Source organism: Humulus lupulus, chromosome 3, assembly GCF_963169125.1.
Source record: "Humulus lupulus chromosome 3, drHumLupu1.1, whole genome shotgun sequence".
NCBI classification, from domain to species: domain Eukaryota; kingdom Viridiplantae; phylum Streptophyta; class Magnoliopsida; order Rosales; family Cannabaceae; genus Humulus; species Humulus lupulus.
In genome coordinates, this window is record NC_084795.1 from 41,221,536 (window position 1) to 41,365,714 (window position 144,179).

The window sequence follows — 144,179 nt, forward strand, 5'->3', positions numbered from 1 at the left end:
AAATCTTCTCGACGGCATAGTCCCCAAAAGGAGATAGGTAAACGGTGGGGTTAGTCCTCCAAACATCATGCAACGTTTTCCCGATTATGCGATCCTCCACGTTTGTAAGCTCAGCCTCAAGCACAACGATCTTCCCGTTTAGAGTTTGGATGGTAGCCTCCAGCTGAATGTTGTTCTGAGAGGTTGATGCAGCCCGGGCCAAGGCGATATCCCTCTGGCATACCGCCTCGACCAGTTGATTTGACAAGGCATCCTTCGCAGTTTGGGCCACCGATAGGTTCCTCAGTGCCTCCTCAAGCTCGTGTTGCAACCGTTGGGCCGATGAAGAGTGGGAGGCGAGTAGCCGATGGTTCAAGATGGAGGCCTGAGTGAGGGCGAAGATACGAAACAAAGCCTCAGGGGTCAGATGATATACCAGAAATAATATAGAAAGTATGTATATGGCCATCATAAGTGAATAAACCAAGTATCGCGACAGTTACCTGCAGGGAAGCTCGCATATAGGCGTTCTCTAGCTCAGCCTCGGGGACATCGTGCAGCGTCCCCCATTCACCTTTGGGAAAGTTTCCCAAGTGATGGCCCATGGCTTCCCCATATTGGCTCGCCAGAGGATGATCTTCAGGAATAGAAACATGGGCTAGGCCGGGGGAGGCGTGAGTGCCTGCCAAGGCCCGCTTTGGCAAGGATGGGGACCGAGAAGGCCCTGACCCATCTGTAGTAGTGCGGGGAGCAGAAGAGTGCGGAGTCGTTTCCTGGGGTAAAGAGACACCTGTGGATGCCCACCTGGGATGCCTCCTCGGGGGTGAAGGAGCCCCATCAAAGGAAGGAATGACGAAATTCCTTCCAGGCACGGAGGGGCAAGGGACAGGGGCATCGAAGACAAACTTGCCTCCGGGCGTTGACGGCGACATCCGAGAGGTAGCACCGCCATTATGACTGTCATCGGCTACACCCTTAGCCCTGCCAGCAACAAAGTACAAGCAGGAGTAGTTCTCAGACACCACGGTCTCCTCAACGTCCATATGGTCGCCCGGGGGGTAGACATAGTCCCTGTCGGCTGCTTCGTCATAATTCCTTTCATCGTGGCCATATACCCACAGACTCTCGAGTACGGGTGCTGCTGGGGGTAAATCCGTAGAGCCGGATGATGCAGGGCGTGGACCCGCAGGGACGGGTGGCGCGCGGTCGGGTGACGCGGGGCGTGGATCCTCAAATTCAGGAGAAATGGAGCATAAGGTAACTCTCTGGTCCGGGGTCAGCAGCCCATACAAGTGGAGATTGCTCGCTGTGAAAAGGGCGCTGGCTTGTTTGCATACCTTCGACATGGCCAGGATTTGTATTACTCGGTCATGAGCCGACCGCTTCAAGTCGGGACCAACAACCCCTAAGAGACCTGCCATCAAACAAAAAGAAATAACCACAGTTAGAAGAGCTATAAAAAAAAAAAGAGAAGTCGAATGATAAGAGAAACCTCTGATATATGGGATCAAGGTGAGAATAGCCTTACGTGGGGTGTTGAAGCTAGAGTATCGGGTCTGCCCACTATAAGTATAGAAGTAATCTGACTTCCATGACCCCCTATTGGAAATAGATCCCTCCAAGAGGGAACTCCCTTTGAGGGCCGCGACTTTCTGGAGTTGGTAGAACCCGGGGGCCGAGGTATTCTCCCTCAGGGTGAAGACGTAATGAACCTCGCCCATCGAAGGCCCCCTAGAGTACACCTGATGGTACAACACATATAGGCGACTAAGCATCACCTAGGAGTTGGGGGACAATTGTAGTGGTGCCAATTCAAAATAGTCCAACACTTTGATGAAGAAAGAGTGAAGTGGCAAAGCTCCACCAGATCGGATTATGGAATCGCCGAATGCCACGAACCCTTTTGGCGGTGCGGACGCGCATTCCTTGCGCTCTGGTATAACGAACTTGAGGTTCAAGGGTAACTTATGGGTTTTCAGCATGTTTCCCAGTTTCTTTAGGGTAACGGTGGACCTTCCGGTTTCATCAGACGTGTCCAAGGCTCTCTTCGACATCTCGGGTACCTGGACAAAGATAGGCAGTTTATGAGCAACAGACTTTCTTAGGGCCTAGAAGATCCCCCACATGTCCTATGTCTACCAGCTCTTTGCTTGACCCTAGGGCGCAAGGCATGGGATATGAGAGGAAGCACGGGCGGAACCATGGAAAGGAACTTCGGTTCAACCAATTCACATCTACCGCCTTCAAAGGAGGAATCCCCATGATCGGGAGACTCGTCACGACAAAAGGAAAAAGGCTCAGGGGGCAAGTTCTCTTCTAGGCAAGCAATTTCATAAAGGCAATCCTGGAGGATTGATTGTAGTTGGGAAATGTATGTCGCTTGTCGGGGGGAGAGATCAGAACCCACGTCCCCGGGATGGGATTCTAGCTCCCTCTCCAGGAAGTACGCTTTATGTCTGAGGTAAGATAGTCTCTTGAGGTAGAGCGCCCGCACACCCCCGCGGTTAGAGGGTCTACGTGCATCGACCCCCGAGTCGGAGGAGGAAAACTCAATAAATTCAACATTGGACGGACCTTCGGGACATCGCCTAGACGCCATGGACCAGCTAAGACTTGGAGGCGTGTACGCATAAGGGTGACTCTATATCTACAACACGAGTGTGAGGGTATAAGAAAAGGGCCCATGTATGGGTACTGGAAAGGCTATACGAAGAGAATGTTAAACTCTGAAGAATGAGTGTCGTGCAACCATCAATTCTACCCTCGCGTAATCAATGCAAAGCAAAAAGGAGAAGAGAGGGAGGAGACATACCTGTGGGAATAAGAAGCTAAAGGGGTGCAAGGATAGATTTGCGAAGGAGCAGGGGCAAGATCGTAGGAGCAAGGAAATGCCCAGCGTCACCACGAAGCTAAAAAAAAAACGGGAAAAAAAAATTTATGTAAAAAAAAAAAGAAAAAAAAAGAAAATGAATAATGAAAATAAAAGAAAGGGTACCTCAAGAATGCTTTGGAGGAGGATAGAACCCTTGAACTCTTGAAAATAAGTTGGGGAGCATGCCACTAGGCTAGGCAAGTCTTGGTGTGGAGAAGTGGTTTCAAGCCTTGGGGTATTTATAGGGAAAGTCAATGCTCCCTAGCCATTGGATCTATTTCCCTATGGATGGTGGAGATCAAGAGTATGGGTAACCTTGGGATTCGCGATTGAGGATGATTGGTCCTTATGCAATCTTAGGAACTTTCATGGATCCCCCAAGTGTTAGGTGGCTATTGTGTTTCTTTGGACACTAAAAAGAAAACAACTCCAAACCTCACCTCGTGCTTCTTCGAGCGACGTTGGGAAAATTTCCAAGGCTAAATCCCCCAAGGTTGGCCGTGCATGTCAAGCAAGAGAAATGGAGAGAGTCTACAAACACACTTAAAAGTGTACTTATAGACTCGGGGGGAAGTGTAAATGTGGAAATTTTTCCTTGTAAATTCTATTCACGAGTGAAGCTCTATACTACGAGACATCCTAAAAACCACTCATTGTCCGCATAAGGGGATAAAGACGTCACATGATGGTGGGGGAGTTGGGCTAAGAGGGCCACCCTCGCTATGCGAGGGCCCTCAGCTGTTTGCCGATCCGAACGTCACCCTCGCTATGCGAGGGTCCCCGGTTGGCCGTCCGCGTGCGCCCCGTTTCATCAGGCATCGAGCCTCGCCTGCACTCAGGAGAAGAAGGTCAGCCTCGCTACGCGAGGCACCCTCGTTATGCGAGGGTGAGGCTTTGTTGTGGCATCCGTGCCCCTAGTCTCGCGACGCCTGCACCAGGGGGGAAGAGGGGCAGCCTCGCTATGCGAGGGACCCTCTCTATGTGAGGGTGTTGCCATGTTGCGCCACCTGTGTCTTCAGCCTTGCTTTCATGTGACCTGCATAGGCCAGCCTCAACTCCTAGCGCCTTGGCTTCACATGGCACCTACAGGTTGAAGCCTCCTTGACATTGGCATGGGGAGTACTTAGAGACACTTAATGGGAATGCCAAGTCAGCATTGGGTATCAAATGGGGATTGCTGAAGATGACCGGGTACAAGACACGCGTTATGACACGGGGCGTACGGTTGTGGAGAGAATAGAGGCACGACCATATGATCTGCGTCTGAGGAGTAGTGGCGGTACGGACCTGTACGAAGAGTAGTGGTACCATTTGAACACCCCCGACCATACGCCAGAGCCGACAGTACTATGTCCTAGGCCACGACTCAGGCACCATCAGGGTAGACACCACTACGCCCTGAGCCACTACATTATCAGAGTACCTGTGTACGTCCCTGTCGTCTGGGACTTGTTTGTATCCAGGGCCAATAGAGCCCCCCTATAAATAGGCCCCAACCCCTCAGGCTAAGGGGTTGGAAAACTGAGTGTATGAAAGAGACTTAAGAAACATATGATCCGGGTTTTCATGGTTGCTTGAGTTTTCTTCTGTTGATTCAAGTTCTTTCTATCTGATTCAAAGCTTTATATAGTATAGAAATCTAAGTTTTCTAACCTTTAATCGTTGACGAGTTCTTACCGTCAACAAAGCCTATGTAGCTTTCAAGACTCTCCAAGAATCTTTTTCCTCTCCTTTAGGCTTTCTTGCTACTCTTTAGGAACTTTGTTTTGCCCAACTTAATAATTAGAAACAAATTTTCTAATTAATTTATTTAATTAAAACTAACTTTTAATTAAATAACCATTTTGCCATCTTTTTAATTTAATTGAATTTAAATAATTAAATAATCAAATTCAAATAATTATTTAAACTTAAGATATTAAAATATCTTAACCAACTAAAAGATATTTTATTTTCTAATAAAATAAAATATGATAATTAAAATTTTAAATTCAAATAATTTAAAAATTAATTAAATAAAAGATATTTTATAACAACTTTAGGATCTAGGGTTTGGGCACAAAGATTTGTGCCTTAGCCATTCTAGGGTCGGCGACACCATTGGGCCTTAGGCTCGGGTGCATGGCTGCAGCAGGGGCTCGATGCTAGGTGCTGGGTGCATGGCAGGGACGCACACGACAATAGACTAGGGGTTAGGGGTGCTGTTAGACGTGTGCGCGCGAGAGCAGGGACTCGAGAACTTGGGTAATGCGTGCGGGAGCTGGGAGCTCGGGGTCTGGGTGGGCGCATGGGTGAGGCAGCCACGAGGTTGGTGCCTGCATCTGTAGGAGGCTCGGGCCTAGCCGTGCCTCATAGGTGCATGGCTCGGGTTCCTCTTCATATTTGGGTACAATTTTTTAAAATACATAATTCTCAAATAACTTTACAAAAATCCTAGCCCTTTATGGCTTACACAAGATCTCGAAAAATAATAAAATTACTAACACAATATCAACATATAATTAACGATCCATCATTCAACCATTCATTCAAAGAACATATCCATCCATTTAATATACATATCAACACACATATAACAAATGCAAGAAACCCACATATTATTTAATATATATATGTATAGACTACTATGGTACCAATTGTTGGTATTAAATGATCAAATCAAAGGTATGTAGCGGAATTTATGGACCCATTTTGATAAATATTAAAACTAGCAAGGATCATACACATATATAAATATTCAATCACATAAAAATAGATTAGGGATTACCTCTTGTAGTCTATCAAGTGTCCTTGAGTCTTTTTGTATAAATCAACGATCTTCCTATCTAGTGTTCTGAGATCTCACACCCTAATCTTCCAGACCAATCCTCAAACACACAAGGACGTATGTGAGCACGTAGGATTCAAAAAGTTGATTTATGTGACTCCCTAGATGTACTCAACACATGAGATCTAGAGAGTTTTGACAGAGAGAAATTTTAGAATAGTTTTCAGGTTTTGAGAAAACTATCCTTTTTTTAGAGTCTCCTTCTTATCCTGAATATCATGAATATTAGATTTATAAATATATTTAATATAATCAAATAATCTTTATTTAATTTAAATTAAAACAGATTATATATTTTTATTTAATTATCTATTTAAATCATATTTAAAAAGAATAATTAAATAACTGATTAAACAAATTTATTTAAAATTCAAAATTCAAATCCCAGCGATAAAATACATTGATGCTAGGCGCCACACACTTTCCTCTACAACATGTGTCGCCCAGCCCTATTAGGGTTGTCCTAATTTTCTCATTTGTTTATTTAATCAACTTTTAAGACAGGATATTTATTCCAACATAAATATCAATTAATTTAAAATTAACTTTATTTTAAAATATCATTTTAAAATTAAAAATAAATATTATATTATAAATAAGATATTTATTATTTTCTCTCTTTATATTAATCATAACAAGAATAATATTAATTTTAACCTATAGTTTTTCAAAATAAAAACTATATAGTTAAATAATTAATTAATTCACGATTAATCAAATACCCATAATTATTTCCTTGCCCTCGAAAATTAATTCCTTTGCAATTTATTCTTTTCTCTTAACAAATCTTTCTTTTGACATCCTTACCGTAGATAGTGTAGGATAGAGGTGATCTGGGGAACATGGACCTATAATACGAAGCTCCAATAAATCAGATTATTAATCAAACTCTTTAATCTAATAATCTTATTCATTAATTCCATGATTACTCCATTATAAATATGAAATTGCACTCTAAGTATTTATAGAATTATATTTACAGAGTTTTCTCTAGTAGTCCATTGATATAACCAATATATGTAGTTCTGTCCTCCATTATTGGTTCGTTAATTAGAGCTGGTCAAAAATACCGTTTTACCCTTCTAATTACCTCTTGATCCTTAAGTACCATTAATTCACTAGCTAATAATTAATCTATAATCTAATTATAGATTTGAGCTCAATAACTATTCAGTTCCAGAATCAATCCTTAAGGGAACCAATATTCGATCCGTTAGGAAAGCATGGATTCCAATATTGTAAATCCTGTTCCCAGCCATCCATGATATTGAATCTCCAAAACAAAATTCATTAGCCTCATTATTCTAAGAAACCTTAACGAGTGAATCAAAAGATCCAATAAACATAAACAAGAGTTTATGAATACTCATGATTTAGACTGATCTACAAATGATCATCTATTATGACAAGAATTAAGTCTTTACGTCAAATGAAAAATTTATAAAGATAATTAATTCTCATTGGTCTCGTCATATATAATCTCTATTATATACAACACATTTACTAAGATCTATATCCACATCAGTAATCCGAATCTAGATTACTTGCATATCGTATGCTTAGCAAAATCATTTATTAAAAATTCCTTACTTCAATATGTTACTAACTATTTTATTCATTATATATGATCTTAATTCTCTCGTACTAATACAAGATCATATTCTCTTGAATGGATAGGGAATTTTCTTGATATTATTATATAATTAATTTAAACAATAATTATAATATTCAAATATAATAAAAGTGTCCTTTTATTTTAAACCAATAAAATGTCTTTACATGCTTTTAGGGCATTAATTCTAACAAACCAAATTGGAAAGAAAGTAAAGAGGTTTAGAACAGACAATGGTCTTGTGTTTTGCTCAGATTTCTTTGATGAATACTATAGAAAAGATGGTATTGCAAGGCATAGAACTGTAGCTAGAACACCTTAGTAAAATGGTTTGGCAGACAAATTTAACGGAACCATTCTTGAAAGAGTGAGAAGCATGCTCTTAAGTACATGTCTTCCAAAAATTTTATGAGCAGAAGTAAGGATGACTGCTTGTTATTTGATAAATTGATGTCCCTCAAGTGCTCTAGACATGAAAACACCCGAGAAAACTTGGTCTGGTCATGCTCCTAATTATGCCAGATTAAGAGTCTTTGGGTGTGTTGCATATGCACACATTAAACAAGACAAATTGGAATCGAGAGTTATCAAGTGCTTGTTTCTAGGATATCCTGAAGGTGTCAAAGGATATAAATTGTGGTTTTTGGAACCAGTCTATACAAGATGCATTATAAGACGTGATGCAGTGTTTAATGAATATGAAATGGGTTGGAAGACAAAGGAAAATGCAGATGTTAATATGCAGAATACAAGTTCGAAAGAGAACAATGTTGAGGAGGAGCTAAATGGTAAACCTGAAAGAGATCAAACTGGAACTCAACTTAGTGAAGAAGAGAGTGAAGTTCAAATGAAACCATAAATAAATGAAGAAAAAGATGGTGACTATATGTTGGTGCGAGACAGAACAAGGAGGCAGATAAAACCTCGTGAAATGTACAGATGTGTTGATCTAATGGCTTTCTCTCTAGTATCACCTAATGAGGTTTTAGAAGATGAACCCAAGAGTTACAAAGCTGCTCTTGGCAGTAAAGAAAAGCATGAATGGCTTGAAGCCATGAATGAAGAGATGAAATCTCTCCATGACAATCATACATGGGACCTTGTGAAGAAACCTGCAGGGTCAAAACTTGTCAGCTGTAAATGGATCTTCAAGAGGAAAGAATGGATTCCTGGAGTTGAAAAGGGAAGATTTATAGCTAGATTATTTGCTCGAGGCTTTACTCAAAGGGAGGGTATTAATTTTAATGATGTTTTCTCTCCAGTAGTAAAACATATATCCATTCAAAGTCTGTTGGCCATGGCTGCTAAGTTTGATATAGAATTTGAGAAAATTGATGTTAAAACTGCCTTCCTATATGGAGAGCTTGGAGAAATCATTTTCATGAGACAATCCGAGGGCTTTGAAGTGAAGGGAAATGAAGATCTTGTTTGTAAACTAATCAAGTCCTTGTATGGTTTAAAACAATCTCCTAGGTAGTGGAATATGAGATATGATGAGTTCGTGACTCGAATCAAGTCCAAAAGGAGTAAGTTTGATAAATGTGTTTATTTCAAACTCATCATTGATCATTCTTTTATCTTTCTACTCTTGTATGTGGATGATATTCTAAATACAAGCAACAACAAGAATGAGATTGCTAAAGTCAAGGATGAGCTGAAAAGAGAATTTGAAATGAAAGACTTGGGTGGTGCTAGCCTAATTCTGGGTATAGAAATCAAGAGAGACATAATTAATAAGTTGTTTCTATCTCAAGAGATGTACCTCAAGAAAGTGCTGGACATACTTAGTATGACAGATATCAAACCAGTGTCAACACCTATTTATCATCAGTTTAAGCTGAGTTGTGATCAAGCTCCTGAGAAAGAAGAAGATAAGGAATTTATGGCAGGCATTCCTTATGCAAATGCAATAGGCTCATTGATGTATGCAACAGTTTGTACTCGACCTGACATTGCATACTTGGTGAGCCTAGTTAGTAGGCTCATGTCAAATCCTGATAAAGCTCATTGGCAGGCTTTAAAGTGGATTCTCAGGTACATTAAAGGTTTACACGGAAAGGGTCTCGTGTTTGGTGGAGCTGAAAGTGAACATGACAAGTCAGTTGCTATAGAAGGGTTTGTAGACTCTGACTTTGTTGGTTGTTTAGACACTAGAAAGTCTTTAACATGCTATGTGTTTACTGCATTTGGGATTGCAATTAGCTGGAAAGCCAACTTACAAAAGGCGGTTGCCCTATCTACATCCGAGGCAGAATATATTGCTTGCATAGAAGCAATTAAAGAAGCTTTGTGGTTAGGAGGGATAGCTTGAGAATTAAAGCTTCAAGATTAGATTATCATAGTTCATTGTGACAATCAGCATGCAATCCACCTATCAAAGAACCAAGTCTACCATGAGAGAACTAATCATGTAGATATCAAACTACATTTTGTTAGAGAGATCATTGCTAAAGGAGCTATACTAGTGAAGAAAGTTTCTACATAGCATAACCCTTCTGATATGATTACCAAAGTTCTTCCAAGCAGCAAGTTTTTTTACTGTTTGGATCTTATTCAATTAAAATAAGTCAGTGTTAGCTTGACATTAAGTGTAGTCACAGTGATTCTTTTGTATCAGTAGTTACAGAACCAAAGTGGAGATTTGTTGGATACTATTTGTTCAACTAACTTCCTTAGTCCTAGGTTTTTGTCTATTTTTTCTGTTACCAGTTATAACTGTTTTTCTTATAATAGTTAGTTCTGTTTTATTACACATTGTATAAATAGGCTTCACGTGTTAAGCTTAGGCTATCTTTCTTTTGTCTCAAATTTGTACGAGCTGTAACTTGTAAAGTAGAGAGAGCTTGTGAGATTGTATTGAGATAAGACAGAGATCAATAAAGTGACTACCTAAAGATTCATACTCGTTGTGTTTTTTTTACTTTGTATTCATTCCTTCTAACATTCTATAGTTGTTTCTTGATAAGAATTATGTAATAAATATTGTTTGTAATTTGTTCTGATTATTACTTTGCACAACAAATTCAAACATATGTAAAGCCATAATTTTATATATTAAGTTTTGACTTCCCATATTTTTAATAAATCTAAAAAAAAAACTACGGCTTAATTACAAGCGTAACTATTTATATATTTGATTTTTTTTAAATGCCTTAAAAATATTAACAATTCAAAATTCTCATAAAAAAGTTAAATGACAAAAATAGGCAATATACCATTCCACAAGTCTTTATTACTTGAAGAATTGTGCTTCAATTACCCTTCATGTCATGATCTTTATTTCATGAGAAATTTACAAGAAGAGCTTTATTATTATTTTTTTCAAAAAAAAATCAATAGACACTACTCCTTACAAAAATTTGAATTTTCCTTACAGCTACTATTTTTTTTTAACAAAATCGTAAATACATCGTGGCAAATACTTTTTTCTTTTCTTTTAAAACAACATTACAAAAATTGGTTACAGAAAGACATTTATGCAAATACCAAATACAGACTAACTAATTTTTGTAACAAAGATCTACAAAACTAATTTCGTATCTAAACAAAAATATATTTTTGTAATAACTAACATTTATAGAACAAGTGGGTGAAATTAATCATATAATTGTAAATAACATATTTAGAAACGACTAGATTATAAAAACAACTAAATTTTTAACTAATGGTTATATTAAAAAAAACGGTATGATTTTCTTTAAAATAAAAAAGAAAGAAAGAAAACCAGAATTCGGGGACAAAAAGAGATAGATCTTGGGTGTTGGACTTTGTTCTCCTCAACGGTGCAAAGATCTTCATGTTTTGATGTTGAAGGGTGCTAGAATTGAAACTTAAAGATGGTGGCACCACAATTTTCGAATGGCTACTCACAACGATTGGTTGTGAGTGGGGCGACGAGGCTGGGGGTTGGAGATTTCGGTGACCAGTGAACACTTTTGGACAGTGTATTAATGTTGATAGTAGTCAACAATAGAACAAAAAAAAAAAAGAGAAGATAGAAGGGGGTACGTATTTTTGTAATTACATTTAAGCACCTTGCATTGTTTTTCTTCTATTTTTAGGTGGATTATTATGTAATTTTATTTTAGTTTGTTTCATTAGTTAACCCAAATTACACATCACCTATCTATCCCACCACTTAAAGTTTCACAAATCGTTATTTATGCATGAAAATGTGTATTTCAATAAAGAGTATTGTTAAGGGAAAGAGTGGTGCCCAACACCATATAAAGTCATGTTGATTGATGTAATTTAATATCGGGTCACATATATTTAAATTTATTGAATAATATTGGAAGGGACTAAGAAACTATTCTTAAGATATCACCTCATGTGGTGTGGACACCTTAAGGTATCAAATAGCAACACTCTTAAATAACTATATGTATGGATTTAAGTAAACACCAAATTTGTCAAATTATGACTAGTTGGACATAGTAGCATTTGTTATAAGAAAAATTACACATAGCACTGTAAATTTCAAAAGTACAAAATTTTACAAAAATGACAAAAATACGGATAACAATTCTGTTACGACTTGTTACAATGTTCTATTTAGTTTGTAAATATTCTTTACAAAATTGTAACATATTATTACAAACTTGTAAGCTTTAGTTACAAATTTGTAAACATTGGTTACAAAAAAACTGTATTATTACAAATTTATAAGCATTGTTTACAAAAAATAAACTTCGTATTTATGATTATGTTCCTATGTATTTTTGTGATTTTTTCTAGATTCTATATTTTTAGTGATTTTTTTTAAATGTTAGGTATTTTTGTAAACTTCCTTTTATTATATATGGCATCACGAACTATTACTTTATATAAAAACCTCTTGTTATGAAAAATAGAGCAAGAAACATGTCAAAAAACCTGTAATTAAAGTTGTTAAGGGAGTTCATGATCGACTGCTAGTCTCGGAGATTTGATGAATAATTAAGGTAGGTAGAAAAGTAGTAATTATGAACCACAAAAACCCTAATTTTATTTTGTAAAAAAACATGTCAATAAACCTATAATTAAACCTATATATAAAAACCTAATTTTTGGTGTAGTGACATTGTAGAAAATTAGAATATTTTGTATGCTTGTTTTTGTGTTTAAATTTATGTATAATTATTTTCAAGTTGTTTTTAGTTTTTTTGAGTTTATGTACAATTGTCCTGTTATTGTGCAGTTTTTTTTTCCAGATATATTTCATTTTAAAAAAAAAAATGTGTTAGTATGCAGTGGGTTGACTTGTAGTTGTTGTCCAATTGTTTTTTTAGTTGCTTTTAACCGTGTTAATATGCATTGAGTTGATGTCTATTTGTTGTCTAATCGTTGCTTTTTAGTTACTTTTTATAACACCATATTTTTGTAAATAAAATACTTTGAAATTCATATTTTTAGAAAAGTAGGTAGTATTTTAAAAAAAAAAAATTAGGGACAGTAAAAATGTAAAAAAACAACTAAGAAAATATATTTATGAAAAAAGCATAAAAAATATTATAATTTTCTACACTGTCACTACACCAAAAATTGCAATCAGTGACATTTCTAAATGCTAATATTATTAATATTTTGTGATATATTACATTTTAGTGGCATTTGTGGCAAATGCAAGCTATTCTAGTGTCACTAAATTGATTTTTTAGTGGCATCTGATGAGTTTAAATTTGTACACTCATTCGTGATCATTAATAATATGAACTATCATGTTTTCTTAAGGTTTTTGTATAAATTTGATGTGTTCTCTGTAGCATGCAGTGTCGATCTTAAAATGATGATTTTATAATGAATTTGGAGTACACTGTACATAATTAAGCAAAGTGCTGAAACCATGAAGCAACTGGGTCAAGAAACACGAAAAATCAAGAAATGTTATTTCTAGCGCAGTAGCACCGTGTATGAGGTGCAATGGCGCCATTCATGGAATCAGAAGTACTTCCTGTGCGAATGACGGGACTTCGGAAAAATAAGTATGGCCCAATTGCGCCGCATGTGATAACTCTACAAAATAGAGTTATTTTACCACTTTTTATGTGCTAATTGTTGCTTAATTCTTGAGTTTTTAATTGATTTATTAAGTTTTAAAATAATTTTGAATTTATTGGGTTTATTTTGATTTTTTATATTTTTGTGTGTTTTTATAATTATTTTGTTGTAAAATATTGTAGTTAATTATTTGAATTATTGTTGTTTAATTTGAGGTAAAAAAATATTGTATTATTGAGCTTAAATAATTAAATATAAATTAAGTTATAAGTAATATTTTCAAAAAAATTAAATTGATTTATTTTACAGTGAAAATATTTTAATATGATTTATTTTATGTTTACTTTGTTAGGGAATTTGAGGTTTTTTTTGTATTTGGAAAAAAGGAAGAATGGCATTTTTAAAATGCCATAAGCAAGCAAAAGATCACCAACTCTTGCCTTTGGGCCCCCGCCTGCCACTCCAACCACCTGAAGCTCCCAGCCATTCAGCACTGGAAACCACGACCCAAGCCTCCCGGCCCAAGCCCCTCACAACCCGCCTGCCACCCTTCCCAGCCCATCAGCGCCAGCTCACCAACGCCAAAAGAACCTGCCAGCCCGAGCCCAGCACTCCACAAGCCTGAAGCTGCCTCCAACAGCCCCTTTGCCCAGTCACCCATGCATGCCTACAATGTCTTGAGTCCAACAATGTACCTTTGTTCCCTTGCCAAAAATTCCAACTTTTTACCCAAACTTTTCTACACATTTTACCCCAAAATCATCATTACACCCTATAATTTATCCCTATTTGCCATATTATAATTAATTTAATCAATTTAATTAATTTAAATTGATTATTTTAATACTCTCATTTTGACTATATATAGGGAATTTTCAAGGCCATTTGGGGTGCTTAATTTTTGGCTACCATCTTCTTTCTACCATTTCCTCTCTACCATTCTCTCTTCCATTTTGGGTTTTTCAAGAGCATTTTCAAGTATGTATTTCATTTATTTTGCAATTTCTATTCTAGTTATGTGCTTCTAATCTTTTTCATAAGATTATTAAGATCATGATGAAGCAACTTGTAACTAGATAATATTTATGTTGTATATTGATTTCCCTTGTAATGCAACAAAGTTTATGGATTTTTCTTCTTCATGTATGTCTTTCATCTTTAATATCTCATATTTTGGATTGTTAGAAAATATTGTACTTTGTTCTTCATTTTGCAAAAACATAATATTCTTTGTGTAAGATGTGTCATTAAATTGTACACATCCATGCTTAGAACAAAAATATCATGTTTTGCCTTATAAATAATGTTATTTGATTTTTTGTTGTTTCATTAGGTTGATTCACATTAAATACTTTAAAATTATACTTTATTGAAAAGTGAATAAAAATCCTATCTTTTTATAAGTAATTTGTGCTTAAAATTATAAATCTATTTGGAAAATGATAGTTTGATTTATTTTAACTATCACTAAAACTTGGGAATCAATATATTAATAAATATTATTAAACATACATTTTGTGGATTCTAGTATTTTAATAATCTTTCCTTTTACCACTTATTTTAAAATCATTATTGAGTTATTTTCATTCTCTTAAATAGCTTTATTTTAAATCTTTTATTTTATATTCATGACATTAAATCTCATCAATCTTTGGAGCTATGTTAGAATTTATTAATTTTGGTTTAAAATAGTTTTCTTTTTTATTTTAGACAACTCCTTTGGGTTCGATCTCGTGCTTACACGAACACTATATTCCATATACGATTCGTGCGCTTGCGAGTATAAATTTTTAAAACATATCCGTTTTGGGTCCATTAGCATGCTAGGTGCCATAGCGCCATGCGTCTGCAGACTTTAATTAACTTATTTTTTAAACGCGATTGGGAGGAGAAGAAAATGAGTTTTTAGATTTTGGGAAGATTAGACCTGGAGATAGACTTTAGGAGAGGAGAGCAGAGGCTAGACTTCATCAACATCATCATCATTCAATCTAGTTTCATTCTCTTTATCTTTTTTATCTAGTTTTTAATTATGAACAACTACATTGCTATTATATTTGTGTTTGTAATGGAGAACTAAACTTCTTTTGTGCTAAAGTACTTGATGGATCTATTTTGATTTTGGATTAAGGTTTCTTTTATTATTCATATGAAATTCTTCTTATTTGTTCATATCTTCATGCTTTAATTTGTATCATATTAATGTTTGGCCCATTATTGTGAATTGAAATCTAGAGTTTATACTTGAGAGAGATAGCCTTAGATTGGACTTAGGAAGAACATGACATAGGGTGATTGTGAGATCTAGAGATTCCTTGAATTCTATGAATTTCTTTAAAAAGAATCAATTGCTTAATGACTTCTTGATTAATTAATAGCGAATATAGATATCATATTAGTTAATTGAGATTAATTGCATGTATGCTTAAGAAAGATAGATGCATTACAATAGGGTTCTTGAGATTACAAATAAGTATAATTAATTAGAATAATATAGAGAAACTGTGATTCATGATTTAAGATAGTGAAATTGTTACTATATATAGTACATTCTTTTATTATAAAATCAATTTTCAAGATTGTTTTCTTTCGTTTATTCATTTACATTTCTCGTTTCAATTGCTTTTCGAATTATCTAATTAAATTCGTAGACTTCAAAAGTATAGTAATTGGTAGAATTACCTATTTATTCCCTGTGGGTTTTCGACATCCTTTGAATAAAAACTATATTACAATACACTGTACAGTAGTATTTATTAATTATATATTTTATATTCAAAAAATAATATTAGTGACATTTCAAAAATGTCAAAAATGCTAGCAAGTTATATTAGTGACATTTTTCAAAATGCCATTGAATTTTTTTTATATAATATATAATTTTTTTCAAGTAATATATAAAAGAATATTAGGCATGTCATTCAATTTTTTTTCATTTATTAAATAATAATTGATTTCAAATATTTTAGTGCAAATTTAACTTAATATTTATAAAGACACTTTACTAATAAAAATAAGTTTGATACATAGATGTTTGAATACTATAAAAATACAATAAAATAATTTATTTTTCTTACAACAAACAACAACAACAATGAAAATTATATAAAATCTATGCATACAATATCATCGACAAAGAAATATTTACATGAGTCTATTTTTCTAAGACAATAAAAATAAAATTACATCATTGAGTCATGAAGTTGTGTACCTCATTCTCATGAAATCTGCATAATTTTTAGCAAAATAAATAACAAACATATAATTATTTGTACACATATATAATGATATTTAATGTAAGACATTTATTTTAAAATTATATACAACTTACGAAAAATGTCGTTGGCCATGAAATAGGTGCTCGAACAATTTCACCAATTGTCTTAAAACGTCCATATGCTCTAATTAATTGCTCGTTAGGCTCGATAAGAACTTGAATAATAACTTCTGAAAAAAAAATCTCCAAGCTCTTTTCCGCCAATTTATTTTTGATGGATCTTTACTACTAACTACACCAATAACAATTGTTTCAGGATCATTAGTGACACTCTTAAGATTAACCACTTATCCAACCTGCACAATATAAATTATGACATAAAAATATATACACAAATAAATTCATTAATAAAAGACGTGTTTAAGTATTTACGTAGTAACAAAATTATATGATTGTAGTAGTATTTACTTCAGCAATAAGAGTATCATATGATGAAGATGAAAACCATAGTTGGTGTCGTGATTCTTTGTTACGTGACGTACAAGAACTTTTGGCCTACATATATAAAAATGTATCAATAGAATAAATATGGTTTATTGATTAGTAATCTTAGAAAATATTAAAAAAAAAATAAAAAAACTTAACCAGTTGTGAAGACATGGCATTGTCACTGTGATTTGGAGCCTGTATATAAATATATTAAGTTTTAATAACTACAAATTATATATTGATAATCAAAACCAAAGAAAAATTAAAAGTCTAACCTCAATATCTATAGTAGATATGCCATTGACATTGTTTTGTTTGCTTGAAAGAGTTTGAACTTGAGATGTCAACTCATTTATTTAAGATTTCAAAGCATCTACATACTCATTTTGATGTCGCCTCCAAGTCAATTTGTTTTCCCACACATCATATGAGCAAACACCAAATCAATACATGCGAACTGATCCATGTTCTTCTTTACTCATTCATAACTTCAGAAAAAAATGTCATTCATACTCTTTTGTTTAGATGAATCTTCATTCAATTCTTCTTTCTCTTGTAATTGTAACTGTTGACGTCGTTTTTTGTCAACTTAAATTGTAGAGCAATTAAACAACGTATACTATGAAGCGAATGATTAATGAAGAAATACAAGAGGGTTTTTACGTGGTTCAACAGTTAATTCTGCCTAGTCCACGAGTCTGTGTTATTAAGGCTTAAAGATTTCTGGAAATTCTTCAGAGATGAATTACCTAGAGCTTATTCTCTAGCCAAAATAAATCGATCCTTTACATGTGGTCATTCCTCCTCTATTTATAGGGGAGGTTACAGAGTTCATTCCCACATATTTCGGGAAGATATTCTGTATATCAATTTAAATAATGACATTAAATGCAATATCTCTAACATATATGGAAACGTCCCATAAGAATCAGGAACGGATAACAGACTAAATAATATCCCTTAAATGTTGGGATTATACAACAATAAATATGTTCATACATAATGGGCTATCCCAGATGACTCATCGGGTCTTCAAGATCAACGATTGACCCTGTGGCTATCAAGACTTATGATACTGCTACGAGCTTGCCACCCTACTTCAGGACATGCTCGGAGAAGATTGACACTATCGAAGCTATCATACTCGAGCCTGCACTTCCCAAGCTCGGACTGTTTAATCCGTAGACAATCGATAACGGATGTATCCCGACGTCATGTCATTTCAAACTCAGAAAGCATCCTGAGGCTACACATCTTCGAGGTCGTCATTTTACTTCGGAGATCTTACAGCTGGACCATACAATGTATTTCATACATTTCGAGCTCACACTTGATGAGTCCATTTTTTGAGATCATAACCTCTGGTCTCAAAATCTGGTTGTAACAGTTTGCCCCCTCAAAAGTATCAGTTCGAATCCTATGAGAAGTTAACTTTTGAACTGCTCCTATTGGAAACTGTACCATAAAAAACACTCGAGTGTGGACACGCGTCAAACGGGTATTGATCACTCAAAGTAATTGAGTACCTTGGAAACCTGCCCACGTCTATCCGCCTGCCATTCTTTATGGTACTATCATCTCACAGGTCCCTGGCCGTTTGATCTGATACGGAATCTGGCCAATGGCCCAGATTAATCCAGCCTTTTACACTCCCATGGGTTTATAAATAGGACTATATTCGTCATCCCCATTTTATCTTCACGTTCAAGCCTTTGCAGAGAGAAAATAAGAAAAAAAACTAGAGAATATTGCCCAGTTCTTGCATGTTCTCTAAGCCACGAAAACAGAGCAACGTTCACCTCTTCGACTCTGTGAGATCATTCTTATAACCACTTATTCAATCATCGATCTCTCTTTTTCCGTCAATCGCATTGTGTAAGTTTCTGTTCATAACTTTGCATGCCCGTATATTTTTCATGCATGTTTATATTGCTGCACTGTTAGTTCCCTTGCTAGTTTTGCACATTAGAATGCTTCAGCACTTACTAGTCTTAAGGTCTGATATCATGCTAGCTTTTTTGTCATGGAATATCTCATAATGCGATGTGAATGTGCAGGTGATATGGATTTCGACCTCAACTCTGTGCTCGCTAGTGGTGAGGGAGCCCAAAGGAGTAAGCACCCGAGGGGGTCGCAGAAATCAGACTGACTTGCCAAGGTACTTAAGAGGATCAAGAAGACACCTCCCCCACTAGCTCCATCTGTTCTGAGCCCAGCTGTGGATCCGACTCCTCAGTTCGAGGCGTCCTCTAAGGTCGTTCCTCCTGTGCCTCCTCCGACCCTGGTCCACTCCGCGCTTGGTCCACCTCCGAAAAAGCCTTCAGTCTCAAAAACGCATCCGCTGTCGATTTCTACTCACATCGATGAGTATGTAATCGAAAATGTAGACGGATCCCATGGGGCTACACTTGGCTCAGACATTCTGTCTCGAGTGGGCTAGAGTTTTGGTAGCTTTGACGCCCCTCATTGGCAGTTCTTGAACAATGCTCGAGACTGCAACACTCTTTATGAGAAGAGTATCGAGCTCACTGCTGCAGTAACCCTCATCTCATTGCTAGTTGTATTTATACTTAGTTCATGTTCTAATTTGATTTCTTTGTGTGTCAGACTCTTGCTGTCTCTGCTCAACTTAATTATAAGTTGAACAACGAGGTCCATTTGAGCATGTCTTATGCTCAGGAGTCGAAGGATCTCCAACTCAAGCTTAGTGACGAGCTCAAGGCCACAAAGGAAAAAATGGAGGCTGAAGCTGAACAACTAAAGGCCAAGACAGCTGAGCTCGAGAAGGTGAATGCCCGGGTCGCGAAGCTTGAGAAGGTGAATGCCCGGGTCACGGAGCTTGAGAAGATCAATGCCAAGCTTAAGGAGGAGAAGGCTGCCACTTTCGAGATTATGGATAGTGAAAAGGCTCGTCTCCTTGCAGAGTTTAAGGAGAAGAAGGATCAGGCGGTCGACCTGGCCATGTATAGGATCTGGACCAGTAATGCCGATCTCGATACCAGCTTCTTAGGCTCTTTCAAGGCAGAACTAGTGGCCAAGTGGCAAGCTCGGCTCAATGAGGAGGAGGCTGCTCGGGAGGAGGCAGAGAGAGCCAAGGAGGATGCCGAGAAGGCTAAGGAGGATGCTCCTCCCTCCTAAGTCTCTACTTGGGGCTGCGTCCTTTCAAATTTTTTGTAATAGTTTTTTATTTTCTGCTTTTTACGCCCCTGGGGCTAAGACAATTTATAGCTCGTGAAAAAGCTATTTTCTTATGATATTTAGGATACCGTATTTGACTTTACTTTAATATTTTTGCTTTACATTTCTTAGGTTGATATATTTCATGCAATTTATATTAAAGTGTCCTTATGTCTATTTATTCATACAAACACACGGTGGATTTTTAAGCTTGAGCTTCAATGCATTCATGCATAGTTTGCACGATATATCTGTATCCGATCTCGTTATTTGTCAAGGCCGAAAATTACTTTTACCATGCACCCAAAAGTACTTCTATGGTGTGTAATGTAAGTGGTTTAGTTATATCTTGATTTTTTTAGTTACTTTTCCTCGTCCTTGGGTAGCTCCCCAAGGTTATGAGGTCGAAACTACCCTTTCGCAGGATATTCCAGCCTCGATCTCGACTTAGTTTGAAGTCAGTTGCGTTCCAACTTACTGTCGATTAGTTTTAGCTGGTTTGTTCCAAACCTATTCAGGTCGTGTTTGGTTTGTAATCCATACACTTATATTCCCGTATTTGGTTACATCTAAACACTTTTTCTTCCATAATTTGGTTATATCCAAGCATTTTATTTTTAATAATTTGGTTATATCCAAAACATCTTAGCTTGCGTATTTGGTTATATCCAAATACTTTATTTTTAATAATTTGGTTGTCTCCAAACTATCTTTTCTCGCGTATTTGGTTAAATCCAAACACTTGTATGCTTTTGATATATGCTATTTCATTTTTTTCAACCTGATGGTATATGTACCACTAATGCCCCCTTAATATCCTATGAGTGTGACCATAGGTTATTAAATTAAGAGAGTTTGCAAAAAATACAGCATATTGAAACGAAATCGAACTTTATTTGAATAATTTATTTATAGGAACATAGTACAGATAAACAAGTATGGTTACAGGTGACATCATTCCTACACTACTGATAGTAAGGTCATAGATGTTTGCCATTCTATGCTCATGGTACCAAACTCCCATTCAATCTTGCCAACTTATAGATGCCAGGTCGGATGACTGATTCAATCTGATAAGGTCCTTCCCAATTAGGCCCGAGCACGCCAGCAGTTGGATCTCATGTTGCCAAGAACACATGCCTCAGCACGTCGAATTTTCTTTCTCGAACTCTTTTATTGAAATACCGGGTAGCTCGCTGTTGGTATGCAGCATTTTTTAGTTGTGCCTCGTCTCTTCTTTCTTCAATCAGGTCCAGACTTACTTCGAGCTGGGATTGGTTCGAGGCTTGGTCATAAGAGTGGGCATGAATTGTGGGTATTTCGACCTTGATTAGGAGCATAGCCTCGCATCCATATGCCAGAGAAAAAAGGGTATGTCCCATTGAAGTACGAGCTGTGGTTCGATATGCCCACAAAACTTGGGGCAATTCTTCGGGCCATTTCCCTTTCGCTTCTTCCAAATTTTTCTTCAGAGAACTCTTTAGGGTTTTGTTTACAGCTTCAACCTTGCCATTCACTTGGGGATGGGCCACAGAGGAGAAGCTCTTTATTATCCCATTTTCTCGCAATAGTTGGTAAACAGGTCGCTATCGAATTGAGTGCCGTTATGGGACACAATCTTCCTTGGCATCCCATATCGGCATATGATGTTCTTTACCACAAAGTCGAAGACTTTTTTTGAGATAATTGTCGCTAGAGGCTCGACCTCGGTCCACTTCATAAAGTAATCTATTGCGACTGCTGCGTATTTGACTCCGCCTTTGCCAGTTGGCAGCGAGCCTATGAGGTCTATTCCCCATACTGCAAATGGCCATGGGGAGGTCATCATAGTTAGCTCGGAAGGTGGAGCTCGAGGTATTGTGGAGAATCGTTGACACTTGTCGCATTTCTTGACGTAATAACACGAATCTGCTTTGATGGCAGGCCAGAAGTATCCTTGGCGAATGATTTTCTTGGATAGGCTATGCCCCCCAGTGTGGTCTCCACAGAATCCTTCATGAATTTCTTCCATGATCTTCTTAGCCTCGGGTGGAGTCACACATCTGAGTAATGGCATAGAGTATCCTCTTCTATAAGCCTTCCATCCATAATGGTATACCTGGGGATTTGATACATCAACTTTCGAGCCTTGGTCCGCTCTTCTGGCAGAATGCCGGTCTCAAGGTACTTAATTATCGGGGTCATCCAGGTCGGCTCGGAGTTTATCATGCATACATCTTCCTGTTCAGGCTTAGTTATACTGGGTGTTGATAAATGTTCAATTGACATGACATTCAATTCATCAACCTCGGTGGACGTGGTGAGCCTAGCTAAAGCGTCTGCATTCAAATTTTGCTCTCGGGGAACTTTTTCTATCGTGTAAAATTCAAATTGCTCGATGGCTTCCTTCGCTTTTCTAAATATGCAGCCATTCTCGTCCCGCGGGCCTGGTATTCCCCTAAGATTTGGTTGACCACCAACTGGGAGTCACTATAACAATGTATTGCCTTAGCCTTGAGTTCCTTTGCTATTCGAAGTCCTGCCAATAGAGCTTCGTATTTCGCCTCGTTGTTTGACGCTTCGAAGTCAAATCTCAAAGCGGAGTGAAATCGACTTCCTGCTGGGATGATCAGTATTATTCCTGTCCCCGACCCATTTTCATTGGAAGACCCGTCAACATAAAGTTTCCACAGCTCGGGGGCTGGGGTTATAACTTCATCTTTGGCCACTCCGGTGCATTCCACTATGAAGTCTGCTAGGGCCTGTCCTCTTATGGTTGTCCTCGGATGGTAGGTAATCTCGAATTGTCCGAGTTCGATGACCATTTTAATAATCGACCTGAGGCTTTTGGCTTGGACAAGACTTGTCTTAGTGGTTGATCAGTCAACACATGAATGGGATGCGCCTGGAAATAGGGTCGGAGCATTCGAGATGAGTGAATTAGGCTAAGTGCCAACTTCTCCATTAAGGGGTATCTCGACTCTGCCCCCAGTAACCTTTTGCTAACATAGTATACAGGCTTCTGCACCTTCTGTTCTTCTTGGACGAGCATGGCGCTAATGGCATGCTTGGTCGTAGCAAGATATAGGTACAAAACTTCCCTTGTGATGGGTTTCGACAAGATTGGGGGTTTCGCGAGGTGCTTCTTAAGCTCCTGAAAGCTAACTCGCATTCTTCTGTCCACTCAAATTTTTTGCCTCCCTTCAAAAGGTTGAAAAATGGAAGACAACAATCTATAGATTTCGAGATAAACCTACTTAGTGTCGCCATCCGCCCAGTCAAACTTTGGACAACCTTATGCTTTTGAGGGGAGGGCATATCAATTAAAGCCTGGATCTTGTCCAGATTAGCTTCTATTCCCCGGGCGTTTACATTGAAGCCTAGGAATTTTCCTGATGATACTCCAAAAGAGCACTTCTGGGGGTTGAGCTTCATGTCATATCTCCGTAACACAGCAAAGCATTCTTCAAGGTCGTACGTCCACATGGTTACTGTTATGTTTAGATTTAACCAACATATCATCAACATAAACTTCCATGTTATTACCTATCTACACGGAGAACATCATGTTTACAAGCTGTTGGTAAATGGCTCCAGCATTCTTCAGCCCGAATGGCATGACATTGTAGCAATACAGTCCTTTGTCTGCCACAAAACTTGTGTGTTCTTGGTCTGGGGCATGCGTAGAGATTTGGTTATATCCAGAATAAGCATCCATGAATGACATAAGTCCATGCCCTACTGTGGCATCTATGAGCTAGCCGATTCGAGGTAGGGGGAAGCAATCCTTTGGACAGGCCTTATTGAGGTCGGAGTAATCAATACATGTCCGCCATTTCTCATTAGGTTTCAGGACTAACACTGGGTTGATGACCCAGTCGGGGTAGAAGGCATCTCGAATGAATCAATTTGCCTTCAACCTATGGGCCTCTTCTTTTAGGGCTTTCTTCCTGTCGTCATCCAGGAGTCTTCGCTTTTGCTGCTTCGGAGGAAAGCTTTTGTCAATATTTAGAGCGTGCCTTACCACATTCAGATTTATCACTACCATATCCGAATGTGACCATGCAAAAATATCCTGGTTCTTTTTCAAAAAGAAAATTAATTGCTATTTTGTTTCTTCTGGAAGGTTTTTCCCTACCTTCATTGTCTTCGGGGGGTCTACTTCTTCAAGCTTGGCCTCTTCTAGTTTTTCTAATGGATCGAGGTCAGTTCTTTCCTCTATTCTCGGATCAATTTCTTCGTCAATCTCGAAGACTGTTCTGTCCTTATTCTGAACTATGACAAGTGTTTGTGCGCTTGTCTGTTTCTTTCCTCTAATGGAAATGCTATAACATTCCCTCCATGCTAGCTGGCCTCCCTTCAGTGTCCCGATTCCACTAGAAGTCGAGAACTTGATGGCCAAGTGCTTCACAGACGAAACTGCCCCCAGCCCTACTAGGGTGGGTCTCCCGAGCAGCATGTTGTAGGCCGATGGTAAATCCACTACTACGAATTCCATCATCTTGGTTGTTGAGACCAGGAAGTCTCCAAAGTCATAGGGAGTTTGATGGATCCCATACAAGCAATCCCTTCTCCTGAAAAGCCATACAATGTCGTTGCACAGGCCTTTAGGTCAAGAAGCGTGAGTCCCATCTTTTCTAAGGTGGCCTTATAGAGGATATTCACTGAGCTCCCGTTATCAACCAGGACTCAGTGAACCCTCTTATTCGCTAGCTGAAGAGTGATGACCAGCGAGTCATTGTGAGGAAACTGCACATGAGATGTGTCGTCCTTAGTAAAAGTTATAGGTTAAGATTCAACCCTCTGGTGTTTCGAAGCCTTGGGTTCCGGTTCTTAAGGGGACCCGCCACCAGTTTTTAGCTCATTTACGTATCTTTTTTGGACGTTCCTGCCCGATCCTGCGAGATGAGGTCCCCCTGAGATGGTTACAACATCTTCTCCATCAATCGGAGGGGGTCTCTCATCCTCCCTGGCTCAGGAGTTATTATTTTGGGCGATGGTGGTGCAGCTGCCCTCTGGCTGGTAGAAGCCTGATTGGGATTTTGGTTTCTTACATATTGCCTGAAATATCCTCTTGAGATTAGGCCTTCTATCTCATCTTTTAGTTGCCTGCATTCATCGGTTGTATGTCCGATATCCCTATTGAATCTGTAGTATTTACTAGAATCTCTCTTTGCTTTCTGGTTCCTCATGGGGTCCGGATGCCTGAAAGGGACCTGGTTTTCATTAGCCAGGTAGATATTCTCCCGAGACTCATTCAGCTCGGTATACACTTTGTACACGGAGAAATATCTTTCCCCTTTCTTCTTCTTTCCCACTTCTTCCTCGGGGTTACTCCCTTCAGTCTTCTTTCTTTTGGAAGGGTTATCTGCAAAGGGATTCGAGGCCGATGGGTCTGTTGAGGTCGAGGAAGAGTTTATGTTTGTCGTTGTAGTTATGGGTTGGGAGGCCATATTCAGTGCTGACCTTGCCTCCTCTACATTGACACACCTCTGAGCTCGTCGATTGAACTCGATTAAGGACCTCACAAGCTTTCTCTGCATATCTTCCTAGAGAGGGCTTCCAGACATTACCCTAGCTAAGATAGCCATCAGATGACCACTATCATCTACGTCACGAGCTCGGGCGACTTCCAAATTGAACCTTGTAAGGTAACTTTTCAATGTTTCGTTCGGCTGCTGTCGGCCATTGGTCAAGGCAGATTCCTTGGGCCTTATTCCGATCATGGCTCTGAATTGCTTCTTGAAATCTCTAGATAATTGATCCCAAGAAGTAATTGAATGCCTCTTATATTTTTCGAACTAGTTTTTTGATGGTCCTGTGAGCGAAGCTGGAAACAACATGCATCTGAGCTCGTAGCCCACATTACTCGCTCTCATAATGGTATTAAACGTACTTAAGTAACTGTATGGATCGGAATTCCCATCAAATGGTGAGACATGAGGAATCTGAAGTCCTTGAGGAAACGGGGTGTTGGAAATATGGGGGGTGAAGGGTTCGAGTTCCTCGTCAAACTCTTCGTCCCGATCCCGACCTCGTTCATTTTGTAAGAGCCTGAACACTCTTTCCCATTGATTAATCCTTTCTTGGACTGGATCCACGGGGGGTCTGACCTAAAATTGGTTATCATTGATCATAATTCCAGCTTCATGCCTCTGCATGGGATCCTTGCGTCCATTTAGGAGATCCCTCAGGTCTGGGTTTGAGGCGTTATCATTACCCCGATTCTGGTTCAGGTGTTCCCGTAAATTTGGGTGATCCCTTCGATTCCCAGTATGTCCACCTCCCCGGTCATACATACTGACCGATCTGGTGTCTCTTGAGCCTTCGTTGGTACGGCTCGTTGCGCGGTTGTTTCGAGATGGGTTCCTTTTTGGTTGTCTCATCTCAATAGTGTGAGACCGAGACATTTGGCTTCTCGTAGGCTGGGCGGCTCTACGTTCTCTAGCAGTCTCCCCATTCCCATGTTTTCGCCCAGCTCACCTTTCCTTATCACCTGAGTTGGTTGCGTGTTTCTTCAAGGCGGTGAGGGATATCTTATCGGCGATGGTGGGTGTCTTATGGGTGATGGTGGCTACCATCCATTACGGGGCCTAGAAGGTCCCGAGTTTTCCTGTGCTAGTTTAGGAACGTTCTGCGTGTTACCAGGAATTTGGGTCTGAGCCCTCGCGGGGGCTTGGTTATTCCCAGTATCGGCTGGTACCTCAGCATTTGAGTTGATAGGAGCTCCAGCCCGGGTACTTCTCCGGGGCCATGAAGGAGCAGGCTGTTCTATTGGTGGCAGAGGTTGCTCCGTTCTTCATGTGGCAGCATTTTTGCGAGGTCGCCCACGAGGCCTGCGTGGTGGAACATGAACATCTCATGGAGGTGGAGATTGGGCCTCAGGCGGAGGCAGGGGCAGAGCCGCCTGGGCCTCAGCAACCAATCAGGCTAGCTCCTCGTTAAGTTTCTTGGGCTCTGCCAGTTGCTTTTGCAGTTGACGATTTTCAAGCTCCACAATAGGGACATATCACTCAGGGTTGTAGTACATGTCCTCGTCGTCCCTGGGGGCCGGTGGTGCAGGTGGTCCTTGGGAGTCAGAGGACCCACTCCTCTCATCTGGGTCCGAATTCATAATCTGCTGCTTCCCAGGGCCCCGGGGATAGTCAACTTCCTCCAAGATTTCCTCCTCAGGAATATTGGGATCATTCACGGCCATATTTGATTCAGGGAGGCTTCTTCGACTGAATAGACTTACGTACGTACTGCTTAATGCTCTCAATGAAAGCACCAAACTATTGACGTCATTTTTCGTCAACTTAAATCGTAGAGCAATTAAACAAAGTATACTATGAAGCGAATGATTAATGAAGAAATACAAGAGGGGTTTTACGTGGTTCAACAGCTAACTCTGCCTAGTCCACGAGTCTATGTTATTAAGGCTTAAAGATTTCTAGAAATTCTTCAGAGATGTATTACCTAGAGCTTATTCTTTAGCCAAAAGAAATCGATCCTTTACATGTGGTCATTCCTCCTCTATTTATAGGGGAGGTTATAGAGTTCATTCCCACATATTTTGGGAAGATATTCTGTATATCAATTTAAATAATGACATTAAATGCAATATCTCCTACATATATGGGAACGTCCCATAAGAATCGGGAACGGATAACAGACTGAATAATATCCCTTAAATGTTGGGATTATACAACAATAAATATGTTCATACACAACGGCTATCCCAGATGACTCATCAGGTCTTCGAGACCAGCGATTGACCCTGTGGCTATCAAGACTTATGATACTGCTACAAGCTTGCCACCCTACTTTAGGACATGCTCGAAGTAGATTGACACTATTGAAGATATCATACTCGAGCCTGTACTTCCTAAGCTCGGACTGTTTAATCTGTAGACAATCGATAACGGATGTTTCCCGACGTCATGTCATTTCGAACTCAGAAAGCATCCTGAGGTTACACATCTTCGAGGTCGTCATTTTACTTCGGAGATCTTATAGCTGGACCATACAATGCATTTCATACATTTCGAGCTCACACTTGACGAGTCCAGTTTTCGAGGTCATAACCTCTGGTCTCGAAATCTGGGTGTAATAGTAACTATTTTTAATTTAATATAAGTTAAGTAATTAAACAACAAGCTCCAAATAACAAAATAATTAAGAAGTATTCAATCATACAATTACTTCTTTTGTTTTTTCATCAACAACACTCTTATCCTTTTTTGTGTAGCAAATTTTAAATATAGTTGCATGTGTAGGTGTACTTCCACCGTCCTCCTTCTACAAATGAACATATTATTATAATTAAAAATTATCCAAAGTATGCATAATTATGAAATAGTTTTCAAGTTTTACCTGCAATTCTCCAATTTGTGTAAACCTCTTTGTACTAGTTAAATAGTTGTATTTTTTTTTCTCCACGACTAGTCTCGTTTTTAGCACACTTACTTTTAAAAAAACATAAATAACTACGTTAGTAAATTTGAAATTCTTGAATATGATAAATGTTAGGAAACTTATACAGGATATTTATTTATTTTCATATAGATCTAATATTAAACGAATTAATATGAGATAACCTAAAACATGTTTCTAAAATTGAATTCAAAGAGAAACAATGATAATAATACTTACAATATACGCAGCGGAATGAATGAGTCATTCCTTCAGTTTCTCTAACCCTTGTATCCTTTCTGTCACAGAGTATTATCAAGAAACTGAACCGATCTTCTATTATCTTCACAGTCTTCAAAAATATCCTTAGAATCTCCTAGACTAGAGTGCGAAATTCTCAACACATGAGATAGATACAGAGAGAAGAAGAGAAAATAACAAAGAAGCTTAGAAAATGACTTGTGTTTAGAGAGAATCTAAAACCTATCAGAAAATCTGACTTCTGAACTTGTGTTTAGACTTATGTTTTCAATTCTCACTAAGCACTCCTTTATAGACTCAATTACACCATTTAATTTAATTAAAAAATCAATAAAAATAATAGCCAATTCAAAGCCCTAGGTCAAAATTATCATGGGCTTTAGGCCTGTGAAATTTCTCATTTGATTATAAGCCCATTGGACTTAAAATCAAGACCTGTATTATTTTATATTGTTTTAATTAATAAAATAATTATTTAAATACTTTATCAAATTAATTATTTATAATTTGAACCTTGATTTAAACTTATTTATTAATTTAGATACCAATTTATCTTAATTAATAAATTAGCCCTAATTTCCCTTTTCTTTTCTAAATTACATAACTCTGCGAAACTATCCAAAATTGACCTGGTCAACTTTGATAATTCTAATTGATAATTAAATCAATTAATTGAGACTATCTAGATGACTTATCCAAGGTACAATGGGGACCATGGGCCTATGAAATCAAGCCCCAATAAGTTATCATAAATCTAACAAATAAATTTACTAACTTATTAATTCCTCGTGACTCCACTATAGACTCAGAATTGCACTCTTGAATTCATAGAATGCTTTATAACAAATATAGATACGCTATTAATTATCCATTGTTACAACCATAATTGTCATTCAATCCACTATAGACGGTCTACAATGAGATAGGAGTAAAATACCGTTTTACCCCTCATTGTATTTTATCCTTAAAACACTTAGTTCCTTGTAAATGATATTTCATTAAACTAATATTAATTACTGAAATGAGATCTCTATCATTTAACACCTTGAACCAAACTAAAAGGAAACCATCATTTCACTTCTTCACCAGAAACTATAGATGTTCATATCTATGATTAACACTCCCACTCAATTATACTACCGAGTTCCCAAGATGTAAGCATGGGCTAGTCCGTAGGGTAAGCTGGTAACGAACAAGTCAAAGAACTCAAATAATACAATAAGTAAGAATACTAACCACTCAGAATTGAGATTGAATTGACCTATGGTCAACTATATGATATGACTAGAATAGATAATAACGGCAGGCTTACTTATCTTATCAACTGTCAATATCGATCCTGTCCAATGTAACAAATACATCCGATCTTATCTACTTTGCTAATGTTTTGAAAAGAACATACCACTGTAAAGTGTATGTAGATAATATCGTAGATTGGCAAGTCAGTGTAAATCTTGTGCACTGACTAATCTTAGGACTAACTTTTTTTGAACATATAATCATATTTATATTCCACTGTGATTGCGTCACTATAAATAAGATTAGCTATATGCTCGGGATTTAATAGAAGTTTATATTAAACAAATAATCATGAAAATAAAACATGTGAGCAAAGTGATTAACCAAGTCAAAAAATAATTTCTATTCTTTTATTGATAATAAATGAGATTACAAAGAAATTAGGTTTTAATTAGGGCATAAAACCCCAACAATAAAAACAATATAGGTAATTAAAAGTTCAAACAAAAATGCACCTTTGAATCTTCTGTTGTCCAATATTTAATCAATCCCTCTTTTGTCCTTACATTTTTTCTCCTGAAAAGATAAGTGTTCCAAATAATAAGTTATCTTAAGACAAGATTTCCTATTTCTAAGTTTTTTACAACAAGTCCTCATAGTCCAATTCTTCACCAGAGGAGGAATGCCAAATTTTTCCTAAAAGAATAAAAGCATTGGTTATTAACAATTTTAAATATTACTAGCAGTAAAATAGAATTAAAATAATTGAATTTATATTAAATTACTTTAACTAGTAATCTGAAAGGCTAAATTAAATAAAAAAATACATGTATGATTCTCCACATTCCCTCTTTGTATTTATCAAGTACATCATGCCAAAATTTGTAATTAATTGGATCATTTTTTTCATCTCGTACTAGTGTCCAAATAAAGATTGTGAGTTTGTTTGCATTTATATCATGTGGTTGCCCAAAATAGTTACATGTAATTTATATCTTCTTACCATTACGATTACCCTCAAATGTCACGCATTTATGTAGGACCTCGAGTTTTCTTTTTACAAGTATCATTTCTCAACAAATTTGTAAATGGTCCTACACTATCTTCATCTTGTGAGGCCATCCTATATTTCACATATGGATCCAAACCAACACATGTTTCCAAAAACAAAGTATAATAGTCTTACAGATATAACTTTATCAAGCATTGAGCAATGAAAACAAGATAAACAAGTACACTAAGAGATGTATACTATACTTGCATTTTAAGGAGTTGATATAGGACATAGTGATATATATATACATATATTAATATCAGTTTAGCTTGTTTTTTAATACTCATCATTTAAAAATTGCAACGAAAAAAAGTCAAAGATAAACTTCAAACAATCGTGTGACTATCCTAGTGTTCACGGCGTTTTTCGTCAACTAAAATAGGAGAGCAATTAAACAAGGAAATATCAGAGGAAATGAACAAAGATGAATACAAGAGGATTTTTACGTGGTTCAGCAGTTAAATTTGCCTAGTCCACGAGTCTATGTTATTAGAACTTGGGAGTTTTCTAGAAACTTTTCAGAGAATAGTTGCCTAAAGTTTTCTCTCCAGAGATCAGTATATTGGTCCCTTAAAAATGGAGCTTCCTTCTCTATTTATAGAGAAGGTTGTAGAATTTATTCCCACATATCTCGAGAAGATATTCTGTGAATGAATTAATATAACGCTATTTAATGTATTATTTCCTACATACACGGAAACGTCCCATAAAATGTGGGATCAGATAACAAATTAAATATTATCCCTTAAACATTGGGATTGTACAACAATAAATATGTTGACATATAACTGATTAACTCAGATACGAGATTCATCAAATCTCCGAGACTAGCAGTCGATCATGAACTCGCCGAGACCATTAGTCAATCACGAGCTCGTCGCCTAACTCTGCATATGCTTGGAACAAATAGACATTGACGATGTCGCCTCATTTGAACTCACTAATTCCGAGATAGAACTATTCTGGTAGGCAAGAGATGGTTCAGGGGTATATCCAAGTGTCACACCATGCTCTTCGCGAGCTCGGAGCATTTTCAAGGCTACATGCCCCTTTGCGCCTTCGAGGTCGCTGTTTACAGAAATGGTTTAACGGAGGACACACGGCGACCGTGTCTATTTCGAGCTTACACATAACGAGCCTAGATTTCGGGATCACAATCTCACGCTTGAAATCTGGGTGTAACATTTTGCCCCCTCAAAAGTTTTAGTTCGAATCGTATGAGAAGGAAACTTTTGAATTGCCCTTCTTGGAAACTGTACCATCAACTGTACTCGAGTGTGGACACACGTCAGCTAGGGATTGACTAATCAAGGTACTTGAGTGCCTTTGTATCATGCCCATGTCCATTCCCCTTCCATTTTTACATGACCGTCGGATGAGATATGAAATCTAGCTAATGGCTCAGATTAGCCTGACCTTTAGCATGCCTTGGGGCCTATAAATACAGTCCCATCGTCTTCCTCACTTTACTTTCTCACTTTGAGTTTTCAGAGAAAAAAGAAGAGAAACCACAACTGAAGGCTGCTCTGTTCTTGCATGTTTTCCAAACCACGAATACAGTCTTCCTCCAGTATATTCGACTCGGTGAGGTCCTCCCTGTTACCAAAACTTCAGTCGGCGATCTCTTTGTATCCACAAGCTTCATTGTGTAAGTATCTGTTCTTGATCCTATACACTTGTATTTATATTCTGCTTTAAACATTTCTATGTGTACATTTGTATTGTTGTGGTTCCGTAAGCACATTCACTAGTTTAGCACTAGAATGTTTTATCCATATTTTGCATAAAAGATGCAAATATATTTCTTCATTTGAATTTCGGTTGACATATCGTGTAGACCAAGAAAAGGGGTATGGAATTAGGGTTTTGAAATTGCACGTTTCCCAAAAATATCACCTTTTTGAGTAACCACCAACTTTTCCCTGAAAAATCCGGGATTCTAAAAAATAAATATGATTTTCCCCCCTTCGCCTCAAATACATGCTCGGGGCCCAAATCTTTCAATAGCTCAAGTTTCTTCCGAGCTTGATCTCGTTCTTTCGATTGAGCTTATTCCATGGTTTCGAGCATTCGAGCTCAAACCATCCTGATTTTTGTAATTAAATTCTTAATTTCTCATGCGCTTGGCCCTCAGCCTTTTCTTTCTTGCTAGATGTCGCAAAATTTGGAAAAACGGTGGGGGTCAGTACTCGTGATTCCTTATTCACCGAAAACTCCAAGCCTAGAGTCACCCTTCACTCGAAATCAGCGATTGATTCGTGAGCACGAAGTGAGGTGTGAGCAAGAGGATACTTGAGCTCACTTTCGACGCCAAATCGACGAGGTCAAAGAGAGAAAGGGGAAAAAACTTCGGGTTGCGATCTATCCAGACCCGGACCCCGAGCCCAAACCAATTCCTCTCGACCCTACTCTTAAAGTAATGACCGCATTCAAATCGGGCAATCTCAAATTCTCACTGATGGAAGAATCAGCAAGTCATCCATCCACCTCACAACCGACCACCATTCCCACCTTGAGGGGGAATTTTTCGAGGCCGAGCATTATTGGAGCTCGATTTCTTCATTGGGACACATAACCAACATCCTAGCTCGCCATGGCCTAGGAATATCAAGCTCGCTAAGGTGTTGAGCTTAAACCTCCAATGAACGAAGGTGCTATGCCTCGGGAGATGGCAACCCGATAATAAGCTGTACCTCGCAGCTTGGAGCCACGAGCATATGAAGGCAGGGTCCTTATTGCCCTTGAAGTCCTTTTTTAAGGAATTTCTGGATTTTGTTGGGCTTGCACCCTTCCAACTCCAGACCAACTCATACATGGTCCTGTTAGCCTTGAGGTTGCTATACCACGAACTGAAGTGGGAAGGGCCTTCGCCAAGAGAGATTCTGTATCTCTTTTGCCTGAAAAGCAACCCCTCCCGAGCTCGGGGAGGAGATGACTTCTACTACCTTTCGAGTTATCCCAGGGAGAAGAAGATCCTCAAGAATATGCCCAACCATCCTCCTAACTTCAAGCTGACATTCTTTTGGACGGACCGCCTGGCTTCCTCTAAATATTATTCGTTCAGACGAATCTGTAAGTATACAATCCTTTTTATTTTCATGATCGACTTTTGCTTAGGCTCGAACTATCTCATAATGTGTTCCATTCTTCAGCAAACTATCACCGTCCTACCCCTACGGACGCAATGAAGGATCGCAAAGAAAATTTGCTCCAGCTTCCATATGGCAGGCGCTCTCTATCTTATCTTCTTCAGGAAGATAAGCTTCAAGCCTGTGGTCTCCTGGAGAAGGACCAATCAAGAGATGACACTGCCTACAAGAAGTATACCAAGTGGGAGTTCATTCCTCTCCCAACTAACAGGCTTCCTCCAAGATGAAGCTCAAAGGCACGATCCCCAGCTCATTGTCGCAGGAGTCCATCCTCGGGGAACGATGCCAATGATGAGGCCTCGAGCTCGAGTGACAGAGGTAAGGTCATTCTTAGCTCAGTCTTATGGTCCCCTTCCCTTCTTAAGCATAAACCCGACACCTTGATCTTACTCCCGGATGAGAGGGATAACTTTTATGTATGGTCTTGGGTAGATGAGAGGGTCCATAGGTTTGATAGTTGGTTAGGAAGGTTCCAAACTATGTATAGCTTAAATGAAATTTTGGATGGGATAGTTGTTCTGTATGGGACCAATGATTATAGGGACCTTTCGAGGCTAACTTCCACATATAGGGAAGGGACTCCCCTAACCTCCTCTAAATATGGGGGGATTACATGGTCATCGAGCACAAGCTCGGGGGAGAGTTCTAGTTAGGTTCCTTGTCACTTGTCTTTCATTCCTTTAACTGTCTACTTTACACTGATTTTAACGTTTTGAGATCATTTTCTAATGTGATTTGATCATACAGGTACTATGGATTCAAACCTCAAGAATATACTCGCCAGTGGTGTGGGGGCTAAACAAAGCAAGCGCCCGAGAGCCTCGCAAAAGTCTGGTCGGCCTACTAAGGTCCCCAAAAGGACCGAGGTGACTCCTCCTCCCCTAGATCCTATTGTTCCGAGCCCAGTAGCGGTCCCCACTTCCCAGGTCGACATTCCTGCAGCAGATGTTCCTCCTTTGCCTCTAGCTATCCAGATCCTTCCATCGCTTGGCTCAGCTCCGAAGAAACCAGCGATCACTAAGGGGCGCCTGTTGTCGATTTCTACTCATTCCGATGAGTATGTCATCAACAATGCTTTTGGGACTCACGGAGCCACTCTTGGCTCAGGCGTCCTGTCTCGGGTAGGCCAAAGCTTCAACCGTCTTGGGGCTCCTCAGTGGCAGTTCTTTGTCAATGCTCGGGACTCCAATGTCCTTTATGACAAGAGTACCGAGCTCATTTCCTCGGTAACTTCTTTCGCTTCATTATTTGTTGTAATTTTGCTTAGAGTATGTTCTAACTTGATTTTTTTCTGTGTTAGGCTCTCGCTGCAGTTGGTCAACTAAATTATAAGCTGAACAACGAGGTTCACGCGAGCATGTCCTATGCTCAGGAGTCAAAGGATCTCCATCTTAAACTCGTTGACGAGTTCAAGGCTGCAAGAGCAAAGCCGGAGGCTGAGATTGAGAAGCTGAAAGCCGAGCTCAAAGAAAAGAGCTCCAGGGTTGAGGAGCTTGAGAAGCTGAATGCCAAGCTCGAGGAGGAGAAAAAGGCCACCTTCGAGATAAAAGAGGGTAAAAAGGCTCGTCTTCTCAAAGAGTTTAAGCAGAGGAAGGATCAGGAAGTTGACTTGGCCATGTACAGGATTTGGGCCAGCAATGCCGATCTTGACACGAGCTTTTTGGGCACCTTCGAGGATGAGTTTCTAGCCAAATGGCAAGCTCGGCTAGAGGTGGTGGAAGCTGCACAGGAGGACGCTGAGAAGGCTAAAGAAGATGCTGAGAAGGCTAAGGAGGATCCTCCTGCTTCCTAGTTCTTCAATCATGGGCTGCGTCCCTTTAAAAAATCTTGTAATAATTTAGAGCAATTATTTTTCATGCCCTCGGGGCAAAAACAATTTACAGCTCATAAAAGAGCTATTTACATTGGATATTTTTAATATCACGTTCGACTTTACTTTCATATTTTTGCTTTACATCTCTCAGATCAAAATATTTTAAGCAATTTATATTAGAGTTTTGCCTTTATGTCATTTTATTCATACAAACATATATTGGATTTAAGCTCGAGTTTCAATGCATTCATGCATAGTTTACTCGATATATCCATATTCGATCTCGTTATTTGTCAAGGTTGGATCTTACTTTAACCACCCACTCGGAAGTACTTTAGTGATATGTAAGCTAAGCAGTTTAGTTGTACCTTGCTTTTTGTAGTCACTTTTCTTCTTCCTCGTACAGTTCCTTGAGGTTATGAGGTTGAAAATTTTGTTGCAAAATACTCCAGCCTCGGTATCGACTTAGCTCGCAGTAGGTTAATCTTTTTCCCACTTGTGTCGATCAATTTTAGCTGGTTTGTTCCAAACCTATTTAGGTCGTATTTGGTTTGTAATCACTACAAGAAAAAGTGCTTTTAATAACACCGAAAATGTGTTATCAAAACATACCATAACACTTTTTGATGTGTTAAGACCGACTATGTTATCGTAGCTCAGGGTACTTTACATAACACTTTATCATTGTTATACAGATGTGTTATTATATTGTCAACGATAACACAATTTCTGTGTTATTTTAATAAATAGATAAGTGTTTGTTATTTATAGTCGATTATATAACACATTTCAATACTTATAAATTTGTGTTATACTACACTTTATCATTTTTTGTGTTATACTATACTATACTTTAGTATAACACATTTTTTGTGTTATACTACACTTTAGTATAACACATGTGTTATATTAGCTTAGAGAAACATAATCTTTTTTTACTTACACAAAACTAGGAAAACAAATATGAAAGTTGAAGCCAAATAAGGTAACATAAATAGATTTTTATTAGTTACTCAAATGTAATTACAATATTTAGTCTACTAGTCTAGGCTTAAGAAATCATATTACAACATAATTTATGCCCAATTCAGATTCCTTTATCACTAAATACAAAACAAGAAATGTATACAAAAATTAATGAAATACATTCTTCCATTCTAAAGGACTCAACTACAAATGTTGTCAAGAATTTCTCCAAAGAAATCATCTCAATATACCTGCACATGGTAAAAAAAAAAGTCCTTTTATTATTAAGAACACAAGACTTAAGCTAGTTTCCACCTGTAAGCATATAAAGTTTAAATTAAATTTGTAATAACTCCAAAACTTGACAAAACAGCAGGGTATAACAAGATGTACTACCATGCAAAACAACGACTGAAGCAACAAAACATGCAACTTAAAACAAGGCACCATCACACTGTACTACATGGTATCATCAGCATTCCTTTGTGATTAAATAATAGCATTTCATACTTCCAAACAGGGTCCCCTGTGTGATCGCTGCCATCACACACACATAAGAGTACTTAATAGAAAATGAATTGGATAAAATGATCTCTGTAAATGTACCAGAGATATTGGACTTTATTATTTATAGTTGAATAGTACAAAGATACAAAGAGAGGGAAAAATGAGCTGGAAACCAAAATATAATGGAAATCAAGAGTTCAACAAATTCAATAACAACCTCTAATCTTTTAAGAAATGCAGATATATATACAACAAAACAGTAATACAAAAACATATTCTTCAGATATAAATACCCAAAATAAGACACATCTCAAATATCACAACACCATTGAACAATAGATAAACATATTTAGAAAGCCAATGTTACACCAATACAGAAACATTTTGAGAAACCAAATCCTTTAAAAATAACATTTCAATATGAGAATATCAAAATACAACAAAGATAGGTTATAAGAAATGAAAAATCAAGCAATAAAACGTTTAATGGAGGACTCGTGATAAGTCAAACGAAAATCAAGACTCATTATATATATGTATGTATTCCATGCAAATTATTAGCCATATATTTGTTTATTTTATATTTATAAGAGCCAATTAACTTGAGTGGTGTGTTGTGTGACTCCAGGTTGATGGACCAGTTACTGTTGAACTGAGTGTAAACATGCACTGTGAGGCCTGTGTAGAGCAACTTAAGAGCAAGATACTCAAAATGAGAGGTAAAAAAAACAAAAGAGTCTTTCAACTGTTTGACATTAAGACTCATTAGAGAATTATTAAAGGGATTTTGGCTATATATCAGGTGGAGGGTCCTATCTAAAATAATTGACTATTGGGGGCTAATTTTTCTTGTTAATAATTGTGTCAAGTTGAAAATATATAGCTAAACTAAACTAAAGTATTGTCTTTAAAAAGATAAATCTTTTAAGCTAAAAGCCTAAGCTCAAACCAGAAGAAGCAGTAGCAGCAGAAGAAGCAAGTAAGGTCCAAGAGGGAAAGAATATTGATAATAATAATAATGAAAAGGAAGGAGAAAATAATGGTGATGAAGTGATGATGATCAACAATGGTTGTGGAAGTGTTGAAGAGGAAAATATGAAGAGAATGATTCACTATTATCAGCCTCTTTATGTTGGGCATCCTCGTAAATACCAAGCCCCTCAAACACAAATTATATATTAATTAAACAAAGAATGAATGCATATAACATAAAGTATACAATAATACAAAATCTGAGCCACATATTCAACAATCTCAAACATATTTATAGATTTGTATTGATTCTTATTCAATACAAAGCATTATAATTTCTCAAGAAAAATATTAAAACTTTGAAGTACATACGTCTATAACAATTAACAATTAAGTATAGAAGCGAGGATTGTGAGGCCTTGCAATATTCATAAAAGTGAGAAAGCTACAGTAGATTCATATACAAGTCCAAGAATCAATTATTAACACCTATTTTTTTTCTTCAGATTATTAACAACTCATAAATAGTAAAATATATTTTAAAACAACATCATGTTCAGACTCAACAAAAGGGAAACAGAAAGGAGCTTACATGTGTTAAACGTGAACGAGCACGACAATGGGGAAGCACACGCTGGGATTAAGGTAAGGTCGTGAGTGAGGGAAAGATGTGGTGACTTCGCGAGGGTGTGGCTGAGAGGTATAAAAAACACTATTTAGTGCTCCATCATTTATAAAAATAATACAAGGCATATAAAATATAAATAGCCATCAAAATTGGAATTGAAGTTCAACTCAAAACCCATTCATAAATGGTCTCCCTCTTAAACTTCAAGATCCAAACAAAGGGTAATTATTACAAATATTGGTACATTGAATTACATAAGTATATACATATGAATTGTAATAATGTGAGTTTGTTCAAGTTAGTTATCTATTGAAATAACAACAATTCTGTCTAAAAGAAGTTATCCCCTAACATTATTGGTAGCTTATTATTTGTTACAACGATAGTTTTCCTTCTTGTTTTAACCAACTATACTTTTAAACAATTCAATTTCCCTTATTTCAACAAATGTTTCAAAGACAATTTTAGATACCACAAAAACAAAATTAATCAAAAAAATTGGCCAGTAATGACAAATGAAGTATTCAAAAAATAAGACCAGCAGTTACAAGTATCCCCTGAGTAATTTGCAAAAATCGAGCAAATATAGAGGTAGATTTGAGTAATTCACAAATTGTACAAACCATAAAATCGCACCTTTATTCCCAATCCAACGCTGCCTTGTTTGGTTCCAAAGAAGAAGGCCTGCAAACAAGATCCCACTTAACATCTTTAACATGTTTCCACGCATAAAAAAACTCCCCAAAAGATCAAACCAAAGCAGTAACAAAAATATATTCAACACTATTTTTAAGAAAGTTGATCTCCACATAAATGCCTCAGTTTCCTAAAGCTGCTTGTCTTCTTTCTTGAATTTCTGCAAGAGTCCTAAAGAAATTTTAAAAACAGGTTTTGTGTAGAGAACCCAATAAATCAAAAACTCTTGTGACAATTATTAAGTATATGGAGATGGAGATTTTCAATATACATAGGGAAAATGCATTCGGAAAACCATATCTTCAAACAAATCTAGAATTTATTGCACCTATATCTAACAAACCAGCAGACCCCTATTGTTTCCAAGAAAGAAACACTAACTCCATGTTTCTAAAATGAAACAATATAAAGTGAGCACATTAGTCATTGTTTCCAAAAGATACTTATGTCATAATACATTTAAAATGAAAAAGCAATAATGGAAAATTAATTGTAACACTTTTTGAGTTCAAGATAAGCAAAAAAGAAAAATATGAACTGATTAGTGATTTTGATTAATCTAATATTTCTTATTTCATGTCTCAATACCTGCAACAACATTATTCTTATTTCAGAAATTCCAAGTAAAATATATCAGAGAGAGCATAGTTACCAATGTCTCTTTTATTCCACAGCTAAACTCTCAACAAAAATTTAAAAGAATAAATGACAAACACGAGATCACTTCACATGAGTATATGTAGAAAGCATAAGCTTAGATATGACAACGAACTATGACTTTAGATCATTAAGAAAACATGTAAACAAAACCAGAGAACTATATAAATGATATTAGAATGTCTAACTAGGAATGCATTGCAAGAGAAGGGAAGCTTATAGATTACCCCTAACAATGTGACCAAGATACAAGCTCCACTGCATCCTAATGGGTGTCCCAATGATATAGCCCCACCATGTACGTTAAGGCTTTCCTGAGATATTTGGAAATTGGAAGAGTAAAAAAATGTAGATAAGGAGAGTGCCAAAATGGAGCAAAGCTGAAATGCATTGTGGACAGATGAATGACTATACAAATTGCAGAAAATGGAAGAGTGATCACATTTAAAATAGCATACATTTCAGACTTAAGAGTAAATCAACTTGAAAGAAATTATCTAGTTTTCTCCAAACTCACAGGATTAAGACCAAGCATCTTTTGATTGGCTAGAGCTACAACCTAGAGAGAAGAAGGACAAATATAAATGAATGAAAAAAAATTTCTTACTAAATCAGGAACAGTATAGGGATTACAAGTACTAAAATCTTACAGAAAACGCTTCATTTATTTCATAGTAATCAATCTGAGAAGCATCTAAACCAGCATTTGAAATAGCTTTTGGTATCACAAGGGCTGGAGCAGTTGTAAAGAATTCAGGTGCCTGCGAAGATAATCTTCTTTGAGCTATGTTTCAGCAACAGTAAAATAGAACTAGGAAGCCAATTCATTGGAGTACCTGAGCTGCATCAGCATAGCCCTTAATCTTTGCAATTACTTGCAATCCAAGTTGAAGTGCCTTCTCTCCACTCACTAGGAGTTACCTCTTAATATTCTAAGCTCGGCTTTATTCTTTGCATCAATATCTCGATGGCTTTGCAATATCTTTGAAAGTGTTATGCTTCAAAAACAGGTCAGTAAATGCCACCCTCAAGCTCTTAACCTCTCTATCTAATTCACTTGGTGTCCTTTGCCTGCAAGATACTAGAAAATGGAGTAGGATCCACCAAAAACTGAGATAAGTCTACAGATCAGTGCTTGAAGTATCATACAAAAATAAAACTGTAAAACCCACATAGCTCTTACCATTTTCTGAAAAGTTTTTTCAAGACTACAGTATGTATTCCATCTTTTAGATACCACAAATTGTCAACAGCAGCAACTAAATTACTTAAGATGTTCTTAGTCTATTTAGAGGCTCTCTGTTGATCACCTTCCATCTGTTTAGGAAGGTCACATAAAGATGAACTTTCTGTTGAACTAGTTTCCGTAAGATGACTAAGAAAAGCCTCATGAAAAGTAGATTCAGATTCATCTGAAATATAATATAAAACTTCCTTATCAACAAACACTTAAAACACTATTTCCTTGATGTCACTTCCAGTTTGCAAGCATGGTTTATAGAGCCCTTATAGGTGCAAAACAATTAAACTTGTAACTAAACTATACTAAATTTCTATGACTAGAATGATAGTAAATGTAGAAGCAAATATTACATCCTTATGTTAATAAAACAGATCTAATGATCCATAGCACAAAAACCAATTGTTATCTTAAAAAATAAAAACCAATTGTTATCCACAACTTAAAATACAACAAAAAAATCTAATATTTTGTATCCATTCATGATAAGCACCCAATTAATGAATAAACTACATTTATACAAAGCAAAAAGAAAAAGGAAAAAGACTCACATCTGGAATGACAATCTGAGCATCAGAGTTCTCAATCAGTGGGGCATTAGATGAAAAGCTTCGATTTCCAGCGCTGGAAAATTGAAGTTAAACCTCACTAACCAGTAAGAGCGTGAGTGCTCTAGAGAAGGTTTCTTCGGCGTCATTTGAGAATTCCATATATATAGGCAGATCACCATGATAAAGCACCAGCCTCTGCTGAATCCTTTCTCTGCTAAGCATAAATTATCATGTCAGATAAAATATTTTGTACTTGCAGAACCGTGCTACTCTCAAATTTAATAAGCACCCAAGCATATTTTGAGTGTTGAATATATTCAATTAGCATGAGAAAAAATATGCCGTTAGTGAATATGGATGATAATTATAATAACAGATAAGAAATAGTACTTGGATGGTTTACGAAATCAGTTTAGTTCATAATTATGCATCCAGTAACTTTATTTTAGCTAAGTTGAAATCTTGAAGAGTCAAAAGATGTCATCAGTTGTGCTGGCACAGATTTTGCTAATCTTGTTCACTTACTTTCTTTTCCCATTTCTGTACGTCAGGCAAAATAATGATACATCAACTACAGAAGACTCCTGTGTGCCTAATTTGTCAAAAAAAATTCCTGCTAAATATATTATTTATGTTCACCTTCCTAATGTTATTTTATGCTACTTGCCCAAAGCCATGTTCTTAATAAACGCACTGTGTTAGCATACGAATCGCTGAAGAGTAATTATGAACCAAAATTACAGATAGAATTGATACATCGGAGATGAATTACATATCATTCCTCATGATAGACTTACTCATTTGTGAAGGCAAATATTGTTGAGTAAGGCCGATAATGACTTAGGAGTACAGCCATTCATCCTGTTAACTCAGTATGCATTACTTTGATAGCTTTCAATGGATATCTTTGTTATAATCACAAAATTAGACGGCAGATATGTAAAATAAAAGAAAGGAAATGACAAGACAGAAAATTTGCTTCAGACAAGAGGAAAAAGTCATACATAACTGATAACTCTAAAGTGTCTAAGAATCATTAACATTTTTTAACTAGAGAATACTACTATAATTATTTTTGTGGGATACACATTACTACAAAGAAAGCAAAAAATTTAGAAAACAAACATATTTATTGAGTTTTGATAATACTTTTTCAATAGCCATTGCACATTGGAAATATATTAAGAGGCCACCCAAGGCCAAATGAATTAGTTAACTTACTTTCTGTGGGAAATTTCTCCAGAAAGCATGACCACATCAGCACCTTCCCATGAGCCACTACCACGAACCCCTCACCACCACAACCATCACGCCTACAAACCTGCATAACGAAAACCCAAACAGAAGAAAAATAATTAGAATAGCTCGTCCACAACCAAGAACCATCGTTAACCCAGAGGAGGAAAAAGAGAAAAGCAGATAGAATCAAACTTAGTGACAAACTTAGTGGCTAAATTAATAGAATCAATTCTCATTAATGAAGTAATGATGCAAAAGAGTATATATACAGAAAAGATCAAAACTAATAAAGTAACTAATCTACAAAATAACAATAATTAGTTACAATGAACAACTAACTAACCAAAACAGTTAGTGTTGTTAGGAAAGCGTTATATGGGCATAATTGTTGTAATGTGATATTTTAGTGTAATATATGGGCATAATTGTTGTAGTGTTGGCATAATGCATAACAACATTTCTAATAAATGGTCTGAATACAAGCGGATTTACAGAAACATAGATAACAAAATTTAAAGCATTAAAGAGATCTGCCTTTGACCAAACACCTTAACTACAACCACTATATAGCCAGAATAAACCCAGAAGAAAAACTAGTAGGAGCTATGAACTAGGCTCTTGGAAATTGGGAAAGAAAATAAGAATTTAGCAACAAGCTATTAAGTTATTTTCACCCTCGTCATCAAATAATAATATCAAGATTGCCAAACAAATGCATACAAAAATATCCTCTCCTGGACATGGAAATTAGATATCAATAGCAGATAGTAATACTGAGGAATATAGACTCATTGCCTAATATGAAACAAGAGATTTATTTTCAATTTTTCATTGATATATTATGTATGGCTGATGTTACATGTATATATCCATGTATATTATATAGATCAAATGGTACCTAAAAAAAATCAGGTGCTCCATTTCTGCAATTGTTTTAGTTCTTAATTTGTTTGGTTACTGCCCACTCTTGTTATTATACGTTAGGTACTTCATTTATTCTTTACTTATTCTGTTCTTTTTTTTTCTTTTGGATTAGTATTAGTTTTGGATTTGGAGTATAACATTTTTCAAATATTTTCAGAGCAGTGGAATATCAAAATTATATGCCAGGTTCAACTTTTACATATAACAAGTTTTCCAGCAATTATTTTCTAGCCAAATGAAAAGTTGCCATGAAAAAATATTGCATAAACAAAATGCAGCAACCTGTTTGAAAACCTCAAACTATGCACTTTGCACATGCACTTGTGATTGCTGCAACAATCAGAGTGATTTTAACTAAGCACGAGGATAAAACATATAAACTTGTTGCAAGATCAGGTATGCAAAAATCAAATAATACTTGCATTAGCTCTCAAAAAGATTTCAGATCAAGTTTACAGAGAGGATTCATGTCATCCTATGGTGAGTTCTAGATTTAAGTGTGTCCATCTCTATTAACCAAACATGATACTTAAATAGCTGGATGGAGAATCATGAAATATATATGAGACAGAGACTACTAATTATGAACTTAAATATAACTATGCAAATTACCTTGATAATTCCCTCCAAGTAAGCATCATCTTATTGGCTCTTGTATCCATCTCACATTTATTTTGTGTTATTGAGAAAACTTTGTAGCCTTCTCTTTAATACATCTATGCTATCAAAATTTATAAAAGCTATTCCTCCACAAAATTTACCTTGTAGCTAGTCCTCCACAAAATTGCTACAACAAAGGAAATTCATCTCTGCTATCAAAATTTATTAAAGAACAAAAAAAAAAAATCACAAGTTGCCTAAAATATCTTATACACAATGACGTGCTTCTTACGAGTTAATTAGATATATAGGTGTAGAATGAAGAGCTGGATGAATAGCCACAAGCAACCAAATCCAAAATAGTCCTTCCCAAATCAAGATTATGGTATGTAGACATCATTATTGTAAGCAAGACCCAAAAACTGAAATCGTCAGAAAACACTCTGAAATAAAAAACCCAAATGTAAATTCTACTGGAAAAGTCAAGGGAAAATCAGCCCCCAAAGAAAGCATATAAAGTAATTCTTGTAAACTGAAAAACAGAGTAATTCTTGTAAACATAAAAGAAAAATTGAGCAAAAACATAAATTTTGAGGCATCCAAAATCATGAACAAACTTAAAACGATGAAAACTTGGTTGATAAATTCAAATGCAAAACCAATGTAGTTTTTTGAAATGCAAATACAGAAAAAGGACCCGAAAAAATAATTTTCAAAAACAGAGAAATCTAAATCATTTGAATTCTTACATGAAGACATATTTCACAGGTTGTATTCCCTTGCAACAATTTTATATGTTTTATCCTTCCCAATTGTTTATATGTATACAGGAAGACATATTGCATCCAGACATTTGTTTGTTTTTGTGTATGCTATATTTGATTTATTTATTTTTTTCAAACGTATGGTATATATACCACTAATGCACCCTTAATATCCCATGAGTGTGACCATAGGTTATTAAATTACGAGAGTTTGCAAAAAATACACCATATTGAAACGAAAATGAACTTTATTCAAAATTGAACAATTTATTAATAGAAACTTTGTAAAGATAAACAAGCATGGTTACGGGAGACATCATTCCTACACTATTGATAGTAAGGTCGTAGATGTTCGCCATTCCATGCTTATGGTACCAACTCTCCATTTAATCTCGCCAATTTGTAGATGCCAGGTCGAATAACTTACTCGAATTGATAAGGTCCTTCCCAATTGGGCCCAAGCATGCCAGCGACTGGGTCCCTTGTAGCTGGGAACACACACCTTACCACCAAGTCTCACAATCCGAATTTCCTGTCCCGAACCTTTTTATTGAAGTATCGGGTAGCTCGTTGTTGATATGCTACATTTTTCAGTTGAGCTTCATCTCGCCTTTCTTCAATCAAGTCTAGACTTACGTCAAGCTGGGATTGGTTCGAGGCTTGATCATAAGCATGGCTACGAATATTGGGTATTTCAACCTCGATGGGTAACATGGCCTCGCATCCATACGCCAGAGAAAAAGGGGTATGTCCTGTCGAAGTACGAGTTGTAGTTTGATATGCCCACAAGACTTGGGGCAATTGCTCGGGCCATTTTCCCTTATCTTCTTCCAATTTCTTTTTCATAGAACTTTTGAGAGTCTTATTCACAGCTTCGACTTGGCCATTTTCTTAGGGATGGGCAACAGAGGAGAAGCACTTCATTATCCCATTTTTCTCACAAAAATTGGTGAATAATTCACTGTCGAATTGAGGACCGTTATCTGATACTATTTTTCTTGGCATTCCATATCAGTAGATGATGTTTTTTACCACAAAGTCCAAGACTTTCTTTGAGGTAATCATTGTTAGAGGTTTGGCCTCGGTCCACTTTGTAAAATAATCGACCGCGACCACTGCGTACTTAACTCCACCTTTGCTAGTTGGCAGCGAGCCTATGAGATCAATTCCCCACACCGCAAATGGCCATGGGGAGGTCATCATAGTTAGCTCAGGTGGTGGAGCTCGTGGGATTGTTACGAACAGCTGACATTTATCGCATTTCTTGACATACTCAAATGCGTATGCTTTGATAGGAGGCTAGAAGTATCCATGTCTTATAATTTTCATAGATAGGTTATGCCCCCCAATGTGGTCTCCACACAATCCTTCATGGATTTCTTCTAGGATTTTCTTGGCCTCGGGTTGAGTCACACATCGGTGTAATGGCATAGAGTATCCTCTCTGATATAAACTTCCTTCCACAATAGTGTATCTAGGAATCTGATACATCAATTTCCGAGCCTTGTTCCGTTCTTTTGGGAGAATGCCGGTTTCAAGGTAATCAACTATTGGGGTCATCCAAGTTGGTTCGAAGTTAATCATGTAGACATCTTTCTGTTCAAGCTTGCTAATACTGGGTGTCGACAGGTGCTTAATTGGCACAACATTCAGCGCATCGACCTCGTTGAATGTGGTGAGTCTGGCCAGAGCGTCTGCATTTGAGTTTTTCTCTTGGGGAACCTGCTCTATCGCATAGAATTCGAAATGTTCGAGTGATACTTTCTCTTTTTCTAAATATGCGGCCATCTTTATTCCACGAGCCTGGTATTCCCCTAAGATTTTGTTGACCACCAACTGTGAGTCACTGTAGCAATGTATCGCTTTAGCCCTGAGCTCCTTGGCTATTTGAAGTCCTGCCAGTAAAGCTTCGTATTCAGCCTCATTGTTAGACGCTTTGAAGCCAAACCTCAAGGCAGAGTGAAATCGACTTCCAGTAGGAGTGATCAATATGATTCCTTCCCCCGATCCCTTTTCGTTGGAAGACCCATCGACATAAAGTTTCCACAGCTCGTAGGCTGGGGTTATAACTTCGTCATTAGTCATTCCCGTACATTCCATAATGAAGTCTACCAGGGCCTGCCCTTTTATGGTCGTTCTGGGATGATAAGTGACCTCGAATTGTCTGAGATCAACAACCCATTTTAATAATAGGCCCGAGGCTTCTGGTTTTGACAAGACTTGCCATAGTAGTTGGTTAGTCAGCACATGGATGGGGTGTGCTTGGAAGTAAGGTCGGAGCTTTCGAGATGAGTGGATTAGGCTAAGAGCCAGCTTCTCCATTAATGGGTATCTCAATTCTGCCCCCAGTAACCTCTTGTTGACATAGTATACTGGTTTTTGTACCTTCTGATCTTCTCAGACGAGCACGACGCTGATGGCGTGCTCGGTTGTAGTGAGATATAGGTACAAGATTTCTCCTGTGATAGGTTTCGACAAGATGGGAGGTTCCGTGAGGTGTTTCTTTAACTCCTAAAATGCAAGCTCGCATTCCTCTGTCTACTTGAATTTTTTGCCTCCTCTCAAAAGATTGAAAAATGGGAGACATCGGTCTGTAGATTTAGAGATAAATCTACTTAATGCCGCTATTCGTCCCGCTATGCTCTGGACATCTTTATGCTTTCGAGGTGAAGGCATGTCGATTAACGCCTAGATCTTGTCAGGATTAACCTCTATTCCTCGCGCATTCACTATGAAGCCCAAAAACTTCCCCGACGATACTCCAAAGGAGCATTTTTGGGGGTTGAGTTTCATGTTGTACTTTCGTAGCATGGCGAAGCATTCTTCGAGGTCGTCCACATGGTTATTGTTATGTTTAGATTTGACCAACATATCATCAACATACACTTCAATGTTATTACCTATCTGCTCGGATAACATCCTACTTACAAGTTGGTACGTGGCTCCAACATTTTTAAGCCCGAAAGGCATGACATTATAACACTACAACCCTTTATCTGTCACAAAACTCGTATGTTCTTGGTCTGTGGAATGCATGGCAATCTGGTTATATCCATAATAAGCGTCCATGAATGACATAAGTCCGTGCCCAGCTGTGGCATCTACGAGATGATCAATTCGAGGTAGGGGAAAGTAGTCCTTAGGGCATGCCTTATTGAGGTCGGAGTAGTCGATGCAAGTTCACCGTGTTCTGTTAGGTTTTGGAACCAGCACTGGGTTAGCGACCCAATCAGGGTAGAAGGCGTCTCGTATAAATCGGTTCGCCTTTATCCTATCGACCTCTTCCTTCAAGACTTTCTTCATATTATCGTCCAGGAATCTTCGTTTTTGTTGCTTTGGGGGGAAGCTTTTGTCAATGTTAAGTGCATCGCTTATCACATTCGAACTTATCCCTACCATGTCCGAATGCAACCATGCAAAAACATCCTGGTTCTTCCTCAAGAAGCAAATTAATTGCTACTTTGTTTCTTCTGAAAGGTTTTTCCCCACCTTCACAGTTTTCGGGGGATCAACTTCTTCGAGCTTGATCTCTTCGAGCTCTTCTAGCGGTTCGAGGTCAGCCATCTCTTCTACTCTAGGATCGATTTCTTCGTCTATTTTAAAGATCGTCCCATCCTTATTCTGAATTACAACAAGTGCTTGTGTACTTGTTTGCCTTTTCCCTCTAATGGAAATGTTATAGCATTCCCTCTGTGCAAGCTGGTCCCTTTTCAGAGTCCCGATGCCACTAGAAGTCGGGAACTTGATGGCCAGAAGCCTCATAGACGAAACTACCCCTAGCCCTACTAGGGCGGGTCTCTCGAGCAGCACGTTGTAGGCCAATGGGAGATCCACCATGATGAACTCCATCATCTTGGTTATCGAGACTGGGTAGTCTCCCAAGGTTACAGGGAGTTCGATGGAACCCATACAGGCAATCCCTTTTCTTGAAAAGCCGTACAACGTCGTTGCACAGGCCTTTAGGTCGTGAAGCGCGAGTCCCATCTTTTCTAAAGTGGCTTTGTAAAGGATATTCACGGAGCTCCCATTGTCAATGAGGACTCGGTGCACCCTCTTGTTTGCGAACTAAAGGGTGATGACCAGCGGGTCATTATGAGGGAACTGTACGTGAGACGCGTCATCCTTAGTAAAAGCTATGGGTTGAGATTCAACCCTTTGTTGTTTCGGAGCTCTAGGTTCGGGTTCGTAGGGAGACCCGTCACCAGTTTTTAGCTCATTCATATATCTTTTCTGGGCATTCCTTGCCGATCCTGCAATATGGGGTCCCCCCGAGATGGTTATGACATCTTCTCCATCAATCGGAGGGGGTCGTTCATCTTCTCGTGCTCGGGAGTTGCTGTTCTGGGCAGGTGATGCAGCTACTGCCCTCTGGCTGGTGGAAGCCTGATTGGGGTTCTCACTGCTTACATACTGCCTGAAATATCCTCTCGAGATCAAGCCTTCGATCTCATCTTTTAATTGCCTACATTCATCGGTTGATGTCCGATATCTCTGTGGAATGTGTAGGTTTTGTTGGAGTCTCTTTTCGCCTTTTGGTTTCTCATAAGGTCAGGTCGTCTGAAAGGGACCTGGTTTTCATTAGCCAGGTAGATATTCTCCCGAGACTCATTGAGCTCGGTATACACTTTGTATACAGAAAAGTATCTTTCCCCCATTCGCCTCGGGATTATTCCCTTCATTCTTCTTTCTTTTAGAAGGGTTGTCCCCGGGGGGTTTGGAAGTCGTAGGATCCACTGAGGTCGAGGCAGAGTTTGTGTTTGTTGTTGTAGTTATGGGCTGAGAGGTCATATTCAATGCTGACCTCGCCTCTTCTACATTAACAAACCTCTGAGCTCATCGATTGAACTTAGTTAAGGACCTTACAGGTTTCCTTTGTAAATATTCCTAGAGAGGGCTTCCAGGCATTACTCCAGCTCAAGAAACCAATAAATGGACACTGTCATCGACGTCATGAGCTCACGCAACCTTCAAGTAAAACCTTGTCAGATAACCTTTTAGTGACTCATTTGGCTGATGTCGGACATTGGTCAAGGCAGATGCCTCGAGCCTAATGTCGACCATGGCCTTGAATTTCTTCTTGAAATCTCTTGATAGTTGATCCCAAGAAGCAATCGAATGTATTTTATATTTTTCAAACAAATTTTTTGTTGGTCCTGTGAGAGAGGTTGGGAACAGCATGATTTGAGCTCGTAGCCCACGTTACGGCACGCAGGATTGTGTTGAACGTACTTAAATGACTGTATGGATCTGAATTTCCATGAAATGGCGGGACATGAGGAATTTTGAATCCTTGAGGAAATGGGGTGCTAGAGATATGCGGGGCAAAGGGCTCGAGTTCCTCATCAAACTCTTCGTCCCGTTCCCAGCCACATTCATTCTGTAAGAGCTTGAATGCTCTTTCCAACAACTTAATCCTTTCTTGGACTGGATCTATGGGGGGTCTGGCTTGAATCAGCGGGAACTGGTTATCGTTGATTACAACTCCAGTTCCACGCCTCGATGTAGGGTGCTTACGCCCATTGAGATGATCCCTTAGATCTGGATTCGAGGGATTCTCACACCCCCAATTATGGTTTAGATGCTCCCGTAAATCTTGGTGATCTCGTCGATTTCCAGTGTTCCTAGGTTCCTGGTCGTATATACTCACAGACCTGGTGTCACCCAAGCCTTCGCTGACATGGCTCGTTGCATGATTATTATGAGATGAGTTTCTTGCTGGTTGCCTTGTCTCAATAGTTTGAGATCGAGACAATTGTCTTATCGTGGGATGGGGACCCCTATGCTCCCTAGCAGTTTCCCCATTCCTATGCCTTCTCCGAGCTCGCCTTTCCCTATCACCATGGGTCGGTTGTGCATCCATCCGAACTGGGGAGGGGTGCCTTATTGGCGATGGTGGCTGTCTTATTGGCGATGGTGGTTTTCATCCATTACTGGGCCTAGAAGGCCCTGAATTTGCTCGATCAGGTTTTGCAACATTCTGCACGGTACCAGGATTTTGGGTCCGAGCCTCCGAGGGGGCTCGGTTATTCCCTACTCCGGCTGGTGCCTTTACATTTGGGTTGGCAGGACCTTCAGCCCGGTTACCCCTCTGGGGTCTCAGTGGGATAGGCTGCACCGCTTTCCTAGTGGTCGCGTTTTTACGCGGTCACCCCCGAGGCCTCCGGGGTGGAACATGAACGTCCCGCGGAGGCGGAGCCTGGGTGTCCTGCGGAGGTGGGGCTTGAGTCGCTTGTGCTTCGACAACTAGTCTGGCTAGATCTTCGTTGCGTTTGTTAGCTTCTGCCAACTGCTTACGCAGTTGACGATTTTCGAGTTCCACTATTGGGACATATCTTTCGGGATTGTAGTACATGTCCTCATCGTCCCTAGGGGTAGGTGGTCCCTGAGAGTCGGATGAACCACTCCTCTCATCGGGATCAGAATTCACCATGGGTTGCTTTCTAGGGTGCCAGGGGTACTTATCTTCATCAAGGATCTCTTCCTCAGGAATATTAGGATCATTTGCAGCCATTGCTAATTCGAGAGGCTTTCTGACTAAAACAGATTTTCGCACACACTATTTAATGGCTCTCAATGAAAGCACCAAACTGTTGACGCCGTTTTTCGTCAACTTAAATAGGAGAGAAATTAAACAAGGAAATATCAGAGGAAATGAACAAAGATGAACACAAGAGGATTTTTACGTGGTTCAGCAGTTAAATCTACCTAGTCCACGAGTCTATGTTATTAGAACTTGGGAGTTTTCTGGAAACTTTTTAGAGAATAGTTGCCCAGAGTTTTCTCTCCAGAGATCAATATATCGTTCCCTTACAAATGGAGCTTCCTTCTCTATTTATAGAGAAGGTTGCAGAATTCATTCCCACATATCTCGGGAAGATATTCTGTGAATCAATTAATATAACGCTATTTAATGCATTATTTCCTACATACACGGAAACATCCCATAAAATGTTTGATCAGATAACAGATTAAATAATATCCCTTAAACATTGGGATTGTACAACAATAAATATGTTCGCATATAACTTATTAACTCAGATACGAGATTCATCAAATCTTTGAGACTAGCAGTCGATCATGAACTCGCTGAGACCATTAGTCGATCACGAGCTCATCGCCTAACTCTGCCTATGCTCGGAACAAATAGACATTGACGATGTCGCCTCATTCGAACTCACACATTCTAAGCTCGAACCAGTCTGGTAGGCAAGAGATGGTTCAGGGGTATATCCAAGTGTCACACCATGCTATTTGCAAGCTCGAAGCATTTTCGAGGCTACATGCCCCTTTGCACCTTCGAGGTCATTGTTTACAGAAATGGTTTAATTGAGGACACACGGCGACCATGTCTATTTTGAGCTTACACATAACGAGCCTAGATTTTGGGATCACAATCTCACGCTTGAAATCTGGGTGTAACACCTAGCAAGCTGAAGCTAAGAACGATGAACACCATATCATAGAGATGATATTGAAGACCTGTAGCTTAGGAGTAATTGTAAGGGCAAGTTAAATACATCCCTAAACCACTAAACTCTAATATACTTAATTAACAAGATTTTTGCTTTCCTAAAAGTTTTGGTTGTAAGAAGCCGGAGTCTTCTAGTCATGTCACGTAAGTGGCCACACATTAATAAGATTTTGTCCTAAATGGATGGCCTTCCACATTCTAGATAATAGGTTTTTTTGGTTGATTAACTTCTATCTAAGGTTTACTTTTGGTTCTCATAAATTAATATATGTAATATACACTGCAAAAAACGTGACTTTTGCCGGCGCAATTTTGCACCGGCAAAAGTCATGTTTTGCACCGGGAAAAGCCATATGGTCTTTCTCGACGCGCTTTTGCGTCAGCAAAAAGTGATGACGTACACCCGTCGATAATGTGATTTTTACCGACGCAAAATGCACTGCACCGGCAATTGTATATTTTGGCGACAAAAAAATGCGCCAGGAAAAAAATGATGCGCCGAAGAAAATTTTTGTCGCGGGATTGTGGAAAACACTTTTAGCGGCGCAAAATTGTGCGCGTCAAAGATGATTCTTTTAGTGGCGCAAAATTACGCTGGCAAAAGATGTGTCTTTTAGTGACACGTTTTTGCGCTGGGAAAGGTGGATATCTGTAGTGGCACATTTTTGCACCGGTAAAGATTGAGACTTTTGCCGACGTAATTTTGCGTCGGTAAAAGTATTTTTTAAATAATTTTTTTTGATAATATTACTAATTTTATTTTCAATATATTAATATTAATTAATAAATTTTGATTTTAATATATTAATAATTATTTAGTTTTTTAGTAATATTATTTAATTAGAAATAAAATAAAAATTAAGATTTTATAAATAAATAAATAAAATTTATAACTATTAAAGTTTATTGTCTCTACCAAATATGAAAATATAAAAGTAGTTTAGTAAATTAAATCTCTAATCAATTAGACTTTAAATAAATAAATTAAAAAGTTCTACAAATGTGTACTGCCCTCCTCATCATCCCCGCCCCCGTGAGCATCATCATCCTCGTCCGGATCCTCTTCTGGTAAGCCGACAGTAAAACCAGGAGCCAATACACCAACTTGCTTCAACAAAGCACTGAGCAGTACATCTTGACGCCGTTGACGACTCTCAAGTATATTCGTATACTTCTTTAGGTTCTGATTTTACAGCATAATGTCCTGAGTTTACTGCAAAATGGTGTCCACTTCAGGTGGCAATTGCCCGGACATTTGAGAAGTTGACGAAGATGTTGCCCTCTTTGCGCCAATTTGCCTCAACCTAGGCAACCCCCAAACCCTTTCTTATAACGTGAACGGGGTCCAAGGACATCCGTGACAATATCCATATCAGGCGGGAATTGACCGTCGACATTATCGCCGACACAAGAGGCAGCAGATGATACAGGGGTCGTACTCTGCGATGCTCGATGCTCGGTCATCTCAGTCTGCACAATAAAAAGCACATATCTCGAATTCCATTATAACATTATTTCAAAACCTAACTTAGAAATTTTTAATATAATTACATATAAAAATATAACTTTATTATCTATCTGCCAACATCCTATCATTAATGACTGCAGACGAGTGATTGAAAATGAATGTAATTAATTTTGTTCCTGTATGAGGGAGCAAGTGGGCTAAAGTTAATTTGGTCATGAAAATTCATATCTAAATCACAATCATGAAGATATTGTTGATATATATAGTAAGAGCAGTTAATTCAATTAATGAAGAATTTACGTCTCTAAACATATACATCAACTATATTTGCATGTTTGTGATTTAGATATGGATTTTCAATAACAAACTAACTTAGCCCACAAGCTCATTGATACGGGGACAACATTAGTTACGTTCTTTCTTTTTTTTATCTTATTCCACTATCATTAATCATAAAAATATTGACACATAGATTATAAAGATTTAATTGTTAAAAATTTAATTAATAATTAATAAATAATTACTAATTGACACCAACCAATTAATAATTAATATTTATTAATTATTTACTAAACTTTTTTAAAGTTAAATGATCATAAATTAGTTAAGGATAGGCAACTTACTTGTTTTGTCGCCGCTTCATTGCTAATCCACTTATCCTTCTTCTTGTGGAGGTGCTCGAATGTGTCGATCATGCTCGGAAGCTGGCCAGTAGACGAGTCCATCTAAAAAAGCAAATCATTTAAACATTGTTACCTTTATAATATTTTCATAAATGTAAAGATATAGGTTATTATAATTTACGTGATCATAAACATGGGCAACGATGGATTTGGCACCGTGTCCTCCTGGTATGGTCATTTTTGCTCGAGCTTCTTTATTTCTCTTCGATATACGCTTCAAACAGAAAATAGTACTCATTAATCTAGATTGTAATTTTATAATTAAACATTAATGTAAAAACTAAGGCATACCTGCTAAGAATCAGAAGCCCAAAAATCGCATAGAATTGCCCAATCAGAAGAAGTAATCGACCCAAAAGGTTTTGACTTCACTCTCTCGTTATCCACCTCTCCTCCAACCTCAACCTAGTGTTTCTTCATCGTGTGGCGCCAATTAGTTAGATACTTGGATATTAGCTGGCGTTACTTGTTCCCAAGCTAGTGTAGTTGGGGGTACGATGTCACGCATATAACGAGCCATGGAATTATTGAACCACTTGCCATACCTTTGAATAGCTTTTCCAGTTTGTGCATCAAACTCTACTTTCAGATGGCTAATTTTTTTGGTGGCCAGCTCCTTCTCGATATTGGCACTGTAATAAGCTCCCTTGCCCCTCTTGGAGCCACCGCCGGTGTCATTACTTGGTGCGGCCATTCTACATTAAAATATTCATTAATTAACTAATTCAAATTATGTATGTCTGTTGTTTTTTGTTATAAAATTGACATTTTATTACTTATGGTCGTTCCCAACCTACCCTATTCCGACCTAGTGGATCCCTTGGAGATAGTAAGCAGTCATGTACTTCTCCACATTTTTTCAAAATGTTTCTCAAACATCTTGAAAAAATGAGGAGCAGTACATGAATGCATTGGCTATCCCCAAGGCATCCACTAGGTGCATGTCTATTACTTTTTTTTATATATAAAATTAACATTTTATTACTTATTGTCTTTCCCAACCTACCCTATTCTGACCTAGTGGATCCCTTGGAGATAGTAAGAAATCATGTACTAATTCTCATTTTTTCAAGATATTTCATCAAATATCTTGAAAAAATGAGAACCAGTACATGAATACATTGATTATCCCCAAGGCATCCACTAGGTGCATGTGTACGTATATCTGATACTATCACTACTTAATGATAATAAATAAAGTTTTCATTGAATTAAATAAAAAGTTACATATATTTGTTCAAATTACATATCATTGTCCTCATCATCACTAACTACAACATCATTAAGGACACCACTATCACTATCCCTATCGACTAGAACCTTGTCGTCATCCTCATCGTCTTTATACTCGGCCAATGTGTCGTCTTCAAATTCAACTTCATCATCAACAACAAATTCATCTAAACCTTCGCCAACCAAATCATCGACGTTGTACACTTCAGTGGGATTGACATCTACCCGATCATACTGAAGATTATAAAAAATTGGAAGTTTTACCCACAACTGAAATGTAGAAGAATTAACTTCTTGCAATATTGGTATATCATTTGTGGTCTCAGTATCATCAACATCGAAATTTGAGAAATCTCATACATTCCTCAGACTGTATTCATTAACGAGCCTCCAATCATCCCCATTTTTCACATCTCGAAGATAATACACCAACTTCACTTGAGATGCGAGAACGAAAGCATCATCTTTATAACATTGTTCCTTCACATATACGCTCGTAAAATTAGATTCCACTTTAATTCTACTTGTATTGAACCATCTACACTTGAATAGGAGGACACTGTAACCCATCAAGTAGGACAATTCAATTACTTCTTCCAGAACTCCATAGTAGTTCACTCCTTCCTCACTTGACACCATTACACCGCAATTTTGTGTTTTAAGCTTCATATCACGACCATGAATCACAAATTTCACACCATTCACTATCCTCCCTGGATAAGAGAACACGGTGCCGCTTGATTTGTTTGCGAGAGCATACAATTCATTATTAACTTCAGTAGGTGTTGACTCACGCAAACTGTTCACCTATCAACATTAACATTGAAAGTTAGTTTTGGATTGATTAAGTGGGGTTTCAGAAAAGAATTGACTAATATACATACTCGTTCCTTGAACCACTGAGGAAACTCAGCTTCTTGTTGAACTTCAAGATTCAACCCCCCCCCCCCCCCCCCCCCCGTATTCTCAATTCATCCATATGCTCACTACAAATGGACAACAATGTTATGATTTTTGCATTTAATCGGTATATAAACCAAACAAATTTATTGAAAAAGACTAGAAAACACACCTAAGGTACTCCTTAATTTCAGCACAATTGTTCAAGATATACCACTCAGCCTTTTGCTTTAACTGCAGATTGAGGAGCATACTTGATTTCTTACCAAATGGACGACCAAAAGCCTTATAAATAGAATATTCCTGATTTGGTTGGGATTCAACACGATCGTCATTCCTCTCGCATCAATTGAATCGAATCTCAACCCCCCGGAGGTACATTGAGCAAAAGGTTAAGGCCTCATTCACCACGTAAGCTTCTGCGATTGAACCTCCGGACGTGCACAATTTCTTACATACTGTTTATAAACTACCATTGAACATTCAATGGGATACATCCACCTAAAGTGCACGAGATCGCCAAGAATTGCCTCTTTCAGAAGATGCAAAACCAAATGCACCATAATGTCAAAAAATGCTGGAGGAAAAATCATTTTCAACTTGCATAAAATGGTGATAATGTCTGTCTCCATCTTTTAAAGGTCTTTCACATTCAAAGTCCGTGAACAAAGTTTTTTGAAAAAACCGCACAACTCAATAATTGGCTTCCAAACTTCAAGAACCAAATACGATCTAATTGCAGCGGGCAACAACTGTTGAAACAACACGTGGCAATTGTGTGGTTTCAGCCCAGTTATCTTGCCATCATTGTGTAGAGTCCGAGAACTTTACTTAGTTAAGTTAGATAGTAGTATAATAGTAATAATAGTATTATCTTTATAACTGTGAATTTTTGGTTCAGACCGGGATTTATTTGGACACTCATAGTAGTACTTGTAGATTTTCTAAGTTTAACCTATAGTTTAGGAATATTAATTTTAACCTAAGGTTTGATTAATATGACTGATATTGAGGATAATATTTATTATACTATAAGGTTTAGATAAGAACCAATAAGATAATAGCACATGTTATGCATAGGTTTATTAATGATTAAGTATTTTGAGGATTAAATTTATCAAGGGTAAAATTTGAATACTCTAAGGTCAGTTAGCAGCTTTGAAAACGTTAAAGGGCTTAGTCAAGGCTGTTTACTCAATTCAAATTAAGCTAAAAATGTGTAATTTCGTGTTTAAATAATCAGCGTATGCCGATATATCATAGCTATAGGGGGCGATATATCGCAGCATGAAGACACGAAAAACCCGAAATGATGCACGATTGCCTCTGGCATACTGGCCCAGGCGATATATCGCCTACAGGGGGCGATATATCGCCCCTCTCAGCATATTTTGAAAGTTTTCAAAATCGTTCTCCATTCAAACCTTCAACCTCTTGATAAGTCCAGCATCTTTTTGAACGAGTCTTCAGCCTCTGCTGAACGATAATTCAAATTATTTTCACTTAAAAAGCCATTATTTTTATTCAAGTTAAATGAGATATTTTCATTCCTAAACTCTATAAATAGGACCTAGTACCCAGCCATTTATTCATCTATTACTCTAAGTTCAGAGGCTGCAAGTTGCTAGGTGAGTGTGAGAGTGTAAACACTTGGGTTGGGAATTATAAGCTTGATCATCATAAGCTTATCAAACACTTGGGAAGTAAGGTTTTATAGCATTTCAGTTCAAGGTTTAGATTGGTCTTATAAGTCTTCAAGGTATTTCCACACTCTAGTTCAATTGATATTATTTTATTTAAGTTCTCATAGTCTTCTACTCAGCCTTCTAACCTTATTCTTTATTTTGGTTAGGAAATCTAAGAACTTGCACATAAGTTTTTGGTAAGTATATTCTCAATGGTATAGTCATTCCATTCTTTTCATCCCTTTTCTTCAATTTACTCACCCTGTTATAAATGGTTTTTAGGAGTGTTCCAAAGTCCTAACTCTGTCCTCATATCCCGGTATTTTTGGTAAGGAAAATAGGATAGGATTTATGTGTTATATGCTTTTATATGTTATCTTATGATTTTATGTTATGTAATATGTTATGTTAAGTATGATTGTAGACTTGGGCATGTGACCTATATGACTAACAAGCCCCAAATAGATTATGGGCATATGACTTGCTTAGCTAGCAAGACCCCAATAATCTAATGGACATATGCCTTGCTTAGTTTATGGGACCCCAAGTAATAATGGCCATTATAGTATGTATGTGACATAAGTGTTATAGTATGTTTTATGTTGCATTATGATTTTTTATGTATATGGCTATATGTTAGATTTTCCTTGCTGTGCATTAGGCTCATTCCTTTTATGTTTATTTGTGCAAGAAAATAGTTTTAGTGGCGGATAAGGTTCTTGGAAGCTTGGGGAATGTGTATTGAGGCAGAATGGATTCAAAGGACAGAGAGTTTCGATTTGAGGATGTAATTTTTGTTTCTTATGGTTTTTATATGTATCTTTCCGCATTTTATTATGTAATATCTTTGTAATTATCATTATGTCATGTTTTGATTTTAAAACAATGAGATCCCATATCCTAACTTCAATTTTATATAAGTTTGACATTTGTTTTTACAAGTTTTTAATAAAGTTATGATCTTTTCACTTGTAAGTGTTGTTAAGAATTAGTATTTATGTATAGTTTTCGTTAATGGTCCAAGGTCTAGAGTAGTTGGGTCAATACACATTTTCATTGACATTCTTCGAAAGGTTTGCAGCAAAGCCATCCAGGAATTCAACTGACTTCACAAATTCACAGAAAACTTGACGCTCTGGGACACTGAGGGTGTAACTGCGTGCAATTTCTTCCACTTGTTTCCCTCTTTGTGGAGGTGGAGTTTTTCCCTAATTTTCATGTCTGCTAGATCAAGTCTTGCCTTGCCAGTGTCTTTAGATTTTCCCTATAAGTTCAACAAAGTTCCCAAGACACTATTGCAAACATTCTTCTCAATAAGGGTGTTCGTGGGGCTGGTGGTGCGATTTTCTCTAATTTTTTAGACCGCACCGCATATGTGGTTTGAACAATATTTCAAACCGCAACCCGCACCGCATAGACCTCAAACCGCATAAACCGCACCGCAAAAATGCGGTGTGGTGCGGTGCGGTGTGAGCGGTTTATACCTATCGCCAAATAATTTAACAATTAAATATTATAATTGAGAAAGATTCACACAACAAGCTAATAAACTTTAAGCAAAACAATAAAAATATAACAAACTAATAACAAATAAAAAAATTAATATAAAAGTAAATATTATTTTAATTAAGAAGGAATATTTGTATATTGAAGTAGAATATGTGTTAGCATCCTATGAAACATTATATTTTTTTTCTAGATATTGTGAATATTATATTATACTATATGAATATTTATGCATTAAATTTAAATGTAGTAAAATTAAAAAAAAACAATATAAAAAGTTAATATATATAATGATGCGGTGTGGTGTGGTGTGGTTTGAATCACATTTATAAAATTTAAAACCGCACCGCACTGCGCAGTTTGGAAAAAATACAAACCGCAACCGCACTGCGAAAAGTTCTAAACCACAAATTGTGGTGCGATGTGGTGCGGTTTAGGTGGTTTGTGCGGTGTGGGCGGTTTTATGAACACCCCTACTTCTCAATGTGCATTACGTCCAAGTTATGCCTCAGCAATAATTCCTTCCAATAATCATGTTCGAAAAATATGCTCTTCTTCGACCAATTAAGTTCAGTCGGAGCCCTTTTGCGTTGCACACCACCAAATTCTTTGTGTTTCCCAGGTTGTCTAATTTGCAAATACTCTAATTGCTTCAACACATCATCACCGGAGTAATCTTTCAGTGGTGGCCTAAGTTCCTTGTTGTCGTCGAATAGTGCTCGTTTACTTCTCCATTCATGATCCATATCAAGAAACCTTCTATGGCCAATGTATGCAATTTTACTTCTAATCCCTACAGAGGGAGTTTCTTCATTGCATGTGGGGCACACCTTGTACCCTTTTGTGCTCCACCGAGACATCATAGCATAAGCTGGGTAGTCGTTAATGGTCCACAAGATTGTTGCACACATATTGAACAATGTACTATTGTATGCATCTCATGTCTCGACACCATTCACTCATAACTCCTTCAACTCATCAAGCAAAGGTCTCATATAGACATCAATATCTTTTCCAGGTGAAGGACCTGGAATTAGAATAGACAACATTAATGATTGTGGTTTCATGCACTTCCACGGTAGCAAGTTGTATGAGACAAGTATCACAGGCCACATGCTGTAAGAGTTTCTCATGTTGTAGAGTCCAAGAATTTTACTTAGCTAGTTAGATAGTAGTAGTAGTACTAGTGATAGCTAGTAATAGTTATAGTATGTTTATTACTTTGGATTTCGGTTCAAGTCGGGACTTAGTTGAACACTCGTGGCAACACTTATAGATTTTATAAGTTTAACCTATAGTTTAAGAATATTAATTATACCATAAGGTTTGATTAAGATAGTTGATTATAAAGATGATATTTATTATACTATAAGGTTTAGATAGAACTAATAAGATCATGACACTTGTCATGTGCATGTTTATTGAGAAATTAAAGTATTTTTGAGGAATAGTTTTATAAGAGGAATATTTGAAAATTCCAGAATCTGCCAGCAGCTTTAAAATCATTATAGGACTCAGTCAAAGCTGTTTACTCAATTCAAATTAGGTTGAAAAAGTGCAATTACGTGTAAAATATTTCAGCGTATGCCGATATATCGCAGCTCTAGGGGCGATATATCGCCACTCGGAGAATACAAAAAACATGTAACTTCGCATGAATGTTTCGATGAGCCTCGGGAATATAAGCCCAGGCGATATATCGCCTACCATGGGCGATATATCGGCTCTAGGGCAAGATTTTTGAATGATTTTGAAACCGAGCTCAATTCAACCCATAACCTCTTGGCAAGCCTCTGAATCTTTTTGACCGAGACTTAAGCCTCTGCTTAATGAATATTCAAATGTTTTTCAATTAAATAGTCATTATTTTATTCAAGCTAAAAGAAGATCTTTTCATTCTTGAGCTCTATAAATAGGACCTAGTACCCAGCCATTTCTTTCATTCTTCAAGCTGAGTTCAGAGCGTTCATGCAGCTAGGTTTTCTTTAGAGTGTTAAACACTTGGGTTGGGGTTATAAGCTTTATCATCTTAAGCTTATTAAACACTTGGGAAGTAAGGATAATAGTGTGTTTTTCAATATCGAGGTGTAGTTCGGTTATAGTGCATGCAAAGGTATTCCTATTCCTAGTTCATTTTTGTATGTTTCATTAGTTTCTTATAGTTTTCTCTACTCAAATCCTAACTCGTTGTTTTACATTCTTGGTTAGGCATCTAAGTTCTTTGAACTTGAGGTTTCTTGTCAGTAAGTATCTTCTGGGTGGTTTAGTTCATTCCTTTTCATCTCTTTTCTTTTAGAAATACTCACCTTCTCATTATTGGTTTTAGGAGTGTTCCAAAATCCCGTTCTTGTTCTCACATCCCGGTAATGGTAAGGAAAATAGGGTAGTTTCTATATGCTTATGTGTATGTTTATGTACAATATGTTTAAGCTATAGTACGTTATGTTATGTTTTATCTAGGGCTCATAGTTGCTTAGTGCCCTAGTGTTTATCATTTTTATGTTTATAGTTACGATTTACCCTACCTCAGATATTAGACAGGGGACCTAGATGGGTTATCATATACTATCATGTGATCTAACCTACCTCAGATATTAGACAGGGGACGTAGATGGTTTATCACATGTTTTAATGGCCATTAATAGTATAGTCCTATATGGTATACGTTTTTATAGTTATATGTTATATGTTTATGTTTATGCTTTTAGTAGATTTTCCTTGCTGGGAATTAGGCTCATTCTTTTATTTTTATATGTGCAGGAAAATAGTTATGGCGACAGAAAGATTTATGGAAGCTTGGGATTGTGTATTGAGGAAGAATGGATTCGGTGGACTGCGTGAACGATTCGAGGATGACGTTGTTTCAATCTTTTTATTATGTTTCTATGTATTTTCTGCACTTTGTTTTGTAAAAAATTTATTTAAGATTTAAGTTATGTTTTATTTTCAAAACAATGGGATCCCATATCCTACCCCGAATTTTATGTATTTCAACTTTTACTTTATAGTTTTAATAAAGTTTTGAATGTTTCATATGTATGTTTTCTTAAGAATAATGTCTATGTATACGTAGTTTTAATGGTCCAAAGTCTAGAATTAGTTGGGTCATTATAGTTGGTATCAGAGCAACAGTTTATTCGTATGAAGTTCTCCTCGATACACACGCTCAAAGCTCCGAATCTAACCGCCAAGTAAGTGTTTATGATTATAGTTATTATGTTTATATGTATAGCTAACGATTTTAGCCTATATGTTTTCAGTTAAGAATGAACGGATCATTAACTTATGAGGATATCTGAGCCATTAAGGCCTTAAAAAGGGTTAGAGAACCATGAAACATTGTAGGAGTGCTAGAAAGAATCACTCGAAGACTACTTTTGTTTCACAGGGAGATAGGTCACCTCCAAGAATCTAAGCAAATCATGATGAGATCAATGGAGCAATACTTTCTAGTAATTAGACTTTTTAGAGATTATCCTACTATGATTGTAGCCTTAGAAGAAATTTGGGAGACGATAGATGATGAAGATGAATTTCCGGTAGCTATGAGATATTATTTTCTCATACTTAGGTTCACTTCAAAAATGGAATTTCAATTTACAAATGAGCAAAAACATAGAATTTTTACGAATCTTCCTCGAGGGCATTTTGAGGCACAAGACAATGACAACTATGAAGAAATGGATGACGATATGTTACATGAAGGATCAGATGTAGAAGATTCCGAATTTTAGAATAGATTAGTTTCCTTGTTTATTTTGTTTATTTTTATTTATGATTGTAAATAGTGATTTTTTTTCCAAATTAATATCATTGTTATTTTGTTAACATGTATGAGTTTGATTTTTCTTTTGCAATTATAATAAATAATAAATATAATAAATATTGACTAATTTCAGTGAGGGTGGATACAAATCAATGGACCAGGTTCTCTATATTGAGAGTTAGGGGGCCATAGTAGTGGGAACGATTTTATTGATCCCAGCCCTCCCTCAATATGGTTAACTTTGGAACAGCGATGAGTTTCAAGCCTGAGAATTAAGTCATATAGGATGATTGGAAACAGACTTAGAAAATAATAAAGATGGCTTATTTTTCTAAGTATAAAAGCCCACTATAATAATAAAGAAGACTTATATAATTTTCATAAGAAGTCATAATTAATAGGTCCGAATTATGTTTGTTTAGATTAAGTTTTTTCCTTAGAGCCTATTAGGGTAAAGTTCTGACATGTTTCTCTCAACTGTTAGAACTCTGCTGCGATGTCGCTCTGAAGGTCTGCTCGCACCAATGGTAATGCCTCTAATGCTGCTCCGGTGAACAATGAAGGCCCTCCCGTTCGCAGAAAGGGAGTACGCGCTACTGCCAACCGCAACGCGCCACCACCTCTGGTTGACAACACTGCGGAAATTTCCAGACTGTGACAACAAGTTGAGGAATTACTGCAGCAACAATAGCAACAGGTTCAGCCTTAGACTTAGCCTCCGCCTGCACCACAGCCTCAGCAAATGGCCTCAGCACCCCCAACAAGTTAGTCCATATGGGGGAAGACCAGTGGCGAATTATGTGCCATATCCAGTTCAGCACATGGAGCCAGTTTATGAGCAGTTTTGTAAGCAACACGCTCCGAACTTTGAAGGGACTACAGACCCCTTCGAGGCGAATGGCTCAGAAACGTGGAGCCAATCCTGATGCACATGAACCTCGGCAACGCGGACCGCATATTCTGCGTTTCGTTTCTACTCAAGAAAGATGCCAGAATATGGTGGGACTTAGTCCAGCAGACGCATGATGTTGCCACCATGACTTGGACCCGATTTGTGGAGCTGTTCCACAAAAAGTACTCCAATTCGGCTGTCATCGCTTCAAGAGTCGAGGAGTTTGCTGGCCCGAAGCAAGGGAGCTTATCAGTGGCAGAATATGCTCGGCAATTTGACTAATTAGCTAAGTTTGCACCAGAAATGGTTCCAACTGACTATCTAAGGGTGACCAAGTTCGTTAGAGGAATTTGATCGAAAATTGAGCTAGGGGTTAAGCTAGCAAACCCAGTAAATAATACCTACGCCGATGTTATAGAAACGGAAAAAGAAGTAGAAAGGTTGCAGGCTAATGTTAGTAAAGAAGAAGCCAGTAAGCCTGAACCTAAACAGTCAAGTCAACCTCAGACTAGTCGGAACAACAGCCACCACAACAACATCAATCAGTCCAGCAACAACAATAATGGTCAGAAAAGAAGGCATCCTGACAATAAGCAGTCTGATAGTGATAAAAGGGCATGGACGAACAATGGAAGCAGTAGGTCGGGTTATGTAGAGTACCCGCAATGTACTAAGTGCCAGAAGAAACATCCTGGTGAATGTCGGGAAAACACCAAGGGATGTTACAACTGTGGTCAAGAAGGACACCGGAAGAAAGACTGTCCCCAGCTCAAGCCAGAGGGGAAAAAGGAAGATAAGATTGTTCCTGCCAGAGTATTTGCCTTAACCCAAGGAGAGGATGATGCTAGCAATAAGGTGGTCACAGGTCAGGTTTCTATCCTCAATAACATATGTTATGTATTATTTGATTCGGCAGCCACGCATTCGTATATCTCATTAGGAATGATAGAAAAACTAGACAAACCTTGTGAAAGAATTAGAACTAGGTTTGTAACAGAGTTGCCTTCGGGCAAAGTAGTTCTATCATCACGGATAGTACGAGGCGTACCAATCAAGATTGAGGACATAGAATTAGAAGGAGACCTGATAGAACTGGAGATCAAAGACTTTAACATGATACTAGGCATGGACTGGTTAGCAAGGCATGGCGTGACCATCAACTACAAACACAAGAAAGTGACGTTCGAGACTTTTGACGGCCAGAGACAATGCTTCATGGGATAAGTTTCAGGGCTACGCACACCGCTAATATCATCTCTAAAAGCCCAAAGGATGATAGAAAAAGGATGTCAAGCATACTTAGCTAGCATCACAGATATATTAAAAGAAGCACCACTTAAGGTTGGAGACGTCTGCATTGTAAGATAATTCCCAGAAGTATTTCCCTATGACTTACCAGGGTTGCCGCCGACTAGGGAAATTGACTTCACAATCGAATTAGTACCGGGCACCGAGTCTATCTCCAAGGCACCATACCAGATGGCACCTACAGAACTCAAGTAGTTAAAGACACAGCTACAAGAACTCCTAGATTTGGGTTTCATTAGACCGTGCCATTCGCCATGGGGAGCACCGATTCTATTTGTGAAGAAAAAGGACGGAAGCATGCGGATGTGCATAGATTACCGTGAGCTGAATAAGGTGACGATTAAGAATAAGTACCTGTTACCCCGGATTGACTATTTGTTTGATCAATTCCGAGGCGCGACCGTATTCTCAAAGATTGATCTACGGTCCGGGTACCGTCAGCTCAAGGTATGGGAAGAGGACATTCCTAAGACAACTTTTAGAACTCATTATGGGAATTATGAGTTTTTAGTTATGTCTTTTGGTCTTACCAACACTCCAGCCCCATTTATGGATTTAATGAATAGGGTCTTTAAGGACTACTTGGATAAATTCATCGTAGTATTCATCGACGACATCTTAGTATACTCAAAGGACGAAGTCAAGCATGAGGAACACTTAAGGTTGATCTTGTTATGACTAAAAGAGCATCAACTCTACGCCAAGTTCAAGAAATGCGAGTTTTGGCTTTCGCAAGTGGCGTTCCTCGGGCACATTATATCCAAGGATAGAGTTGTAGTAGACCCATCTAAGGTAAAGGCTATGAAGGATTGGCCAAGACCAAAGAATGCATCCGAAGTAAGGAGCTTTCTGGGATTAGCAGGTTATTATCGAAGGTTTGTAGAGGGCTTTTCTAAGATAGCCACTCCGCTCACCAACCTGACCCGGAAACAATAAAGGCTCAACTGGACTGATAAGTGTGAGGAAAGCTTCCAGTTGCTTAAAGATAAGTTGTGCTCAGCACCAGTACTCTGTGTACCGGCACCCAACGAAAAGTTTGTAGTTTACTGTGATGCGTCGAAGCAAGGTTTGGGTTGCGTGCTAATGCAGAATGACAAGGTTATAGCCTACGCCTCAAGGAAAATGAAGGAGTACGAGCAATGCTATCCAACTCACGATATGGAGTTGGTAGCGGTGGTATTTGTGTTGAAAATGTGGCACCATTATCTTTACAGAGAACGGTGTGAGGTTTATACGGACCACAAAAGTTTCAAGTACTTATTTACTCAGAAGGAGCTCAACATGAGGCAGCGTAGGTGGTTAGAGCTAGTAAAGGATTACGACTGCGAAATCCTATTCCACCTGGGAAAGGAAAACGTAGTTACCAATGCGCTAAGTAGGAAGAATTATGGAAGTTTAGCAGCACTAGCTGGAATGGAAAAGCCGCTACAGTAGGAGCTGATAAATGCCGGAATAGAAGTAGTCATCGGTATGCTGGCTAATTTGTCTATCTAGTCAAATCTGCTAGAAGATATATGGATTTGGCAAGGGCATGATGGCACACTAGTAGCACATATGGATGCCATTAGAGAAGGTAAGGCCACAGATTTCTCAATATTAGGTCAAGGGTTATTGAGATATAAGGATCGGGTATGCGTGCCAAATGATCAAAAGATTAAGATGACAATTCTAGAAGAAGCGCACAGTACCCCGTACTCAGTTCACCCAGGGTTGACCAAGATGTCTCACGACATCAAGGCAATATATTGGTGGCCAGGAATGAAGAAGGACATAACAGAATTTGTGTCTAAATGCTTAGTATGCCAGCAAGTGAAAGCAGAATATCAGCGGCCTACAGGCTTATTCCAACCACTTAGCATACCAGAATGGAAATGAGACGATATAGCTATGGATTTCGTGACGGGTTTGCCATGAACAAATAAGCAGCATGATTCAGCTTGGGTAGTAATAGATAGACTAACCAAGTCAGCTCATTTCCTACTTGATAAGACTTCGTACACAGTGGATCAATACACAGACATCTATGTCCAAGAAATAGTACGGTTGCATGGAATCCCCAAGACAATAGTGTCTGATTGAGGATCAATGTTTACATCGAGATTTTGGGGAATTTTACAGCAAGCCATGGGTACTAAGTTAACTCTTAGTACAACTTTTCATCCTTAGACAGACGGTCAGTCCAAGTGCACCATATAGATTTTAGAAGATATGTTGCGCGCTTGTATACTGTATTTTGGAGGATCGTGGAATAAGTATTTACCACTGATAGAATTCTCCTACAACAATAGCTACCAGTCAATGATTAGGATGGCACCCTATGAGTTACTTTATGGAAGAAGGTGACGATCACCGTTATATTGGGACAAAGTAAGAGAAAGGCAGCTCCTTGGTCCTGAAGCTGTTAGAGAAGCTTAGGAAGCAGTAGCGCTGATTAGAAAGCGTATGCTCGCTGCTCAAAGCCGTCAGAAAAGCTATACGGATGCCAAGCGACGTGATGTGGAATTCAATGTTGGAGATCAAGTCTTCCTGAAGATATCTCCTATGAAAGGTGTGGAGTGGTTTGGGAAGAAAGGCCAGCTTAGTCCCCTTTTTATAGGTCCTTTTGAGATATTGGACAAAGTGGGAGCAGTTGCATATAGACTAGCCCTACCGCCAGCCTTAGTAGATAGTCACAATGTGTTCCACATCTCAATCCTACGAAAGTATGTGTCATACCCATCTCATGTCCTTAAGGACGATATGATAGCACTCCAAAAAGACTTGAGTTACGAGGAACGACCAGTTAGCATCCTAGATAGAGGGATGAAGCAGTTACGGTCCAAGAGTATTCCGATAGTCAAAGTCCTATGGAGTAATAGTTCAAAACGGGAGGCAAAGTGGGAGTTGTAGGAGGACATGTTAGCCCAGTATCTAGAATTATTTGGTAAGTAAAATTTCGAGGACGAAATTCTTTTATAGTAGGGGAGAATTGTAGAGTCCAAGAATTTCACTTAGCTAGTTAGATAGTAGTAGTAGTAGTAGTAATAGCTAGTAATAGTTATAGTATGTTTATTACAGTGGATTTTAGTTCAAGCCGGGACTTAGTTGAACACTCGTAGCAACACTTATAGATTTTATAAGTTTAACCTATAGTTTAAGAATATTAATTATACCATAAGGTTTGATTAATATAACTGATTATAAAGATGATATTTATTATACTATAAGGTTTAGATAGAACTAATAAGATCATGACACTTGTCATGTGGATGTTTATTGAGAAATTAAAGTATTTTTTAGGAATAGTTTTATAAGAGGAATATTTGAAAACCCCAGAATCTGCCAGCAGCTTTAAAATCGATATAGGACTCAATCAAAGCTATTTACTCAATTCAAATTAGGCTGAAAAAGTGCAATTACGTGTATAATATTTCAACGTATGTCGATATATCGCAGCTCTAGGGGCGATATATCGCCACTTGGGGAATACGAAAAATACGTAATTTCGCACGAACGTTTTGACGAGCCTCGGGAATATAATCCCAGGAGATATATCGCTTACCATGGGCGATATATCGGCTCTAGGGTAAGATTTTTGAATGATTTTGAAACCGAGCTCAATTCAACCCATAACCTCTTGGCAAGCCTCTGAATCTTTTTGACCGAGTCTTAAGCCTCTGCTGAATGAATATTCAAATGTTTTTCAATTAAATAGTCATTATTTAATTCAAGATAAAATAAGATCTTTTCATTCTTGAACTCTATAAATAGGACCTAGTGCCCAGCCATTTCTTTCATTCTTCAAGCTGAGTTCAGAGCCTTCAAGCAGCTAGGTTTACTTTAGAGTGTTAAACAATTGGGTTGGGGTTATAAGCTGTTATATTATTTTATAATATAATGTAATATTATATTATATTATAATATAATGTTTTAGATTAAATAAATGTGACAAAGAGTGTCACATATTGTAACATATAATAGAGAGTTACAATATTTAGATATATGAGATATCTCCAAATAATGTAACATATTTGGTGTTACAAATTTCTAACTTCCAAATATTACCCTTTATTGTGTAAATTTGGGGTTACACAATATTGAGATGAATTTCATAAAGCCATATGTGAAATGGTTGTTAGAGATATGATTTTAACCCCAATAATGTGTTTTGGGAGTTACAAAATCATTTGGAAGAGTTTGGAACCGTTTGGAAAAACAACACATTTTTAAGTGCTAAAAATGGTCAGTGGTCGCGGCCACTGAATGTTGGTGGCCACGGCCAGTGGGACAGAGAGTAGTGGCCATGGCCACTAATGTCTCTGGCCGTGGCCATAGGCCAAAACTGACCATTTTTTTCAATTTTTTCAATCTTTGTTGAACTACTCAAAAAACCCAAATAACTCCCAAATCTCATTTTTTTAATTCCATATTAATCCAATTAAACATTGGTAACAGCCATAGGGGTTGGTGGAATTTGAAATTCAAGGGGTGTCTCTAAACTTTATAAATAAGAGCCTATAGCTCACTTGAAAGACACAACATTTCTATCCATTTGAGCACTTGGCTAGATACACCTTGAGGCTTGATAATTCCATAAAGCATTTCCAATATCTGAGAGAGATCCCTTAGTGCTTGAGTTAGGGGGAAATAAGCTTTTGGACAAAGGTTTTAAACCTTGTTCAAGTTGGTGATCCCCAACCCTCTTCACTTAGGTTGTGTAAGTGAGAGTTTACTTGTGTTTCTATTCTTCATTTTATTCTATTGTTTTCTTCTTATTCTCTTGTTCTATTTACTTGTATATTTTGTTGAAAAGTTGTAATCTTTTCTTTTGGTTCAAACACTTTATTTTACTTGTAATCCTTGCTTAGAGTTGTATTCTCACTATTCTCTTCTTCTTCATCATCTTCTTCCTTTTCTTTGTTTATTTGTAATTTTCAGTTATAGAGTTGTAACCTTATTTAATCAATCTATATTTATTTGTAATATTATTGCATAGAGTTGTAATATTCTTACCCATTTCCATTGAGGCAATCTATTTTTTCCTAACATTCAAAAGCTTATCCCTTTGTTTGTTTCAATGGAAGGTGAGACCATCAAAATCATGACTCAAGACCTAGTGATGTTGGATAGGTTTGATGGGTCCAATTTCACTAGGTGGCAAGACAAGGTGAGATTCCTTTTGACCACTCTCAAAATCGCCTACATTCTAGAATCCACTCTAGAACCTCTCCCAACGCCATCCGACAAGGACACTCCCGAGGAGATGGAGAAAATAAGGAAGAGGGAGGAGGACAATCTCCTTTGTAGGGGTCATATCCTCAACGCCCTATCTGATAGGCTCTATGACCTCTACACCGAGACCAAATCGGCCAAGGAGATATGGGATGCACTTGAGAAAAGTTCAAGGCGGAAGAGGAAGGTACTAAAAAGTTTTTGATATCTCAATACTTTTATTTCAAAATTTTTGGTGATAAGCCTATTCTTCCTCAAATTCATGAATTGCAAATAATTGTTAACAAACTGAAAGTTTTAAAGATTGAGCTTCCCGAGGCCATTCAAGTTGGTGCTATAGTGGCTAAATTACCACCAACTTGGAAGAGCTATAGGAAAAGAATCCTTCATAAAAATGAGGATTATTCTTTGGAGGAAATCCAAAAGCATATTCAAATCGAAGAGGAATCGATATGTAGAGATAAACTTGTGGAGGGGTCTAATGGAGAGACTTCCAAAGCAAATGCGGTGTCATAACCAAAACATCCCAAAAACAAAGGCAAAAGGGTAACGAGAAACCTTTGGGTCCAAAAACCAACCCAAACAAGTTTAAGGACGAGAAAGGTCCTTGATTTGTGTGTGGGAAAAAGGGTCACTATGCTAGAGAATGTAGGCATAGAAAAGACCAACAAGGACCTAAGGTGAACGAAACTCAAGAGGAAAACATAGTTGCTACCCTTAGTGAGGTGAATGCAGTCCAAGGCAAGGTGAAAGGGTGGTGGTATGATACATGTGCCACCGTCCATGTCACCTATGACAAATCATTGTTCAAGACCTTTGAAGAGTCAAAGGGCAACCATGAGATTCAAATGGGCAATGAGGGAAAATCCAAGGTACTTGGCAAAGGTACCATTGAAGTATTTTTCACCTCCGGTAAAAGGTATTTTCTTACTTTTATAGATGATTTTAGTAGATATACCTATGTGTTTCTTTTAAAGCATAAAGATGAAACTTTTGATGCTTTTAAATTGTATAAATTAGAAGTTGAAAATCAACTAAATAAAAAGATTAAGGTGCTAAGAAGTGATAGAGGATGAGAGTACTTCTCTAATGAATTCAATACATTTTGTATAGGAAATGGTATAATTCATGAGTGCACTGCACCTTATACACCACAACACAATGGTGTTGCCGAAAGGAAAAATAGGACGTATCTAGAGATGATAAATTCTATGTTGGTGTTTTCTAAGTTGAACTTCAACTAATGGGGTGAAGCGCTTTTAACCGCTTGTCACATTCTTAATCGAATACCGATGAAGAAAAATGAGATATCTCCATATGAGTTATGGAAAGGAAGAAAACCCAACGTAGGGTACTTCAAAGTATGGGGGTGTCTTGCATATTGCAAGAAAAATGAACCTAATAGAACAAAGTTAGGTTCAAGAGCCATAAAGTGTGCTTTTGTTGGTTATGCCAACAATAGTAAAGCTTATAGGCTATTAGACTTAGAGTCTAATATTGTGATTGAATCTAGAGAAGTTGAATTTTTTGAGAATATGTTATGTGACAACAATTCTCAAGCTTCAACATCTCTAAAGGAGAATTTGTTATATGAAAACAATTCTCAAGATTCTACATCCAAAGTTGATTCTCAAGAGGAGAATTCTCAAAAGGATGTAAAGCAACCTTTTGAACCTAGAAGAAATCAAAGGCTTAAAAATCATAAAAGTCTAGTAGTGGATGAGATAGATTCTCAACGAATTTCATTCTACATGGTAGAAGGAAATAGAGAGGAAGTTATTAGGAAAATTCCTATTATACTTCTCGTTGAGGGTGATCCTAAGACTTATAGAGAAGCTATCCAATCGAGAGATAATGCATTTTGGAAAAAAGCCATCAATGATGAGATGGATTCCATTCTTTCCAATAACACTTGGGAATTGGTAGACCTCCCACCGGGGTCTAAGAAAATTGGGTGTAAGTGGGTATTTAGGAGAAAATACCACACTGACGGCACTATCCAAACCTTTAAAGCAAGATTAGTAGCTAAAGGGTTTAGGCAAAAAGAGGGTATCGATTATTTCAATACTTATGAGCCTGTTGCAAGAACAACTTCTATATGAATTTTGTTCGCTTTAGCTTCTATACACAACTTGTATGTTCATCAAATGGATGTCAACACGACATTCCTTAATGGTGACCTCAATGAGGAGGTCTATATGGAACAACCCGAAGGGTTTGTCCTACCAAACTATGAACATAAAGTTTGTAGACTTGTAAAATCCTTATATGGATTGAAACAAGCTCCTAAACAATGGCATGAGAAATTTGATCAAGCCATCATGTCTAATGGGTTTAGACATAACTATGGAGACAAGTGTTTGTATTCCAAAACTTGTAAGGGATATGTGATCATTGTTTGCTTATATGTGGATGACATGCTTATTCCAAGTAATAGCATGAAAGGGATAGAAGAAACGAAGAGGTTTCTATCATCAACCTTCTATATGAAAGATCTTGGAGAAGTTGACACCATACTTGGTATCAAAGTAAAGAAACATAGTGGGGGGTTTTGTGTTAGGGCAAGCCCACTATGTTGAGAAAGTATTGAACCATCTCAAGGTTAAAGATGCCAATACTCCATTCAATCATAGTGTAAAACTAGAGATGAATGAAGGAAGAGCGGTGGCTTAATTGGAGTACGCTAGTGCTACAGGGAGTCTAATGTACGCTGCCCAATGTACTAGACCTGATATAGCATTTGCGGTAAGTAAACTTAGTAGGTTTACAAGTAATCCAAGTGTGGATCACTGGAAGGCAATTGGAAGACTCCTAAGTTATCTGAAGAAAACCAAAGGATTAAGCCTTCACAACTCCAAATTTCCTTCAATTTTAGAAAGGATATACAGATGCAAGTTGGATATCCAATCTTGGGGACAACTTGTCCACAACTGGTTGGGTATTTACACTTGGTGGAGGTGCAATTTCTTGGGGTTCCAAGAAACAAACCTGTATATCTCATTCCACTATGGAAGCATAGTTCATAGCTCTAGCTGCTACCGGCAAAGAGGCTGAATGGTTAAGGGATCTGTTGATAGAGATTCCCTAATCAAAGAGAAAGTATCTACTATATCGATACATTGTGATAGCCAAGCGACATTGGCTAGAGCATACAGCGGAGTGTATAATGGGAAGTCTAGACATGGATATGTAAGATAATTGATTCAAAGAGGAGTCATTTCAATATCCTATGTGAGAACAAGTGAAAATCTGGCGGATCCTTTCACTAAGCCACTAATGAGGGATCTAGTGGCTGCATCATCTCGAGGGATGGGACTTAAACTCCCTAAAGAGATTCACGATTGATGGTAACCTATCTTAACACTAGGTATTCAACTAGTGTTAGGTTCAATAGGTAACAACAAGTCAATCAAGTGAATATTAGTTGTACTCAAAACAAGTCCCATCTGAGATATTGAGTACTTGTGTGTTACCAAGTTGAAGGTTAAAACATAAAGGTTTTTTTAATAGAATTCAGTCTTATGAAGACAAGTATTTTTGGTAACAAAATACTGTAAAAATTCTACCTATATGGACCTAGGGGTGGTGCCGCCTCTCATGAGAATTGAGAGTATTCTCAAGAACATCCATGAATGGAAAGTGCACATGGCCAGTAACGGTGCAAAGCGAGACATAGAGGTCTCAAGTGAACATCGCAAAGGTGTGTGTGTTATCACCGATTTGTTATCATGAAAAGATGGTTCAATGCCTAGTGCAACCAAATTTTCGACATATTTTGTGATAATTACACTATAGTAAAGTTCAAGTTGAAAAACACATTGCTTTATGCCCTAATGCAATGACTCCTATAAGAGAGAGTTCTTATTTAATCAAGTGGGGGATATGTTATATTTTAAAATATAATGATTGATTAAATAAGTGTTACAATAGATAACTATTTAATCTAGTGGGGGAATGTTATATTATTTTATAATATAATATAATATTTTATTATATTATAATATAATGTTTTAGATTAAATAAATGTGACAAAGAGTGTCTCATATTGTAACATATAATAGAGAGTTACAATATTTAGATATATCCAAATAATGTAACACATTTGGTGTTACAAATTTGTAACTTCTAAATATTACCCTTTATTGTGTAAATTTGGTGTTACACAATATTGAGATGAATTTCATAAAGCCATATGTGAAATGGCTGTTAGAGATATGATTTTAACCCCAATAATGTGTTTTGGGAGTTACAAAATCATTTGGGAGGGTTTGGAATCGTTTGAAAAAATAGCACATTTTTAAGTGTTGAAAATGGTCAGTGGTCGCAGCCACTGAATTTTGGTGGCCGCGCCCAGTGGGACAGAGAGTAGTGGCCGCGACCACTAATGTCTCTGGCCGCGGCCACAGGCCAAAACTGACCATTTTTCAGTTTTTTCAATATTTGTTGAACGGCTCAAAAGCCCAAATAACTCCCAAATCTCATTTTTAATTCCATATTAATCCAATTAAACATTGGTAACGGTCATGGGGGTTGGTGGAATTTGAAATTCAAAGGGTGTCTCTAAACTCTATAAATAGGAGCCTATAGCTCACTTGAAAGACACAACATTTCTATCCATTAGAGCACTTGGCTAGAAACACCTTGGGGCTTGATAATTCCATAAAGCATTTCCAATATCTGAGAGAGATCCCTTAGTGCTTGAGTTACGGGGAAATAAGCTTTTGGACAAAGGTTTTAAACCTTGTTCAAGTTGGTAACCCCCAACCCTCTTCACTTAGGTTGTGTAAGTGAGAGTTTACTTGTGTTTCTGTTCTTCATTTTATTCTATTGTTTTCTTCTTATTCTCTTGTTCTATTTACTTGTATATTTTGTTGAAAAGTCGTAATCTTTTCTTTTGGTCCAAACACTTTATTTTACTTGTAATCCTTGCTTAGAGTTGTATTCTCACTATTCTCTTCTTCTTCTTCATCTTCTTCCATTTCTTTGTTTATTTGTAATTGTCAGTTATAGAGCTGTAACCTTATTTAATCAATCTATATTTATTTGTAATATTATTGCATAGAGTTGTAATATTCTTACCCATTTCCATTGAGGCAATCTATTTTTTCCGAACATAAGCTTTATCATCTTAAACACTTGGGAAGTAAGGTTAATAGTGTGTTTTTCGATATCAAGGCGTGGTTCGGTTATAGTGCATTCAAAGGTATTCCTATTTCTAGTTAATTTCTGTATGTTTTCTTAGTTTCTTATAGTTTTCTCCACTCAAATTCTAACTCGCTATTTTCCATTCTGGGTTAGGCATCTAAGTTCTTTGAACATGAGGTTTCTTGTTGGTAAGTATCTTCTCGGTGGTTTAGTTCATTCCTTTTCATCTCTTTTCTTTTAGAAATACTCACCTTCTCATTATTGGTTTTAGGAGTGTTCCAAAATCTCGTTCTTGTTCTCACATCCCGGTATTGGTAAGGAAAATAGGATAGTTTCTATATGCTTATATGTATGTTTATGTACAATATGTTTATGCTATAGTACGTTATGTTATGTTTTATCTAGGGCTCATAGTTGCTTAGTGCCCTAGTGTTTATCATTTTTATGTTTATAATTATGATATACCCTACCTCAAATATTAGACAAGGGACCTAGATGGGTTATCATATACTATCATGTGATCTAACCTACCTCAGATATTAGACAGGGGACGTAGATAGTTTATCACATGTTTTAATGGCCATTAATAGTATAGTCCTATATGGTATACGTCTTTATAGTCATATGTTATATGTTTATGTTTTTGTTTTATGCTTTTGGTAGATTTTCCTTGCTGGGCATTAGGCTCATTCTTTTATTTTTATATGTGTAGGAAAATAGTTATGGCGGCAGAAAGATTTATGACGGCTTAGGATTGTGTATTGAGGAAGAATGGATTCGGTGGACTGCGTGAACGATTCGAGGACGACGTTGTTTCAGTCTTTTTATTTTGTTTCTATGTATTTTCTGCACTTTGTTTTGTAACAAATTTATTTAAGATTTAAGTTATGTTTTATTTTCAAAACAATGAGATCCCATATCCTACCCCGAATTTTATGTATTTCAACTTTTACTTTATAGTTTTTAATAAAGTTATGTATGTTTTCTTAATAATAGTGTCTATGTATACGTAGTTTTAATGGTCCAAAGTCTAGAATTAGCTGGGTCATTACACATGTTCCCAATAGGATTGAAACCATCTGTAGCCAACCCAATCCTAACATTTCGAGGTTCGGCTACGAAAGATGGGTACAACTCATCAAGGTGCTTCCACGCCTTACTGTCAGCGGGGTGCCTCATCACACCATCTTCCTTTGGCCTTTTAGAATAGTGTCATCTCATATCCTCTGCAGTATATCTCGAACTGTACAACCTTTTCAATCTCGGCATCAACGGAAAGTACCACATGACCTTATGAGCCACTTTCTTCCCGTTCCCACGATTATCTTGCCAGCGACACTCACCACAAACTGGACAGAATTCCAAATTCGCATTCTCCTTCCATAACAGTGCATAGTCATGCTTGCAAGCATCGATGGACTCATATCCCAATCCAATACTCCGCAACTTTGCCTTCGCCTAATAGTTAGACTTAGGTAAAATTGTTTCGTCAGGCATAGTGTCGACTAGCAATTCCAGCAAACCATCAAAGTAATGATTGTTGCACTTGTTAATAACTTTCAGATGCATCAGCTTCACCAAGAAGTTCAACGTGGAATACTTTCTGCAACCCGGGTACAATTCACTTGACATCTCCTTAAATAAATTGTCATACTTGTCGCGATGTTGAACATCATCTTGGGGAAGATCATTATAGTTTCCAGCGGGAGCGTCATCTTCAGCGTAAACATCCTCCAGGATATTTGCTATCTCATCTCTATCCTGATCTCGTACCACATCTGGTGGCAGCGGCAGCGCCTCTCCATGGTAATGCCATACTTTGTAGGACTGTATGATGCCATTTTTTAATAAATGCATCGAAATTGCATTTAAAGGCCAGAACTTAACATTCCCACATTTCTTGCACGGACAACAAACCAAACCCCGATCGTTCACCATATTTTTAGCGATCTCGAAGAACTCCTTAACACCGTTTCTATACTCCAGAGACCAACGATTCCTCGCACTCATCCAGCTTCTGTCACTCGCCATCTTCAAGTGAAATAATTCAGAAAATATTAATAATTGTCTAAAAATGAGGGAAATGATAGTCAAAATATTTCATGACTGTTTGTCTCCCTAATTATCACTAAGTGATAATAATATCCTATCTCTAGCAAAAATGATTATTTATATTTACCAAAGAAAATGTAGCTAATTATTAATTATTACAATTTTTTAAATCATTTACTTATTTATTACTCTTATTTTAAAATTAATTTAATTATACATTAATTTCATTTTGTAATTTTTTATTAAATTCTTCAATTTGTATTTGATTATTTACTTAATTAATAACAATTTTCGGTACTATTTTGTATTAAATTCTTGTTATTTTGTATTAATAACAATTTGTACTAAATTTTTCGGTACTAAACTATTCAGAATTTTCTAAAAATTTGTAGGATGCTCTAAATAGCTACAATATACACGGTCATAAAAAAAAATCGCGCTGAAAATCTGTTCACGGGTCGATAACACTGAGAGCCCCACCGGTAGGGCTTAAAGTGAAACTCCTATTATGAAAATTCCCCTATATATATAAATATATATATCCGTGTTTCCTTTTTTTTGCAGAAGACATGTCCCCAATTTATTATTTTAAAAAATAATAAATAAATTTAAATATAGAAACAACCCTAATTAAACCCCCCTTAACTTCTCACTCTCCTAAGGTGCTGCCTCCCCTTCTCTCTCAAACACCACCACAGCTCTGCATTTTACGTGATCTCCGTCATCTTTCTTTCTCTCTCAAATTACTTTATCTCTTTTCCTCTTTTGCATCATCTTTTCTCTTGATCTTTTTTTTTTTTCTTTTATAGGTCGCAACGACAACCCACAACGCCGCCTCTGCTCTTCCTCTCCAAAACCCCGACCCCTTAACGTCGTCGAAGTGATGAACCCTCAACATTGCACACCTCTTAGCATCCATTAGCACCTCGCTGAAGTCATGAACCCATAGCGCTATCGAACCCACAAGCCCTCACCTCTGTTTGGATCATTATTTTCTTTGTTTTTTATATTTATTGACAATCCATAAAGTGTTTTGTATATTATTTGGATAGATTAGTTCTTATTTTTGTATATTTTTTTTATTTAGATCTAGATTTTGGTGTTAGTTTTGGTGTATATTTGTGATTTTTGATTATTTTGATGTGGTTATGTATTTGTTAGTAGAATAATCTTTGTATGAGTTTCTTTCTTCTATTTGAATTGTTGTTTATAATTTGTTTGAAATTTAGAATTTTACAACAAATTATATTGTGAATATACTAAGATTAATTTAACAAATTAAAAAAAATTAAAATAGCTGATTAATTATGTATTTTAAAATTTAATTCATATATACATTAAAAAATGAAATACAATTCTTTATATATAATTTAATTTAATATATTTTTATTTTAATATATAATGAAATATTTAAAATAAAAAAATATTAATGACTATCTTTCACATCTTCCTGTAGAAGACGTGAGAAGTCACATAGGAGACTTCCAATGTCTTTTATGAGAGACATTATATACTTTTAATGTCTTCCAAATAAAGTTATACAACCTTTATTTTGTTGTACTGAATCCTTAAAAGATGGTTCAAATAGTAAAACTCAAAATCATTGCCATATATAATAAAAAAAATATATATTCTCCATAGAATTATTAAATTTTCTTTACCTTGTCCTCTCTTTCTGCACCTCAAGTTTCATTCCCTTTATATTTTCTACTGCAAATATGAAATACTTCTATTCTTAAATAGTTTGTTAACAATTTTTATACGGTAATAGCTTATACTATGCTTATAAAAAAGAGAAGTTCAAAGTGATCTATTTTTATGTTGAAAATAAATGGAATAAGACATTGAATATCTTGTAAAAATAAAAACATATTATTATTATTATTATTATTATTAATAGGTAAATAATGTCTAAGTCATATTGAAGAATATTAGACAATGGAATACTTTATTTTCTCATTTCTAAGGTACAAAAAGTAAAATTAGTATTATTAATAATAAAAGATCAAAATAAAAAAAATTGTTAAAACAGATCGACAACAAATATACCAAATATATATATATATATATATAATTTTAATAACATACCATGCATATAATTTGGAGTCACATGTATAATATACCTAACAAATCTCACATTGTTAATGTAAAGCGAGACATTCAACGAGCTTCTACCACAGTACACGTGACATTATTCACCGAGTTAAGTTCTTCGCTAGTCAAGGGATCACCATATAGAAATGCAGGTTGTTTTGGATTAGGAAGAGCTGCTTCATTACTCAACATTAAAACAACTTCTGACATGGTTGGCCGATGAAAAGGATTCTCTTGCACACATAACAATCCAATTGTAATGCATCTCAATGCTACGCCACCAAAATTTTCATCTATGGATGAGTCAATTATTTCCATGACTTTGCCTTCTTTCCATAAATCCCACACCTATAATAATACCGATACTTTGGACCTTAATTATTTGATCATAGGTGAAATTAGAAGGGTGCAACAGTTATTAAATCATAAATATAACACAAACTATCTAGCACTTACATGTCCAATCAAATTGGAGTTTAAATTATTATGGTAATAGCCGGTGTTCTTTTTGCTTGTAATGATCTCTAGTACCATAACTCCAAAACTATATACATCTGACTTTATTGAAAATCGTCCTTCCATTGCATATTCTGGCGACATATAACCACTGTAATAGTACTTAGAATCACATGAGTAGTTTATTGTCTTTTTTATTTTATTATACAACTACAATAAATTATTGAGACAAAATAATTTTTAGTTAAAAGATACTTACTATGTTCCAACCACTCTGTTTGTGTTGACTTCAATTTCATCCCCTCCAAATATTCTAGCCATACCAAAATCTGAAATTTTGGGATTCAAATTAGCATCTAGAAGAACATTGGCAGCTTTTAAATCTCTATGGATGATTATCAATCTTGAATCGTGATGAAGATACAACATTCCTCGAGCAACTCCACAAATGATATCAAAGCATTTTCTCCAATCTAGCAATGTCCTTTTCTCTTTATCTGTCCAATCATGAGTAATATTAATTAATAAGATTGTTAATTAAAATCATTTCATCACTTTACTCTTATGCTTAATTAATTTCCTTTTAAAAAACATGTTTGTGTAAAAAAAAACAAAGCCAACCGGGATTAATCAAGACAAACTAGAATTGTACTAAAGGCCTCGAAGTCATCATAACCTATTAACACAATATTACAATGTGCAAGTTGCAACAAGTAAAATACTATAGTCATATTTAATCCTCTTGTGGTCCTGAATGTTGACCTTAAACAAGACATGTTAAACAATATAGTTACTGTAGAGATTGGTTAAATATAATGTTTAAGATTTTTACACGCTGAGGTGCAAAACACTTAACGATTTTCACTTAAGTTGAAGTGAAAATATGAGATTGTGTAGTAGGCATCTAAAAGTGACTTTTATGGATCTGAAGTGATACAATGATGTATCCAAAAATTTCCTAAAAGTTTGGAGGCATTTGAAGACATTTTGAGGTCATGCTCAGTGTGTTATTGCAGAGGCATCTACGATACGTCGCCCGTGGGAGGCAACGCATCGCCTACAAGTGCCAGGAAAATGAAAACCCCAGCAGATGATGTAACGCCTGGTGTCATGGGCTGACATTTTGAAAGCGGAAATGCCCATGTGACACCTTGACTCCTTTGAGCCAAGGTCAGCCTTCCAACCATTCGAATTACAATGGGCACCTTTTTCGCACGACCGTGTGCCTCTGCACACTTCCGTCTCTTGAACAACTCTCATTGAGTCATGCTCTCAAGCATCTATGAGTGTAATCATGCATCAATGCTATCTAGCCAAGACACTTACACTGTCCATAGGTTCTCATTATGGCAAGGCAAATCCCAACACCGATGCTCACCCAGACATTCGCAAGCCAAGGAAGCATGTGTGGCCAAGAGCCAACGCCAAGCTGATGTGCCAACACCTCTCATCATGCCCCATTCGATACTATTCGATTAGCTCACGTCAAAGACCTCCCATACGTCCATGGTCCAATCCTCAAGGCACCATGCCTTCATGCATGTTGGCAAGCCCTCGAGACTAGCTACCAGACTAGTAGCACACACTGGACCTCTGTCCTTCTCAAGCATTGCGCACTCTTCAATCTCTGTATGCTAGCAAGTCACATGAATGACTTCCCGTGCAATCTCGTGACGAGACTCATGGCCATGGCGCACCATGACGTCTCTTGGAGGTTTGGGCCATGTTCCATGCAAGCAACATCCCGGCAAGCCAAGGGAACCATACCCATAAACCTCTGGCAGCACACTTCAACGCACTACTGAGGCGGCCCGATAATGTCCATGAGTACTCCTACTCATGGAGATATATGAGTCCCCTCGTGGTCCTCATATGCCCACCCTACTAGTCTTCCAAACTAGTAGTAGCTCACTTGATGCACCTGCCCCAGGGGTGGTGGAGAGCTGACACCAAGTGCTCCCCCTACAAAGAGCCTTTTGAGCTTTTAGCCTTCTACCAGGAACATATATGATTTTTGCTTGGGAGACATATTTGGATCTCAGCTCGCCACTTCTCCGAATCTCCCAAATTTGATTGCACCATTGCATTCATTGACCCTTCAATATGAAACTTACCAAGTCCCGTCCATTTCCGGGTAATATTGAAGATATTTACGAAAATGTCACTGCCGTACAAACTAGGCATCACCATACTCACCAGCCTGCACCCTCGTGCGTGCATCTGACCGAGCACCATCCTAGCTTGTAACATGCCCTCAAGGCTAGCATGTTACACTCTCCCCCACTTCAATTGTCGATGCCCTCATCGACAGGCCACTGGCCAATCTTCCTACCTCGACTCCTAAGCTGACTCCATGCTCCTTCTGAATTTTAAGTTTGCACTAGTCCCTCTACCACTGTAGAACCACCCATTTGGTGATGATCCCCCACATCCACCCTTTGACTCGATCAAAGACCCCATGCCACCATCGTTATTCAGAATTCTTCTATGAAGTAGTGCATATGTACTCGAATACTCCTTGCACGAATGAACTCTTCCGAGTCCATCACGATGTCCCTCCAGTCAACCAAATAGACCTTGCAACACTGACCTCGAAGCAAACACATCCTTTGATTGAAGCTTCCCCACCAAATTTCCAATGCATACTCCTATTGGCAAGGATGAAGTTAAGGTGCGCCCTTCAGGGTGAGGTTCGCAAACCAACCATTTCCAACGACACATACGAAACATCCTTCCATTGAAGGCATACCCATGGCTTGATGCGAAGTAGACTTGCACATAGACTTCGCGAAGTAGTCTCTCAGATCTTTGGCCCTCCAGCCTTACTGCATACCCATGGCTTAATGCAAAATGGCCACTCCTGACCATAAGCATAACTGCTCCTCTAAGCTTCTACAATGTGGTCAATGATCTGACATCATTCGAAACCACTGCACTGCCTTCTGGTTCGTGCTCATGCTGACTCTCAACATTGTGCCTCAAGTTCTAGCCCCAAATAACCCTTGCCTAACTCTAGACGGCCTCTTGAATCTTGACCAACTTGACTGCACTTTACCTCACCCTTGAGGTCTGAAGTTGTCCCAATTCGCTATCTCCCTTTGGCATATGTTCTCTGAATCATTTGGCTTGTGTTCCCATAAACACGTGTCCCCATAAAACACTAAGCATGTCCCATAACATCCTGCAAAACTTGCCCAATCTTGGTCTGAACCTAAGCCTATTCATATTGTCTATCTGTGGCTTTACTTGGTCACCAGACCTACTCGCATCAGTCATGCAGGTCTTCGCATTGTACAACCCATCTATTGTTGTGTTTCCCCCTATATTCACCCACCAAAACTGAACAAGTACCCTGACCCTTCGAACATATGAATTAGTGGGTTCCCCCACTTCAACTTGGGAATAAACTCTCTTCTTGAGGAGTACCTCTCAAGGTATAGCTCGCAAGCTAACCGCTTTCTCTCGTGCGGTCCCTTGTTCCATTTATCACTTTTGAAGACAATGTTTAGTTAATGCCTCGGTCATTCTAACTCTTTGCCCCTTGACATCTCTACGTTGCCTTAGTACCTGAGTCTTGCTGACTTTCACCTTAGGCAAACGTTGCACTGATGTTACCTTAGTACCTGAATCCTGACGACTTTCACCCTAGGTAACTAGTTCTGTCTTTGTCTCTGAGTCTCGTCGACTTACATTCTGAACAACTAAAAATCTCCATTATAACTCATCTCGATGCTTTTGTAATGGAACATTGGTCTGCTATTTGGGTGTTTGAACCATGAAGGTCTCTCCCCCACTTCAACTGTTGGCGTCCTCGACAACTTGCCCACACGCAAGAATGTCTGACCACCCCAACTCTTCATGCACACAACAAATCTAGAACTGCACCCCGCAGGATGTGACTCTCGAGTCAACTACTTCGTGTAGCACCATTGTCGATTCCCCTATGCGTGCACTGTCCACATAGCTATCCATCTGCTCTATACTAGCATCTCGCCTCTTTGGGTAGCTTCTCTGATCACTAAGTCCCAATATCAAGGCCCTCCGGCCCACATTTAAACTCAAGCACCATCTCGGCCTCCCTAAGCCTTCTAGTAGTACTAAGTTTCCTTGACGCAACCCTCCAGCACTCTAGAAACTCTAGTACTATTCTGACCACTGTGCGTGGTCTACTCGACTGTGTTGGCCTTGGATGCATATATTCCACAACTCAGCATCTCCTACAATGCCTTAGTCTTGGTCACACAAGCTAACATCTCTGTGAGCCAACACGTCCCACTCCATTTTCTCGGCACCTCCCTTCTTGGGCGAAACAAGATAACATGCAAACACCTCCAAGTACGACTTCCCAGTGACAATCGCGGCTACTGTCACCTTGGTCTCCATATGATTCCATTTGGCCCACAAGTAGCAACTGAAACATTTCATGCTCAACTTAATTTGACCCCTCAAAGTTGTCCACTATCGATCACTGTCGCGATTAACAAGCTTCTGACAACCACTATTATGATTCCACACTTTTGCGTACAAGTTCCCTTTTCAACAACAGTGCTCCGTGCGACTTACACTGTCACTCAGGCGAACCTGAACTAGTGAACCAAGCATACAACCTTGACTACTCGATCAAACCTTGTCTCATGTCAATGAGTTCCAAATCTTTATTAGCGCCCCTCAACAATTGCACGTGGTAATTGTCTTTCTAGCATCAATGAACTTTGATTCGAAGTAAGCATAACTTGCCCCCTCTCTAGTATGTCCAGTATTCCCATGAAGAAGAGCAACCAAGTCTCATCCCGTCTCAGCTTACTGATCCTTTCTAGGTGACTAAATGGCTCAACGACATCTGTTCAAGCATCCAAACCTTCTGATTCTTTTGTACGCCTACATTCCCTTTAGGATAGGCAAACCAGGTTCATCCCCCACTTGAGATGAACCTGGCTCTAATACCAACTGTCATGGGCTGACATTTTGAAAGAAGAAATGCCCGCATGGCACCTTGACTCCTCTGAGCCAAGGTCAGCCTTCCAACCATTCGAATAACAATGGGCACCTTTTTCACGCAACTGTGTGCCTCTGCACACTTTCGTCTCTCGAAAAAATCTCGTCGAGTCATGCTCTCAAGCATCTATGAGTCCAATCATGCAGCAAGTCTATCTAGCCAAGACACTCATACTGTCCATAGGTTCTCACTATGGCAAGGCAAATCCCAACACCGATGCTCACCTAGACATTCGTAAGCCAAGGTAGCATGTGTGGCCAAGAGCCAACACCAAGTTGACGTGCCAACACCTCTCATCATGCCCCATTCGATACTATCCGATTAGCTCACGTCACAGACCAAGGACTCCCATACGTTCATGGTCCAATCCTCAAGGCACCATGCCTTCACGCATGTTGGCAGGCCCTCGAGACTAGCTGCCAGCCTAGTAGCACACACTGGACCTCTGTCTTTCTTAAGCATTGCGCACTCTTCAATATTTGTATGCTATCAAGTCCCACGAATGACTTCCCGAGCCATATCGTGTCGAGACTCATGGCCATGGCGCACCATGATGTCTCTCGAAGGTTTGGGCCACGTTCCATGCAAGCGGCATCCCAGCAAGCCAAGGGAACTATACCCATAAACCTATGGCAGAACACTTCGACGCACTACTGAGGCGGCTCGGTAATGTCCATGAGTACTCCTACTCATGGAGACATATGAGTCCCATCGTGGGCCTCATATTCCCGCCCTACTAGTCCTCCCAACTAGTAGTAGCTCACTTGACGCACCTGCCCCAGGAGGTGGTGGAGAGCTGACACTAGGTGCTCCCCCTACAAAGAGCCTTCTGAGCTTTTAGCCTTCTACCAGGAACATATATGATTTTTTCTTGGGAGACATATTTGGTTTTCCGCTCGCCAATTCTCTGAATCTCCCAAATTCGATTGCACCATTGCATTCATTGACCCTTCAATATGAAACCTACCAAGTCCCATCCATTTCCGGGCAATATTGAAGATATTAACGAAAATTCCACTGCCGTACAAAGTATGCATCACCATGCTCACCAGCCCGCACCCTCGCGCATGCATTTGAACGAGCACCATCCTAGCTTGTAACATGCCCTCAAGGCTGGCATGTTACACCTAGCAGGAAATATATCTCCACCTAGTAGGCGACACGTCCGTACGAGACCGTATAAGTACGTGATTTACACCAAGTGATGTGTTTTAAAAGCTCTAATCCTATTAGTTAGACTAATGACGGTGCCTACACTATAAATATGAGTTGTTAGAGTTGTAAATCCTTGATCACACTTTTCAACTATCTCTCTCTCTAGCTCTCAAAGACCAACAATTTTCTCCAAGAAACTCATGAAGCACTGCTTTGACTTGAATGAGTTTTAAGGCTTGTTAAATTCCAAATCTCATTCTATTTGGTTAATGCTTCATGCATTAGGGAAGGCTTGGAATATAGATTTTGGACAACAATTTTCTTATTGTGCATAAGCCTTATAAGTTCCCCAAGTTTGAAGATTCAAGTTTCTCAAAATAAAAGTTGTATTTATGTAACCCTAACATTGTTTTGTGATATTTGATTGTGTTTATGTTGTTAAGTATTGATTATTAAATATTTCTAATTTCATATTATAATAATTTAATCACTTAATTTCTTATTTTCAAGATTTGCATTCATACTTTGAATAAGGTTCTTGATTAGCATCTAGGGTTTGTAATATTGAATATTCCTATTATTAATTGTTGATTTAGAAAGCGTAAAGCCATATATTCCCAACAATCAAAATCTCTAATCCTAATTACTTTCTTTTGTATTTTGCATATTCAACAATGAGGAAAATTGTTTAATCTTCTACAACTTTCAAATCCTTGATTCAATATTTGGTTTGTGTTGAACACATAACCATTAAAGATCAAAGAAAGTTCTATTTGGATATGCTCTACATGAATGTGGATATGGATTCAAAGTGGGATTGCATACTTAAGGAGATTGGTATCATCAAATTCCTTATTTCTAAATGTGTAAATTTCAAGAATTTGAATTAAATGTGTTTGCTGCCATGTTTTTGTGAGTTTGAGATTATTATTTATGATAAGAGTACAATGGTGAATGTTAATAAACAATTCAAGGGTTATTATTATACTTGTTTTGTTTTTTAATTATTGATCATCATGTGAGATATGGTAATTCTAAAATTAACCATAATGAGATTAGGGTTAATACAATTGATGATGAGATCTTTGTGACCTTAATTGAATTTAATGCATTCGATGAGGAATGTATGATAACCCTAAATAGAATTGACATAGTTCATGCATGTAGTGATGAGACTAATGCAACCCTAAGAGAAGGTGAACATGTTAATGCAATTGATGATGATATCATTGCAAAAGAAAGTGAAGATACTAAGGTCAATGCATTTGAAATTGAGATCATTGCAAACCTAAGTAAAGATACCAAGGCCAATGCATTTGATACTGAGATCATTACAACCTTGAGTGAAGTTAATGCAACCCAAGGAAAGGTGCAAGGATGGTGGTATGATACTTGTGCCACCATTCATGCAACCTATGATAAAACTCTTTTCAAAACCTTTGAAAGTACAAAGGTGGGACTTGAAGTCAAATGGGAAATGAAAAGAGATCCAAGGTACTTGGAAGGGGCTGTGTAATGCCCCGAAATCCGTAATGCGGTTTAATGGATGGATTAGTAGGCGGGGAGGGCCATAATTGTTTTATTATGCCATTGTTTTGTTATGACTATATATGCATGTTTATGTGAATTATATTATAATATGATGTTAAATGCATGCATGTGGGTCCACATTTGATTATTTGGGTATTTTGATAATTTGGTCGTTGATGGCATATTTGTGTATTTTGGTGCATATTGTGATTTATGGAGAAAATCCCATTATTATGGGGATATATTCGAGCTATTCGGCATGAGACGCTCTTATGTTGCAAATTACCAGTTTTGTCATAACGGGGTCAATTATTGGGATATTGGATAATGGGAATGTTATTTGATGATATATTGGGAGTTATTGAGATCATGAGGAAATTCTGGGAGTTTTGACTATTTTTTCCCCGGGGGTATTTTTGGAACCCGAGCATTAGGTTTTATTTGAGGTTACTTAAGCCTGAAGTAGTCTGACAGAAAGAACCGTACGTTTAAAACACTTTCTCTCTCTCCCGTTAACCTTTGTGACCGTTCGTGGCAATTTTGAAGAAATCTTGAGTTCTAGGAGTCGGAATCAAGCAAGGATCGAGGCATAGCGATCCTAGGAAATATTAGAAGCTTCTTGACCAAAGGATTTAGCGAGAAACAACCCAATCAAAGGTATTCAAGCTTTAAGTTTTTAGTTTTAGAGTTTCTAAGCTTTTATTTGGATTTTTGTATCGATGAGTTTTTGATTCGTTTGAGCCTCGGGATTTGATGATTTTTGGATCATTGGGAAGTTTGGGAACTTTGATTTTTGGATTTGGAGATGTTTAGGTATGTTTTTGGAAGGTTTAAAATGGGAGAAAACAGAGTTATGGCTGGTTCCTGGGTGGGGGCCGCGGCCCAAGCTCGATGCTGAAGGAGGTGAAGTTTGTGCGTGCTGGGGGCTGCGGCACTAGGTAAGGGGGCGCCGCGGCGCTTGCTCCTGGTTTGGCTGGGGGCCGCGACTCAAGGTTTTGGGGCGGCTCATGAGGGTTTTGAGGCCAATTGGGTGTTTTGATCATGGAAACTCAGTTTTATGCCTCGGGATCGTTCCAACTACCCGGATTAGTGGGATTCGATATCCCAGAGGCAAGGTTTTGGTTCGAGAACCTTTGTTAACATTTTATTGATGGAATCCAATATTTGGTTATGACTAGGTGATCGTTAAAGGACTAAAAGTCAGATCGTTCTCAAGGGTTTTTCTTTTATTCATTCTCGCTCGAACCAGAGGTAAGAAAACTGCACCCTGTGAATATGACATGCGTGGTTGTTCTAGAGGCATGTTGGCTGTTAAATGTGGACAATGATTGCATATTAAATGCTTAGCAAATCTTGCTTATCTGTGTATGGCACTGACTATTCAAAATCGGCACTAGTCGCGTATTACTGACCTGGGAGTCAGGAACGGCATAAGCGTTGTGAACATAGAGCCGATAAAAGATTAGATCTAATCGATATCAGTGTTGAATAACTCTAGGAGTTTTATTGGTGGACCGACCCTAAGGTCGATGAAAATTATATGCACTTGACTTGTCTAAGACTAGTTACTCAGAGCCAGGGCCAAAGGCCTAGGTGACTATTTGTCACATGGCTAGGGAGCAAAATCCCATGGTTATGACTCCATGGTCATGCAGTAGGTTATGTTGGTGGCTAGTTCATCAAACACCTATCTTGATAAGCTAGTGAAAGGATCACTTATTTGTAAAGCCCAGGTGACCCTATCGTCACATGCCTAATGGGAACGGAACCCACTTTAGTGACTTTTACAACGGTCACACCTTCATTTTGGACTGAAAGTCCTGAATGATTATTACGATCATTGTTGATATTATATTCATGCATTTTTGTGTTTTCTTGCTGGGCTTTGGCTCGTGGATGCTATGTGGTGCAGGTAAAGGGAAAGAAAAGCTCACCTAGCCTTGAGTGGAGAGCTTAGGTGGTGTTGTGTACATATGCGGCCGCTTGACCACCACGGCCAAGGATTTCTCAGGGGAACTTGGGGGTTTACCCTATTTTTGCCGCTTAGATCGGCGGGTTGTAAATTTTATAATGTAGTGACCATTTTGCATTATAAATAACTTGTAAACGATTTTATGGGCCCATGAACAGTTTTATGTTTTGAATAAAATATATCATTTCCTTTTGATTGGTTTTCCACCTTAACTTGTTAATAACACTTAGAAGCACGTTTTTAACCAAAGGACTTAGGTAGCGAGTTAAATTCACGGTTCAACATTCACCGTAACGGTCTTGGGGTAACCAGGGCGTTACAACTTGGTATCAGAGTGTGCCAAGGTTAGGGTTCCTGTAGACTGGCTGGGCATGCACACTCACCACTGAAGACAAGGTCGACTCATAGTTTGGTAACTATACTATGTAGTTATTTGCATAGCTGCTTAAATATAGTATAAATGCTTTTTCTGTTTACATGAGACACCATTTTAAACTTGTGCACTGAATACTGCATCTTCAGCAACCGTGTGCTAAATAGTACTGAAATTGCTGGAACATACTTATTATTATTGTTGATTGTGAATTATTATGTGATACATGCTAAGTGCTAAATGCTATAAACATGTATCTATTTGTATATTTATATGACTGTGGAATATGATACTTATTTGCTTATTCTTGGACTGTAAAGCGACAAGAGGTTTAGTTATTACTACCTGACTGGCCGTATTGACTATTGTTTCAGCAAGTTGATAAGAATGAATCCAAGATAGACAAATACATCATTTGTCCATAGTGATCAAGGCCAGAATAATAATAATCAGGGTCAAGAGAATGACCAGGGACAGATTCCACAGCCAGCTCCTGCAACCTGGCAGCAATTATTCAACAATCTGCAGGCTACAATGTTGAGACAAGGAGAAGAACTCTGCCTCCTGAGACAACAGCAAGCTCCTACAGTGGCCAGTGTATCTGAGGCACCTTATGTATCAGTGTCAGCAGCTGAGCAGCTGCCAGAGGTTGGTAATAAATGGGAGCCTCTTTATGAAAGGTTCAGGAAGTAGTAACCTCCAGTTTTTGAAGGCAGTGCAGATCCTGCTAAAGCTGAGCATTGGATGAGCATGATTACCACCATCCTGGATTTCATGAGGGAGAATGGTAATGAGAGGGTGGCTTGTGCCACATATATGTTTCGGGAGGATGCCTGAGTTTGGTGGGAAGTTGTAACCCAGACCATAAACGTCAATGCCCTGATTTGGGAAGAGTTTCAGACTCTGTTCAATGAGAAATATTATATTGATGCCATCAGGGCGGCAAAAGCTGAGGAATTTATTAGATTACTTCAGGGAGGTTTGTCAGTGACTGAGTATGTTCTGAAGTTTGATCATTTGGCAAAGTTTGCCATGGAGCTGGTGCCCACTGATGGGACCAGGAGGGAGAGATTTCTCAAGGGGCTATAGCCCAGATTAGCCCGTGATGTTCGTATTACCACTGTGGCTGGGGATACTACTTATGCACAGGTGGTTGAGAAGACACTCACAAATGAGAGTGCAGAGAACAAGATCTGGCGAGATAATGGAGCCATAAAGGAGTTCAGGAGGACAGGTCCTCCATTTGTGGGTTCTGGTAGGGGTGTAGGCCCCAGTGATCAGAAGAGGAAGGTTCCTGGCACCTTCCTAGTTCTAGGTCCTGATAGGCGGCCCCATGGTGTTTCAATGGGTCGTCCAGGTGGTAAGGAGGCCTGGAAGTCTTATCCTGAATGCCCTAGATAAGAGGCGTCATTTAGGAGAGTGTAGGGAAATGGCCTACTTTTCATGTGGAGCAGTCGGTCATCTTAACAAAGACTGCCCTAAGGCAAGAAAAGAAGAACCCAGGAAAGTGGACAGCTTGGCCCCAGCTCGAGTGTTCGCGTTGACACAAGTAGAAGTTGAGGCTTCTCCTTCAGTAGTGGCAGGTCAGCTTGTTAGTGCTGGAACCCCTTATAATGTTTTGATTGATTCTGGTGCTACACATTCTTTTGTTGCTAGTAGAATTATTGATAGACTATGTAGACCCTGTGATTTTTATGTTGTGGGGTTTGGAACTTTGTTACCCACTGGGGAATTAGTGGTATCCAGGAGATGGGTCAGATCTTTGCCAGTGACAGTGGAGGGCAGAGAGTTGTCAGTGGATTTGATAGAGTTGGTTATGACTAACTTCAACATGATATTGGGTATGGATTGGTTAGTGAAGTATGCGGGCAACCATTGATTGCAGAAGGAAGATGGTCACCTTTGAGCCTGAAGGTGAGGATCCTTTTGTGTTTGTTGGTACTGTGCATGGACCTCGCATACCTTTGATTTCTGTTTTGAGGGCCAGAGATCTATTACAAGGAGGTTGCATTGGATTTTTAGCCAGTGTGGTTGACACCACTCAGGTCATGCCAGTGACACCAGAAGAGACCAGATTAGTTTGTGAATTCCTGGATGTGTTTCCAAAAGATTTGCCAGGATTGCCACCACACAGAGAAATAGTGTTCGTGATAAAATTGGCACTAGGGACAGAGGCAGTGTCTAGAGCACCTTACAGAATGGCCCCAGCTGAGTTAAAAGAATTAAAGGTACAGTTACAAGAGCTGTTTGATTTGGGTTTTATCAAACCTAGTTTCTCACCTAAGGGAGCGCCAATTCTGTTTGTGAAAAAGAAGGATGGTTCTCTGAGGATGTGTATTGATTACAGAGAACTAAATAAGCTAACAATCAAGAATAAGTATCCTTTTCCATGGATAGATGATATGTTTGATCAGTTGCAAGGTAAGAAGGTATTCTCAAAGATTGACCTTCGTTCAGGTTATCATCAGTTGAGGGTCAAGGAGGGAGACATACCAAAGACTGCTTTTCGTACCAGGTATGGGCATTATGAGTTCTTAGTCATGCCTTTTGGATTGAATAATGCCCCTGCTGCTTTTATGGATCTGATGAACAGAGTGTTCAAGGATTATCTAGACCAGTTTGTGATCGTCTTCATCGATGATATTCTAGTTTATTCTCAGTCTGAGACAGAGCATGAGCAACATCTGAAGTTGGTTCTGCAGAGACTGAGGGAACATAGACTGTTTGCAAAGTTCAAGAAATGTGAGTTCTGATTATCTCACGTATCCTTTCTTGGGCACATTGTCAGTAAGGAGGGGATTAAAGTAGATCTAGCAAAGATTGAGGCAGTCAGAGAATGGCCAAGGCCAAAGAATGCTTATGAGGTTAGAAGTTTCCTTGGATTGGCAGGTTATTATAGGCGTTTCATGGAAGGGTTCTCAAAGATTGCTACTTCGTTGACTGAACTGACACGCAAGAGTCAGAAATTTTTGTGGTTAGATAAATGTGAGAATAGCTTCCAGGAACTGAAGTAGAGATTAATAACAGCTCCAATTCTGAGTCTTCTGACAGACCAGGAAAAGTTTGTGATTTATTGCGATGCTTATCATCAGGGTTTGGGCTGTGTTCTGATGCAGTCAAAAAAAGTAATTACTTATGCTTCACGTCAGTTGAAGGATTATGAGAAGAGATATCCCACTCATGATTTAGAGTTGGCGGCTGTGGTCTTTGCTTTAAAGATATGGAGGCATTATCTTAATGGGGAGAAGTGTGAGATCTATACAGACCACAAGAGCTTGAAATACTTCTTCACCCAGAAAGATTTGAATATGAGACAAAGGAGTTGGCTGGAATTAGTAAAAGATTATGATTGTGAGATTTTGTATCATCCAGGAAAGGCCAACGTGGTAGCTGATGCTTTAAGCCGGAAAGGTCTGGGGCAGATTTATGGTGCGAGGCTGATAGCCAGAGAGTTAGTAGATGACATGACCAGAGCTGGTATAGAGTTGCTGGTGGGCCAGTTGGCCAATATTATGCTACAGTCTACACTATTGGAGAGGATCAAGGAGGGTCAGTTGAGTGATCCACAACTGATTAAGATCAGAGAGGATGTTTTGGCTGGAGCATCTAAAGATTATACAGTGTCTGATTTAGGCTTGTTGCGATATAAGGGGTAGATATGTGTTCTGTTAAACACTGTTTGAGGCGAGAGATTCTGGATGAATCTCATACTACACCTTACTCTTTGCATCCAGGCACCACAAAGATGTATCAGGATGTGCGATCGTTGTATTGGTGGCCAGGGATGAAGAGAGAGTAGTAGAGTATGTGGCTAAGTGCTTGACATGTCACCAGGTCAAGGCTGAGCATCAGAGGCCGGCAGGGTTATTGCAGCCTCTGGATATTCCAGAGTGGAAATGGGAAGACATCACGATGGATTTTGTGGTGGGATTACCCAGAATTGTTGGTCAGCATGATTCTATTTGGGTGATAGTGGATCGTTATACCAAGTCAGCTCACTTCTTGCCAGTGAGGACTACATATACAGTTGATCAGTATGCAGATCTCTATGTGAGAGAGATCGTGCGTCTCCATGGAGCACCGAGGTCGATCGTGTCAGATCAGGACCCCACTTTTACTTCCAAGTTTTGGGGGAGTTTACAGAAGGCTATGGGAACACAGTTGAAGTTCAGTACTGCTTATCATCCTCAGACAGATGGGCAATCTGAGAGGATGATCCAGATATTAGAAGACATGCTGTGGGCATGTGTGCTGGACTTTGGTGGATCTTGGAGTAAGTATCTACCTTTGAAAGAGTTTTCCTACAACAACAGTTATCAGTCTACCATTGGAGTTGCACCATATGAGATGTTGTATGGTAGGAAGTGCAGATCTCCCATTAATTGGGATGAGACAGGTGAAAGGAGATACTTAGGTCCTGAGGCAGTTCAAAGGACCAGTGAGGCCATTGAGAAAATTAGTGCTCGGATGCTCGCTTCTCAGAGTAGACAGAAGAGCTATGCAGATCCCAAGCGTAGGAACGTGGAGTTCCAAGTGGGAGACTATGTCTTCCTTAGAGTCTCTCCATGGAAAGGGGTGAGGAGGTTTGGGAAGAAGGGCAAGTTGAGCACTAGATTTGTAGGTCCATTTGAGATCATGGAGAGGATTGGTCAGGTGGCTTACAGGTTGGCCTTGCCACCGGCGTTGTCAGCCGTGCATAATGTGTTTCATGTTTCAGCTCTTCAGAGGTATGAATCTGATGTGAATCATATTTTGAGCTATGAACATCTAGAGCTTGAGGCAAATCTCTCCTTTGAGGAGCAGCCAGTCCAGATACTTGACCATAAAGGACAAGGTCCTCAAGAATAAGACGATACCTTTGGTTAAGGTATTGTGGAGGAACATCAAGGTCGAGGAAGCGACCTGGGAGCTGGAGTCAGATATGCAGAGTCAGTATCCCGAGCTGTTCAGGTAAATTTCGAGGACGAAATTTCTGTAAGGATGGGATAGTTGTAATGCCTTAAAATCCCTAATGCGATTTAATGGATGGTTTAGTAGGTCGGGAGGGCCATAATTGTTTTATTATGCCATTAAATTATTATATGCATGTTTATGTGAATTATATTATAATATGATGTTAAATACATGCATGTAGGTCCACATTTGACTATTTGGGTAATTTGGTCGTTGAGGGCATATTTGTGTATTTTGGTGCATATTGTGATTTATGGAGAAGATCCCATTATTATGGGGATATATTTGAGCTATTCGGCATGAGACTGTCTTATGTTGCAAATTACCAGTTTTGTCATAACGGGGTCAATTATTGGGATATTGGATAATGGGAATGTTATTTGATGATATATTGGGAGTTATTGAGATCATGAGGAAATTCTGGGAGTTTTGACTATTTTTTCCCCGGGGGTATTTTTGGAACCCGAGCATTAGGTTTTATTTGAGGTTACTTAAGCCTGAAGTAGTCTGACAGAAAGAACCGTACGTTTAAAACACTTTCTCTCTCTCCCGTTAACCTTTGTGACCGTTCGTGGCAATTTTGAAGAAATCTTGAGTTCTAGGAGTCGGAATCAAGCAAGGATCGAGGCATAGCGATCCTAGGAAATATTAGAAGCTTCTTGACCAAAGGATTTAGCGAGAAACAACCCAATCAAAGGTATTCAAGCTTTAAGTTTTTAGTTTTAGAGTTTCTAAGCTTTGATTTGGATTTTTGTATCGATGAGTTTTTGATTCGTTTGAGCCTCGGGATTTGATGATTTTTGGATCTTTGGGAAGTTTGGGAACTTTGATTTTTGGATTTGGAGATGTTTAGGTATGTTTTTGGAAGGTTTAAAATGGGAGAAAACAGAGTTATGGCTGGTTCCTGGGTGGGGGCCGCGGCCCAAGCTCGATGCTGAAGGAGGTGAAGTTTGTGCGTGCTGGGGGCTGCGGCACTAGGTAAGGGGGCGCCGCGGCGCTTGCTCCTGGTTTGGCTGGGGGCCGCGACTCAAGGTTTTGGGGCGGCTCATGAGGGTTTTGAGGCCAATTGGGTGTTTTGATCATGGAAACTCAGTTTTATGCCTCGGGATCGTTCCAACTACCCGGATTAGTGGGATTCGATATCCCAGAGGCAAGGTTTTGGTTCGAGAACCTTTGTTATTCATTTTATTGATGGAATCCAATATTTAGTTATGACTAGGTGATCGTTAAAGGACTAAAAGTCAGATCGTTCTCAAGGGTTTTTCTTTTATTCATTCTCGCTCGAACCAGAGGTAAGAAAATTGCACCCTATGTATATGACATGCGTGATTTTTATAGAGGCATGTTGGCTATTAAATGTGGACATTGATTGCATATTAAATTCTTAGCAAATCTTGCTTATCTGTGTATGGCACTGACCATTAAGAATCGGCACTGGTCGTGTATTACTGACCTGGGAGTCAGGAACGGCATAAGCTTTGTGAACGCAGAGCCGATAAAAGATTAGATCTAATCGATATCAGTGTTGAATGACTCTAAGAGTTTTAATGCTGGATCGACCCTAAGGTCGATGAAAATTATAAGCGCTTGACTAGTCTAAGACTAGTTACTCAGAGTCAGGGCCAAAGGCCTAGGTCACTGTTTGTCACATGGCTAGGGAGCAAAATCCCATGGTTATGACTCCATGGTCATGCAGTAGGTTATGTTGGTGGCTAGTTCATCAAACACCTATCTTGATAAGCTAGTGAAAGGATCACTTATTTGTAAAGCCCAGGTGACCCTATCATCACATGCCTAATGGGAACGGAACCCACTTTAGTGACTTTTACAACGGTCACACCTTCATTTTGGACTGAAAGTCCTGAATGATTATTACGATCATTGTTGATATTATATTCATGCAGTTTTGTGTTTTCTTGTTGGGCTTTGGCTCGTGGATGCTATGTGGTGCAGGTAAAGGGAAAGAAAAGCTCACCTAGCCTTGAGTGGAGAGCTTAGGTGGTGTTGTGTACATATGCGGCCGCTTGACCACCACGGCCAAGGATTTCTCAGGGGAACTTGGGGGTTTACCCTATTTTTGCCGCTTAGATCGGCGGGTTGTAAATTTTATAATGTAGTGACCATTTTGCATTATAAATAACTTGTAAACGTTTTTATGGGCCCATGAACAGCTTTATGTTTTGAATAAAATATATCATTTCCTTTTGATTGGTTTTCCACCTTAACTTGTTAATAACACTTAGAAGCACGTTTTTAACGAAAGGACTCAGGTAGCGAGTTAAATTCACGGTTCAACGTTCACCGTAACGGTCTTGGGGTAACCAGGGCGTTATAGGCTGCATTTATGTGTTCTTCGCTAATGGAAAGAAAGTGACCCTAACTAATCTTTTCTATGTTACTGATATGACTGAATACATTGTGAGTTGAAGTCTATTGAGTAATTCTAGTATCAAAATGGAGTTTGAATTCAGTAAACTCATTTTGACTAAATTGGGTACTTTTGTGGGAAATGGTTATTCATGTGATGGGATATTTAAACTTTGTGCTCTTGATAGTGACAATAATAAAATGACATCTAAATCTTGTAATGCGATTACTTCTAGTTCTATTACTTTGTGGCATAATAGACTTGCTCATATAGGTTATAACACAATTAAAAGAGATGTTAAATGTGGATGGAATAATTGTGATATGAATGAGCTTTATAAATGTGAATTACGTGTTAAATCTAAAATTGTAAAGAAACATTTTCCAAGTGTTGATAGATGTTAAAACTTGCAAGATTTAATACATAGTGATTTATGTTAATTGAATGACATGTTGACTAGAAGAGGAAGTAGATACTTAATGACTTTTTATAGATAATTGCTCTAGATATACTTATGTGTATTTACTTAAGAGTAAGGATGAGGCATTTAATGCATTTAAAATATATAAAGCGAAAGTAGAAAATTAATTGGAAATGAAAAGAAAGACTCTTAGAAGTGATAAAGGTGGTGAATACTTTTCAAATGATTTCAATGTGTTTTGTGAACAACATGACATTATATGACCTATCTTGAGATGATTAACTCTATGTTTTTACATGCTAAATTGTGTTATAATTTGTGGGGTGAAGCTTTGCATGTTGCATGTCATATATTGAAATTGAATTCCTATGAAAAAGAACAATGTGTCTCCATATGGTTATGGAGAGGAAAGAAGCCTAACCTAGGCTATTTTAAAGTGTGGGGGTGCCTTGCTTATTGCAAGAGCACAAAGCATAAAAAGAACAAGTTGGGTCCAAGGGCCGTAAAGTGTGCATTTGTTGGCTATGCCTCAAATAGCAAGGCCTATAGGCTATTAGACTTGGAGTCTAATGTGATAATTGAATCAAGATAACTGGAGTTCTTTGAGAACATGTTACATTGTGGTAGCAACTCTCAAGAACCCACAAGTGTTGGAGAATCTTGTGAAGAGAAAGATCCAAGGGTTGATGAGCAGCCAATTTTCCTCAGAGAAGCCAAAGGCTTAAAGAGTTAGTATCAATTGAGAAATGTTCTCAAGTAGAAATACTCTACCTAGTAGAGGGTAACCTTGAAGAAGTCACATGAAAATTTTCTATGGCTCTTCAAGTTGAGGAAGATGCCAAAACATTCCAAGAAGTTATGTCTTCTTGAAGAAGCACCATTGTGTGAAATTTGTGCATTTGTTGGTTATGCCTCAAATAGCAAGGCTTATTGGCTATTAGACTTGGAGTCTAATGTGATAATTGAATCAAGAGAAGTGGAGTTCTTTGAGAATATGTTATATTGTGATAGCGCTTCTCAAGAACCTAACAGTGTTGGAGAATCTCGTCAAGAGAAAGATTCAAATGTTGATGAGCAACCAATATTGCCTCGGAGAAGCCAAAGGCTTAAAGAGTTGGGATCAACTGAGAAATGTTCTTAAGTAAAAATGATCTACCTTGTAGAGGGTAACCTTGAAAAGTCACATGTAAATTTCTTATAGCTCTTCAAGTGATGATGATCCCAAAAGAGTCTAAGAAGCTATGTCTTCAAGGGACTCCACTTTTTGGAAGGAGTCAATAAATGATGAGATGGATTCAATTATGTCAAACCACACATGGGAATTGGTAGACCTTCCACAAGGATCAAACCAATTGGGTGTACGTGGGTATTTCAAAGGAAATATCACACCAATGGCACATTACAAACCTTCAAGGCTGAATTAGTAGCTAAAGGGTTTAAATAAAATGAAGGAATCGATTATTTTGACACGTATGCACCAGATGCTAGGACAACCACTATAAGAGTACTATTTGCCTTATCATCAATATATAACATTTATGTTCATCAAATGGATGTCAAAACGACATTCTTAAATGGAGATATCGATGAGGAGATCTGTATGGAACAACCAGGTCATTTTTTTCTAAAGGGAAATGAACATAAGGTGTGTAAGGTTGTTAAATCATTATATTGTTTAAAACAAGCACCGAAAAAATGGCATGAGAAGTACCGGCGATCCGTACGGGACCGTACAATTACGTGATTTACTCCAAATGATGTGTTTTAAAAGCACTAATCCTATTGGTTAGACTAATGACAATGCCTACACTATAAATATGGATTATTAGAGTTGTAAAGTCTTGATCAAACTTTTCAACTCTCTCTCTCTCTAGCTCTCAAAGACCAAAAGTTTTCTCCAAGAAACTCATCAAGCATTGCTTGACTTGCATGAGTTTTAAGGCTTGTTTTGTCCCAAATCTCATTCTACTTAGTTGAAGCTTTAAGCATTAGGGAATGCTTGGAATAGAGATTTTGGACAACAATATTCTTATTTTGTATAAGCCTTAGAAGTTTCCTAAGTTTGAAGATTCAAGTTTCTCATAACAAAAGGTTGCATCTGTCTAACCCTAACTTTGTTGTGTGTTATTATATTGTGTTTATGTTGTTAAGTATTGATGATTAAATGTTTCTAAGTTTATCTTATAATCATTTAATCACTTAGTTTCTTATTTCAAATATTTACATTTATACTTTGAATAAGGTTCATGATGAGCGTCTAGGGTTTATAATATTGAATATTCCTATTATTAATTGTTGATTTAGAAAGTGTAAATCCATATATTCTCGGCTGTTAGTTATAACTAACTACTCTTTTAGCAGATTATGTTAGTGTTAATAAAGGGTTAACTTTCTGTTAATCATATTCAATATTCTGTTTGTATTTTCAATATATAACTATAAAGCCTTAGTTGTCGATTCATTGATTACAACTCATTTTCTCATTTTTAGACTTTTCTTAACTTGGTATTAGTGCCCACTCGGTCCTATTTTCCTGTCATTTTTGCTCTTTCATGCTTTACAACATTTCTTTCTCTTGGATACATGGTGTCCACTGAAGGTACTCAAGGCTCCATTGCAGCTTCATCAACGGCGACCTTCTTTCCCTCACGCCCCAACAACAGTAGTTTATGGCTCTTTCGTCCCATGCTCTCAACCATGCTCTTCCAGTGAAGCTCGACCTTCACCAACTTTCTCCTCTTACGTGCTCAAATGGAAAGCGTCATCCTTACAAATGGAATAGATGACATTCTTGATTGCTTAAATACAGCTCTTGATCAACCATGCTCTTCCTGACTTTGTTCAATGGTGCAGAAAGGATCGCATGATTCTTTCTTGGATCTACTCTTCTTTTTCCCTTAAGATCATGGGACAGATTGTCAGCCAAACTACGAGTGCCTTGGCTTGGACTGCTCTCAAGCAAATTTACTCCTCATCCTCAAATTCTCGGATTATGCAGCTTCGTCTCCAATTGCAGAACCTCAAAAAAGTCTCTTTGTCTATGATGGATTACATTCTTAAAGTAAAGAACTTAACTGATCAACTTGCTGCAATCTTGGAAAAAGTCTCTGACCGAGATCAGGTTCTTTATCTTCTTCTTGGCCTCAATACAGACTATAATTCCTTTGTTGTAGCTATTACTTCAAAAATCTAACGTCGTCTTCTTCGAACAAGTATCCAGTCTCCTTCTTGCACATGAATTGCAACTCGAACAACAACTCTTAGTTGATGAGTCCTCTGTTGTTGCTGCCAATGTTGTTTTCCATCAACATCCTTACTCAAGAAGTCCCTCTTGGAATCTCCCTCCTTCCATTCGAGGAAATGGCTCAAAAAATGCCTCTCATTCTCTTCTAGTCGTAACTCTAATGTTTGTAGAGGAAATTAAAATGGGTTAAGAATCATATGCCAACTCTGTATGCACTGAGAGCATAATGCTTTCATTTCTTATTGCAGATTCGATCCTAATTTTCCAGCCCCACCAACTACTTCTCAGTCATCTGCATCTATGCAAGCCATCGTCACCGCTTCCAACACTATAGCTGATGATTCATGGTTGCTTGATTCTGGTGCTTCCCACCACCTTACCCCCAACAACAATCAGCTTAACGCATCTTCTTCTTACTCCAGTTCAAATCTTGTCACTGTAGGTAATGGTCTCCATTTCTTAATTTCTTCATTTGGTCATTCTTCCATTAAAATTACTTCTAATTATTTCCACTTAAACAATGTTTATCACGTACCAAATCTATCATCCGATCTAATATCTGCCTCAAAATTTTGTCTTGACAATCATGTGTTTCTTGAATTTCATGCTAATGGTTTTTTCATAAAGGACCTTCAAATGAAAAAAATCTTCATCAAGGTTCTCACGAGCGTGGACTATACACCATTCAAGTTGTATCCTCCCTCAAAGAACCTCCAGCCTCAGTCAAGCATGCTTTTGTCTCACAAGTTCTACCTTCAATTTTCATTCTTTTGTTCAGTTTCAAAACGCATCTCATAATCCTGCTGCCATTTGGCATGCACATTTAGGACGTGTTAATCCATATACTTTAAATCAAGCTCTACACAAATGTAATATACCAATCAATTCATATAATAAAAACACTATTTGTTCTTCTTGTCAAATGGCTAAAAGTCACAGATTTCCTTTTTTCTTGCTCTTCTTGCTCATGCATCACTTCCCCTCAAATATTGGTTATTGCATTTAGAACAGATGTATATATTATTAATAGACTTCCCACAAAAGTTTTTTAAAAAAATTATCCTTATCAAATGTTATATGTCAAATATCCTGATTACTCACTGTTTTTAACCATTGGGTGATTGTGCTTCCCCTATCTTCGACCTTACAACTCTAACAAGTTACAATATAGGTCTATTTCTTGGATACATCACCCAACATAAATGATACCTATGTCTTGATCCTTAAAATTATAAAATATACACTAGTAGGCATGTAGTTTTTGATGAGTCATCATTCCCTCTACTCTCTAATCCACACATGTCTCACACCTCACAAACCAACATTTAATCCACCCCAGCCATAATACCTTTTACTCACCCTTCATCTATCACTCCACCTCCTTTATACTCTCACACATCCCCTTCCACCACAAACTGAGAGTTTATCTCTTCCTTTGTTAACACTCCCTCCCTTGACATTTCCCCTAATCCTCCAGCCATAATCCATGCACCTATTGAGCAACATGATATTTCCAACAATTTGTCTATGCAGTAAGCTACTAATATCAATCAACACCCTATGATAACTAGAGCCAATAGTAGTATCCACAAGCCAAAGGCTATACAACGACCACAACAAACAGCTTCAAAGCAAGCTTAGTGCCCAAATCATACACTCAATCTCTTTGTGGTCCAACTAGAAACAAGCAATAGAGGCTAAAATAAATGCCCTCACCAAAAATGGTACCTGGCAGCTAGTTTCACCACCTTCAAAGGCACATATTATTGACTGCAATTGGTTGTGTAAGGTCAAATATCACTCGGATGGTGCAATAGACAAACACAAGGCAAGACTTGTAGCTAGAGGGTTCACTCAAACTCAAGGAGTAGACTACTTTTATACTTCAGACCAGTTGTCAAACCTAGAATAATCAGAGTTATTCTTGCTTTGGCTCTTTTCCAAAAGTTGGGTTCTTCTCCAAATAGATGTTCACAATGCTTTCGTCAATGATGACATTATTGAAGATATTTTTATGACACAAACTCAAAGTTTTATTGATCCAAATTACTCTACTCATGTCTACAAGTTTTCCAAGGCCCTATATGGACTAGAACAGGCCCCTCAGGCCTGGTTTTCCAAGCTCAACTCAACTTTTCAGTAATTGGGGTTTCTCTGTTCCAGGTCAAACAACTCTCTATTTATTCTTCATACTTGCTACACTATCATCTACATACTTTTCTACGTCGATGATATCATAGTAATTGAAAATTATTCTAAAATTGTTGACAAGTTCATTTAGCTACTACATAGTAAATTTGCTCTTCGTGATCTCGGGCAGCTCACATACTTCTTAGGCATTGAAGTAACATACAGCCATGGTCAGATACATTTATGCCAACATAAATACATTAGAGATCTTCTTGCTCAAACGGATATGCTAGACTCTTAAGCTGCTCCCACTCTTGGTTTAGTCAGTAAACCTCTATCTCAGCATGATGGTGTGCCCATTGTTGATATCCATCTGACTATAGACGTGTTTTTTGTTCACTTCAGTATATCACAACGACAAGGTCAGATATTGCATTTGATATAAACAAAGCTTGTCAATTTATGCATCAACCATCCTCTTCACATTGGCTAGCTGTAAAACGGATTCTAAGGTACCTCTGAGGCACTCCGACACACGGCATGACCATGACTGCAGCTCCTTCTCTTCACATCTCTCCGTTTACTGATGTGGATTGGGCATCCAATCCTAATGATCGACAGAGTACTAGCGGGTTCTGTGTGTTCCTTGGTGACTGCCTTGTTTCATGGTCTTCTTCCAAGCAAAGGGTTGTCTCTCGTAGCACCACAGAGTCTGAATATCGTGTACTAGCTAATGTTGCAGGAAAATTGGCATGGTACAAACAATTGTTTCATGAACTCAGGTTGCCTCTTGACTCCATTCCAACCATTTGGTGTGACAATATAAGTGCCATTCAACTTAATGCAAATCCCATCTTTCATGCCCGTACGAAACACATTGAAATTGATTTTCACTTTATTAGAGACATGGTCAATCGAAAAGAAATCAATGTTCAATTTGTTTCCTCTGAAGATCAGGTCGCGAACATCCTCACCAAGCATCTCCTCATCACTCGGTTCTCCACTTTGTGCAGCCAATTGACCGTGCTCTCAAGGTCGATCGTGTTAAACAGTATAGTTGGTTATAACTAACTACTCTTGTAACATGTTCTATTAATTAGTGTTAATAAAAGGTTAACTTTTTGTTGCACTACTACAAAAAAGGCATTTTAGAGCTTGCTTTGTGAGCCCAAAAAAAGTTTTAAGGACTCGCTGCTCATTTGAGAGCCTCAAAACCTGAGATTTTTTAGGATTAGTATTCCGAGTCCTAACAACGAGCCCTAAAAGAATCGACCTGAGCCCTAAAAGAATAGCCGGAGTAAGTGGCGGTGCCACCACTCTATGGTGGCCATTAGGTATGATTCTTTAGTGGGTTTTGAAGCCCAAGATGCAAGGAATATGGTGATGGTGGTGGTTCATCTCGTAGTGGCTAGAAAGTTTGGGAAAACCCAAAATCGATGAAACTTTGACAAGCCGTTTGAGGGCCTTAGGCCGCACGTGAGGGGCTGAGCTCCGGGGGTTGGGGTTTTCGGGGGGCGGCGCGTGGCAATGGGTGGCGACAGTAAGGCGACCGTTTGGCCTTGGCAAAGACGAGCTAGAGAGAGGAAGTTTCGGGAGAGAGAGAACCGAAGAGAGAGAGTGATTTGAGTGATTTATGTGTGTTTTTTTTATATTATTGAGTGATTTGAGGGAATTTGTGATTTTTTAAAATTTAAACTTTTAGAATACACATAAGTTTTTAAGGGTTGCATTACGTGTCCTAAAAAAAATCTTTAAGAACTCGCAATGAGTGTCGTAAAAAGTCAAGGAAGTGCGAGTCCTAAAAGAAATTCTTTAAGAACTCGCAACGCGAGCCCTAGAAAGTCTAGGAGTTTTTTTAGGGCTTGCATCTAGTTGATTGCCCTAAAAAAGTGTCATATAAGCATGTTTTTGTAGCAGTGTTAATCCTATTCACTATTCTATTTGTATTTTCAATATACAATAATGAAACCTTAGGTGTCGATTCATTGATCACAACTCATTTTCTCATTTTTCATACTTTCTTAACTAGACATACATGTATCATTAGAAGGAAACATACCGAAAATGAAAACGTCCAAGCTTTTATTTGGCAAGTATTCATAAATTAGCATCTTCTCTACTCCTTGAATGCAACAACCTAGAACCCTCACAAGGTTTCTATGTTGGAGTTTAGAAATTAGCAACACTTCATTTTTAAACTCTTCAATTCCTTGGCCAGAGTTTTTTGATAATCTTTTCACTGCTATTTCCTTTCCGTCGGATAACATACCCTGAAATAAATTATTAGTTTGTCTTTTATACATGTACTAATAAAATAGCATACAGTGGCTTTATATAATTACCTTATAAACAGAGCCGAAGCCACCTTGTCCAAGCTTGTTATCAATAGAGAAATTGTCTGTGGCAGCGGCTATGGTGTTTAGATCAAAGAGTAATAACTCTGAATTTGTACATTCCTCAAACTCAATTTTTTCCGAAATGTCGTTAAAATAGATACTTGGTCTTGTATTAATGTTTTTGCTCCACCGTTGCTTCACTGTCATTAATCACATAAATAACAAAATATTAAAAAATATATGTTTATATATTTAGTCGCTTATCTTTACTATAAAAAAATATAATATGGGACTATCCAAATAACCAAAGTTATCAAATCTTGATTCAACAAATGTTTGTTTATGTGATATACCAAATTTCCTGAACATCTCTATGCCTTGCCAGATAAAGATTAATAATTCCAATAATCTTTATTGCTATGAAATAATTCCAATAGACCAAATAATAAAGATTACTATGAAAACTATATCACCTATCAATTTGTCTTTATTGCATACTTCAATGGACATGTATTGAATCAAAATCACAGTATTTCCTTCGCTCTTTCTTCACCAAGTAAAATATGTAGTGTCATATCCGTCATGATAAATGTTTCTATTGTTGTAATTTTCTAATTATATTCTTACTAAGAACCCCAAATGATAAATACGGACTTTATTTCTTGAGAACTCTATTAGGAGCTCACATTTATTGTAATAATAATAAAAGAACAATATGTAATATAATATATATTAGATATAAGCAATGTACAATATCACATTTGTTTAATTTTATTTATAGAATTTATTAAATTTATATTAATGTCATATAAATTTTAAATAAATATTCTATTTTAATTAAATAATTTATTTATTTTTGTTTAAGTTTATGTTTGTTATAGATTTTGAATTTGAAAGTGACAACAAGATATTATATATTATATGTTTAATATAATATTAAATATTATACGCGAATTTTAAACTTAAGTTTCTTGCTAGTTTTTAAAAAAAATTAATTTGTTTCTAATTGATAGTAGATTATATTATATATTTAATATGATATTATTCTAATAAGTGTGTTTAAGTTTAATTAAATTTTATTTAAGATAAAACATATAATTTTATTATTTTTAAATAATTATCATTGTAAAATATCTAAAAAATATCATATTTTAATTTGTTTAATTATTTATTATTTTTAAATAATTATTATTGTAAAATATCTCAAAAATATCATATTTTGATTTGTTTAATTATTTATTATTTTTAAATAAGTATCATTGTAAAGTATCTCAAAAATATTCTATTTTAATTTTTTTAATTATTTATTTTATTTTATTTAAGTTTAAGTGTTTACAAACTACCATTAAATATAAGAATATTCTGCTAAATATAAGAATGTTCCGTTAAAGTTAACATTAAAAAATAAAAACTGTTAAAACCAAGAATTTCCGTTATCTACACACTTATTATATAGGAGAGATATATACTAGATACAAGCAACGTGTAATATGCACGTTTGCTTAGTGGTATTTATATAATTTATTAATTATTTTTATTAAATTTATATTAATGTCATATAAATTTTGAAATAAATATTCTATTTTAATTAAATAATTTATTTATTTTTGTTTAAGTTTATGTTTGTTGTAGATTTTGAATTTTGGAGTGACAACAAATCATTATATATTGTATGTTTAATGTAATATTAAATATTATACATAGATTTTAAATATTATATTATATGTTTAATATGATATTATTCTAATAAGTGAGCTTAAGTTTAATTAAATTTTATTTAAGTTATAAAACATATAATTTTATTATTTTTAAATAATTATCATTGTAAAATATCTCAAAAATATCATATTTTAATTTATTTATATTTTAAAATAATTATCATTGTAAAATATCTCAAAAATATCATATTTTAATTTGTTTAATTATTTATTATTTTTAAATAATTATCATTGTAAAATATCTCAAAAATATCTTATTTTAATTATTTATTTTATTTTATTAAAGTTTAAATGTTTACAAACTATAGTTAAATATAAGAATATTATGTTAAATATAAGAATATTCTGTTAAAGTTAACATTAAGAAAATAAAAAACTGTTAAAACTAAGAATTTTCATTATCTACACACTTATTGTATAGAATAGATAATGGTCTCGTTCTACATTTAAAAAACATATTTTTGATGGTTTAAGTAAAAAATAAATAAAAAATTAAATATAAAAGTAATTTTGGAAGAAGCAATTAGGGTCTCCTAGTTTTTAATTAAAATAATTTTATAATTCTTAATTTACTCATAAAATATTTGTTTTATACTGCAGAGTAATAAATTGCGGCTAAAATACTTCATGTTTTCAGAATGTTGTACTTTTATACTTTTTTTTTTAGGTAAATATACTCTATGTCTTTAAAATGTTGCACTTTTATACCCAAACATTTTTTTTGTGGTAAATATACTTAATATTTTTAAAATGTTACACTTTTATACTTATTTTTTTTAAGTTGAAGAAAAATATAGAAAATTTAAATTATTTTCACTTCCTTATTTTTTTCTCAAAATAATAAAAAAAATCATTTAAGATTTTAAAATTAATCAAAATAATTAAAAATTATATTTTTCCTTCATTTTTTTTAAATTTATATTTTAAATTGACAGCAAAATATTTTTTTAATTATTTTAAATATTTTTTATTAATTTTAATAAAACATTTACTAATTTTTAATTTAAAATAGTTATTTTGAAGAATAATAAAAAAGTTAAAATAATTTAAAATTTTAAAAATAATTAAAAAACTTATATTTTTTCCTTAACTTTCTTATTATTTATTAAAATAATAAAAGAAATATATAAAATGCAACATTTTAAAAACATTGAGTATATTTACAGGAAAAAAATAGTTTGAGTATAAAAATACAACATTTTAAAGACATTGAGTATATTTACTGCAAAAAAAAAAAATAGATATAAAAGTGTAACATTTTGAAAATATTGACCATTTGAACAACAAATTTACTCCTCTTTATATAATGGTTATAAAAAAAATTCAAATCTTTTACTTATCTTACTCTTTTACCTATAACCGATAACAAAACTTAACCAAACAATGCAATATATGATTTAAAAAGAACTGAAATTAGAAGGTAAATCATTAAATAGAAATAAAAAGAAGAGGTACCTTTCCTTATTCTCTCTCGCCACCAATATATAAAAAATAAGAAGAAAATTAGTACGACAAAAGAACTCAACGCAATTCCCAGCTTTCCAACTTTGCTTATTGGACTATTTTTCGATTTCTTTAAATATTGAGCTGCAAATACATCATTACATAAATGAATAATTAGTATTTCATAAGTTACAGTAAAATAAATTGTACATGACAAGGATGTTAGAGTAAACAAATTTATTAATAACATTAAAGTATTATTTGATTAAGAGTAATAAAAATAGAAAATTATAAAAAAAAAATTAATATAAATTAAAAAAAAATTACTATAAATTCTAGTTATCTTTCTTCTACATAAAATAATCATTTTACTAAAATAATAAAATAAAAAGGTAACATTCAAATATTTGAGGGTATTTTTTTAAAAAAAACTAATTTTTCTGTTTCTTTTTATATTTTATATCCACTTTTTTTTTTCTTAATATGCCAAATACTGTAAAAATATTTATATTTTTTTATAAAAGGTCATAAAAAACAAATTTTTATAAAAAAAATTGTAGTATCTCTAAACTTATATTACAACAAAAAAAAAAAAATTATTACCATTCATTTTTCTCAAACCAACTTTAAAATATATATATATATATATATATATATATGTACCATAAGTAGTGGAATGAACTCGGACGTAAAAATCTTGGCCCGAATTAGAATAAGTCCTGGCGTCCACCAAATCACCATGCCATGTTAGGCACCCAATGGGACCCTCACTCACAGTTGCACTAGAGTAAGCCGTACACGTGCAATTCCTTCGGCACTCTTCTTCACACGATTTCAAACTTATATTCATATTTACACGTGTCTTCGACGTGTCAGGTATCTTCACACCTCCAAACTTCACAAACCCTTCCCCGTCCCCACATGTGCGGTTTAGCCCTTGCTTTCGCACACATCCGCCTGACCCATCTCTCAGTAACCAGTCATTCGGTGACTTTGGGTCAAACCCGGGTAGGCACGTGCACTCATACCCATCGTTGTTGACGGGGTCGCATAACCCGTTCGGTCCACAGAACTCGTACATATCACACCTCTCTGTTGGTGCTGTATAAAACTTAAGCCATCGTTTGTCTTGCTCTATCCATGTGGATCTGTAAAGGGTTCCTAATTCATCTACCGCAAGCCTCGTGAGAATCGAGTCATTGTGAAGATGGTATACGTACAAGATTTCATCCTGATTGTGCACGAAGGTGACATTGAATATGAACCTTCTTGTCATTTGGGGTACACCGCTCCACCGATTGCCAGCCCAAGATCCAGCCCGCCAACGTGGACTCCTACGACCCTCGCCTAAGAAAAGTTGCGGATACCCATTCCGATCGAACCAAAATGAGTAATTTCCGGTTCCCGGGTCGTCCATCGACTTCCAAGAGGTGAGAATACTGTTTAGCCCGGTGACTCGGTTCCATCCGAATATCATGGAAGGGAGTATGGTATCTGTTGGGTGATCAAAGCTCTGCCATAAAACATTCTCTGCAGCATTATTACCAAGTAGAACGAGATTTCCCACGTCGAAAAGCTTAGCCATGGAGTTATTTGCTATAGGGATCGAAACATTTGTTGACCATAAAGAAAAGCTAATTCGGTTTTTACCAAAGAGAAGAAGGCCTTCATGACTATCGATGGCCAAAACTCCAGAGGTATCATTTAGAGGATTGTCTCTATTAGCTACCCAAACAATTGTTTGTTCCGGAATTTGGTAATACCATATACCGACATAGCGGTTGTGGGAGTTTTTCGGGCTAAAAAAGCCGAGTGCAAATTTATTTCGAGTAGAGATTAAAACGTCACCGTCTTTAAGAGGTTGATTTGGGGTAATGGTGTTGAGGGAAAGGCAAGAAGAGAAGGGTAGGAGAATTACAAGTATAGTGAGGCATGAAGGCTTAAAAAAATACATAGTATGTGTATAGGTACTTACGCATTATTAACTAGGTTAGCCAGCAATTATTGTAAAGCTCAGGCTAAAGAAAGAGAACTTCTCTTAATTAAAATGTCGATGGAATAGGGAGATATGTAAGCTGTAGTTGGTTCAGTTGACTTGACGATCGAGGATCTACATCCATTAAAACCAAACCCACTTGCTTATCTTAATTTGACTAAGCTTTAAATAATTTTGGTTTCACCATCAGTTGGAATATTCTAATTATTTTTCTTTTCTTGTATTACATGCGTCTCGTTTTTATCTTAACAATGGTAGAAGATTTGTTTTTTCCTGCATCCCTTAACTTCATATCTTTTGTTTTGATCATATGACAATTAAGTTACTACTTATTCGTGGTACAGGCTCCGATTTATTACCTCAAAACTTTAAAATTGGTATGATGTGATTTGATAGAAAAATCGATATATATATATATTATTAGCTTTTGTTTATTATTACGTAATAGAAACGCTTTGATTTTGTATTAGAATAGAAATTGTTGTCGCGTGAGTTTTAGGACTTAGGACCACATCGATGAATGGATAAAAAAAATTCAAAGGAACTCGGCCAGATTAAGGATAGGATATCAGACGTGTTATGTACCACTGCCACACACCAAAGGAAGAAATGACAATGGAACCATTTTTCAATGGACAATGAAGAAAAAATATACATGCAAAGAACCTAGCTGATATTAAATTTAACCAATCATCAAGTAAACGCTAAGAAATATATTTTACCGAGGAAACCACTATTTCTGAAAAGGAAACCCAAGTGCAACGTCGTAATGGGAGGATTGTAAGACAACCTGTTCGCTACGAACATAAGACACATGTCCTTATTTCTGATATAGACAAGGACGATCCATTATTATTCAAAGAGGAGATAGATGATCCTGAAAATGAGAAATTGTAAGAAGCCAAAAAGTCAGGCCCATTGGGTGTAAATGGATATACAAGAAGAAAAGAGGTGTAGATAGGAAAGTTGAGACTTTCAAAGCAAGGCTAGTAGCCAAAGGTTACACTAAGAGAAAATGTGTTGATTATGAAGAAATATTTTCTTTTGTGGCCATGCTGAAATCTATTTGCATACTCTTATCCATAGCTGCCACGTATGATTATGAGAACAAGCCAGGCCCTGGGCACAGGCGGGCCAGGCCTATGCCTAGGGCCCCCGCATAATGTCATTTTTTACATACACAAAGGCTCCAAAAATTTGAAAAATATCATTTTATATATATATTTTTTAAATAGCATATTTTGTTTAGGGCCCTATTGACCTGTGAAATTGGCCAACGATCGTATGTACAATATACAAAGTACAAATATCTTAAATAAACATACATAAATTTTATAGTGGTTCAACCCTGTCCTTCTGAACAGTAATAACCTAATCCACTCAGTATTTAGTATTGAATCGCTCGATAGACAATTTCAAAGATCAATTCAGAGTTCACTCCTCACAAGTTCGTCCAAAAGATCGATCCAAAAAGTCCAAAAAAAGAGTCATTTGAAACGAAGCCCTGGGTCCTTTATTTATAGTACCCAGAGGCTATTACATGATCAGTAAGAGTGGGATGGTTTGGTACACGATCATTGGGAGTGGAGATACGTGTCCACCTTCCCATGATTATGAGATCGTGGGTCTTCCTGTTGTCTTCTCTAGATTGCGGTCGATAATGCACGATTGAGACCTTCGAGAAAATGTTAAGTCTTGATTGGTCTAAAAGACTTAAGTGCTAGGCTCGACGACCCTTTAGAGCTTGGGTGCTATACTCATTGGTCCTCAGGGTGCTAGGCATGTTGATCTGCTTGGTGCTACACATGTTGGTCTTAGTTTGAACGAGTGTGAGTTTTACCCAGTGAAGTGTCTTTGGGAGTGTAGGTCGACCACACTATGAAGGATAGGGTGGGTCGACCACCCCAAGGGGTTCTTGGGCATGCTTAGGCCAACCACCCCTAGGCGTTGGGGTCAGGCCGACCACCCCTAGGGGGCCAATGCCAGGCCAACCACCCCTAGGGGGTTTAGGCCTGATTGACTTTCTATAGGTCTTGGACCTATCTTTTTTGCTCATCGGTCTTTTCTCAATACTTCGTCGTTTTTCCTTGATTTTTGATGCCACATGTCACTTTCTCATTCGCCGCATCATCTCTGGATTTTTTAGGGATATATTTGCCCCCCAAGTTTATCGTAATGTGTTCAATATTAAGGTAAGCTTGATCTGGCCTAAGAAACATATCGTAGTAGTACTTTAACGACAAACTCCCTCGGGACATTACGTAGTACTTTTATCAACTATCGATAATTTGCTCAACACGATTTTCAAGGATAATTGTAATTCCTAAAAATAATTAAATTTTTCAAGGAAAATTAATTTCCTAAAAATCTAGTATATTTTTCAAGGAATTTTGAAGTCCTAAAAATAAAATATATTTTTCAAGGATATTAACTCCTAAAAATACAAAGTGTTTTTCAAGGAATTTGAATTCCTAAAAATACCAAATATTTTTCAAGGAATTTGAATTTTTAACCATACCAGATATTTTTCAAGGATTTTGAATTCCTAAAAATGTATGGTTAGCCTGAGAGGCTATAAGTAGGATATTCACTTCTCAGTTCTCTTCTCTGTGCGCCTAAGATGTAGGGTTCTCCAAGCGTGATTTCTTCACTTCTTCATCAAACTCAGATCTTCACTTGGGTAAGTATTTTCTCCTAATCTTTACATCATTTAATTTAAATGTGCTTAGATTTTGAAGAAATACTTTGAATCTTTGAGGAATCTATCTGAATCTCCTTGTTTTATTTTATTTTGATCCAAAATAGTTGACTTGTTTGAATCAAGTTTATAAATTCCCTAGCCTGAACGATTTCTAGGGTTCTAAACCCTAGAATAGGCGATTTCTAGGTTTGTAAAACTCTGACCTAGGGCAACCACTCTTTGAGATTCACTAGCCTGGCGATTTTCAGGCTTGTAAAACACTAGGCCGACCACCCTTATGTTCCCTTGGTCTGGTGATTTCCAAGCTTATAAATAGTAGGGTTGGGTGATTTTCAGGGTTTCAGATCCAGGCATAGGCGATTTCCAGGGATATAAATTCCATCACGGGCCTACTATAAAGTCCCAAAATTACATAATAAGGCTTAGGGCCTTCATTAGGGGGCCAGGATGGCAATATATGGAGTTATATGCTTATTTGATATATTTGATTTTAATTATGTGGCTTATGTGATAATATAATTAGTTGTGCATGTTTAGGGGTATTAAATATGCATGTGGGCCCATTTCTTATTAGAAGGGCAATTCTGATAATTTGGCCCGTGTGGGCATAATTGTATATATGTGCATATATGTGATATATGTGAGAGACCACATTATGATGTGAGTTTATTTGAGTTACTCGGCACGAGACGATCCTAGGGAGCAAGTTAGCGGGAAAGTCACAACGGGACCCAATACCCGATTCGGGGTGAGTCAAGGGGTATTTTGGGTATTTGGCATTTAATTAGGTTATCGGGTAATGGAAATGAATAATTGGAGATATATTTGTAGTTAGGGAGTTTAGGAGGAAATACTAGAGAATTTGACCATTTTTCCCTCGGAGACGTTTTGGTACCCCGAGCCTCAGGATTAGCTTAAGTCATTTAAGCCTTAGGAAACAAAAGACAAAACACAAAAAAAAAAAAAAAAAACACTTCCCACTTTCTGACTTTCTCTCTCTCTCACTCTTTTTCTCTCTAAGCTTCCTTAAGCTCGTTCCTTTGAGAAATTAAGGATGATTTTGGCTAGAAATCAAGGAATTGAAGGCTTGGGATTGGGATTTGGATAGCTTGTTGCTAGAGGATCTTCATTGGCAGCTAAGGTAACCACAAACTCTCTGTTATAGTTGAATTTCTGTAGAATCCATGGATGTTTTGAAGTGTTTTTGAATCTTATAGCTTAAGAATTTAAATTTGTGTTTTGATGAGTTTTATAACTAGGTTTTTGTTGGGTTTTGCTGCAGGGAAGATGTTAGAGCTGTTGTTGGGATCAAATTATGGTTTTGGGGGTGAAATTGGGTTTTTTGGATTGAATTCGGCTGTTGGAAAGTGTGAAAAATGTAGGTTCGCAGGGCCAAGTCGCGACTCTGTTCATGAGGGGTCGCGACTCAGCTTGAACCCAGGGCCCTGGGAGGTCTCTGTCTGGGAGACGCACCGCAACCCTCAAGGGCAAGTCACAGCCCGCATCCCTTTGACATAGGGGGAGGCTCTCGCATAGGAGGGGGCACGCCGCCACCCTCAAGGTCAGGTCGCGACCTGCCTCGGTATTTTGGCTTTGGGGAGATTTTAAAAATGGGAACATTTTCCTTAGGACTCGGGATCGATTCCACTATCTGGTTTAGTGGAACTCGAGGTCCTAGAGGCTAGGACTCAGTCTGGAAGCCTTTATTTGCTCATTATTGATGGAATCCTATATTATGGTTGTGACTAGGTTATCGCTAGGGGCTCAGAACTAGGATAGTGCTCGAGGGTTGTCCTTATTTTATGCTATACTCGGACCTGAGGTAAGAAAATTGCACCCAATACGTGCTATTTGTGGTTAGGGCTTGGTGCAATTGTTATCAAGTATCATGATTAGGGCTCGGGCCCCTGATAACGTTTATGTTTAAGCTATTGTCTCACATGCTTGTTGATCCTACTTGAATGTTCTATACCTTCTTAAGTGTTTCGTGCTTGTTGTATGCATTCTATGGTTAGGGCATGAGGCCCCATTAAATAAATATGATTAGTATTGTGAGTATGATTATTCGATAGTATTATGTGATTAACATACATGCGTTCTCGTTTTGTTGGGATATGTCTATTCATATCTGCTTCTGTATTAAAGCTTGAATACCTGGATCAGGGCTTGACTTATTAGTCATGGACGGAAAAAGCGCGTTGTGCTTTGGTCGAAAGGCTTAGGCCTAGACCAGCAACGTACTATTACATTGGCTGACTCTATGGTCAATGGAAAACCAAAGGTGTTGGGCTAGCTCTATGGCTAGTTATTCAGAGCTAAGGGCGAGGGCCCCAGGTGACTCTATGGTCACATAGCTAGGGCATAGGTCCCTGGGTTGGCTCTATGGTCAACTATTAAGGGCAGCGGCCCCAAAATGGGTCTAATGAACATTTGTTTGTAAATGAATCATTGTTTATGTAGGTTATTATTGCTGGACATGCTCAATAAGTATCTAGAAATTTGTATTTTCTGTTTATGCACATGTAGAGTTTTCTTGCTGAGCCTTGGCTCATGGGTGCTTTGTGATGCAGGTAAGGGGAATATAAAGCTTGAAATGCCATAAGTTGGAGAGCTTCGGTGGCAGCGTGTACATATGTGGCTGCTCGGCCACCACGGTCGGGGATATCTCAGAGGAACTAGGGTTGTAGCCCTGTTTTGCTGCTTAGGTCGAATGAATGTAACTTTTGATGTATATACACCTTTTAAAAGTTTAGTTGTAATATTTTGGGATCCCATGATTGTATGAATCTTTTTAAATAAAATTCAATAGTTGTAACGCCCTGGTTAGCCCAGAACAGTTACGATGATCAGTGAACCAGAAATTTGACCCGCTACCCGAGTCCTTTGGTTAAAAACGTGCTCTAAGTGTTATTAACAGGCTAAGGTGGAAAACCAATAAAAAGGAAAGGATATATTTTATTAAGTATATAAACTGTTCATGAGCTCATCAAAACATTATCAAGTTGTTTGCAATACAAAAAGGTCACTACTGTTTCAAATTTACAACCCCGCCGACCTAAGCGGCAAAAATAGGGTAAACGCCCTAGTTCCTCTGAGAACTCCTTGGCCGTGGTGGTCAAGTGGCCGCATATGTACACATCACCACCTAAGCTCTCCACTCAAGGCTGGGTGAGCTTTTGTTTCCCTTTACCTGCACCACATAGCACCCATGAGCCAAGGCCCAACAAGAAATCACAATATAGCATGATATAATATCAACAATGATCATAATAATCATTCAGGATCTTCAATCCAAAACAGGTATGTGACATTCACAAAAGTCACTAAGTTGGGTATAGCTCCCTTTAGCCTTGTGACGTCACTGGGGCTTAACAGATAAGTGAACCTTTCACTAGCTTCAATAGGATAGGTGCATGATGACTAGTCACCAACATAACCTTCCTCATGACCCTAGAATCATAACTATGGAACATTGTTCCCTAGCCATGTGACAAACGGTCACCTAGGCCATTGGCCCTGTCTCTCAGTAACTAGTCTTAGACTAGGCAATCGCCTATAAGTTCATCGACCTTAGGGTCGGTCCAGCGTTAATGCCTTAGAGTCATTCAACACTGATATCGATTAGATCTAATCTTCATTCGGCCCTGCGTTCAGGAAGCTCATGCCGTTCTGACTCTTAGGTCAGTGTCCCTGACTAGTCAGTGCCATAGACAAGTAAAAAATATCCGCTATCATTTAATATGCAATCAATGTCCACATTTATCAACCAATATGCTCAATAGCAATCACGCATGTCATATACACAGGGTGCAGTTTTCTTACCTCTGATTCGAGCGAGAATGAATAAAAGAACGACCCTTGAGAACGATCTGACTTTTATTCCTTTAGCAGTCCCCTGGTCATAACCAAATATGGGAAACCATCAATAAAATGATAATCAAGGGTTCCCAAACCATGATCTAGCCTCTGGGACATCAATCCTCACTAATCTGGGTAGTAGGAACGATCTCGAGGCCTAAAACCATGTTCCCGAGGCCAAAATACTTAAACGGACTCAACCCTGCTCAAGGGCTGCGGCCCTAACACCTTGGGTCGTGGCCCCCAGCCACTCCAGGAGCAAGGGCCACAGCGCCCAACACCAAGGGCCGCGGCGCCCAGCAAAGGCAAAATTGCTCCACCTGTTTCTTCGAGCTAGGGCCACGGCCCCCAACCTAGAGCCATCCCTGAACACGTTTTCCTTCATCTAAAACCCTCCAAAAACATACCTAAACATTACCAAATCATCAAATCAAAGTTCCCAAGATTCCCAATGATCCGAAACCATCAAATCCCAAGGCTCAAACGAACCAAAAACTCAACGATTCACAAAAGACAGTTCAAAGCTTAGAAACTCTAAAAACTCAAAACTTAAAACTTAGATTACCTTTGATTGGGTTGTTTCTCGTCAAATCCTTCAGTCAAGAAGCTTCTAATCTTTCCTAGGACCGCTATGCCTCGATCCTCGCTTAATTCCGACTTCTAGAACTCGAGATTTCTTCGAAAATGCTTCGAACGGTAAAAATGAACTAACAGGAAAGAACGAGAGGTATTCTAAGGTACGTTCTATCTGACAAGCTACTTCAAGCTTAAGTAACCTCAAATAAAACCTAGTGCTCGGGGTCCCGAAAACACTTTCAGGGGTATTATAGACAAAACTTCCAGAATTTCCTCCTGATCTCAATAACTCCCAATTTATCATCAAATAACTTTCTCATAACTCAATATCCCAATAAAAGACCCCCGTTATGACAAAACCGCTAACTCATAATATAAGAGCGTCTCATGCCGAATAGCTCGAATATATCTCTATAATAATGGGATCTCATTCACAAATCACAATATGCACCCAAATATACAAATATGCCCTCAATGGGCCAAATTACCAGAATATCATAATATTCAAATGTGGACCCACATGCATGCATATAACATCATATTATAATATAATTCACATAACACATGCACATAATCATTTAATGGCTTAATTAAGCAAGTATGGCCCTCCCGGCCTACTAATCCCGCCAATAAACCACATCGGAGAATTCAGGGCATTACAATAGTACTTTTGACCTAAAAATTTAACCCTAACCCTTGACATTAACCATAGTTACACATTTTTAAACCAAACGACTTGGTTAGCAAGTCTGACACAATTTAAAGTACAAAGTGTAACGGTCTTGGATTAGGAGGACGTTACACCTACCACCCCTAGGGTTTCCATCATGGGTCGACCACATCTAGGACTTCCCTTGAATTTCCCTTGCCTTATGCAACTTCCAGGCTTACATACCCCATCATGGGCCAAGCACCTTTGGGTTTCCATCATGGGCAGACCACCACATTCCCTGGGCAATTTCCACATATTTAGAGTCTAGGGTGGTCAGCCTAAGCATAGGTCGACCACCTGAGACCCTAAAAAAAAATTCTCCTTCTTTATTGATATCTTTGGGGTCTTCCTTGTACGGTATAATTTATTGGAGACTTGAACCTTAGTCCTCTGGAATTTTTCTGAGGTTTGCATCCCTAGGGTGGTCGACCTAAGGTGGTAGGTCGACCACCTATGCCCTTTCTTTTATGTTTTGTAAACTTAGGGACTAGGTTAACACTTCTTTGTGACTTCGATCGATGTTTCCAAGTCTAGGGGAGTCCTATGGTGATCGGCTTGAGCTTAGTCTCACTGGGCCGACCCCCTATAAATATTTCCCCCCTGATTTCTTCCTTTTTGCTCCTTAGTTAATGGATATGCCCCCAACTATTGAATTCATTATGTTCACTTACTAACTTTACTCTTTATTTTTCCTTTGTTGAAGATGTCCAGCTCCTCTTCGTCAGATAAGTCTGTAAGCGGGCGTACTCCCCAAGAGTTCTTGGAAAGGGTGAAAAGGATTCTCCCTTGCTTCGCTTCATATTTGTTCAGTAAGGAAGACTTCTTGAAAAAATATATCCCAATGGCGAGAGTAAAATAGACAATTTGGTAGCCCTCCGAAGATAATCCTCAGATTTTCAGGCACATCAGTTAGGGCTCTTCGTCGAGCTATTCTCAGATCTCTTCTCAACATAGTATTCCCAGTGGCTCTCAAGGCACACCTCAGCGAAGTCATTCTTCTCAACAGAGTATGTCTGATTAGCGGGACTTCTTGCCACATCCTTTGAACCGGGATACCAGTCAGGTTCCCATCACTCTTCTTATCAGCTAAAACATACTGAGGGCTCTCATCGCCAGGCTACTCATCCTCATGAGCATTCTATTCATAGGTTCCAACCTAAGGTGGTTTTCCCTTCTCTCAAGAAAAAGACAGTCTCACCATCTGCACAGCAGAAGAAGATACGAAAAAAAAAGTTCCATTCATCAAATTTTGGGGCCACCTTTGCCAGTGGGATTATATGGAAACCGGTTGACAAGCCTCACCCTGCTAATTACGAGGTGGTTTGGTTCAAAGGGCTACCTCTGACATGACTAAAGAGAAGGAAAGAACTTAAGGGAGACATTTGACCACTCTGGTGTATCTATTACTATCCTTAGTCGAAATGACAGAGTTGAGGACTCCCCCTTTGGGTATGTGTGTCTGGACATGTTCTGCCATCAAGTCTGGCGCCCTACTTCCTCTTCATACATATGTCCGGAGCGTGGCAGATTATTTTGGTATTAGTCCTTCTCAACTTGCTCCCAATGCAATCTTGGTGTTATCTGCATTGTACATTATCTATCATCGCAGAAAATGGGGTGCTCCAATGACTCACAAGATCTACTACTTATTTGACCTGAAGACGAACCCTTCTAAGTGCAACTTGGGGTATTTCCACTTCAAACATTATACGAGTGAGAGTACCGACACCTTCTTGGAAGAGATCTTTGGAAATATCAAGGCGTTTAGATATGCAGACAACTATTTCTTCACTAAGGATGCAGAGGCCAATTTCTCCAAGTTTAAGCACGTCGGGCCTTTTTATAGACCGCTCGTGACCCAGGCTATGACAGTTAGGGCCAAGGCGTTGATTGCCATGACCCCTGAGGAGAAGAATTTCAAAACCCTCGCTACTTTAGAGAACCTTAGGAAGGTCAGGCTGTTTCCTCCTACTATAATCAATGTTCCGGATGAAGATGGTCCTGAGCCCGTGAACGCCATAGACTCCCCGAGACCTATTCATGTCGACGAGGCACCCTCTTTGCCTATGCTAGCTGGATACGAGGGTGATGAGGTGGGTGCATCTGTCGCGTACTCATCGCTTACTTCAGATGACTTTGATGAGACTATGTTTGAGCTTGAATCTCATTCAGAAAGTTCGACACTTCATCACCTTTATTTTATGATTCATATATGCTTGATATCCTTCTAACATTTGAGCTTCTTTTGTAGGTTCAGTGTAATGACTCAACTACTCTAGACCTTGGACCATTAACGAAAACTATACATAGACACTAATCTTTAACAAAACTTACAAGCGAAAAGATCATAACTTTATTAAAACTTGGAAAAACAAATGTTAGACTTACATAAAATCTCAAGTAGGATATGGGATCCCATTGTTTTAAAAACAAAACATAACTTAATGGTAATTAAAAAGAGATTACATAAATAGGTGCGGAAAAATACACATAAACCATAAATAAAGACTTCATCCTCGAAACCGAAACTCTCGACTCCTTGAATCCATTCCGCCTCAATACACATTCCCCAAGCATCCACGAACCTTTCCCGCCACTAGCACTATTTTCCTGCACATATAAACAAAAAGGAATGAGCCTAATGCCCAGCAAGGAAAATCTAACATATAGCCATATACATAAAAATTCATAATGCAGCACAAAAACATACCATAACACTTATGTCACATACATACTATAATGGCCATTATTACTTGGGGTCCCATAAACTAAACAAGTCATATGCCCATTAGATTAGTGGGGTCTTGCTAGCTAAGCAAGTCATATGCCCATAATCTATTTGGGGCTTGTTAGTCATACAGGTCATATGCCCAAGTCTACAATCATACTTAACATAACATATTAGATAACATAAAATCATAAGATAACATATAAAAGCATATAACACATAAATCTTATCCTATTTTCCTTACCAAAATAACCGGGATAAGAGGACTGATTTGGGACCTTGGAATACTCCTAAAAACCATTTATAATAAGGTGAGTATATTGAAGAAAAGGGATGAAAATGAAGAAGAAACTATGCTATCAAAATATACTTACCAAAAACCTTGTGCTTAAGAACTTGGATTTCCTAACCAAGAATAAGAATAAGGTTAGAATGAGTAGAAGACTATGAGAATTTTTAAAGAACATAATACAGAAATGGACTAGAGTTTGGGATACCTTGAGTACTTCTATGATCAATCTAAACCTTGAACCGAAATGTGAATAACCCTTACTTCCCCAAGTGTTTGATAAGCTTATAATTCCCAACCCAAGTGTTTACACTCTCACACTCACCTAGAAACTTGCAGCCTCTGAACTTAGAGTAATAGATGAATAAATGGTTGGGTACTAGGTCCTATTTATAGAGTTTAGGAATGGAAAGATCTCATTTAACTTGAATAAAAATAATGGCTTTTTAAGTGAAAATAATTTGAATTATCATTCAGCAGAGGCTGAAGACTCGTTCAAAAAGATGCTGGACTTATCAAGAGGTTGAAGGTTTGAATGGAAAACGTTTTTGAAAACTTTCAAAATGTGCTGAGAGGGGCGATATATCGCCTGGGCCAGTATGCCCAAGACAATCATGCAACGTTTCGTGTTTTTCGTATCTTCGTACTGCGATATATCACCCCTATAGCTGCGATATATCGGCATACGCTGAATATTTAAACACGAAATTACACATTTTCAACTTAATTTGAATTGAGTAAACAGCCTTGACTAAGCCCTTTAACGTTTTCAAAGCTGCTGACTGACCTTAGAGTATTCAAATTTTACCCTTAATAAATTTAATCCTCAAAATACTTAATCATTAATAACCCATACATAACATGTGCTATTATCTAATTGGTTCTTATCTAAACCTTATAGTATAATAAATATTATCCTCAATATCAGTCATATTAATCAAACCTTAGGTTAAAATTAATATTCCTAAACTATAGGTTAAACTTAGAAAATCTACAAGTACTACTATGAGTGTCCAAATAAATCCCGGCTGAACCAAAAATCCACAGTCATAAAGATAATACTATTATTACTATTATACTACTATCTAACTTAGCTAAGTAAAGTTCTTTGGGTTCTACATTCAGACATGTTTGGCTTTGTCCATACCCAGCAGAGGTTGACTCCCAGCGAGGCCATTCCTTCTATCTGAGCGGCTAAGAGGGCTAAGGTTGAAGCTGAGTCGATAATGGACGTTCCTCCCGAGGTGCCTCCTTCGACTCCTTTGGTGTCTAGTCCTGACGCGGAGGTAGAGCCATCCCTGCTTACCTTGGTTCCTCCCATCTTCACTAATACGGGTGCCTCCTGTTCTGTGCCTGCTCCCTCATCTGAGCCACACCAGTCTGCCATACGGAATCTAGGTGCCATTATGGACCAAGCGTCCCATCTGGAGCAGATGACAACAACTTTTAATGGGATTAAGAATGAGGACTTGAGCACCATCCTCACGAAGTCACTCCTTGACATTCAGAGTGTAAGTCCTCTACAATTTTCTTCTTATCTCGTTAGCTTGTGTGCTGACGTTTATCTAACACTTGTATGTTTTTCGCAGGCACTGATATCGGTCTCCCATGTCTGTGATAGGTCTCTATAGTATACATCTACACTTTCCAACATTCGTTCGGAGCTTGAAGTTTTCTGCCAGGAGGTGCTGGACCTTAGGCACGCTCTTGGCTCTAGGGATGCAGACATTGCTTTTAAAGATGAAGAGATCAACACTCTTCGCAGTACCATGGAGCTCAAACAACAAGAAGTGACCGAGTTGACTCTTACGATAACCCAAATGGAGGGGAAACTTGCCGATCAGCTCCAACAGTCTGAAGCTGAGAAAGAGAAGTTGATTGCTGACATGGACCAACTGCAGAAGGATGCTCTTGTCGAGAAGGAGCAAGAGGTCAAGGCTGCCCGAGACAAGGCTCGAGAGGAGTATTCAAAGACAACTTTCTCTTGCTTCTACTTGATCTGGAAGTCCAACAAAGATCTGAACTTGGATTTCCTTCTCGAGAAGACGCGAGTGAAGGAGCTTAGGAAGTGTCTGGCTCGCAATTTTGTCGAGGCTTAGGGTGGTCTTTCAGTCCTTGCCCTAGTTAGTCTTCTTTTTGGTCTTTTATTCTTTGTCTTTCCTTTTGTGCCATTGGTGGGGCACCTTGTATTTGACAGTTTTTACATGTGACATTTTATGGCTTTATGCTTTTTTGTTATGAGTATTCAATGTATTGATTGAATTTTTTTATTTCCAATGCTTAAGTATAACAACTCACAACCCTTATTGGTCCAGGTATCAGTAGACTCTGAACACATGTATTTCACGTGCCATACTAACCTTACTCTTTTATGTTTTTCATGATAACAACCATGGTAATGTGAGTAGTATGATATACTTCACCAAGTACCATGAACAAAACAGGTCAGGTCAACCACCCCATGGATGATAGGCTGGCCACCCTATAAGGGACATGGCTAAGAGTCTTCTCACCAATGCCTTTTTTGTTTTTGTTTGTTGCTTTTTCAGAACATATGTTGAATAGATATCCTAAAAAAACTTGAGCTTGCTTAGTACTTAAGGTCATGTCCTCATTTCTTGTGTATACCCCGATTGGTATGTACTATATGCCCCCAAAGTGATCATGGGTTTAAAAGACTTGGTCACTTGCTACTTGACCATGCCTTGCTTCGAGCATTTAGACACATAGTATTATCCTTTTTCACCCAATGATGCAAGAAGCAAATGCTTGTCCTCATTGGTAGTCAGGTGATGGTTTCATACTCAATAGTAATGATACCTATACACAGATGCAGATTATGTAGCAAGTATCAATCACGATCTATGTAATCTCTCGTGTACTCGTTATAATGATTGTAGATAGAAGTGTCTAAGTTGGACCAACTGGGTCTAGATGGGCTAATCGCGTGATGACCCAACTTTTTCTAAGACCTTGGACTATTAAAACTACTAGACATAGCTAGTATTCTTGGGAAAACATACATAAGAAATAATCACAACTTTATTAAAACCCCAAAATAAATATTGTGCAAATTACAAAATAAGATGTAAAATATGGTATGGGTACCCATTGTTTAAAAAAACATAAAACATAACTTTAAATCAATTGTTCAAAAACTGAATGCGGAATTATAAAAGAGACATAATTCAAAAGACTAATAAATAACATCGTCCTTGATCGACACGCAGCCTATTCAGTCCATTCATCCTTAACACACAAGCCAAGCTGCCAAGAATCCTTCCGCCTTCCATATTATTTTCCTACGTCACACTAAAAATAAAGGAGTGAGCCTAATGCCCAGCAAGGAAAATCTATTAAAACATACATCATAATTCATAAGCATAAGACTATATCATAAACATATACTATATATCATATAGGACTACAATGACCATCATAATTCTTGGGCCTTGATAACTAAGCAAGTCATATGCCCATAAATTTGTGGGGCTTGCTAGCTAAGCAAGTCATATGCCCATAAATTCTTGGGGCTTCCTAGCTAAACAAGTCATATGCCCAAGGACTATAAAACATATAACATAACATATATCATATCATATCATAGCATAAAACATGTCATAGCATAAACATATAAACACATATATCTAGCCTATTTTCCTTACCAAAAGTCGGGATATTTGGAAGAAAGAACGAGATTAGAATACTCCTATAAACCAACAGTAGAAAAGGTGAGAATCTCTAAGAATAAAGATGAATATGAGAACTAAACCATCAAGAAGAAACTTACCAAGTGGGACCTTAAGTTTCAAGAGCTTAAACACCTAATCAAGAATCAATAACAAGAGTTAGGATCTAAAAGAAAACTAAAGAATCATATAGAACTAAACTTAGGAATAGAATTACCTTGAATGACCTTATGGATTGGTCTAAACCTCAATACTGAAATCACACTATTTCCCATTTCCCAAGTGTTTATAAAAGCTTAGAATGATAAATCTTTAACCCAAACCCAAGTGTATCTCTCTATAGCAACACTAGCACCTTGGAGGCTCTGATAAAATGCTTGAAGAATGAAGAAAATGGCTGAACACTAGGTCCCATTTATAGAGTTCAAGGAGTGAAACAAACCCCTTTTAATTTGAATAAATAAATGATTGTAAAATGAAAAAGATTTGAATTTTCGTTCAAATGACGCCCAGAACTCGGTCAAAATCATTCAAAGGCATGTCTAAGTGGTTAAAGGTAATTTTTAAAATAAAAAACCAAACCTTTCAAAAATCAACACTAAGAGCGATATATCGCCCCCTATAGGCGATATATCGGCTCTACCCTAATCCCGAGCCATGTTCGTACGTTTGTCCAAAGTCAACGTGTTTTATGTATCATCCGTAGGCGATATATCGGCCCCTATGCTGCGATATATCGGCATACATTGATATATCAAACACGTATTTTCACTTTTTCAGCATAATTTGAATTGGATAAAAGCTTTGACTGAGTCATAATACGATACTAACAGCTGCTGGAAGGTTCTAGAGCTTCTAGACCTTTCTTTTATTAAAGCTATTCATCAAAAATACGTAATTCCTTAATAAACATGATTATGACAAGTGTCATCTCTTAATGGCTTTATATAAATCTTAGGTTATAATCAATAATATATCTAGGACCAGCAATCTCTAGGCAGTTGCATATAGATTAGCCCTACACGTATATGCAAGTCCTAGGACCTGTCTCTCTTGTTGATCGTGTGGGTCGATAGGTTCCTTAAGAACCAGGATCGAACATGATCAAACAATTTGGATACAAGGTCCTCAAACCAGTCTCTTATTTGGGTCTTAATGGTTGATAGGCTCCTCAAGAACCAAGATCGAACATGATCCATAATTTGAGGACAAGGTCCTAGGACTTGTCTCTCTTATTGATCGTGTGGGTCGATAGGTTTATCAAGAACCAAGATCAAACATGATCAAATAGTTTGGAGACAAGGTCCTCGGACCTGTCTCTCTTTTGGATTGTATGGGTCGACAGGTCCTTCAAGGACAAGAATCGAACATGATCCAATGATTTGACGACAAGGTCCTAGGACCTATCCCTTATTGAACGAAATTTAAAAAATCAAGTGAAACTTAAGAAATTAAACTCATTCATTCATTGAATCGCAATGGTTGTTACAGAGATGATTTGAAAATACTACATTTGCAAATTAAAACTTGTCTCGCTGCTGAACAACTTTACTGAAAGTACCGACGGAGGTGTTTGCCATTCCAGTAGTTTTTTTATTAGTTCTACATTCAGTCGAGCTATTTTGTATGTCCCTGGTGGGATCACCTCCTCTAGAAGGTTTGGCCCTTCCCAATTAGGTCCTAGTACCCCTGCTGTGGTGTCCTTAGTGTTTAGGAACACCCTCCCGAGTACTAAGTCTCCAACTTGGAATTTTTTATCTTTCACTCTGGAGTTGAAGTATCTGGACAATTTTTATTGATGTGCTGCTACTCTAGGTCTTTCCTTTTCTCATCTTTCTTCGATTTAATCGAGCGACTCTTCTATTAGTTGATGGTTCCTCCCTTGATTGTATGTCTCCCGTCTATGCGATAAGGGAGTGTGTTCAACTAGAAACATGGCTTCATGACCAAACGCCAAAGAGAACGGGGTATGGCTTGTCGCCATTCGAGCCATCGTTTGATGTGACCATAGGACCTCCAAAAGTAATTCTGGCCAGGCTCTTTTGGCTTGTTCAAGGCATTTCTTCAGAGTGTCTTTGATAGTCTTGTTAACTGCTTCTACTTCACCATTAGCTTGAGGGTGTGGTATCGAGGAAAAGCTCTTTGTGTTTCCATGTCTCATACAAAAGTCGGTGAACATATCACTGTCAAATTAATTCCCATTGTTCGAGACTATCTTCATTGGTAGACCAAATCGACATATGATATTCTTCACCACAAAGTCTAAGACTTTCTTCGAGGTTATGGTGGCGAGCGGTTCTACTTCAGTCCATTTGGTGAAGTAGTCTACGGCTACAATAGAAAATTGGACTCCTCCCCTTCTCGTGGGTAGCTTTTTGATTGGTTTTATTCCCCATACAACGAAGGGCCAAGGGCTTTGCATTTGTGTTAATTCATTAGGTGTCGCCCGAGGTATCTTGAAGAACATCTGATAGTTGTGGAATCTTCTGACATACTCCATCGAGTCTTCAATCATTGTTGGCAAAAAGTATCCTTGTCTTAGGATTTTATTTGATAGGCTCTACCACCCATCATGATCTCCACAAAACCCCTCATGTACCTCGATCATTAACAGCTTTGACTGGTCGGGTGTAACGCACCTTAGCAGTGGTGGGGAGTACCCTCGTCGGTATAGGACCCCTTCGACTATCATATATCGTGCAGCTTATCTAACTAATTTCCTTGCTTTTTCCGATCACTGGGTACTACTCCTTGGTTGAGATAGTTAAAATAGGGGTCATCCATGTATCTCCTAACTCAACAGGTAGTGTCTCCTACTCGGTTATGCTTCTTTCTGCCAAGTATTCGACGGGAAGGACATTCAGAGTGTCCACATCATTGGCACTGGCAAGATTGGATAAGGCATCAACATTGGCATTCTGCTCCCTCAGGACTTGTATAATTGAGTATTTCTTGAACTGTGTCAACAAGTCCTTCACCTTGTTCAAGTACTGCACCATCCTAAGTCCCTTGTACACCACTAGAAGGGAATCGTTGAATATCTCCAGGGATTATGCATGCACATCCCGAGACAAGCGTAATCCTGCTAATAATGCCTCGTACTCAACCTCTTTGTTTGAAGTGTTGAATCCAAATTTAAGAGCGCAATGGATTCGGTTATTCTCCGGGGTGATCAGTATGATTCCTGTGCTTGAGTTGTGTTCATTGGATGCTCTATCAACATATAGCTTCCATACAGGAGTATCTCTTTCCTTCTCGGTATCTCCATTCTCCAATTAGTAGGAAGGGTCTTCAAGGTTGGTGCCTTCGAATATGAAGTCTGCCAATGCTTGTCCTTTTATCGTCGTCCTCAAATCGAGTGAGCTTAAAAATATGGATGCTGCCTTTGAGAGGTGATTACTAAACATGACGAAGCTGCCTCAGATGTCCCAGATCAGAACAAGGCCCATGATTGAGCCTTTGTAATTTTATTTAGGACTTCCCTTTTTTTTGTAGATCATACTTTTTTTTGTAAACTTTTTTATGGGTGTGAATACGCTTAAGACAATTCTTTATCTTATTATCTGGTTATTATATTGGTTTCTATCCTTGCACATTTTATTTCCCGGTCTATATTCATTTATGTAATGACCCACTACTCTAGACTATTTGGACCATTAACGAAACTATACATAAAACTTACATTTTTACGAAAATACCATAATTTATTGAGTAACTTGCAAAATAAGAGTTATTTACAAATAACATAATACTAAGAAGGATTATGGGATCCCATTGTCTTTAAAAACAAAAGATGATTTAAAATAAAAGACATTACATAATTGGTGCGGAAAATACACATGAAAACCATAAAATCATAAAATGAGACTACATCCTCGAATCGAATAACGCTCGGACCCTTGACTCCATTCATCATCGATACACATCCTCCAAGCATCACGAATCTTACCGCCTCTAAGCTTATTTTCCTGCACATAAACAGAAAGGAGTGAGCCTAATGCCCAGCAAGGAAAATCTAACACAAAGTCATATACATAATTTCATAAAACATAAAGACTTAACATAATACATATAACATACACTTATTATAATGGCCATTATTACTTGGGGTCCCATAGACTAAACAAGCATATGCCCATGGGATTAGTGGGGTCCTACTAGCTAAGTAGGTCATATGCCCATAACCCTTTTGGGGTCTTGTTAGTCATATGGGTCATATGCCCAAGCCTACGAACATACACATATACATATCATAACACATTAATAACATAAAACATATAGATAACATAAGCACATAACATATTGATTCTAGCCTATTTTCCTTACCAAAGTTACCGGGATATAATGGACTGAGTTGGGACTTTTTGGAACACTCCTAAAACCATAAGAAAGAGTGAGTCTAAAGAAAGGAGATGAAATGAAAGAGATGGAAAGACTAAACCATTAAAAACATACTTACCGACTTATATGCTTAAGAACTTGGATTCCCTAACCAAAATAAGAATGAGGTTAGGGGACTGAGTAGAAGGTTTTGAGAAAGAAAATAACATGAAATAGATGAAATAGAGTTTCGGGTTTACCTCAAAGATTTGCAAGATCAATCTATCCTCCACCGAAATACTATAGAACTCACTTCCCAAAGTGTTTGATAAGCTTATGATGTTTAAGCTTATAGTTTTTTCCCAAACCAAGTGTTTACACTCTCACACTCACTTAACACTAGCAGCTTCTGAACTTAGAGCAAATGGTGAATAATGGCTGGGTACTAGGTCCTATTTATAGAGTTTGGGAATGAAAGTATCTTGATTTTACTTGAATAAAAATAATGGCTTTTTAGGTGAAAATCATTTGAATAATCGTTCAGCAGAGGCTGAAGACTCGTTCAGAAGATGCTGGACTGTTGAAGGAGTTTGAATGGCTGAAAGGAAAAGAATTCAAAAACGTTTGAACATATGCTGGAGGAGGCGATATATCGCCCCCTATAGGCGATATATCGCCTGGACCATTGTTCCCGAGGCGACCGTGCATCGATTCGTGTTTTCCGTATCTACGTGCTGCGATATATCGCCCCTTATAGCTGCGATATATCGGCACATGCTGAATATTTAAACACGAAATTACACATTTTTAGCTAAGTTTGAATGGAGTAAACAACCTTGACTAAGCCCTCAACGTACTCAAAGCTGCTGACTGACCCTATAACATTCAAACTTTACTCCTTATTAAATTAAATCCTCAAAAATCTTTAATCCTTAATCACCATTCATAACATGTGCTTAAAATCCTATTGGTTGATGTCTAAACCTTATAATATAATAAATATAACCCTTAATATCAGTCACATTAATAAAACCTTAGGTTATACTTAATATTCTTAAACTATAGATTAAACTTAGAAAATCTATAAGTACTACTATGAGTGTCCAAATAATTCCCGATCTGAACCAAAAATCCATAGTAACAAAGATAACACTAAACATACTATAATACTACTAACAATTAGTTAAGTAAAGTTCTTGGACTCTACAATTCTCCCCTACTAAAAAGAATTTCGTCCTCGAAATTTACTTACCAAATAACTCCGGATATCGTTTCTGCATGTCCTCTTCCAACTCCCACGTTGCCTCGCGTTCAGAACTATTGCTCCATAGGACTTTGACTATAGGAAAGCTCTTGGACCGTAACTGCTTCATCCCCCTATCTAGGATGCTAACCGGTCGTTCCTCGTAACTTAAGTCTTTCTGGAGCGCTATGGTATCGTACTTGAGGACGTGAGATGGGTCTGACACATATTTGCGTAGCATCGAAATGTGGAAGACGTTGTGACTATCGGCTAGTGCTGGCAGTATTGCTAGTCTATATGCAACTGGTCCCACTTTGTCCAATATCTCAAAAGGACCTATGAATCGGGGACTGAGCTTGCCTTTCTTCCCGAACCGCTTGACACCCTTCATAGGAGATATCTTCAGGAAGACTTGATCTCCAACTTGGAACTCCACATCGCGTCGCTTGGTATCCGCATAGCTTTTCTGACGGCTTTGAGCAGCAAGCATACGCTGTCTAATAAGCGCTACTGCTTCTTGTGCTTGTCTAACAGCTTCGGGCCCTAGAAGCTGCCTTTCTCCTACCTCGTCCCAGTGCAACGGTGATCAGCACCTTCTTCCATATAGCAACTCATAAGGTGCCATCTCAATCGTCGACTGGTAGCTGTTGTTGTACGAGAACTCGATCAGCGGTAAGTACTTGTTCCACGATCCTCCGAAATCAAGTACACAAGCGCGTAGCATATCCTCTAAAATCTGAATCGTACGCTCGGACTGCCCATCTGTCTGAGGATGGAAAGCTGTACTAAGACTTAACTTAGTACCCATGGCCTGCTGTAAGCTTCTCCAAAATCTTGACGTAAACACTGATCCTCTATCTGACACTATCGTCTTGGGGATTCCATGCAATCGTACAATCTCTTGGATGTAGATGTCTGCATATTGGTCTGCCGTATAAGACGTCTTAACCGGCAGAAAATGAGCCGACTTGGTTAGTCTATCTATGACTATCCAAGCAGAATCATGCTGCTTATTTGTCTTTGGCAGACCCGTAACGAAGTCCATGGCTATATCGTCCCACTTCCATTCCGGTATGCTAAGTGGTTGCAATAATCCTGCAGGCCGCTGATGCTCTGCTTTCACTTGCTGGCATACCATACATTTAGATACATACTCCGCTATGTCCTTCTTCATCCCTGGCCACCAATATACTGCCTTGATGTCATGAGTCATCTTGGTAGACCCTGGATGAACTGAGTACGGGGTTCTGTGCGCTTCTTCTAGGATTGTCTTCTTAATACTTTGATCGTTTGGCACGCATACCTGATCCTTATATCTCAATAAACCTTGACTGGATATTGAGAAATCTGTAATCTTGCCTTCTCTGACTGCATCCAAGTGCGTTGCTAGTGTGCCATCATGTCTCTGACCATTCCGTATGTCTTCTAGCAGATTTGATTGGATAGACAAGTTAGCCAACCATTTCGATTCCGGCACTGATCAGCTCCCGCTGTAGTGGCTTTTCTATTCCCGATAAGGCTACTAAATTCCCATAGCTTTTCCGGCTGAGTGCATCGACAACTACATTTGCCTTTCCCGGGTGGTATAGGATTTCGCAGTCGTAATCCTTTACTAACTCTAACCACCTGCGCTGCCTCATGTTGAGCTCCTTCTGCGTAAAGAAGTATTTTAAAATTTTGTGGTCCGTGTAAATCTCGCACCGTTCTCCGTAAAGATAATGGCGCCAGATTTTTAACGCAAAGACCACCGCTGCCAACTCCATATCATGAGTTGGATAGCGTTGTTCATACTCCTTTAACTGACGTGAGGCGTAGGCTATCACCTTGTCATTTTGCATCAGTACGCATCCCAATCCTTGCTTCTATGCATCGCAGTAGACAACGAACTTATCGTTGGGCGTTGGTACACTGAGTACTGGTGTTGAGCAAAGCTTATCTTTAAGAAACTGAAAGCTTTCCTCACACTTCTCATTCCAGATAAAATTTTGTTGCTTCCGGGTCAGGTTGGTGAGTGGAGTGGCTATCTTAGAAAAGCCCTCTACAAACTTTCTATAGTAACCTGCTAGCCCTAGGAAGCTTCTTACTTCCAACGCGTTATTTGGTCTAGGCCAATCCTTCACGGCCTATACCTTCGATGGATCCACTGCAACTCCGTCTTTTGATATGATGTGCCCGAGGAACGCCACTTGTGAGAGCCAAAACTCGCATTTCTTGAACTTCGCGTAGAGTTGGTGCTCCTTTAATCGCGTCAAAATCATCCTCAAGTGTTCCTCGTGCTCCACTTCATCCTTGGAGTAAATTAAAATGTCGTCGATGAACACAACGATGAATTTATCCAAGTAGTCTTTGAAGACCCTATTCATTAAATCCATAAACGCGGCTGGTGCGTTAGTAAGACCAAAAGACATAACCAAGAACTCGTAGTGTCCATAACGAGTCCTAAAGGCTGTCTTAGGGATATCTTCTCCCTTTACCTTGTGCTGATGATACCCGGACCGTAAATCGATCTTAGAAAATACAGTCGCGCCTCAGAGTTGATCAAACAAATCATCAATCCGTGGTAGCGGGTATTTTTTCTTAATTGTTACTTTATTCAGCTCACGGTAGTCTATGCACATGTGCATACTTCCGTCCTTCTTCTTCACGAATAGTACCGGAGCTCCCCATGGTGAATGGCTTGGCCTAATGAAACCCAAATCTAGGAGTTCTTGTAGCTGCGTCTTTAACTCCTTGAGTTCCGTAGGTGCCATCCGGTATGGTGCCTTAGAGATAGGCTCGGTGCCCGGTACTAATTCTATCGTGAAGTCTATTTCTCTAGTTGGCGGCAATCCTGGCAAGTCATCGGGGAAAACTTCTGGAAAATCTTGTATAATCCGAACATCTCCAACTTTAAGTGATGTCTCCTTCTCCATATTCGTGATGCTGGCTAAGAACGCTTGGCATCCTTTCTCCATCATTTTCTGAGCTTTGAGAGATGATACTAACGGTGTGCGTAGTCCTGAAGCTTGTCCCATGAAGCAAAGTTTCTGGCCGTCAGGAGTCTCGAACACCACCTTCTTGCGTTTGCAGTCGATTGTTGCGCCATGCCGTGCTAGCCAATCCATGCCTACGATTACGTCGAAATCTTTGATCACCAGCTCTATCAGGTCTCCTTCTAGTTCCTTGTCCTCAATCTTGATTGGCACGCCTCGTACAATTCGTGATGATAGAACTACTTTGCCCGAAGGCAACTCGGTTACAAACCTAGTTCTAAATCTTTCACTAGGTTTGTCTAGTTTATCTATCATTCCTAACGAAATAAAAGAATGAGTGGCTCCCGAATCAAATAATACATGACATAAATTATTGAGGATGGAAACCTGACCTGTGACCACCTTGCTGCTAGCATCCGCCTCCCCTTGGGTTAAAGAAAAAACCCGAGCAGGAACCATCTTTTCGTCCTTCTTTCCTTCCGGCTTTTGCTGAGGACAATCTCTTTTACGATGCCCTTCTTGACCACAGTTGAAACACTCCTTGGTGTTGGCACGGCATTCTCTGGGGTGTTTCTTCTGACATTTGGCACATGGCGGGTATTCCACGTAGCCCGACCTATTTCCCCCATTATTTGGTCGTGCCCTTTTATTGTTGTCGGCTTGCTTGTTGTCAGGATGCCTTCTCTTCTGTCCGTTACCGTTATTGTTGGACTGATTGTTGCCGCTATTGCTAGGCTGATTGTTGTTCCGACTGGCCTGAGGTTGGCTCTGCTGTCTGGGTTCAGGCTTGCTGGCTTCTTCTTTGCTCACGTTGGCCTGCAACCTTTCTACTTCAATTGCCGTCTCAAGAACGTCGGCATATGAAGTGTTTCCCGGGTTTGCTAGTTTAACCCCCATCTCGATCTTCGGGCGAAGTCCTCTAACAAACTTGTTCACCCTTAGATAGTCGGTTGGAACCAACTCTGCTGCGAACTTGGCTAAGCGATCGAACTGACGAGCATATTCCGCCACTGTTAAATTCCCTTGCTTCAGATTGGTGAACTCCTCAACTCTCGTAGCAAGTACCGCTGAATTGTAGTACTTCTTGTGGAAGAGCTCCACAAATCGGGTCCATGTCATGGTGGCAGCATCGTGGGATTGCTGGACCAAATCCCACCATATCCTGGCATCTTTCTTGAGTAAAGACGAGACGCAGGATATGCGGTCAGCATTACTGAGGTTCATGTGGGCTAGGATCGGCTCCACATTCCTTAGCCATTCTTCTGCTTCAAAGGGGTCCGTAGTCCCTTCGAAGTTCGGAGCGTGCTGCTTGCGGAACCTCTCGTACACTGGCTCCATGTGCTGTACAGGATATGGAGAGTAATTCGTCATAAGCCATCCCCCATATGGACCAACTTGTTGGGGTGCTGGGGCCATTGGCTGTGGCTGCGGCTGCGGCTGTGGCGGAGGCTGAGGCTGAGATTGAGCCTGTTGGCGTTGTTGCTGCAGAAGCTCCTCGACTTTCTGTCGCAGTCTGGCAATCTCTGCAGTGTTGTCAGCTGGCTGTGCCGGTGCGTTGCGGCGAGCAGTAACACGCACTCTCCTTCTGCGAATGGTAGGGACCGCATTGGTCGCTGGAACATCGTTGGAGGCGTTTCCGTTGGTGCGTGCAGATCTTCGGAGAGACATCGTAGCAGAGTTCTAACAGTTGAAAGAAACATGTTAGAACTTTTCCTAATAGGCTCTAAGGCAAAAACTTATTCTAAAACAAACATATCTCAGACCTATTTATTATGACTTTTTATGAAATTTTTTATATAGGTCTTTATTTGTTATTAGAGTGGGTTTCTAAACTTAGAAAACAAGTCATCTTTATTTTTTTCTAAGTGTGTTTCTAATTATCCTATATGACTTAATTCTCAGGCTCGAAACTTATCTTTGTTCCAAAGTTAACCATATTGAGGGAGGGCTGGGATCAGTAAAATCGTTCCCACTACTAAGGCCCCCTAACTCTCAATAAGGAAACCAGGTTCATTGATTCGTATCCACCCTCACCGAACTCAGTCATTATTCATTTTATTTAGTATTTATTATGATTGTGAAAAAAAATCAAACTCACACATGATATTCAAATAGCATGTTATTCATTTGGAAAAACAATTTCACTTATTACAATCAAAAGTAAATAAAACAAATAAAAACTACTAATCTAAAAATCGGGATCTTCTACATCCGATCCGTCATCTAGCATATCATCATCTATTTGCTCATAATCATCATTATCATGAGCATCGAAACGTCCTATAGGTAGGTTGGTGAGAATCCTATTCTTTTGCTCATTTGTGAACTGAAACTCAAATTTCGCGGTAAACCTAACTAAGAGGAAATAGTATCTCATGGCTAAAGGCAATTCATCCTCCTCACGCATTTCTTCCCATATTTCTTCTAAGGCTGCTATTACATAATGAAAATCCTTAAACAACCTAATTACTAATACATATTGTTCCGTTGATCTTAGCATTATTTGTTTAGCCTCTTGAAGGCCACCTATCGCTTGGTGAAACAAAAGCAACCTTCGAGTAATCCTTTCTAGGGCTCCTACGGTGTTTCTTGGCTCCCTTATTCTTTTTAAGGCCTTAATGGCTCGGATATCTTGGTAGGTTAAAGCTCCATTCATTCTTAACTGAAACATAAACACTAAAGTTGTTAGCTATACATATAGGCAAAGTAACTTGTAACTTAAACACTTACTTGGCGTTCCGATTCGGAGCTTTGAGCATGTGTATCGAGGAGAACTTCATGCGAAGGAACTTGGCTCTGATACCAACTGTAATGACCCACTACTCTAGACTATTTGGACCATTAACGAAACTATACATAAAACTTACATTTTTACGAAAATACCATAATTTATTGAGTAACTTGCAAAATAAGAGTTATTTACAAATAACATAATACTAAGAAGGATTATGGGATCCCATTGTCTTTAAAAACAAAAGATGATTTAAAATAAAAGACATTACATAATTGGTGCGGAAAATACACATGAAAACCATAAAATCATAAAATGAGACTACATCCTCGAATCGAATAACGCTCGGACCCTTGACTCCATTCATCATCGATACACATCCTCCAAGCATCACGAATCTTACCGCCTCTAAGCTTATTTTCCTGCACATAAACAGAAAGGAGTGAGCCTAATGCCCAGCAAGGAAAATCTAACACAAAGTCATATACATAATTTCATAAAACATAAAGACTTAACATAATACATATAACATACACTTATTATAATGGCCATTATTACTTGGGGTCCCATAGACTAAACAAGCATATGCCCATGGGATTAGTGGGGTCCTACTAGCTAAGTAGGTCATATGCCCATAACCCTTTTGGGGTCTTGTTAGTCATATGGGTCATATGCCCAAGCCTACGAACATACACATATACATATCATAACACATTAATAACATAAAACATATAGATAACATAAGCACATAACATATTGATTCTAGCCTATTTTCCTTACCAAAGTTACCGGGATATAATGGACTGAGTTGGGACTTTTTGGAACACTCCTAAAACCATAAGAAAGAGTGAGTCTAAAGAAAGGAGATGAAATGAAAGAGATGGAAAGACTAAACCATTAAAAACATACTTACCGACTTATATGCTTAAGAACTTGGATTCCCTAACCAAAATAAGAATGAGGTTAGGGGACTGAGTAGAAGGTTTTGAGAAAGAAAATAACATGAAATAGATGAAATAGAGTTTCGGGTTTACCTCAAAGATTTGCAAGATCAATCTATCCTCCACCGAAATACTATAGAACTCACTTCCCAAAGTGTTTGATAAGCTTATGATGTTTAAGCTTATAGTTTTTTCCCAAACCAAGTGTTTACACTCTCACACTCACTTAACACTAGCAGCTTCTGAACTTAGAGCAAATGGTGAATAATGGCTGGGTACTAGGTCCTATTTATAGAGTTTGGGAATGAAAGTATCTTGATTTTACTTGAATAAAAATAATGGCTTTTTAGGTGAAAATCATTTGAATAATCGTTCAGCAGAGGCTGAAGACTCGTTCAGAAGATGCTGGACTGTTGAAGGAGTTTGAATGGCTGAAAGGAAAAGAATTCAAAAACGTTTGAACATATGCTGGAGGAGGCGATATATCGCCCCCTATAGGCGATATATCGCCTGGACCATTGTTCCCGAGGCGACCGTGCATCGATTCGTGTTTTCCGTATCTACGTGCTGCGATATATCGCCCCTTATAGCTGCGATATATCGGCACATGCTGAATATTTAAACACGAAATTACACATTTTTAGCTAAGTTTGAATGGAGTAAACAGCCTTGACTAAGCCCTCAACGTACTCAAAGCTGCTGACTGACCCTATAACATTCAAACTTTACTCCTTATTAAATTAAATCCTCAAAAACCTTTAATCCTTAATCACTGTAAATGTGGAATTTTTTCCTTGTGAATTCTATTCACGAGTGAAGCTCTATGCTACGAGACATCCTGAAAGGGCATCACATGATGGTGAGGGAGTTGGGGTAAGAGAGTCACCCTCACTGGGCGAGGGACTTCGGCCACTTGCCCATCCAAACTTCACCCTCGCTATGCGAGGGTCCCCAGCTGGCCATCCGCGTGCGCCCCATTCCAGCAGGCATCAAGCCTCGTCTACACTCGGGAGAAGAAGGTCAGCCTCGCTACACGAGGCACCCTCGTTATGCGAGGGTGAGGCTTCGTGGTGGCATCCATGCCCCTAGCCTTGCGACGCTGCACCCGAGGGAAGGTAAGGCAGCCTCGCTACGCGAGGGACCCTCGCTATGCGAGGGTGCTGCCTTGTTATGACGCCCGTGTCCTGAGCCATGCCTACGCCTGAGGGAAAAGGGCCAACCTCGCTATGCGAGGTACCCTCGCTATGCGAGGGTGTGGCCTTGCCACGGCGTCCATACTACGAGTCTCGTGTCCATGTGACCCGCATAAGCCGGCCCTGGCCCCTGGCGCCTTGACTTCTCAGGACATGCATGGGTTGAAGCCTCCTTGGCATAGGCACGAGATCACTTGGGAGAACCTTGCTTATATGCCAAACGAACATGGAGCATTGAACGGGAATTGATGAGGACAACCGAGTACGGAACACGTGCGCTGACACGGGGTGTACGGTTGTGGAGAGAACAGAGGCACGACCCTATGATCTGCGTCTGAGGAGTAGTGGTAGTACGGACCTGTACGAAGAGTAGTGGTACCACTTGGACACCCCCGACCATACGCCAGAGCCGACAGTACTTTGTCCTGGGCCACGACTCTGACACCATCAGGGTAGACACCACTACGCCCTGGGCCACTACTTTATCAGAGTACCTATGTACGTCCCAGTGGTCTGGGACTTGTTTGTATCCTGGGCCAATAGAGCCTCCCCTATAAATAGGCTCCAACCCCTCAGGCTAAGGGGTTGGAAAACTGAATGTAGAAATGAGACTTATGAAATATATGCTTCTGGTTCTCATGCTTGCCTGAGTTTTCTCCTGTTGTTTAGAGTTCTTTCTATCTAATTCATAGCTTCTTATAGTATAGAGATTGAAGTTTTCTAACCATCAATCGTTGACGAGTTCTTACCGTCAACAATCACCATTCATAACATGTGCTTAAAATCCTATTGGTTGATGTCTAAACCTTATAATATAATAAATATAACCCTTAATATCAGTCACATTAATAAAACCTTAGGTTATACTTAATATTCTTAAACTATAGATTAAACTTAGAAAATCTATAAGTACTACTATGAGTGTCCAAATAATTCCCGGTCTGAACCAAAAATCCATAGTAACAAAGATAACACTAAACATACTATAATACTACTAACAATTAGTTAAGTAAAGTTCTTGGACTCTACAATTTATTTCTTTAAAAATTCACTAAGTGTTTTACCACTATGTATGGATTTTTTAAATGTGGAATACTTTTTCCAATGGCAGGACCATTAGGGGAAAAATTGTGGAAGTTAATTAATTTATCCTGAAACCATGGTTCAGGTTTCAGCGGCTTGGACCATTTTGGACTTACTAAATATAATTTAATTGATTTATCCTGAATCTAAGGTTCAGGTTCCAACAGTCTGGATTGTTATAAGGAAACAATAAATGAGGATTAAACTATCCCAGACCTTGTTAGGTCTGGACTAGTTTTTTGGGAGTTTGGTTTTGAACCCCACCAGTCCACACGAATCCAGATTAGGACTAAGCTTTGAGCCTTGCATCCTTTTTTTCCTAGAATGTGTAGTTGTTCCTACCCCCTAAATGATCAAAGAGTGTAGTCTTAGGTCACTTGTTCGTGTAAAAATTAAAGACGGACATGGACTTCTTTTCTTAAAACATTTCTTATGGTGTTTTGTTCACACCATTTTCATTAAATAAGAAATGCCCCTAGGGCACACATTACTTGAAAATAAAAATGTTAAAGAGAAAAGATACAGAAAAATCCTCTCGACTATTGTTAGTACCGGCGGAGGTCTTCTGCATTCCAGGCCCTTGGAACCTCTATTCCGTCTAGCCACTTTAGGCGATATGTTCCCGAACATACTTCATTTTGGATATTATATGGTCCTTCCCAGTTAGGTCCCAGAACCCCCCACTCCCGGATCTTGAGATGTAGGGAAAACTCTTCTTAGGACCAGATCACCAGTCACGAACCTTCGGCTCTTAACTTTAGAATTAAAGTGCCTTGTGATCTTTCCCTGATACATCTTCAGTTGCACTTGTGATTCTTCCCGGATCTCTTTGATGAGATCCAGGGATTCCTGGGGCAAGGCATGATTCTCGACGGGATCATATGTGTCTCGTCTGTGGGATGGGACTGCAGTTTCTACTGGGATGACTGCTTCAAATCCATAAACCATTGAGTAGGGAGTATGTCTGGTCGAAGTTCTTTTCGTGGTCCAGTATGCCGATAGGACGCGGGGCAACTCTTCCGACCACTTGCTCTTGCAGGCTTGTAGCTTTTTCTTCAGTGTCCTCTGTAAAATCTTACTCACGGCCTCTGTTTGGCCATTTTCTTGAGGCCTTGTGATTGCAGAGAAGCTTTTGACAATTCCATGTCTTTCACAGAAGTCGATGAAGTGGATGCTATCAAACTGCTTCCCGTTGTCAAACACGATTTTGTGAGGGAGGTCGTACTAACACACAATATTGTTTATGACAAAGTACATGGCCTTTTTGGAGGTGATGGTGTTCATTGGTTCTGCCTCAACCCACTTGGTGTAATAGTCGACGACAACAATGGCATATTTCAATTCTCCCTACTCGGTCAGGAAGGATCCTACCAAATTGATTCCCCAAATAGAAAAAGGCCAGGGAGTGGTCATCAAGGTTATCTCCATGGGAGGAGCTCATGGAATCTTCTCGTACCTTTGGCAATGCTCACATTTGCGGACGTAATCCACACAGTCCTTCTTCATCGTTGGCCAGAAGTATCATTGCCTTAGGATCTTCTTGGACAAGCTAAATACGGCTGAGTGATCTCTGAAAAAGCCTTCATGCACTTCTTGCATGATCGCATTCATTTCAGTCTCGGATACGCATCGAAGATAAGGCATGGATAACCCCTGCGATAGAGCTTCCCATCCATCATAACATATCTGGGGGTCTGGTATTGGAGCTTTCTTGTGGCAGACCTGTCCGTGGGCAATTCACATGTGGTTAGATACCAGATGAGAGACCCCATACAGGACGTGGTTTAATCGACAACATTCACGGTTACGAGGGCTTGAATACTGGGTGCGGATAGATGGTTGATTGGAACTACTTTGGATAAATCTGCTTCAACATTTGTGGCCAACTTGGCCAGCGTGTTCGCGAACACATTTTGTTCCCTAAGGGTCTGGCGAATGTTGTATCTCTTGAACAGTTGAAGCAACTCCTAGGTTCATGCCACGTAGGCAGCCATCTTCTACCCCTTCGTTTGGTATTCTCCTAATATTTGTCTTACCACCAACTGGGAATCGCTATGGACTTCAATGTTCTCTGCCACCACTTGCCGAGCCAAGCGTAATCCGGCCAACATGGCCTCGTGCTCAGCCTCATTGTTTGATGCTTCAAACCGAAAGTGTAGGGTGCAATGCTTTGTAATTGGTGACCTTGGGGGATATTAGAATAATCCCAACCCCGACCCCGTTCTCATTGGAGGCTTTGTCGACAAAGATTTTCGACATGGGCACTACAGGATCCATTGGCTCTTCGTCCTCAGTGATTTTGGTACATTCCTTTGATGGAGATTCTGGGAACGTAGGTGATGGACCCAAAATGGGTATGTTGTAAATATTTATATCGAAAGCGCACGAATCGTTCATATAGAATAGTTATTGTGTAAGCAAGGATGTCGAACCCAAAGGAGTTGTCTAAAATAAAAAATAAAAGTATTTTAAACCAAAATTAATAAACTTTAACCTACCTCCAAAGATTGATGAGATTTTCGTATCAATAAAATAAAATAAAATAATAAAGATATTAAAGCATGAAAAAAAAAACAAGATAGGAATTGTAAACAAGTTGTAAGAGAAAGATTATTAAGATAATAGAATCCACAAAATATAAGCTCAATAATATCCATAAGTACTTTGATTCCCATGTTTTATTCATAGTAGAAATTAATCAAAATATCACCTATTCAATTTAGATATTCTTTTTAAGCACAAGTTATTATATTAATATAGGATTTATCTTCACTTTTTAAGATATAATTTTAAATTATTTAGTGTGAATCAATTTAATGAAACAACAAAAAAATCAAGGAATATTATTTATAA

At 38.1% G+C, this 144,179-nt stretch overlaps 2 protein-coding genes and 1 long non-coding RNA gene across 4 annotated transcripts; all 3 read right to left on the minus strand.

Annotated features, from left to right (window-relative positions):
• Positions 1-40,844: 40,844 nt before the first annotated feature.
• LOC133821076 (uncharacterized) lies at positions 40,845-41,463 on the minus strand. Its single transcript, XR_009887298.1, has 3 exons — positions 41,304-41,463; positions 41,118-41,228; positions 40,845-41,026 (listed from the first exon to the last, which is right to left on the minus strand). It is a non-coding gene; the product is annotated as an uncharacterized LOC133821076 (long non-coding RNA).
• A 12,657-nt stretch (positions 41,464-54,120) lies between these two features.
• Positions 54,121-80,817, minus strand: LOC133821077 (uncharacterized). Of its 2 annotated transcripts, XR_009887299.1 has the most exons (5): positions 80,767-80,817; positions 55,699-56,102; positions 55,529-55,621; positions 55,348-55,449; positions 54,121-54,726 (listed from the first exon to the last, which is right to left on the minus strand). XR_009887299.1 is itself a non-coding variant. In XM_062253586.1 (4 exons), the coding sequence occupies exons 2-4, from the start codon at positions 55,643-55,645 to the stop codon at positions 54,556-54,558; spliced, it is 390 nt and encodes a 129-aa protein (XP_062109570.1). In that variant the 5' UTR covers positions 55,646-56,102; positions 80,767-80,817; the 3' UTR covers positions 54,121-54,555. The 2 variants fall into 2 exon arrangements, 1 of the variants encoding a protein (XP_062109570.1); XM_062253586.1 differs by having other exon boundaries at positions 55,529-56,102.
• A 209-nt stretch (positions 80,818-81,026) lies between these two features.
• LOC133822575 (G-type lectin S-receptor-like serine/threonine-protein kinase RKS1) lies at positions 81,027-112,536 on the minus strand. Its single transcript, XM_062254954.1, has 7 exons — positions 110,958-112,536; positions 110,307-110,438; positions 107,140-107,333; positions 106,857-107,067; positions 81,915-82,152; positions 81,656-81,806; positions 81,027-81,547 (listed from the first exon to the last, which is right to left on the minus strand). Exons 1-7 carry the CDS (start codon positions 112,246-112,248, stop codon positions 81,266-81,268), a joined length of 2,499 nt encoding a protein of 832 aa, XP_062110938.1. The 5' UTR covers positions 112,249-112,536; the 3' UTR covers positions 81,027-81,265.
• Between the last annotated feature and the right edge of the window lie 31,643 nt (positions 112,537-144,179).

Coding starts and splice junctions, on each gene's coding strand:
- LOC133821077 (XM_062253586.1), bottom strand. CDS start 55,645: ATGAGTACTATTTTCTGTTTGAAGCGTATATCGAAGAGAAATAAAGAA. Junction 55,450..55,528: donor TTGCCCATGTTTATGATCAC/GTAAATTATAAT, acceptor TTGCTTTTTTAG/ATGGACTCGTCTACTGGCCA. Junction 54,727..55,347: donor ATGAAGCGGCGACAAAACAA/GTAAGTTGCCTA, acceptor TTTATTGTGCAG/ACTGAGATGACCGAGCATCG.
- LOC133822575 (XM_062254954.1), bottom strand. CDS start 112,248: ATGTATTTTTTTAAGCCTTCATGCCTCACTATACTTGTAATTCTCCTA. Junction 107,334..110,306: donor GCGAGAGAGAATAAGGAAAG/GTACCTCTTCTT, acceptor GATTAATGACAG/TGAAGCAACGGTGGAGCAAA. Junction 81,807..81,914: donor AACAGAGTGGTTGGAACATA/GTAAGTATCTTT, acceptor GTACTATTACAG/TGGTTATATGTCGCCAGAAT.